The sequence below is a fragment of the Pongo abelii genome, chromosome 6, assembly GCF_028885655.2.
Source record: "Pongo abelii isolate AG06213 chromosome 6, NHGRI_mPonAbe1-v2.0_pri, whole genome shotgun sequence".
Taxonomy (NCBI): domain Eukaryota; kingdom Metazoa; phylum Chordata; class Mammalia; order Primates; family Hominidae; genus Pongo; species Pongo abelii.
This window is the reverse complement of record NC_071991.2, coordinates 58,977,519-59,121,697: the sequence shown is the minus strand read 5'-3', so window position 1 is coordinate 59,121,697 and position 144,179 is coordinate 58,977,519. Positions and strand designations below refer to the sequence as shown.

The 144,179-nt window shown below is 42.9% G+C and overlaps 3 protein-coding genes and 1 long non-coding RNA gene across 15 annotated transcripts; 2 read left to right on the top strand and 2 right to left on the bottom strand.

Annotated features, from left to right (window-relative positions):
- Window positions 1-83,633: 83,633 nt before the first annotated feature.
- On the top strand, window positions 83,634-116,855 carry NFE2L3 (NFE2 like bZIP transcription factor 3). 2 transcript variants are annotated; one of them, XM_002818114.5, is made up of 4 exons: window positions 83,634-84,503; window positions 107,659-107,838; window positions 113,425-113,508; window positions 114,260-116,855. In XM_002818114.5, exons 1-4 carry the CDS (start codon window positions 83,934-83,936, stop codon window positions 115,508-115,510), a joined length of 2,085 nt encoding a protein of 694 aa, XP_002818160.1. In that variant the 5' UTR covers window positions 83,634-83,933; the 3' UTR covers window positions 115,511-116,855. The 2 variants fall into 2 exon arrangements, with proteins under 2 accessions (XP_002818160.1, XP_009241212.1); XM_009242937.4 differs by lacking the exon at window positions 113,425-113,508 and having other exon boundaries at window positions 83,655-84,503.
- Window positions 102,561-107,661, bottom strand: LOC129060353 (uncharacterized). The gene is made up of 2 exons (XR_008526975.1): window positions 103,200-107,661; window positions 102,561-103,061 (listed from the first exon to the last, which is right to left on the bottom strand). It is a non-coding gene; the product is annotated as an uncharacterized LOC129060353 (long non-coding RNA).
- Window positions 116,856-119,870: 3,015 nt separating the features above from the next.
- Window positions 119,871-130,529, bottom strand: HNRNPA2B1 (heterogeneous nuclear ribonucleoprotein A2/B1). Of its 8 annotated transcripts, none has more exons than XR_008526809.1 (13): window positions 130,316-130,498; window positions 127,557-127,592; window positions 127,348-127,458; window positions 127,042-127,188; window positions 126,533-126,743; window positions 126,288-126,389; window positions 126,132-126,212; window positions 125,575-125,637; window positions 123,317-123,436; window positions 122,993-123,115; window positions 122,248-122,330; window positions 120,810-120,882; window positions 119,871-120,206 (listed from the first exon to the last, which is right to left on the bottom strand). XR_008526809.1 is itself a non-coding variant. In NM_001133859.2 (13 exon segments), coding segments are annotated over 11 exon segments (1,062 nt in total). In that variant the 5' UTR covers window positions 130,322-130,490; the 3' UTR covers window positions 119,874-120,206; window positions 120,747-120,882; window positions 122,248-122,268.
- A 613-nt stretch (window positions 130,530-131,142) lies between these two features.
- Window positions 131,143-143,347, top strand: CBX3 (chromobox 3). Of its 4 annotated transcripts, none has more exons than XM_009242917.4 (6): window positions 131,143-131,280; window positions 132,689-132,740; window positions 136,199-136,341; window positions 138,217-138,379; window positions 141,419-141,513; window positions 141,844-143,099. In XM_009242917.4, exons 2-6 carry the CDS (start codon window positions 132,717-132,719, stop codon window positions 141,968-141,970), a joined length of 552 nt encoding a protein of 183 aa, XP_009241192.1. In that variant the 5' UTR covers window positions 131,143-131,280; window positions 132,689-132,716; the 3' UTR covers window positions 141,971-143,099.
- Window positions 143,348-144,179: the final 832 nt, after the last annotated feature.

Genomic DNA, 144,179 nt, shown 5'->3' with positions numbered 1-144,179 from the left:
TTCCCCCAAGAAAGAAGCAGCTCTGAGGATCCCGAGACACTGTGGAGATGATGCTTGCAAAGTTCATTTTCACATTGCGCTGTCTTTCTAGCCTTCCCAGTGTTGAAATATCTCTCCATACACCCAGTGGACCTTCCCATAGCCTATGGGGGTGGGGCAGGGGAAATTCACTGCTTAAGTAAAAAAGTGTTCTTTCATGCAACCAAATGCACTATCCAACCCCTCAGATGCTTGGAAAGGCAGCGGTCATGCCTGTTTGTTTACCTCTGTACCCCAAGAAACCAGCAAAGTGCCTGAACACAAAGAAAGTGATTGATTGTTGAATAAATGATTTAAAAACTGGTGCAAGGTGGATCACGAATGAAGTAAATGAAACAATCAGTAAATATAGATGATAAAGATGGCTACAGACAGTTTGGCTCTGTGTAAATTATGACTAAGTTGGAGTCCTCTTCCTATCACCTCAGTGAATGTCTCAGTGATCCAGTTGCCCATGGTAGATACTTAAGAAAAACTCTTTGGACTGAATTAAACTACAATAAAACCTCATTGGTGGAAGCCCAAATAAAAAAGTATATTCATTGGTGCAAATACTTCAGAAGAAGGGACATTATTCATTATTCAGCACAAGGATATGAGAGTGACAAGCAAGAGAAAGAAAGACAGGGACAATTTTTAACAATGAGAAGAAAGGAATCCAAAGGTGGGGAGTCTAAGGAAAATGATCGATTATCCACATTAATGGAACTATTCGGTTTAAAGCTTCAAGAATTGGCCTGAGGGACCACCATGAAATTTGCTATCTCAATTAATCCTTGCAAAGTGAAAATAATACATGTTAGCTATTAGCTCACCATTCTAAGGACTTTACATGTATCCTCATTTGACCCTCTCAAGAACTCTGTGTGTTAAGTTTGCCAGTACTGCCATCCCCATTTTAGAGATGAGGAAACTGAGGCCTAGAGAACTTAAGTGACTTGCCCAAGGGGGCACAGCTGGTAAGCGGAGCCATGGATCTTCGAACCTGGACAGTGTGACTCCAAGGCCATGCTCTTAACCTGTTCACTGTATCACCTCCTGCAAGGACAAACATTCCACCTTCTTTTCCCCTCTTCAACCCACAGGTAAGTTCCGTATTTCCTGGTTTTTAAACTCTAGAAAGAATGCTCTTGGAGAACAATCATATGACACTTTTTAAAGTGCAGTTGATATTTAAGACTCTATCTCTACATTGAGATTCCTAAGAAATAGCATTTTTAATAATATAGATGTTTAAAACAAAACAATACAGAAAGTGGGCTGCGTCTGAGGGTAATTTTTTTTTTTTTTTTTTTTTTGTCTATTTTGTTCACAGCTAAATCTGTGGGCCTAGAATAGTGCCTAGCACATGGCAAGCTTTCAAAAATATTTGTCAAACTTGTGGTTGAACCAAAATGAGATATATAGAATCCCCTATATGGGTACTCCCACATAAACTTTATGGCACAATTGAGACTCCACCTCCAGGGCATGGTTTCTTGGGAGAACCCAAGTGGCTAAGTCTTGCTTTGTATTTGCCTTGTATTTTATATTAGAATCATCCTGTGAGGTAATTAAGGCAGTTTTATGATGGTTAAACAAAGACGCACAACTTGGCCAGGTACAGTGGCTCACACCTGTAATCCCAGCACTTTGAGAGGCCGAGGCGAGTGGATCATTGAGGTCAGGAGTTCAAAACCAACTTGGCCAACATGGTGAAACCCTGTCTCTAGTAAAAATGCAAAAAAAAAAAAAAAAAAAAAAAAAATTAGCCAGGCGTGGTAGCACCCTCCTGTAATCCCACCTACTCAGGAGGCTGAGGCAGGAGAATCACTTGAACCCATGAGACAGAGGTTGCAGGTGAGCTGAGATCGTGCTACTGCACTCCAGCCTGGGCAAGAGAGGGAGACTCTGTCTCAAAAAAGAAAGAAAGAAAAGAAAGAAAAGAAAGAGAGGTGGGGGGTGGGAAATGAAGGAAAGAAGGAAGGAAGGAAGGGAGGGAGGGAGGGAGGGAGGGAAGGACACACACACTACTTGCTAAAACATATCTTCTAGCAAAGATGCAAGTATAGTAAAAGTTTTCTTAGCCCAATGTCTCCAAGTCTGATGTATCTAAATTTGAGTTGCTTCATTAGTTACTTGACAACTTGACACTTTTTTTGTTTTTGGGGGTTGTTTTGGTTTGTTTGTGTGTTTGTTTTTTGAGACAGAGTCTTGCTTTGTTGCCCAGGCTGCAGTGCAGTGGCACAATGTCTGCTCACTGCACCCTCCACCTCGCAGTCTCAAGTGATCCTCCAACCTCAGCCTCCTGAGTAGCTGAGACTACAGGTGCACCAAACCACACCCAGCTAATTTTTGTATTTTTTGCAGAGAGAGGATTTCACCATGTCTCTACAAAAAATTGGTTATGCTGGTCTCGAACTCCTGGGCTCAAGCAATCCTCCCACCTCGGCCTCCCAAAGTGCTGGGATTACAGGTGTGAGCCACCGCACCAAGCCTTTATTTGTATTTTGAGGCAAGATTGCTTCATGGTTAAGAGGCATGGGCTGAATGACCAGGCCTGTGTATGTTTCTTAACCTCTCTGAGCCTTAGTTTTCTCATATGTAGAATTTAGGTAATTTATTAACATCTATATCAGTCAGGTTTCAACCTGGAAAAAAGAAACCACTCTAGGCATTTCAAAGAGGGCATTTAATACGTGGAATTGGTTCCCTAGGTGAGGGAAGAGTGAGGAAGCTAAATGGGATGGTGAGATGACCTGGATACGAGCTGCAGCAGGAAGCCACCACCATCCATAGGGCTGCAGGGACAACCAGAGCAGGTGGTGAAGCAGAGCCCAAAAGCCAGGGCTACTGGGCACTGGGGCCATAGGGGAGACACAGCTGCTCCTGGAGTCAGCACTGGAATCAGCACAGGAAAGGGATAAATCCCCTCACTTCTTCCCTCTTCCTGCCCTCCAGCCTCTGCCAGCACCTCTTATTGGCTGAACCTAAAGAGAAGCCAGGGAGCCTGGGAAATGTTGATGGCTGCGGTACGGAGCAGAGCAGGAAAAGGGCAGAGAATGGACCTGAGAGCAAATGAGCAAATCACCAGCTCATGACCTCACCGGGCTGTCATGAGATTTAAATGGGTTACACATGTGGTGCTGAGCACTCCCCGCCGGCACGTCATGGTGCTTAATGCAAGTTATTATTGTTATTATATGTAACAGGCCCTGTGTGGACATGGGTAACAGAAAAGATGTAGACTCTACTGCCAAGTAGCAACCAGTCAAATCACCATAGCCCGTTTGTTTTTTAGCAATGACCCATTCCGTGGGCCTCTAGTGTGAACCTTCTAGCAGTCTTTATCCCTCCATATTGATACAGGTGACCAACTTCAGAGTATGCATATCAACCATCAGCATCAATGGTGACCAAGAAAAATAGGCTAACGTTGGCCTATAAGTGTTTGCTCTCCCAGAATAAAAGGGGTCCTTAAAAATGCAAAATATTTTATGTAAGATACAAAATGATCTGTCAATAAAACAGGCACTGACTCCATCATCTTACTTGATAAAGGATTGCTTTAGTGAGTGTGTCAGTTATACAGCTGATTGCGTGTCTAGTTTTAAGGTATTTGATGATTTCCTAAAAAGACAATGGCTTTACCACTAGAAGCCCATTTTAAGAAAGATTTTCTCAAATCAGAGAGGTTCCTCATACTGATGACATGAAACCTTGGATGAAGCGTTCATGAGTCTGGTCACGAGCAGAGTCCACGGGTGCTGCCAGTTAGAGGCCAGGAAATCTTGTCTCTCCATCTCTTCATTTTTATCCCTGGTCTTGGAGTCGCCAAATATTAGTTCTGGAACCCAAAAAACACATTCGCGTGCCTAACATGTAGAAATTACTCCAAACCACCAATGCCAATTACTGCTAATATTCATAGCTAATAGAAAGATAAAGTGGAAATTGAGATAATGACTTCACCCTGGCAGTGGGAACCAGCTACACCAGGAAAGCATTGGCTATTCCTTGGCTTCTCATCCTGTCTCTATTTACTCAAGGAGATACAGAAAATTGGCTGTGAGGAAAAATTATACTCTTTACTGTTGGAGTAATAATGCTATCTTAAATATCAGGCATCCTGGAGCATTTTAATTAGGTGGGAAGATACCAGAAGTCATCATCTGCATCTTCTGTAGGACGACTAAATGAAATAGCTGGGAGCTTTAAGTTCATCTTTAAAGAATATGAATGAAAATAATATTTTATATGGAGAAATAAAGGGGAAAGATGAAATGAGGTCCCAAAAATTACACATAAAATTGAGCTGGATTAATGGTCTCTTTCCTATACAAAGTGAATCGGTTTGACAGCTCAATGAGTCAGAAGTCACCATAGGTTTAAGACAATGGAACGACTTTGCCATTCTCAATGCTGATCAAAAACCTTTCAAAAAGCAGATTTCCTGGACACAACAAATTTCATTCTAATTTTGTTTCCTGGTTCTGTCTTTCTGATCCTCGGTATAAATGATGTCACCATTCCCATTAGTTAGGCATGAGGTACTGCCAACCTATAATTACAAATGCCTCCCCCCGGCATTCTGTTACATTGAGCTGTCAGTGAGTTTCATCTCCAAATTGTAATGGCACTATTTGCTTTATTTGGTCTTAGGTGATGTAGGATGGATGCCCTTCTAAAATAGCATGTGCATTTAAGATGGCAGAGCAAGAATGATTTATATGGGGAATAACTCCTTAGTCTGTCAAAGACCTGGCAGAATCCTTCTGGGAAACTAATTGCAGCCAGTTCCTTCCCCAGCTTGGAGGTGAACTATTGGCATCTCTGCCAGCCATCATAAGATACAATCTACCAGCCATAAGAAGAGAGGAAACCAGATCCCTCATTCTCAACATTGGTACATGCCTAATAATGCTAAGTTTCTCAAAAGCCAATTATTGAGATTTAAATGTCCCCTATACAAACATTCACCATTTTCCTTTGATCACTACAAAAATCACATCACCTTTCTGAACTACTTATGGTGCATACAAAAATCATTTTTACTCTACAGTCATGCCATGAGCTGCTGTGAATGTCAGGTCTGTGATGCCCCTATATTCTCATAAAGGGCATAGAGCGGGCTGAGAATTCAATGGGAAAGGGTAAGGAAATGATCTGTCCTCAACATCAGAGACGCTTTGCCCTGAGTTCAGAGTTGTCCTGTCCACTGAATGTTCTCCCTGCTCTCCTTATTATGGTTCCTTCTCCTTTGCTTCTTCTCCTGGACCACTGTTTGAATGAGATACACACTGAACTCCTTGTTTGTCCTCTAATGCCACAAAACCAAGGCTAAAGAAAGGGGCACAGTGCAGAATATGTCTCCCTGGAAGACCCAGAGATGTCCCAACATCCCTGGGAGAGGCCCAAATCCAATCCTGTCTCATTATCCAGACCAGTAGTTATCAGTGGTGGTGACTGTCCTTCAGTAAACATTTGCAATGTCTGAAGACATTTTTAGCTGCTACAACTGGGGGTAGAGGGCATTACTGGCATCTAGCGGATGGAAACCAGGGATTCTGCTAAACATCCTACTATGCACAGAACAGGCCCCATAACAAAGAGCTGTCTGACCCCAAATGTGAATAGTGCTGGGGCGCCTATAGTCCCAGCTACTTGAGAGGTTGAAGTGAGAGGATCACTTTAGCCCAGAGAGTTTGGGGCTACCCTGGGTAACAAAGCAAGACTCCATCTCTTTTAAAAAAGTCAATAGTGCCAAGGTTGAGAAACCCTGATCTAGATTTTAATCAAGGTTTGCAGATAAGAGGATTTAGGCAAGTGGCTCTCTCTTCCAGTTGGCACCAATCCCGCATGGAAGCGACACCCCAGGCAGAAGCTCTGTTTAGGCCCCACATTTGCCTGATTCAGCACATCACACTTTAATCATGTAATTCAATTTTTCCTCATTTTTTTAATGTTGTTTAGGCCCTTTAATATAATTTGGCAAGCTATTATAGTTGTTACAGCTGCTAGTTCTGCCCTCAATACTGATTTCACTTATGACCTCAGCTAGAATAAGATTTAAAGTTTGAGATGATGTAAGTGAATAAGGATTATTAGATTTATTCGTATGGCAATTTAAATAAGAAACTGCCTGGCTTAGAATAAGTGGTAAATGAAAAATTCTAGTGATTTATAGACCTGTCCATTTTAAAGATTTATATGATATGTGGGATGATTAAGTAAGAGACAGGCCTGATTATATGAAATATGTAATTTTTGTAAATGCAATATTGGAAGCAAGCTGCTAAACGGTGCTGCATAGCAACTCTCAGCTAAGCCATTTTTATTACACAATTATTATAAACTGGTATGCAGAGTCATGTGTGAATTACACACAGAGTCCTTGCTCTAATTCTTTTTAGCTGGATGGGAGCATGTTCATAGGAAATGCATCTAAAACTTCAGCCTTGAAACATCAGTCCCATTGGTACCCCAAAAGGCAGGGCAGGCTGGGGATTTCAGACCTGCATCAGTGACTGTCAGGCTTTGAGCAATGCTCTCCTTCATAAAGGGCATGGCCACCATGCCCAGGTCTCAGCACTTCAACTTATGAAATGGAGATGCTCCATCTGTCATATTTGAGTGATACACTTTAGGGAAAAATGACAGCAGTCAGAAAAAGAAATGTAAGACATTGTGACATAGTTTCCTTTCCTCAGTTCAAATACTCCCCTCATCAAGGTAGCACATAGTACCTGAAAACTCAGAGAGCCCAGGGTGATTCACCCAACTCAGGTCAGGTTGCTGCCCCCTTTCCAGAGCCTCAGAATCCTATGGAGAGAGTTGAGACCAGGCGCCTCCCTGAGGTTTTGGATATAGTCCCAAAGTCAGCCCTAGGATTGCCATAGAGGAATGAGCGATGGTTCAGTTCTTGTCTGTCTCTCAGGAGTGAAGGATATGTAAGCAATGTTAATATTTAAGTTATTTTGACAACTGCTTGGTACAAACAAAAAACAGAACAAAGCACCTGTCTTAGGAGAGTAGAGAGACCTGGTAGTAGTCAGATTTCTTCCAGAAACTGATTGTAGGACTTGGTAAGGTAAATTGCCTGCCTCTAACAACTCAGAGTTGTTAGAGCTCCTTTAGCCACATCTCAGGGCTGGTAAGAGGTGTTAAGGGGATAATTGAAAGGAGAGCCCTTTCGAAAGCATAGGGCAAAGCTTCAGAAGACAAAATGGAGGTCAAAGCCAAAGCAGGAAACACCGTCATTCAACAGACATTTATGGCGGCCCTGGAACCCTGCTGGGCCCTAGGGTTGCCAAGAGGGGCAAGCCACCAAGTCCTGGGATGCCCAGGGCTGAGTGTGAGGATGATCTAAACTCTAAATCTGCAGTGTTTACACAACAGATGAAGTGCTGAGGGTGAGCTTAATTCAGCTGCGGGGTGGGGGCTGTGGTAACAAAGTAGAAAACTTCACAGAAGAAATAACATTTAAACCAGCTCTTACAGAATGTGGAAGAATTAGAGAAACAGAAAGAAGCTTCTAGTCCACCCAGATGTAGAACCAGACTGCCCCTGAGCCCACCGTGAGAAGGAGAGGAAAATTACCAGCATGCATTGGGTTTGATATCAGGAACCGGAAACACACATACAGTCAAGCTTGTGGAGGAGAGTGACAGAATGTTCTGTGGGTCTAGAAACTTCCAAGGCTGGTAGGGATCAGAAACTCTTAAATTCTTGAAATTTAGTATCCATCATAAAATATGTGGAATTGTTAATGAATTATAACAATTATACTTCTTTCTCTGATAGAATGTGTCATTTACTAATCAAATATAATATTAACTTTTAGCATGCCCATGAATTTTAATAAATAATCTCCAATATAGTGATTTTATTTTTATTTACTTATTTTATAAAAACAGGGTCTCCTTCTGTCACCCAGGCTGGAGTGCAGTGGTGCAATCATAGCCTTGAACTGCTGGGCTCAAGTGACCCTCCCACCTCTGCCTCCCAAGTAGCTAGTACAGGCATGTGCCACCACACTTGGCTAATGTTTAAAAATTGTTTGTAGAGATGGGGTCTCACTGTGTGCCCAGGATGGTCTCAAATTCCTGGCCTCAAGCACTCCTCCCTCCTCAGCCTCCAAAAACACTGGGTTTACAGGAGTGAGCCACCGTGCCCAGCCAACGTAGTGATTTTAATAAGTATTTTATTTGACTTAAACAGTAAATGTTTTAGTCCAGAGTCCTGATAAACTGATCAGTGTTTCTGAAAGATGCATGCTGCCCATCTTGATTAAATGTGATAGCATGAAGGCAGAATTTTATTTAAGCCAAAAGAATTGTTGTTTTGTTTGTGTTGTGTTGTTTTTGAGACACAGTCTCATTCCATCACCCAGGACTACAACCTCCACCTCTTGGGTTCAAGTGACTCTCATGCTTCAGCCTCCCCAATAACTGGGATTACAAGCGCACACCACTATGCCCGGATGATTTTTGTATTTTTAGTATAGATGAGATTTCACCATGTTGGTCAGGCTGGTCTTGAACTCCTGGGCTCATGCGATCTGCCCGCCTCAGCCTCCCAAAGTGCTGAGATTAGAGGCGTGAGCCACTGCACCTGGCCATTTGAATTGATTTTTTTAATTCAAAAATATCTAATCTGATAGCTCAAAATTTATTTTAATAACCCCAAAATCTATGCCCAGTTTCTCCAAGATGAAGGCAATAACAAAAGGAGCCCACACTGTCGAATTATGGCTATCTGCACTCAGAAAAGAGAAATATTTTTAGTTGCTAACTGAAGACATTGTATGGAGCAAAAATTATAGGTCAAGAGAGAGAAGAGCAAATTAAATAATAAGATGCATTTGTTTGTTTGAACTTCATCCTCATTCCTTTTTTAAAACCTACTTATCAGACAAAGGTAGGGTTTAGATTTATTTCCTAACTACTACATTAATAGATACCCTCACACTTTTCTGATCAGTTTTATGAATTGATTAATAAGGCAATCATGGTTTGGGAAAGCTTTTATATGCCACTTGATATTGATGCCATCTATAAAAAGACAACCAACCGAGCACCTGATATCCAGTAAAGGCACGTTCAAAAATTGCAGTCTTAGAAAGATAATGGAATGACCATGACCTCAAGTACTTGGAGCCAAATAGCAACTGTCAACTCCTGATAGCAGTATTTGACCTCAGAGGCAGGTGACAGCAACCAACCTGAAACAGCCATTTTCTCAAATTCTGTTAAGGATAATAAACCATGATGGGAGAAATCACCTGCCCTAGTAAGGAAGCCTCTTGTAATCAATGACCTAGAAACAGGCACCATGATTTGGGCAGAAAGCAGGTGGAGGAACTGCGGGAATGTGCTTCTTTATATTGAGGGTCCACTAGATTTTGGCATGGTTGTTTTTGTTGTAGTTATTTTGCTTTGTTTTGATCATTTTTAGTTCATCTCATGAAAAATCTCAACATACGTAAAAGTAGACAGAACAACATGATAAGCCACCATCTACTGACCGTGGAGCTCCAACAATTACCAAGGCAGTGCCAGTCTTGTTCCCTCTATACTCAGACATGATATCATTTCATTCGTAAATTTGAAATAAATATTTAAGTGCATATTTCTAAAATATTTACATATACATTTCTAAAAATAAAGACCTTTTAAAAACCAATCCAAAATCATTATCACTACTAAAAAAATTGACCAGGTGTGGTGGCTCATGCCTGTAATCACCGCACTTTGGGAGGCCATGGCAAGCAGATTGCCTGAGCAAAGACCATCCTGGGCAACAGAGTGAGGTCCTGTCTCAAAAAAAAAAAAACTACTAAAAATTAACCATAAGTCTTTAATTGTATCAAGTGTCCAGTCAGTGTTTACTTTTCCCAATTGTCTCCTAAATGGACCTGTCCACATGTGGCAGTTGGCTGCCATCCCACTGACATTTTTTTAGTCCGAGGTTCCCTCCCCACACACTTTTTCTGGCTGTTCCCTTATTGAAGACATTGAGTCATTTGTTCTAGGGGTTCCCATGTTCTGGGCTGTGCCGCCTGTGCTCTATTATTTTCTGAGAAGTGGTAGTTACACGGAGGCTTGAATAGATATGGGCTTGATGTTTTGACAGGACAGCTTTATTGGAGGGGTCATGTTCCTCCACCAGAAGTGCCATGTCTCCTTTCATGATGTTATTGGCCATTATGATCAATGGGCTCTGATAATATAAGCTGTTAGAAGAAAACCATTGAATCAAATATTCAGAAGGTTTTGTTTAAAAAAAAAAAAACACTAAAATCCTTTTTCTCTGTTCCAGGCACTGTGTTTTCCTGCACATAGCGCCTCATTTAATCATTATAACACCCTCATGAGGTGCTGATGGGAGTGGATTTGAACCCAGCCCGTGAGCCTCCAAAGCTCATTCTCTTAGCTACCACAGAAGCAGATCGCCTTGAGAGTCTTATGGGCCAGCTGCAAAGGAGAAGCCCCTTTTGACTTAGGTAGCATGAATAACTGAAAGAGGTAGAAGTGAAGCAGTAACCAAAAAAATGGTTGAATCTTAAAACACAAGGTATACATTCCTATAAGATTGATCAAAACATCAAGTGAGTCAGACGCGGTGGCTCATGCTTGTAATCCCAGCACTTTGGGAGGCCGAGGCAGGTGGATCACCTGTGGTCAGGAGTTGGAGACCAGCCTGGCCAACACAGCTTAACCCCGTCTCTACTAAAAATACAAAAATTAGCTGGGTGTGGTGGCAGGTGCCTGTAGTCCCAGCTACATAGGAGGCTGAGGCAGAAGAATTGCTTGAACCTGGAAGGAGAAGGTTGCAGTGAGCCGAGATCATACCACTCCAGCCTGGGCAACAGAGAAAGATTCCATTTCAAAAAGTGACTGTTTATTAACTGGCAAATGCAATCATCTGAAGGGCATGTCATCTGACAGAGGAGGCAAGTTGGACTGCAGTCACAGTGTCATCTTGGTGCAGGCATGGAAACAGGCTGAGGAGGTCCCAGACAACCTTCATCATATACGGCTGAAATAGCACTCCGAATGTCACCAAAGTGAGTAGAAGCCATGATGCTCTGTTTAAAGTCTGCTCTGCCCTTTGCTCAAATCAACTTAGAGTTATGTTACCCACTCTTGGTGTGAAGGGTTGCCAAAATTAGAGTCATTTCATTAATCTCCCAGGCCAGGGAGAGGTGGTTATATATCACTCCAGGTTACGTTGGCAGCAGGATAATCATTGCATTTCCATAGTGCGTAAAGCAGTATTTCTTTCAATTCATTTGCTATCAGAGTCTCTATAAAAACACCTTAGAACTAAAATATGTTTCTCAGTCCTTTAGATTTTAACAAGACTTCCTTCAAGACGAATATTTTTGAAAAATTCCAAAGTATGAAAAGTATGGAAGCTTCATTTCAAAGGACATCTCTAAACAAATTTTTTAAATTAATATGTTTACAAAATGATTTTCTCATTCCTAACAGGGGAAGGCACCTTGTGATTAAAAGGAAGAAGAAGAGAGGGAAAGGGAGAAGGAAAGATGGAACAAAGGAAGAAGAAAGAAAGGAAGAGAAGGAAGGAGGAAGGGAGGGAAGGAGGGAGAGAGGGAAAAAATGGCTTAAAATATTTAGAATGTATTTAGAATGTTTTTATTACAGTATTTAGGGAATTTAAATGTGTCAAAAACAAAATAAAACTGAGAGAAACCAAAATTAAGTATGTAGGTAGAAAGTGATGTTTTGTCACTAAATGTATTTTTGAAAATAAAATCGGGGGCCGGGCACAATGGCTCAGAGCTGTAATCCCAGCCCTTTGAGAGGCCGAGGCAGGCAGATCGCTGGAGCCCAAGAGTTTGAAAGCAGCCTGGACAACAGGGTGAAACCTCGTCTCTACAAAAAATACAAAGAAAATTAGCCAGGCTTAGTGGTGCACGCCTGTAATCCCAGCTACTTGGGAGGCTGTGGCATGAGGATTGCTTCAGCCTGGGAGGCAGAGGTTACAGTGAACCAAGATAGCACCACTGCATTCCAGCCTGGGTGACAGAGTGAGACTCTGTCTCAGAAAAGAAAGGAAAAGAAAAGAAAAGAGCCAAGCAAATTTAAAATTTCTTCTTCCTCGATCTTCCTCTCTCAATTCACTGTAAATCACTGTGTATTTGTTTAGGATTCTAAATAGACCATGGGTAATTTATAAGTTCTCATGGAATCTTCTGAACTTTTTTAATGGTGTTTACCAACAAGAAACTGTGTCATATAGTAGAGATTTCTGTAAGCTGTCCTCTGAAACAGTATTCCTTCCCAATTACTTTTTAAAACAATGTGAAATCCATCATGTTTGATTAAAAAAAAATTCTAAAAAATTGAGTGAGGTATTAAAAAAAAAAAAAGATCTATGGCCAGGAGCAGTGGCTCACACCTGTAGTTCTAACACCAGGAGGCCGAGGTGGGAGGATCCATTGCGATCAGGAGTTCAAGACCAGCCTGGGCAACATAGGTAGACTCTCCCCACCTCCCCCCAATCTCAACTAAAAAAAAAAGTAGCTGGGCATAGTGGCACACACACCTGCAGTCCTAGTTACTTGGGAGGCTAAGGTGGGAGGCTTGCTGGAGCCAGGGAGTTCCAGGCTGCAGTGATCTGTGATCTCACCATTGCACTCCAGCCAGGGCAACAGAGCAAGATCCTGTCTCAAAAAAAAAAAAAAAAAATTAAAATTTTTTTAAAAACTAGCAACAAGATCTAGAAGTGAATGTAGTGTAAAATAAAAATCAGAGTAAGGGAATAAAGTCAAGAGACTTGCGCTATCATCATTTTACAGCTGTTACTGGCGGGAATAAGGAATAAAGTGTTTACATTGCCCAGTTCCAAGTCTTTGATTCTTCCAGCTCACATAACTCATTATTTTACAAGGTGTTTCTGTAACAACTCACTAAACAGTAGTCCTTGCAAACAGTTCTGCTGCTCTGTAATCCAAGATTTTGGATAACATAATTTTAACATAAACATAATTTCAATAAAACTAAAGAGCTCTTTACTGTGCACTGAACAAACTACTCGGGCAGTAGAGGGCTCGCCAACAATGCAACAAAGCAAAGTCGGGATGACTCAGGCAGGGGGCGCGCGGATCACTCGCTGCAGACAAAAGGAGAAGGAGCCGAAGCGCCCACACCGCCCGCGCATGCCCTGTGCCCGCGGGATCAGGTGTAGCGGGGTAACAGAGTTGAAAGCGCGCAGACAGCTGGAGTTAGCTGGAGTAGCCCTGCTACTCAAGCTGTGTGGTTTGGGACAAGTTGAGTAATCCTTCTTGGCCTCGGTTTTCCCATCTGCCGCATGAAGAAAATGCCACCTTGCAGAGTTACTGTGAGGACTAAAGAGATAACCCATATACATCTTCTTAGTTCTGCTGTCGATGCTCAGTAATAAATGGTATCTGTTATTACCATATGCCATCCCAGCTCCAATCATCATCCCAAATAGGCAAGGGACATCACCACAGTGACACAGCTGTACTTAGACCAAGGATGCAGAGAATTAAATGGGAACAAATTTAAATAATACCCATCCCTCTTTAGATGCTCTTCTAGAATTTGGGCTGTCTGGAAGTGGGCTACTGTAAGTGGGTTATCCACTCATGTGCCTAATCCTGCCTGTGTATTCAAGGCTCCCTTCCTCTGTTCAGGCAAGAATAGAAATTGGAATCTGTGAGTGCAGTAAGTGAAGACGAGTCTAGAAAAAGCAGCATGGGGTGAATGGAGCCACCACACTGTGGCAGAAAGTCTGAATAGAGAGCTCCAAGCTCAGAACCATCCACAATTTCATTATTAGGCTTAACATTCTGTGTTAATCCATCCTAAAAACCCCACCTCTGAGGCAGACACAGAGGCCAAATATAACACAACCCACACACCATCCAATTCTGGATGTTGTTCAAATATTGATGAGTTTCAAACCCTCTAACAATATAAAGATATTATAAGCCACATCTAAAAACCAAACTTGACCTTGGAGGAAGAAAAGGGCCAAAGACAGATATTTATTATATAAATTTCCTTTCTGAAGCTACAGGGGAATGTCAAATCATATCACAGTTTAACTATTTTACTTTTTTTCCTCCCCAAAAAAGGAAAAGGAAAATTCTGGAATTTAGAAAATCAAAGAGAATAAAAATACAACAGTACATTCTATTGTTTCTCCAGGTCCAAAAGTACATGCATATACTCAGCTGGCAAAAAAAAGAAAAGGAAGGAAGGGAGGGAGGGAGGGAGGGAGGAAGGAAGGAAGGAAGGAATGAAGAAAGAAAGAAAGAAGGAAAGAAAGAAAGAAAGAGAAAAAAGAGAAAGAAAGAAAGAAAGAAAAACAAAGAAAGAAAGAAGGAAAGAAAAGAAAGAAAGAAAGAGAAACAAAGAAAGAAAGAAAGAGGAAAAGAGACTGACAAAGAAAGGCATTTCCCTGGGAATATTCTACCTCTGGGAGGACAGTAGTCAGGCATTTCTTCTATCTTGCTATTCCTTGAGCACAGGCCTGCTAAATATCCTCCTTTCACCATTTGCAGTTACCATGAGAAAACCACTGAGAAAGCTCTGGACAGCCATGGAGTCTTAGTTGGATCTACAATAAACGGAGTCAGGTACCCTCCCACCTTCCCAGAAAGACTGTGCTGGGGCTCAGAAAACAACACCCCAAAATGAAGCCCTCAGCAGCAGCCTCAGAAGCAAATGATTTTCTCTGACCTTCTCTTGTCTTCCTGTCTCTCAGTCCCATTCTCCTCAGAGGCTAGCCATAGAAACCAGAAGCCTTTTCCAAAGCCAGCCATAAAACCTAAAAATATTAGTTTAACTTTCCCTCCACCCTATCTGTATAAAAACTGGCCATATGGGCTGGGCACGGTGGCTCATGCCTGTGATCCCAGCACTTTGGGAGGCCAAGGCGGGAGGATCACTTGAGGTCAGGAGTTCAAGACCAGCCTGGCCAACATGGTGAAACCCCATCTCTACTAAAAATAGAAAAATTAGCCAGGCGTTGTGGCTCACGCCTATAGTCCCAGCTACTGAGGAGGTTGAGGCAGGAGAATTGCTTGAACCCGGGAGGTGGAGGTTGCAGTGAGCTGAGATCGTACCACTGCACTCCAGGCTGGGCAACAGAGCACGGCTCTGTTTCAAATAAATAAATAATAAAAATTCAAACTGGCCATAAATAAATTATCCGACCTACCCTGTTTGATAGTAGGTCATAAGACCCCCATTCCAGAGAGGGTCCTGCCCCACACCCAGAAGGAAGAAATGTGCGCTCAGAGAGGCCAGGGAGAATCTAGACAGACAGCTCTTGCTGAGCTTCCCCGCTCATTCTATTAGCCTTAGATCTACCCTTTTCCTCCAATCATATTCCCACATGGCTGTCCATACTTCGTTGAACCTAAGCATAAAAATGGACAATTTCCCCTGTATCTTTGAGTCTTCATGCTGAAGGCTTCTGTGAATGCATGTTAAATAAATGTATATGCCTTTTCTCCAATTAATCAACCTGCCTCATCTCAGTGATTTTCAGCAAACCTTTACAGAACCAAGAGCCTTAGCCCCCACAACTATGACATGGGATAAAAGTAAACTTCTACATGCAGATGAATTTGGTAGGCTCAGAAACATGTACATAATTAACACAAGATTAAGTGTCCGTATGGATATTTGGGGAGGGGGCAGAGGGAAAACAATCATAAGACACAGGAAAGCTCAGGGACATAAAACAGCTCAGGGAGCACGTGCCCCTTTGAGAAGGCGACTTTCTGCTTCTCTGCTGTGTCCGGGAGTTCAGAGTCTCAACCACATACAGTTCTTAAGGACCACCTGATACAACTGAAAAGACCTTGGAGCTGATGCAACCTCTTCCCACGGGGTTCCTGCCACAGAGATGAGTGCCTGGAGTGGCTGTCACCTCCGGGGAACTCTGAGTGGGCCAAGGAAGGAAGTCATCCCCTCCTCCATTCAACTCATTAATCACAGCTGTTAGGTAAAGAGCCCCTAGGGGTTCCCACAGTATAGCAATAGCCTTTCCCTATCCACAGCCAAGCCTAGTCCAGAGGTCTTGGAGGCCCTGGGGCTCTTGGTCAGGGCCAGCCTCCCAGGCTCTGTTCAGTATGACTGTAAGGGTGATAAGAATCTCTCTGCACAAAAGTTCCTTCTCCCACAACCCCCAAATGCACCACACCCATCTTCCCAGGCTAAATGCTCCAGAGTTCTATCTTTGAATTGCCCTATCCAGAAACCTCCTTTAAAATGCAAATACACATAATAGAGATTTTGAAAAAGCACTTTAGCTTATACCAGTTCTCTAAGGAGATAGGAGGCTGGGGGAAGAGGCAGGAAGGAAAACTGCCTAGGAAGGGGCAGTCTAAGTAGGGGTCCAGGAGAGGCACTGAGCAACCCAGGAGAGCAGGCTGACTCTGAGGTTGAAGAGGAGATTCAGTGGAAAGTGATTTCTTAAAAAAGGAACATCCAGCATGAGACTTAGACCCTGGCTAACGTCCAGAAGGATCTAGAATAGGATGGGGAGTCCTTTTACAGTGATTATTTCAGTCTCGCATAATTTGTCCTATTCTCAATGATCTAGATCAGAGCTTGGCAATCTATGGCCTGCAGCCAAGTCTGGTCCAGCATCTGTTTTGTACCTATAAGCTAAAAATGGTTTTTACCTTTTTAAATAATGGGAAATCAAAAGAAAAATAATATATAATGACATAAAAAAATTGTGTGAAATTCACATCTCACTGCCCATAAGCAAAGTTTTGTGGGAACACAGTCATGCCCATTCTTTAACATATTGTCTATAGTTGCCTTCTGCTGTAAGATATTTCCACAAAGCCTAAAATATTTACTGCCTGGCCCTTTACAGAAAAAGCATCTGAATCCATGATCTAGATATTGGTTAAGAAGATGTGCTTTGTGGCCAGTGTTCTGGGTGGAAGCTGTGCCACTTAACTCCTCAGGCAAGTCCCTTAATTTCTTCATCTGTAAAATGAGGACAAGTCCTTGTAGAACTAGGGTGAGAACTAAATAAGTGTTTGAATAAATAAATGTTTGGCACAGGGTCTGGTGCATAGTAAGTGTTCAATAAATATAGCTGTTGTTATGTTTTAATGTGATTAGACACTGACACATAATCTTATTCTTCCACACTTCCCTGTCCCCCATTACAAGTTAGAATAATACATCTTGTTCCTGAATAAGACTGGAAAGTAATCCACTTTGGTATGGCCACGACTACCAAAAGATTTCAGAAAAATATTAAATAGCAAGAGTTGACAATCATTTTGCATCAAGCTGTAACCTCTAGAAGGTCTATTTCCCGTGATTTAAGTAAAAGCAAGTACATTATCTTAAAACCAATTTAGCAGAAAAAGTTAATTAAGGCAGAGAGTTGATGTGACTCAAAATAATTCTGATAAAGTTACATAGGCTCAGGCAACAGGAACTGAAATGAATCACTGCTTGTAGAGCTCTCTCACTGTGGCGAAAGCAACCAACTGGAAGTTAAGTACCTTGGGTAGAATCTTGTGCTTTGATTCAAGAATTTCCAGTTTTTTAAGGTGCTCATTAGTGTCATCTGAGGGTCTTTGAGGGATTAAGTTACAGAATAATCATTGGAAGGAACAAAGATTAGAGTGCCTTAAGGGTAAAAAGGGAAAGGGAGGATGATGGAGGGGAAGAAATGAAGGGAAGGGTCAGCTCCTAGCACAGGCCATGTGGTTATACCGCCCTCAACCAGACGCTGACCTGGCGCAGGTCACCAAATGCTACAACATGTGAGAAACACAAGGTAATGATCATTGTTTTCCAAGCTTCTAGGCTTTGGGTTAAAATAAGAAGGCAAGAAACAGAATTCTAAGTACCTGGGTTGGCCAACAAAATAATAATAGCTACCATCTCATGAATTCATACAATAAATGAGCCAGGCAGTCTGCTAAATAATTTGCATGCATGCATTACCCAATCCAGTTACATAGGCTTTCTTAGCTCCATTTTACAGATGCGAAATTGAGCATTAGGAAAATCAAATAACTTTCTACAATTTACACGGCTAGTGAGCACAAAAGCTGTAATTTTTTATTTATTTATTTTATTATTATTATTTTTGAGATGGAGTCTTTCTCTATCGCCCAGCCTGGAGTGCAGTGGTGTGATCTCGGCTCACTGCAACATCTGCCTCCCGGGTTCCAGCGATTCTCCTGCTTCAGCCTCCTGAGTAGCTGGGATTACAGGCCCCCGCCACCACACCCGACTAATTTTTATATTTTCAGCAGAGACGGGGTTTCGCCATGTTAGCCAAGCTGGTCTCGAACTCCTGACCTCAGGTGATCCGCCTGCCTCGGCCTCCCAAAGTGCTGGGATGACAGGCATGAGCCACCACGCCCAGCTGCCAAAAGCTGGAATTTTTAAAATGCAAAGTTTTAAACTAGACAATACATGCACACATTACTAAACTCAAAAGGTCTCTAGTGAAAAATAAGCAAATAAATCTCCTTTTCTCTCTCCATGGAGGAAGTCGCTACTACTAGTTTCTCTTGGATTCATCCAAAGAAATTCCATGCATTAACAAACATGTGTGTACATGCTCTTTCACTCATAAGTGGTAGCAAAATACACTGTCCTGTAACTTGTTTCTCCCCCTCAACCTTTAGTAAGACTTTTTAGAGACCTTTCTGCATCTGCGTATGTAAAGCTGAAACTTGATTCAGACTACCCAGCACCAAAACTGTGCTGATAACCATTTTGCTATGTCACCTCTGGGCACCCCCAACCTTTTTGCTACATCGACTCTGGATGCCTGTGGGGAGGTTAACAGAAGGCACTGGTGCTAAACTCAGAGTATGAGCTTCAAGGGGGAATTCTCATTGAGCTTCTGCTCTTCTTAGGGCATGGAGGTAAACCCAAAGAGGAGCAAGACCTAGTCCTTCCCCTCCATTCATCTGGAGTTAAGATGAGTAGGCCTAATTTCAATCATGCAAGCAAGAGAGTTGTGCAGTACAGTGTCCGTGGGGTTCTGGTAAAGAAATCTTGGAAGGTGAGAACTGTTCAGAAAGGAAGTTGGGAAGCCCGGGTGGAAAAGGAATGGCATGAGGAAAGGAAAGCCAGCAGCTGGGAGATGTGTTTGGAAGGCCCATGAGGAAGATGTAGCCAGGTCAAGTGGAACCAGCTTTGCAGGCATCCCTCAAAGATGCTTCAGATGACACTGGGTAGTCTGATTCAAGTTTCAGCTTTACATATGTGGATGCAGAAAGGTCTCTAAAAAATCTTATTAAGAGCCGGGCGTGGTGGCTCACGCCTGTAATCCCAGCACTTTGGGAGGCCGAGGCAGGTGAATCACCTGAGGTCAGGAGTTCGAGACCAGCCTGGCCAACATGGTGAAACCCCATCTCTACTTAAAATAAAATAAATCAGCTGGGTGTGGTGGTATGCACCTGTAATCCCAGGTACTCGGGAGGCTGAGGAGGGAGAATTACTTGAACCCGGGAGGCAGAGGTTGCAGTGAGCTGAGATTGTGCCATTGCACTCCTGACTAGGGGACAAGAGCGAGACTTCGTCTCAAAAAAAAAAAAAAAAAATCTTATTAAGGGTTGAAGGAGCCACGGTGTGACCACACACTGTTGGTTGTGGAATATATTACAAGTACTTTGCTATAAATAGCAGAAAGATTCTCAGCTTTTTGTCCACTTTTAAAATGTTAAGGGTGGCTCTGCTGCTATTAGGGAAGTAGGTCCCAGCTACAGGTATTTTCAGAGGGTTTGTGCCTCGCCCACCCCCAGGGCCAGTGGGGAGGTTAGAAAATCCACTTGAAATGCTTTCAACTACTCTTCCAGGGGCTGAGAACCCCCACCCTGTCCCAGGCATTCTGAAAGTGTATGAGACGGGAAGCAGCATATTTTGAAAATAATTCCACATCTACTTCTAAAAAGTCTGTCCTAATGTCACCCTTCTTCACTAGCAGGGTGGTGTGCTTTCCAGAGTGGACATGAAAGTACATTATCAGCTGGATTCTATAGATGGATTAGGAAGCTGCTGTATGGTAAACGCACCTGAGAGCAATAACTTCAGCATACCCTGAGGATGACTCTGTATTGCAGACGCACCTGAATGTGTGTTCTGAACTAGGGAATCTGGGCGTGACCAAGCCAGAGATTCATTCCTTGTCTTTGAGGAACATCTGAGCCTTCAGCCTCTCCCATGGAACACCGGCTGTGCAGGGACTGAAGCCCCGAGTTTTGGGTTAGATGCAGGTTGCCAGGTGGAGGTCCTCGGGGGTAGGGTGTTGAGTGAAATGGTATATACTCTGCAAGCTGTTTGCAAGCGGCAGTGGTTTTCCTGCCCAGCCCACTGCCACTGGACTCTCTCCCCTGTATGTAATCCCTTAATAAAACCCCGTGTGTCATTTGCTGGCTCTGGGTCTCTTCTTTGGCCTCTTGAGCCTGGTGCCTTCCCTACGGAAGTTAATAGGGATTTGGCACAATGGAAGACCCTGAAATCATTTGAAAATGATGAGGGGTAGAGCTACAGCTTCCATCACATTCTCTACAGAGACTCTAGATTTGGATTTTGCACCTAAAGACTGTCTTCTTGATGAAATAGAAAATGTCAAAGCACAAACTTATGATGGATATATTTGTTCACTGGGCATATATATTTATTTATTGAGGCAGAGTCTCGCTCTGTTGCCCAGGCTGGAGTGCAGTGGTGTGATTTCGGCTCACTGCAACCTCTGCCTTGGGTTCAAGCAATTCTCCTACCTCAGCCTCCTGAGTAGTTGGAATTACAGGCATGCTCCACCATACCCAGCTAATTTTTTTGTATTTTTAGTAGAGATGGGGTTTCATCATGTTGGCCAAACTGGTCTCAAACTCCTGACCTCAAGTTATCTGCCTGCCTCGGCCTCCCAAAGTGCTGGGATTACAAGCGTGAGCCACCGTGCCTGGCCACTGGGCATATTTATGTGTGTGTGTGTGTGTGTGTGTGTGTGTGTGTGTATCTGTATATAGCTCGAGTCTCAGAGTAAAATGGAGTTCTTAAACTAAGTCATGGTCCAGAAAGTTTTAAATCTGCTGCTCTAGAATATGTTACTCCCCAGAATATAGCAATCTAGTCCTGAAAAATCCAAGCAACTAGATCATGCCCAGGTTTGCAAATCACATATTCAAGGGAAATTGAACTTCATTCAGGAAGCCACACATGACGAAGGTTGACAATTGAAGGGAAAGGAGCCATTGGTGACTGAGGCCACTGAGGGAGTGCATGGGAACACCAGGCTTCAGGACTGAGCAACAGGGAGCAGGCACTGGCAACCCAGGCCAGACAAGCCAGAGCTAAATGGCATCTGCTGCCTCTTTCTGTGAAGCTGCAGTTCTGAGCCAACAGTCAATGAGACCTCATCTAGCTCATGGGCAGCTGTAGTTGATTTGAGTTTGACACAGGTGGGCCAGGCTCCCTGGGCCTCTGACTTCAGTATGCTGGATACTTCACCTGGATACTTGTCAAACATCCGGGTTCCTGGTCCTGGCTCCAGAAATTCTGACTCAGTTGGGAAGGGGAGAGAAGGAGATGGTAGAGTTCACAACCAACCCACACTTGGAAATCACTGGAAAAAAACAAAGCATTCCATTTCCATGATGGCAACTAGGGCAGTTTCCATCTCTCAGCAAGTATGTATTAGGCAAGCATATGGGACTAGGAGTGTGCTAGGCGCTGCCAGGAATGTTTTGGATTTTTTAAAAATATATCTTAGGGCCTTCTGTTAAGGAGCATATAAGTGAGCTGTGTGTATATGCTTGCATGTGTGTAATTTAATTACGAAAGGGCAAGAAAATAGGCAAATAAAAGGGGGAGATGACAAATAGATGAAGGTAGACACGTCCCTTCTCTCATAGTATTTGGGGAGCAAAATCATGTTCTCTTCTATTCATCTAAAATAACAAAAAGGGTAGTAATGTGAATGAGGCCAGGGAGTTCCTCAGAGGCCCTTCCTTAAACAGAAGGTGATTAACTAATAGTCACAGAACAAGCATGTTGAGTGCAGGTCCAGACAAGCAGATCCCACATCCAGGCCTGCTGGGAACAAGAACAGAGAGAGGACCCATCTCTGCCTGGCTAATGTGTGACTTAAAGCATCGTTAGTTCTTTTGACAAATATTAAGATGGAGAACTGAACTTCAGCGCTCATTATGCAGCGGAGATTAAAGCCCACATGTGGTCAATTATGTGCTCCAGGCCACACAGATGGAGCCAAAACTTGGACTTAAAGCCCCTTTGATGACCATATTTGACCTACACTGTTTTTTCAAGATATGAATAGCTAGCTGGCCACATATACAAAAATAAACAAAGCTAAGACCAGCACCTACAGTACAGTATTACCTGGAACATGGTAGGCACTCAATAAATATTTGTCAGATGAATTAATGTGCTGTTTAAAAGATACACAATATTGGGTCAGATGGCTGTCCAGCACCTGATGGCTTCCCCCACAAAACATGCCTGATAATCAAACAAGCTGTATTGATTCCCTTTTTATGTTCCCAGAACAATAATAATAGCTAACACTATTAAACACTTACTAGGGGCCAGGCACTTGCTTTACATACGTTGACTTAATCTTTATAACAATCCTATGAAACAGGAACTATGATTATCACCATTTCACAGAAGAGGAAACTGAGGCACAGAGAGGTAAAGCAGCACAGAGCCTTACTTCACAACGCTTATAAGAAAAATTCTGGGACAATTAAATTCTAACTGATGGGTGCAGCATGGGATGTATTATCCAAATAGGAATTTGGATGTATTAAAGCAATAGGAATTAGCCTGTGGGAAAAATCATCCTAGGCTGTAGAATTAGAGAAAAGGTCACGGTGGAGTTGGGATTTGAGCTACTTCTGAAGATAGAGGCAAGACTGAAGGATAAGGGAAATGGCATAAAAAAGGCCTGGGACCAAAATATAGAAGGTGTGCCCAGAGACCTTCTGCCTGGAATGGAAACTGTGCCTCAGGGATTAGCAAGACATAAATTTGGATACTGTGGGGTAGAGTTGGAGTACAGAGGACTTAGACACAGGCTAGGGAGCTTAGCTGGTTGTTTAACAAGCCTGTCTGGTTTCTTGACTAGGAAATAGCCCAACAAGAAGTGAACTTAAGGGGCATCAGCTTGGCCAACAGCCTGTAAGAACAGTGGGAGAGGGCAGCGGCTTGAAGGCCTGGAGACCAATATGGCAGAGGCTGCATTAATCCAGGCCTGGAGACAGCAGAAATGGAGAAAAGACACAGCTGTCAGAATATATTATTACAAATAAAGTAGCCATGCTGAGTACCTCCTCTGGGCCAGGCCCTAGAGGATGCAACAAGGTAAGCTCACCAGTTGGGGCTGTGAGGTAAGCATACCTACGAGGTAACCTCGAGATCAAGCCTGTGAGCTCACCTCGCTGCATCCTCACCGCAAACCTGGGAGAAGGGGTGTGATTGTCGCCATCCTAAAGAAAAGAAAACCAAGGCCCCAACTTCACCACCTATGCTTCTAGTGACATAAACAGGCTCTGGCAATGCATTGGATGCCTCAATTTCTTATCAAGAATAGCTCCTTTTTGCTTCTTCAAAGCCATTTGAGGTCAGGGAGGTAGTTGGAGGTTGATATGGTTTGGCTGTGTCCCCACCCAAATCTCAACTTGAATTGTTTCTCCCAGAATTCCCACGTGTTGTGGGAGGGACCCGGGGGAAGTAACTGAATCATGGGGGCCGGTCTTTCCTGTGCTGTTCGAGTAAGTCTCACGAGATCTGATGGGTTTATCAGGGTTTCCGCTTTGGCTTCTTCCTCATTTTTCTCTTGCTCCCACCACGTAAAAAGTGACTTTCACCTCCACCGTGATTCTGAAGCCTCCCCAGCCATGTGGAACTGTAAGCACAATTAAACCTCTTTTTAGTCCCAGTTTCGGGTGTGCCTTTATCAGCAGCGCAAGAACGAACTGATACAGAGGTGATGAATTCTGTTTGGCATTTGTTGTGTCTGAGCTAACAGAGGGACACGCTGGTTCAGGGAGTTGAGAATCCTAACCAGCATTCTCACAGCATCATCTCTGAGATTAGAGGAGCCTGCCCAACTGAGAGATACTGACTGTGGCTAGGAAGGCTGTGTGAGAAGGGAAGAAACTGGCCCTTATCGACCATCCTTGACCTTTGCATCTCAAATCTCATTTAATCCATATAAAATGGGTATTGCTTAGGCCCTTTGAAAGCTAACATGCTGGGCCGGGCACGGTGGCTCACGCCTATAATCCCAGCACTTTGGGAGGCCGAGGCAGATCAGTTACCTGAGGTCAGGAGTTTGAGACCAGACTGACCAACATGGCAAAAACCTTTCTCTACTAAAAATACAAAAATTAGCTGGGTGTTGTGGTGGGTGCCTGTAATCCCAGCTACTCGAGAGGCTGAGGCAGGAGAATCACTTAAACTCAGGAGGCAGAGGTTGCAGTGAGCCGAGATTGTACCATTGCACTCCAGCCTGGGTGACAAAGCGAGACTCCATCTCAAGAAAAAAAAAATAAAAGTAACATGCTGAGCATTAAGTAGCTAGCCCACCGAGAAACTGAGCTAGACCCCAGCCAGACACTTCCTACCCAAGAAGCCATACACAGCAGGGTGCGGTTTGGCTCGTCTAGAAATAAGTGAGCCCTTCTCACGGAACTGCTCTTGAGTTGAGGGCCCTTTTGCCACAAGCTGTGCGTTGAAAGGTGTAGGCAAAAGTTCACCTTTTAATCCACAGCTTGGTGATCCTTTTCTGAAAGAATTCTGGCTCTTCAATGCAGGTATAGTCAAGAAAAGAAAGTAGTCAAGAAAAGTTTTACCAAAGCAACATAGCTTAGTAAATTGCATATGTACATTTTCTTCTCTTTTATGAACATTCTTATTCCAGGATTAGACAACAGTTCTTTAAAAATCGAGACAGCAGAAACGGTGACAGATTTGTCCCTGTCTTGCAAATACTACCCTCTCAGGGGTCTTTGAAAGTTGTGGAAAAGTAAGTCTGCCAATCCACCAGCAGATGTCTCTGTTTTGCCTAAACGAATAGGGCTCCCTCTGTTCTCAGCCACTCCATTTCAGATCCAATTAAACAAAACCCTTTCTCAGATTGTCCCCAGAGATCCCAACATGCTTAAAAGCGAAGAATTTTATTCCTCCTTAATTTCTAAAATGGAGAAATGTAATGGAATAGTTTCTCATTCTCCTAAAAATCAGCATTCAAGTCTCATATACCCATTTCTTGTAAATCTTATAAAACCAAGCTTATACTGGTAGTTACCAGAGGCTGGAGGAAGAAAGGAATGGAGAGTTATTATTTAATGGATACAGAGTTTCCATTTTATAAGATGAAGAGTAGAGATTGATGGTGGTGATAGTTGCACAATATTATAAATGTATTTACTACCACTAACCGTACACTAGAAATGGATAAGATGGTAAATTTTACATTTGTGTATTTTATCACAATAAAAAAAAATTGAGGGAAAAAAAAGCCAGCCTTACACCAAAGAATATGTTACCCTCAACTTTAGTTCTTACTGTAAATTCCACTCATTAATTGGCAAAATTAGCTTAAGGAAAGTAGATTTCGATAAAAGTTTAAATTCTGTGCTCTCAAAGTTTATTAATGGACCACCTTTTGTGAATAAATAAGTCCATCTTGAGTGGAGATGGAACATCTCCTTTTGGAAGTTTTTGTGATAGAAGAGATGCTGAAAAAGAATTTAACCTTATGATGGAAGTCATTTTTCATTTAAAATATCTCTACCGTGTATGATCCAGAGGCTCTGTTACTTTCTTCCTGTTATGCCTTTTCCCCTCAATAACTCTGAATTTAAAAATTAAGTAGAAAATACTAATTAATATTTGCTGAGTTTTTTTCTCCCTAAGCAAATTAGAGCCCCATTTTCAGTCAATCCATGTGACCCTTGAGAAATGCCTCCCCTGTGTCAAAGCATGCCTAGTCCTGTAGGAACCCTTTTCAGCCAGCAGGACCCTCAGGAGACAGGGAAACTTTCTTGTCTAGAACTTCCAAACAGGAAGTGCCAAAAACTAAAACCTTGCCCCAGGCAAAGTGTTCTTGTCAAGATTCAGGTTTCTATGGCAACACCTTTTTACATCCTGACCACTAAGCCAAACTCATCGATTTCTATTTCACACTCAAAAACACACGTACACATGAAAAGGAGCACTTTAGGAATAGACTGACCGTAAGAGAAATAAAACCTCAAGAACTTCCAGTAAATTTATTCAGAAGATCTCAATATTGCACTTAAAATTCTATTTCAGTTCAACGAATCAACTTACATTGAAAAATGCATTTTTAAATGGAGGGCACATTAGGGATCTCAGCCCAAACATAGCTCTGGTGTTTTTCCAGCTGAATGTTGGCCTGACTCTCATACTAACGTCTCCTGTGTATGAGAGAGAGCATCAGCCTTAATGCAGCGTTGATCCAATTCTCCAGTGCTAAGCATGTCTAGATTTCACGTAATCACTGTATATCACTTTCCTTTGTATTCAAGGTAGAAGCTGCCATAAGTGTTATTTCCTTGCATAACCCCCTGTTCTGGCTCGAACTGTACTAATGAGTGACCAGAATTTACTGCCATGTTGGACAACAGGGCCAGCTATGCTTTAAATGTTTCTTTTCACTGGAAATAACCAGAACGTGTCAATCAGCTAATATTATGCCACCAGTGGCATCTCATTAAAACCTCTTTTTTATTTTTAGCTAGATTCTGACAGGTGAACACCATCCAACTATTCGAATGTTGCTCCCCTTACAGAAGCTTTCAGAGGAATTTGGAGCTGAAGTTGCCAACAACAGAGAAGGCCACAGCTAACGCGATAGAGCTGCTCACAGTGTTAGATCAGGCCTATAAAAACTTTGCACCGCAGATCCTCCCCAGCTGTAATCTAGGTGGGAGGAAGGCCTTCTAGCTCTGTAGCTGTCCTATCAAAAAACAAAAGTTTCTCCATGGAAAACTCCACTTGTGGCCAAAGAGAAGAGGAATTGGAGACCTGGCAGGGAGGAGCTGTCGGAGACCTGGCAGGGAGGAGCTGTCAGAGCCCAGGGGGAGAGTGCGAAGCCATGGTCCTGGTGGCCAGACAGGCCTGCTTAGAGCCTGGCTCTGTCACCTGTTACTATGTGGCCTTCAACAAGTCACTTAAACTCTTAGATCTCAGTTTCTTCATTTATCAAATGGCAATAACAAAATCCATCATGCTGGTATAATGGGGATACTTTTCTACAAATAGTAAATGCATGCATTTTTTACTAAATATCTTGTCTATATATATGTATACAAATTATAAACTAACTATAGATTTTCACAGCAAACACACCCAGATTAAGAAACAATGTAACCAGCACCTCATTCCCTCCCAAGAGTAACCATATCCTGACACTTAACATGATAGACTAGTTTTGCCTCATTTTGAACTTGATCTAAATGGAATCTTACAGTATGTACTCCTTGTGTCTGGCTTTTTTTACCCAGCATGATATTTTCTCTGAGAAATATCCATGTTGTGAGAAGCAATAGATTATTCCTACTCATTGTTATACAATATTCCATTGTATGTTTTTTAAAAAATATATACCATTGTATATGTATATATATATATATTTCATTGTATGTTTTTTTAAAAGTCTATTTAAATAAGATTCCCTTCAGTCTACTTCCTCCAAGGCCAAGTACTGTGTTTTTTTGTTTTGTTGTGTGTGTATGTGTGTGTGTGTATGTGTGTGTGTTGTTTGTTTGTTTGTTTGTTTTTGGAGTCTTGCTCTGTCGCCCAGGCTGGAGTGCAGTGGCGCAATCTCGGGTCACTGCAACCTCTGCTTCCCGGGTTCAAGCCACTGCATTCCAGCCTGGGTGACAGAGTGAGACTCCATCTCAAAAAAAAAAAAAAAAAAAGGTAGATATTACTATGAGAGTTATTACCTTCCCATCATCATTGTTATGACTACAATAATTCAGATCACCCAAAGCAGCTCTGTTCTCTTGGGCATATTAGGAGAGCACCTCCCAACATATTCTTAGGAGGATCTGTAGTTGCTTCCCCTAAAGGAGCAATTAATGATGGCTGTGCTGATCCTACAGTTCTCCCCTAGACACCCTCTTCACCATTCCCCTTTCTTTCTCTGCCTTTCTTCCTCCACCTTTCTTTACCCATTCCCCCCAACTCCTCGCCCCAAAGCATCTTGGCTGTTTTCTTCTGGGAAATGTGGTAGTCTACAGCGAGACCACCTCAGTTAAAGAAGAAACCAGAGGGCCTCCAAGAAAGGGGAGCCAAATGAAATGCTCTTTCCAAAAGTATGTATTTCTATATGATCACAGCGGCTTCCAAAACACCCAAAACTGAAGAAAAAGTGATGCTTAAATTATGTTTGAGCATTGATGATACATGAAACTCAGAAAATCTTTAATCATCCACAGCAAACAATGAGCTTACTATGTATACTTGCTTAAAGTCCTTGCATATGTAGACTGATTATCCAACCTCCCTCTCGTTTCCATCATTGAGTATCATGAATTTGTATTCAAATTCTCTCTCTTTGTCTAAATTTTGAAGGTCACCATGTTTCTATTCCCTGTCCCATATCACCACCAACTTTTGCTGGATGCAGTATTGTTCACATCAGTAGATCTAAAATATTATCTATTATTATAACCCTCTTAAAGACACCTACACTCCTGTGCCCAGGGTTGCTGAGTGTTCAGGATTCTCCACTACAATCTTAATCTTGACTTTCTCTTTCATTGTTCCTATAAATTAATGTATAATTTTTCACACTAGTGTCCCAATTTGGGGTTCTGAAAATATGGTCTATGTGTCTTTCTGTTCTCATTTCAAAAGAGGCCAGAGCAATTTTTCAAAATCTTACATACAAACAGAAAGGGAATGTTTAGGGAAAGATTTCCAGGACCTCATAACAGTTCCCTACTGTTCTCTAAGATGGGTGTTAAAAAGCTCACTTTGTGAACCCAGGTGGCCAGAAAATCAAATCACGAAACTAGAGTATTTTATTCACCAAGCTGTTACACTGGAGCCGACTGAGCAACTTGGCTCAGCAGGCCACGGGCATCATTCCTCCTTGGTGGCTCCTCCGGAAGTCGTGGACTCTTGCTCCACCTCGCTTTTCTTCTCCATCAAGTGGGACTAACGAGGACATTATGAAACATAATTGCTGTTTATGGAGAGCCTCGGCATCTGAGATGAAAGGCATTTGAACCAGGTAAAGCTTGTTCAAGATGAGTTAATGCTTTGGAGTTCAAGGAAGAAAAGTATACCCCATGTCATCTGAGAATGATCCTGCTTGCTGGGAGAAGCAAGGTTTCACTTTACAGAGGACTTGTGGGGATTTTTTTGTTCTCTTTTGAATGGTGTTCACAATGTTTGAATTTCTTTCCATGCTTGACGTTAGAGGAAATCCTCAAACACAAAGGAAAATCTAACTCATTAGAACCATGGCGACGTTCAAATCATTTTTTCCATATAGCCAAGCACATAGTAAGTGCTCAGGAAAGATTTATTCCATAGCCCAATAAATTATTTGCTCAAATCTGGCCCAATGTCCAGAAACAGGTCCAAAGATTGACATAGCTGGGCGCGCTGGCTCACACCTGTAATCCCAGGATTTTGGGAAGCCCAGGCAGGCAGATCACGAGGTCAAGAGATCGAGACAACCTGGCCAACATGGTGAAACCCCGTCTCTACTAAAAATACAAAAATCAGCTGGGCCTGATGGTGTGCGCCTATAGTCCCAGCTACTCGGGAGGCTCAGGCGGGAGAATCGCTTGAACCCAGGAGGCAGAGGTTCTAGTGAGCCGAAATCATGCTGCTGCACTCCAGCCTGGGTGACAGAGCAAGACTCCATCTCAATAAAAAAAAAAAAAAAAAAAAAGAAAGAAAGAAAGAAAAAGATTGACATAACACACTTTCATATCACAAAAAGATGAAGAATCCAATGAAACACATGACATGATTTTGAGTTATGAAAAATGTTCATGCTCCATTAAGAATCATTTAGAAAGCCACTCACATATTTCCACAGGCTATGCATGCAAACAACAGCAAACTGACACACAGTGCAAGTTATTTGCAGTATTGCGTCTGTAGAGAGAGAAACTCTAAAGTTCTGTGACAGATTTTTAAACAAATACATCAGAACTTACACATCCTCATTAGTACAAACCTCAGGAGGCTACATCTTTATTCCAACAATGATATCATTGTTCAATGCATTTTAAAATTCCTCTTTAGAAACACTACACAGAGCCAGCGGCTTGTTCTTTTTAATATCTGCTGTAGTGGCAAATCTTCATATTTGGAGGGTAAATTTGATTCTTGTAGATAACAAAAGGGCATTAGGAACTGGTTGGTGATTGAGAATCCTAGATTATAAACCAAAAGGGAAATGTGATTGCCATGTAATAAGAATTTATTTTCTTACATGGCTTTTACATTGGCTCTAAAGCAAATCCAGAGAAATAGTTCCAGAAGTGATTTTTGAGGGTTGATTTAGTAAATCTATCCACTCCACAGAGGGGACAAAACAAGCAAGAAGAACGTATCATAAGCATCATTACATCTAACATCTGTACATTAGGGTCCACATTTACAATGTATCTAGCATAATAGTGCCTCATTTACGTTCACATCTGCCCCCACCTTGGCCTGACCCATGGTTCAAATAACCTCAAAGGTATCTACAAAATACAATACTGAGGGCTGGGCATGGTGGCTCACACCTGTAATCCCAGCATTTTGGGAAACCAGCCTGGCCAACATGGTGAAACTCCCTCTCTACGAAAAATACAAAAATTAGCCAGGCATGGTGGTGCACACCTGTAATCCCAGCCATTCAGGAGGCTGAGGCAGAGAAAATGCTTGAACCTACAAGGCAGAGTTTGCAATGAGCCAAGATCGTGCCACTGCACTCCAACATGGGCAACAGAGCAAGACTTTGTCTCAAAAAAAAAAAATACAGTTTTTTTGTAGCACTCTATAATTGATATATTTTTAAATAGTCAATAATAAAAATGTATCAATATTCCTTTATTGTATCAGGAACAGAGAAGTCATCTTTCAACTAGGTGACATTGTAGTGAGTGAAACCTCCTCATCACATACAAAGGCTAAACCAGCAGAGCAAAGGAGGAAAACAGGAAGTTAAAAGGCCACAAGAAATGTGAGATCTTAAATCCAAATCAAATATCTTTGTTCTTTGTTGTTACCCTTAGAGTCATTTCTTTTTTTTTTTTTTTTTTTTGAGACAGAGTCTTGTTCTGTCACCCAGGCTGGAGTGCAATGGTGCGATCTCAGCTCACTGCAACCTCTGCCTCCCAGGCTAAAGCAATTCTTCTGCCTCAGCCTCCCGAGTAGCTGGTATTACAGGCACCTGTCACCACACCCAGCTAATTTTTGTATTTTTTAGTGGAGATGGGGTTTCATCATGTTGGCCAGGCTGATCTCCAACTCCTGACCTCATGATCCACCCGCCTCAGCCTCCCAAAGTGCTGGGATTACAGACGTGAGCCACCGTGCCTGGCTGAGTCATCATTTCTTAACATTTCTTACAACCAGTCCTTTTCACTAGACTCATTCATTGCATCAGAATATCTACAACCTTGGGCAAGTTACTGAACCTGGGTAGGGGAAGAGGGAGAATATCTACAACCTTGGGGTTGAGAGGAGGAGGGAGAATATCTACAACCTATTAAGACAACCAGAAGCAAACACAAGGATTCCTAGGCCAATACTTCTAAGCCAATTCTGGAAAATATTGTAGAGAAGGGTCGAAGTGGGCTTTTCTGGTAGCACAGGGAAGAGTGGTACACACAGGAAAGAGTCTATGTCACTGGGCTTGTATTGTCTTGCAGAGACAATTCATTCCCCAGTGGTTGTCAAAACACATACCAAAGATCAAAATCATAGCTGTTTGTGCCTATGGCTGTTTGCACATGGAGGTCAAATGGTGTTCCCTCATTTACCATGGGTAGTAGGGCATAAATGTCTTCTAACTGTCCCAGTTTGCATGGAACTGTCCTGGTTTTAGCACTGGCAGCCCCACATCCCAGGAAACCTCTCAGTTCCAGGCAAACCAGAACAAACCATTGGTCAGAGGAAAAGGAAGCCCACATGAGGCCATAAGATATATTTCAGCTGCCCTTCGAGAATGGAAGCCAGCAATCCAGACATCAGCCATTAGGTCATTTTGTTCTACTTGGCTGGTGTTCACCTCCAAGAACTTTCCCAAGCTTGTGACCCAACATGGTAAGAGAAGAAAATGACGGTAAGCTCTGGGCCCCCACTGTGGTGTGAAGCTTGAGCTATGCCACACTGCCTTCCTGGGCCTCAGAGATATAATTCGTAGGTGAAGAGCTGCACCAAATCAGTGTTTTCAAACTCCAGGCAACAGTTTGATTTTGTAGTGGCTTGCAAACAGCATTTTAAAATAATAGAATAAAATAGAATATGTGAGAGGGCATTGCACGTGGCAAGGAAATATTGTTTGTAAAATATATTTCAGCTACATATCTATGTCCATGTGTACTGGGTCTCAGTGTAAAATCTAGTGCTTAGTGCGGGTTGCAAAGTCCATATATGGAACAATCTCCAAACTTTCTACCAGCTCTAGAATTTTGTATCCTACAGAAGTCATCCTAATAATTTCTTCTCTTATACATGTCATGAGATTTGGTAACTAGAGTGCGTGGGACTTCCTTCACTGGGCATTGGGTTATATTATTTTTATAAATTGTTTTTCTCTTTTATTATTGTAAGGAAAAGTTGTCCTTCACCTATTTATAGCACCCAGCACAGAGTCTGACAGTTAGGTCACTGTCAATAAATGTTTCTTATCTCTCTCTTTTTTTTTTTTTTTTTTTGAGACAGTCTCACTTGTCACTCAGGCTGGAGTGCTGTGGCACAATTACAGCTCTCTGCAGCCTCGACCTCCCAGGCTAAATCAATGTGCCTGCCTCAGCCTCCCAAGTAGCTGGGACTACAGGTGTGTGCCACCATGCCCAGCTAATCATTTTTATTTTTTGTAGAGACAGGGTCTCCCTATGTTGCCCAGGCTGGTCTCAAACTCCTGGCCTCAAGCGATCCTCCTGCCTCAGCCTTCCAAAGTGCTAGGATTACAGGCACGAGCCATATGCCCAGCCAGGAAATGTGTCTTATATTCCAACGTACCAACAAGAACACACTCAAACATCATCATTGGTGCCATCTTCCAGCTCCAGCAAAAGCAGAAGTCCCAGGGCTGGATGGTTGTCCCAGACAGCAAGAGCATGGGCTCTTGAACAATTTTGCCTTTCAACTGGAGAGAACTCAGCCCAGTAAACACCACAGGGATGCAACAGCAGCCACTGCAGACACAAAGTCTGACCCTGCGGTAAGATGCTGTTTCAGCCGGGTGTGGTGGCTCAGGCCTGTAATCCCAGCACTTTGGGAGGCTGAGGTGGGCGGATCACAAGGTCAGGAGCTCGAGACCAGCCTGACTAATATGGTGAAACCCCGTGTCTACTAAAAAATACAAAAAAAAATTAGCTGGGCATGATGGTGCACGCCTGTAGTCCCAGCTACTCAGGAGGCTGAGGTAGGAGAATCGCTTGAACCCGGGAGGCAGAGGTTGCAGTGAGCTGAGATCGCACCACTGCACTCCAGCCTGGGCTACAGAGTGAGACTCTGTCTCAAGAAAAAAAAAAAGGGAAAAAGAAAAAGAAAAAAAAAAAAAGATGCTGTTCAAGAACAACCTAGTTCAACTGCTGAAGAGATGAACACACAAGGGAAAAGCAAAGGAGAAAAAAGAAGGAAAAGATAGATCCTAGAATGAAAAACAGGTACGCACTAATCACACACCAACAATGACTTCCTGTTTTTGTTTTTGCTTTTGTTTTTGAGACTGAGTCTCACTCTATCACCCAGGCTGGAGTGCAGTGGCACAATCTCGGCTCACTTCAACCTCTGCCTCCTGGGTTCAAGTGATTCTCCTGCCTCAGCCTCCCAAGCAGCTGGGACTACAGGCACGTACCACCATGCCTGGCTAATTTTTGTATTTTTAGTAGAAACAGGGTTTCACCATATTGGCCAGACTGGTCTCGAACTCCTGACCTCGTGATCCACCTGCCTCGGCCTCCCAAAGTGCTGGGATTACAGGCATGAGCCACTGCACCCGGCTAATGACTTCTAGGAGGGTGAAATATGACAGGCACTGCCTGCACATTGACAGGAAGAATAATTTTATGGATTGTCACTCTATAATGGCAGGGTATAGAAAGAATAAAAGTTAGCAATTTTTACATCACAAATCTATTAGGGAACCCTTTTGTTTTCTACTCTGCCCCGCCACCAAAAGTTATGCAGTAATTTCCATATAATCAGGACTTCAAGTAAAAATTTCTGCATCCTGAAAAGGAAAAATGTCATTTCTTCTTAAATCACACTTATTTCCATGGGTAATTCTGAAATTTGTTAAAAGGACAGAAATGGAGAAGTTTCATATTTATGGTTCCCAGTCTTTTAAAAAATTAGGAAGTGAAATTGCTTTTCCGAAATATAAGAACAGATCAGAAATTAAAACTTAAGGGGCCCACTGCAATGGTTCATGCCTGTAATCCCAGCACTCTGGGAGGTGGAGGCGGGAGGATCACTTGAGTCCGGGAGTTCAACACCAGCCTGGGCAATATAGTGAGACCTCCCAATCTCTTCAAAATGACATTTAAAATGTATTTTTAAAATTAAGACATTAAAACTTAACTTTTTACAAGCATAAAATTAGGCCACATCATGAGCATGGCTAGCCATGGGATGGGCTCATGCCCAAACCAGGGTGCCCAAGCCCCTGGGGCCACATCCTACACAGGGGAGGAAACTCCATCCCAGTAAGAGAAATGACATGATATGGAGTGTGCTGGCAGGGGCGAGGGGTCATCCAGGCAGATGTGGAGGGACACAGTGTGTGGAGACAGGCAGTTGAGCTGTTCTAGCCAGGACCTGCCGCCTTGGAAAAACAAGACCTAAGGAAACGACCACAGGCTCAGAATCCCAGGCTAAGCTAAACAGCTCCATCTCAGGAAAGCAGAACTGATGTAGTTGAGAACTGGCCACTCTCTTTTCTGCTGTCTGTACTTATTATGTTCCTTTAAACTACTTGTTACGGGAACTTAATTTTTAACAACTGTGTAATAAATCCAACAAAACTATGAAACTAGCACCTAAGTTCCTCATGCTTTTTCAGTACCCATCGCTGGACTCCAAATTTCCGAATTCCCAAGGAAGGAACCAGCTCCTCTCTCCCAGCAACAAACACCTCTAGCCTGACCAGGGCGGGATGTTTTGGGGTCAAACTTATCCAATCAGCCGAGGGTGGGGAGAGGAATGGTGCCCCAGGGACCCAGCGTGGCTGCTTAGACAGTGGGGCCGAGGGTAGGCAGGGGCCACCAGCCCGCGTGACCCCTGCAGCTTCAGGAAGTACGACAGCAGGAAACGGGCAGAGCTCAGATGAGTCCCAAGTCCTGGGTGCAGCCTGGAAGTCTGATTCCAGAGGAACAAAGAGACAAATACCAACGCAGATTCTGTCAGAGGGGAATGATACAGGTGCCCAGTGAGTAAAACTGGGGCACAAGAGGAAGGTTTAATTACCGGAAAAAGGTAGCAGGTAGTGAATGTGGGGCAGAAAGTGAGGGAGGAAGGGAGACAATTGCCTCTCTTGCTAAGACCCAGCACAGAGTCCTGCACGTGGGAGGAAATCAATAAAGATTGTCTGGCTGTTTCGTTAATTAACTCAGCAGCTTATTTAGCTCAGCCAGGTCTGTTGAGTCTTTAAAGAAACTGGATCAGTGTTAAGGCAGGGCTGCAGCCCTCCTGCATCAGAATCACCTGGTGGGGGTGGAGGATTTGGGGCTTGTTGAAAATACAGATACCAGGGCTCTGAAAGAGACTTAATCCTAACCTCTTGGGCCTGGGGCCCAGGAATCTGTATAACACTGGGCTACATGGCTGTACCTGTGGGTCGCCTTGTTCTATTGGAGAAACTTGTTATTGGATTGGGTACTGTTTGCCTTAAATTTCAGGTTAAAATTAATTTTTCCCCCAATTGAGCAAAATAGAGGCAGTGACAGTATTCATATGAATGTATCTGGTGTGATTCGTCCCATTTTTCAGGTGGAGGTTATCTCATTCCCTGCCTCCACACTGGACCGGTTTGCCCAGATCTGTTTTTACCTACAGGGCCAGCCGCAGGGCTGGGCAGTCCCAGTTTCTGGTACAATCCCAATGGCAGGAATCTCAGCCCTACCCTCTACCTACTGTGCTGATAATTAGGTCATCCTTTTCAGACTTGACATCCCAGGCCCAACCATCCCTGCTCCTAATTGTTCCCTGAAGGTGCCCCAGAGCTGAAGTGCCGTAGTGAGCCCTGGGGGTCCACAATACCTCTAGATCCCAGCATCTCACCTGCCCCGACCATACTGACCTAACACACAGGAATGGGAGACTGCCTTCACTTCCCTCATTCGAGTCTTTCCCTCATTCAGAAACAAATATGTACTGAGCACCCACTGTATATATGCCAGGCACTGGGTTACCAAAGTGAGAGAGGATTTGAATTCCTGGGGGTCTCCATTTCTCCACAAGAGTATTGATTTGGTTTGGTTTTTTCACTTTGATGGTAATCTTTTTTTTTTGAGACGGAGTCTCACTCTGTTGCCCAGGCTGGAGTGCAGTGGCATGATCTCGGCTCACTACAAGCTCCACCTCCCAGGTTCACACCATTCTCCTGCCTCAGCCTCCCAAGTAGCTGGGACTACATGCGCCCGCCACCACGCCTGGCTAATTTTTTGTATTTTTAGTAGAGACGGGGTTTCACCATGTTAGCCAGGATGATCTCGATCTCCTGACCTCGTGATCTGCCTGCCTCGCCCTCCCAGAGTGCTGGGATTACAGGCGTGAGCCACTGCGCCCAGCCCAATGGTAATCTTTTTTTAAAAAATTGATATTCTGCCATATAATTTTTTTTTTTAATTTTTGAGATGGAGTCTCGCTCTGTCACCCAGGCTGGAGTGCAGTGGCACAATCTCGGCTCACTGCAACCTCTGCCTCCCAGGTTCAAATAATTCTCCCTGCCTCAGCCTCCTGAGTAGCTGGGATTACAGGTGCCCACCACCACACCTGGCTAATTTTTTATATTTTTAGTAGAGATGGGATTTCACCATGTTGGCCAAGCCTGTCTCAAACTCCTGACCTCAGGTGATCCTCCCACCTCGGCCTCCCAAAGTGCTAGGATTACAGGCATGAACCACCACACCCAGCCTCTGCCATATAATTTACAGTCTATATTTATATTTATAAACATTCTCTTCAAGTGAAGGCCAAATGATATCATGTGGTGATGAACCATGAAGGATCCAAAATGATTTAAATAAAGTGCCCAGCGTTTTGTTGTCCAAGCTCAAAGGAAACTTGTAGCAATCAAAGCAACATTCTTGTGTTCGTGGACCCCATTTTGTACCTACCATCTTGTAAAAGTTTGTTATGAATGTGGCAGTGTATGAACAATGAAAAATCTTTCTGTTGCTCATTCTAGCAATTATGCAATTAGACACTTCTTAAAGGCAGATTTCCAGCATGTGGCAATGCTAACTTTACTTTTGAGTGAACAAGACAGTTCCTCAGAGTGATCAAGTGGCCTTTCATTAAAATTGGCATTTCAGGAATGCTCAAGGGCAGAGTTTTAATTAACTATGAGGTCGGATTATTCTGAGCTAGCAAACAAGGCAAAGCTAACAGGTATTCTCTGCATTAGCACTGAACCCAAAGGCCAAAGACAATAACTATACCATTAGTTTCAGGACAAGAGCATCATCTGTCATATTAAACTAACGTTGCTTTACTTATACAATACTGGTTTTGCAGTTGTGTTTGGGCTTCATTCATACATCAGCTTTGTTTTTATAATAATAGCTAGTACTAATTAGTGCTTGCCACATGCCAGGCACTGTGCTAAGCCTTTTTCATAGATTGACTCTTTAATCCTCAAAACAATCCTATGAGATAGATACTATTTCCTGTGTCTTACCAGTCAGTAAACTGAGGCACAGAGAAATTAACTTGCCTGAGGTTACATACCATGTAAGTGACAGGTCTAGGATTTAAGACCTGTAAGTGACAGGTAATTTAAGACATGTAAGTGACAGGTCTTCAATTTAAGACCCAAGTGGGTCTTGCTCCAAAAATTGTGTTCTTAATGCAACACTGTACTGTTTTATCATTATATCTTTATATATATATGATTATATTTATCACTTTATATATTAAATGATATGATTCCATTTTCTATTTTTAACATATTTTTTACATATTTAAGTAGTTATAAAAACTGCTTAATCCAATATTTGGCTTGTAAGAATTTCTTTTCTGATTTAAGAAAAAGAAAGATCTATGTACTATTCAAGTGAAAGAAACGCTGTTTTAGTAGAATTTCTGCTCAGAGTAACTGGGATCTGTTCTTTGTTTTGATGTTGTTTTTTTGTTTTGTTTTGTTTTGTTTTTGTTTGTTTGTTTTTGAGACAGGGTCTCACTCTTGTTGCCGAGGCTGGAATGCAGTGGTGCAATCACAGCTCACTGCAGCTTTGATCTCAAGCAGTCTTTCCCACCTCAGCCTCCCAAGTAGCTGGGACTACAGGTGTGCACCACCAGGCCCGGCTAATTTTTGTATTTTTTGTAGAAAAGGGTTTTCACCATGGTGGCCAGGCTGATCTCAAACTCCTGGGCTCAAGCAATCCACCCACCTCGGCATCCCAAAGTGCTGGGATTACAGGCGTTAGCCACCGTGCCCGGCTGGGACCCATTCTAAATCCCAGTGGTGATGTGAAGTAGGAAGTGTCTCCAATGCCTGGTTTAGCTCTGTAAACTCTTCTGATCCTCTGCTCACAGCCCAGCATGCCCTCCTCAGTAGGGAAGGCCTATTGGGTAAGAACCGAGACTCCTGAATTCATCTCCACTTGTCAAGCCCCTGAGCATTCCCAATGCCTAGTTTTTCTGTGAAGTGTTCTGCTGTTAGGTCAGCTCTCCTGGTACGAATTGAAGCTGGAGTTGCAGCTGACATTGCCATCTTTTAACCTAAAGTATTCCTCATCCCACCCCACTCCGCTCCGACCTCCAGCCTTCTACAGGGCAGGTGAGTTTCCTAACTCTCTCTCACAGCTGACGCTTGACTGTGAGGTCCCAATCAGCACCTCATCTTCCTTCTCTCCCTTCTCCCTGCCAGACTCTTGTTGCTGGGGTTCAGATGCTTCTCCTTTGGCTCAGTGACAGCCTCAACAGCATATGTGATCACACTGCCAACTGCCTGGTGCCAACTCCAGTTCACCAGGCCAGTATCACAAAAGTGAATTACACTATTATAACTGCATCGAAATGAGGCAGTAACTCCTTGAAAGGGTGTCAGTAAGATGCAGGTAATAAATGCTTCTAGTCTGCTGGAGGGCCCATGAATTGCAATCCTCCCTCTTTATAATCACAAAAGATATGATGCATAATTACAAGTTAATGCAACTGACTTTTGCATGTGACTTGGGAATTATAAAATTATAAAGCTGAGAGGGTCCTCAGAGTTAGATCACTCCCTGGAAGTTGCATCACTTGTTTACAAATGCAAGCACTTTTACCATTGTTTCAGCACTAACCAGTGAGTCCCCATAATCTTGATGATTTTGGGAAGAGTACTATCCACTGTCCAGCCTCCAACTTCTTTTTTTTTTTTTTTTTTTTTGAGATGGAGTTTCGCTCTTATTGCCCAGGCTGGAGCGCAATGGCGCAATCTCAGCTCACTGCAACTTCCACCTCGTGGGTTCAACCAGTTCTTCTGCCTCAGCCTCCTGAGTAGCTGGGATTACAGGCATGTACCACCATGCCTGGCTAATTTTGTATTTTTAGTAGAGACGGGATTTCTCCATGTTGGTCAGGCTAGTCTCAAGCTCCCGACCTCACGTGATCCCGCCTCGGCCTCCCAAAGTGCTAAGATCACAGGCATGAGCCACCACGCCTGGCCCAGTCTCCAACTTCTTGAGTGATGAGAGGTGGTTAAGTAGCAGCCAAGTGGCTTCCTGGTCCCTGGATCACAGCTATGGCATTGCATTCTTGAGGTCCATCGTCCTGTGATGGTCTACATACAATCTTCCTTCCCAATGATGGCAAAGGAGGCAGCTCCCAGCAGGCCAGTTGTGAAGTTGCCAGAACCCATTCCTGCAGCCTGAGACCGGCTTCTCTAGCCTTTCACTGCTTTTTATTTTCCTAGTTCCATGCATAAATTTGGTTCTGCTTAAAATACTCTGAATGGATCCTATTTAAGAGCCCTGGCTAATACACCTGCACTAATCATGTCACAAGAACGCTATGAAGGAAGGACTAGTATTCCCTTTTATAGTCTGAGGAAACTGAGGCACAGGAGGTTAATAAGGTTGCCCCAGGGCTTATTTAGTAAGTGGCAGTTTCTTTAGTAAGTGGGTCTCTGGCTCAATCCAGCCCAATCCAGCTCCACAGGCCATACTCCAAAGGCTTCGCTGCCTCTGTCTTAGCTGGGGCTGCTCTAACAAAGTACCACAGGCGAGGTGGCTTAGAAACAACAGAAATTTATTTCTCATAGCTCCAGAGGCTGGAAATCCAAGATGAGGGTGCCAGCATGGTCAGGTTCTGGCAAAGACCCTCTTCTGGGTTGAGAATCAAGGTTAATTCTCGAGTCTTCACATGGCAGAAAAGAGCAAGAGAGCTCTCTGGGGTCCCTTTTGTAACAGCACTAATCCCATTCAAGAGGGCTCCACCTATCACCTGAGTATAGGAGTTCGAGACCCACCTGGCTAACATGGCAAAACCCCGTCTCTACTAAAAATACAAAAATTAGCCAGGTGTGGTGGTGCATGCTTGTAATCCCAGCTACCTGGGAGGCTGAGGCAGGAAAATCGTTTGAACCCGTGAGATGGAGGTTGCAGTGAGCCGAGATCACGCTACTGCACTCCAGCCTGTGTGACAGGAACTGTGTGTGTGTCTCGTTCCTCTGTCTCAAAAAAACAAACACAAAAATAGAGGTCTCCACCTTAACAACTTAATCATCTCCCAAAGCCCCCACCCTAACACCATCACACGGTGGGTTAGTCTTTCAACATACAAATTTGAGGAGGACACATTCAGTTCATTGCAGTCTCATCACTGTGCTACTTGGCATAACAGGAATTAATGATGCTTTGTTGGACTTGAATTATTTTTCCGATCTGACGTCATTCCACTCATGATCAAATCCCCTGAAGAGTCTGATTGGCCTGCCGTGGGTCTCAGATCTCACCTACCCAAGGCTCCTTGATTGACAGTTCCCTCAAGACTGCAGGCAGTGGAGTCAGTGTAGTTCCCCCAAAGGAAAAGCTGGCTGCTGTTTTCTGATGGCAGGGAAAGGGATGTTGGTCAGACCAAAACAGATGTCCACCACAAGTGCCAAAACTCATCTGAGTCTGGCCATTGCACAAAAGCATCATGGGACAAATAGACAAATGAAAAATGCCCATATGTTAAGTGGAAACTTGCCTCTATTCAGTCACTAAATTGTCTTATATGGACCTTGAAGACGGCTCATGAAATGTGAAGACTTTTGTAAAATGTGGGCATAGCCTCAAACCTGCCATGGGGGAAGCCAGGCACTCTGGAAGGGAAGGTAGGAAAGAGAAGACACTGAGGAGCATGACTGGGTGCCACGCTCAGCCAGCCTCTCACCCCCACCCACTCCTTCAGGACCACTTGGAGCACTGGTTGAAACCCCGGCAGAGCTTGGTGATGGCATTTCTGCCACATACTGGCACCATAACTAACTAAAGAATGTCCTTGGGCTAGAATTGAGAAGGCCTTAGAGATGCCCGGAAACAGCCTGCTGCTTTGACAAATGAGAAACCTGATGGCCAAAACCCCAAATCACAATTTATCCCTGGGCACCTGGTGGATTCTTCCATTTCCTGGAGACCGGTAAATTGATTTCAGGGGTAAAATTCATGTGCACTTGAGTGGTTTCAACTCCTTATCTAATGATTTCAAGTTTTTGTTTAAATATATTTTTCCAGAATAAAATAAAAAATACCTCCTCTCTCTCTACCACACACACACACACACACACACACACAAAGGGTCTTCAAAAAGTTCATAGAGGCCAGGCACGGTGGTGCACGTCTGTAATCCCAGCAGTTTGGGAGGTCAAGGCAGGAGGATCACTTGAGCCCAGAAGTTTGAGACTAGTCTGGGCAACATAGGGAGGGCCTGTCTCTACAAAAATATAAAACTTAGCCTGGCATGGTGGTATGTGCCTGTAGTCTCAGCTACTTGGGAGGCTGAGGCCGGGGGATCCCTTGAACCAAGGAGCTTGAGGCTACAGTGAACTATGATCATGCCACTGCACTCTAGCTTGGATGACAGAGCAAGACCCTGTCTCCCCCCTGCAAAAAGTTCATGAAAAATGCATATTATGAAAAAACTGTGCATAGATTTCAAAAATAAACTGGACTAACTTGTTATGTGTCTGAGCAGGATCTAGTTTAAGGCACTAAAAAGGATAAGACATAAGTTTGAAAAGAGCCTCTATCAGAGCAACATGAATTCTGCTAAAACTGAAGCAAGGACAAATATCAAATTTATGATGAAGCTTGGGTGGAAGAATGGTGAGATCAATGATGCTTTACAAAAAGTTTATGGAAATAATGCCTCCAAAGCAATCAGCAGTTTGCAAATAGGTAACTTAGTTTTTTGGGTTTTTTTGTTTGTCTGTTTGTTTTTTAATTTGTAGAGAGGGGGGTCTCGCTATGTTGGCCAGGATGGTCTCGAACTCCTGGGCTCAAGCAGTCCTCTTGCCTCAGTCTCCCAATGTGCTGGGATTACAAACACAAGCCACGACACCCAGCCTTGTTTTAAGAAGGGATGAGATGATGTTGAAGATGTAGCCCACAACAGCAGACCATCCACGTCAATTTGAAAAAAAAAAAAAAATTCATCTTGCTTGTGCCTAATTAAAGAGGACTGACAATTAACTGCAGAAACAATAATCAACACTATAGACATCTCAACTGGTTCAGCCTAGAAAATTCTAAATAAAAACTTAAAGTTGAGCAAACTTTCCATTCAATGGATGCCAAAACCATTGCACCCAGATCAGCTGCAGACAAGAGCAGAGCTTTCAACAGAAATTTAAACAAGTGGGACTAAGATCCTGAAGAATTTCTTTGAAGAATTGTAATAGGAGATGAAACATGGCTCTACCAGTATGATCTTGAAGACAAAGTACGATCAAAGCAATGACTACCAAGAGATAAAAGCCCAGTCAATGCAAAAGCAGACCAGTCAGGAGCAGAGGTCATGGCAACAGTTTTTTGGGATGCTCAAAGCATTTTGCTTGTTGACTTTCTGGAGGGCCAAAGAATGATAACATCTGCTTACTATGAGAGTATTTTGAGAAAGTTAGCCAAAGCTTCCACAGAAAAACACCCAGAAAAGTGTCACCAGAGAGTCCTTCTCCACCAAAACAATGCTCCTGCTCATTCCTCCCATCAAACAAGGGCAATTTTTCTAGAGTTTCAGTGGGAAATCATTAGGCATCCATCTTACAGTCCTGATTTGGCTCCTTCTGACCTTCTTAATTTTCTAATCTTAAGAAAAAATTTAGGCCAGGTGTGGTGGCTCATGCTGTAATCTCAGCACTTTGGGAGACCAAGGCAGGTGGATTGCTTGAGTCCAGGAGTTCGAGACTAGCTTGGGCAATGTGGTGAAACCCCAACTCTACAAAAAATACCAAAAACATTAGCTGGGTGTGGTGTTGGGAGCCTGTAGTCCCAGCTACTCAGGAGACTGAAGTGGGAGGATCATCTGAGCCCGGGAGGCAGAGGTTGCAGTGAGCAGAGATCATGCCACAGCACTCCAGCCTGGGCGACAGAGTGAGACCCTGTCTCAAAAAATAATAATTAAATAAATAAAAATTTAAAGGGCATCCATTTTTCTTCGGTTGATAGTGTAAAAAAAAAAAAGGCATTGAAATGGTTAAATTCCCAGGACCCTCAGTTCTTTAGAAATGGACTAAATGGCTGGTGTCATCACTTACAAAGGTGTCTTGAATTTGATGGAGCTTACGTTGAGAAATAAAGTTTATAAGGTTTATATTTTTTATCTTTCAATACCACTTTTCCACAAACTTTTTTTTTTTTTTTTTTTTTTTTGGAGACAGAGTCAGCTGTGTCTCCCAGGCTGGAGTGCAGTGGTACAATCTTGGGTCACTGCAACCTCCGTCTCCTGGGTTCAAATCATTCTCATGCCTCAGCCTCCCAAATAGCTGGGACTACAGGCACATACCACCATGCCTGGCTAATTTTTGTATTTTTAGTATAGACAGGGTTTCTCCATGTTGGTCAGGCTGCTCTCGAACTCCTGACCTCATGTGATCCGCCCACCTCGGCCTCCCAAAGTGCTGGGATTACAGGCATGAGCCACCGAGCCCTGCCTAACTGGTTTAATTTTATAATCCCTTTCTCCCAAGAAAAAAAAAGAAAGCTCAGATTTTTTAAATTTGAGACAAGTGCTCTTTACTGCTTTTACTGAGATTTTTCCTTGCCAATCATTTCCTGGAATTTCTCCATTGATGCCTTTTATTGCTATTCTCAGCTTTTTGCTGAAGGTTGATTATGTGACTAAAAGTTGGTTGCAAATAATGTCTCTACACATCACATTTTCCCTAAGTTCTGCTTTTTTTCCAATTCAACCTTCATGGTTTTACTTTTCCCTGCAATATAAGTAATCTCTCAGCTGCTAATTCACAAAACCTCAGAGTTGGTGACTTCTCTCCCCATCTAGTCATTCTCTGAACTGACCAAAGTAGGAAGGTTTCAAGCATCATCTCATAAAGCCCCATTTTCCCAAAGGACACTGTGCAGGAGAGACAAGAGGATTTATTCTAGTCAAGACAAGAGGATTTATTCTAGTTGAGGCAAGGCTTCTGCAGCAGTCAGCAAAGCAGCAGGTAGTTTAGCACTAGCCAAAAGGATGATAGTGCTTTATCTACCTACATAGACGAAGTCACACCTGGAAAGAGGCAGAAATAGAATAACCCCTGGGCATTATTTATTTTAGAATAGGAAGAAAGAAATTGAGGAAGACTGGGCCTTACCTGATATGCCTGGCAATTAATGAGCAGAGAGCAGTGCTGGTTACCATACTAGCTGAGAGATAAAATGTATAAGGGAATGAAAGGAGGCAAATCTGCTCCCAACAATGGTCACCAATCAGATTTCCCAGAGTCCAAGCTCTCTGGACATTCAAGGAGAATTTTCTAAAGCTTTCCCTAAGTTGTTAAACCATTGTCCCCCAATAACAAATAATTTATATCAACCTAGAGAATAATTGGACCTTGTATTAAGACACGGTGAGGCAGAGCACTTGTAAATGATGAATGAGCAGCAGGGCCAGTCACGCTGATATAAACTCAAACCATGGTGGCCGCCGTCCATTAGGAAGTTCCAAGTGGAATCCCTCCATAATGGGATTTTATACTCATAGTTGTGCCCAACCTTGCCACGGCAGAATCCCCATTTGTATGCCCAGAAGTGCAATCAAAGAGTCATCCCTGCACTATGATCCTGTCTTGAATTTCTTAGCTATGCGTGACCTTGAGCCTGGGCACTTCCCTTCTTCATATCAGGACATTAAAGGGAAACAAGAAAATATATTTTCTTTTTTCATATTAGGATCTCACAATTTTTACTGCTTCCTTTTTAACTTTTTAATACAATACATTCATGTAATGCCAAAATTAAGATAATGTTTGGGAAAAACCCAAATACCCAATTTACCAAATCACTCTAAAAGCTAGCTGATCAATATGTCCCCCTTTTGTTTCTGCAAAATTAGATTCATAATGTACATGTGATCTGTTCATCTGCTGCTTTCACTTATGATTATGACAGGTAATTTCTCCTATAAATTTCATAATCACAATTTTTTACAAAGGGCATATCAGCATATTGTTGGCCCTAATTTAGTAAATCATTTCCCTATTGTTCATCCAGGCTGAAAGAGTCTTTATCAGCACAAGACCAAAGAAGCTTCCATTTGCTATTAAGTTTTGAGTTGGGAACTCTATTCGGAGAACAATTGCTATGAAAACTCTATGTGACTCCTTCAGATGCAAGAGTGAGGCCAGCTCAGCTGGGATAAGCTCCTACTACAGAAAGGTAGGGGGAAAATTCCAGAATCTGGTGGTTCATCACAGAGCCAGCACTAGCATGAAAGGATGAGGTTCCCACCTCAGGGACAAAATGAAAAACAAAACAAGAAAGCCACACCAAAGAACGAAAATTTTACCCATAATTAGTTGTGTTGAATATTGCTTGTTTTTCCCCTTTTAGTTACTGGCATACAAACTTTTAACATGAACAACAACGAAAAAAACCTTGATCATTACTTTTTTTTTTTTTTTTTAAGGCAGGGTCTCACTCTGTCACCAAATCTGATCACAGCTCACTGCAGCCTCAACCTCCCAGACTCATGTGATCCTCCTACCTCAGCCCCCTGAGTAGCTAGTATTACAGGCTCACACCACCGTGCCCAGCTAATCTTTGTATTTTTGGTGGAGATCAGGTTTTGCCATGTTGCCATTTCCCTAGTGTGAGACATTTTCATAGTTCCTAGGGTTTTTTCATATTAAAAATAATGTAACCATAACATTTTTTGACAGATTCAAGGCAATCAAAAGTCCTAGATTTCCTGAACAGTCTTAAATTAATGTAATAAATGATTTTTAACAGAATAATTTATATAGATTCCAAAAAGGCATTTGATAAAACTTAACATTTTATTCCTGATTTTTTAAAAAGAAATTTCAGTTAAGAAAAAATTCTTTTTTTAATTTTTATGCTTAATGGGGAAATAATGGAAGCTTTTCCATTAGAGGCAGGAAAAAGACAAAGATACCCATTCTCACCATTATTGGTTAAATTGCTCTAGAATTACTAATGCAAAAGAAAGAAATAGAGGTATTAAAATGGAAAATAAGGAGGTAAAATTATCTTGATCTGCAGATGACTATTATATATCATGAAAAACACACAAAATCAACAGAAAAGCTTTTAGAGGGCCAGGTGTGGTGGCTCATGCCTGTAATCCCAGTACTTCAGGAAGCTAAAATGGGAAGATCGTTTGAGCCCAGGAGTTCCAGACAGGAGTTGGAGACCAGCCTGGGCAACATAGTGAGACCCCCATCTCTAAAAATAATTTAGAAATTAGCTGGGTGTGGTGGCGTGCACATGTAGTCCCAGCTACCTGGGAGGCTGAGGTAGGAGGATTGCTTGAGCCCAGAAGTTCAAGGCTACAGTAAGCCTTGATCACACCATTGCACTCCATCCTGGGTGTCAGAGTGAAACCCTGACTCAAAAAAAAAAAAAGGGTCTGGCGCAGTGGCTCATGCCTGTAATCCCAGCACTTTGGGAGGCCGAGGCAGGAGGATCACCTGAGGTCAGGAGTTTGAGACCAGCCTGGCCAACATGGTGAAACCCCGTCTCCACTAAAAGTACAAAAATTAGCCAGGCTTGGTAGTGCATGCCTGTAATCCCAGCTACTTGGGAGGCTGAGGCAGGAGAACCACTTGAACCTGGGAGGGGGAGGTTGCAGTGGGCCAAGATCACACCACTGCACTCCAGCTGGGCAACAGTGAAAAACTCCATCTGAAAAAACAAAATGCTTTTAGAAACAATAAGAACATACAGCAAAATGACTTTCACACCATTGATGAGTGGTAAACTGGCACAAGCCCTTGGGGGCAATTTGGACTATCTATCACAACTCATTGAGCCTGTAACCTTACTTCCCAAAATTTCTCCTTCAGATATAATGCTTCATGGTTCAGAGACACAGATACAGGTATGTATATGTATACATGTTCATTAGAGCATTTTTTATAACAGCAAAAAGGCTGGAAACAACTGGTTTTATAAGGGGATGCCTATATATGTATGAGCTAGTATTTGATATGAGTACAAAACATTTTTCAAAGAATAGCCAAGAGAGTGGTATCCGTGAGTGTCTCTAAGGAATAAAACCTAGAAAGGATGAGAAGGAGCTTGTTTTTTACCGTATGCCTTTTGTATGGTTGGAACTAGCCATGTGCTCCCAAAACGCACGCCTTAAAATGTTTTTGTAGCACAGGTAAGACTTTTCTAACAGATAAATTTATTTTCATAAAATCCTAGATTAAACCAGAAGATTAATTTTTAGTTCAAAATAGATGGATCTAGACTGGGAGTGGGGACTCATGCCTGTAACCCCGGGCACTTTGGGAGGCGGAGGCGGGTGGATCACCTGAGGTCAGGAGTTCAAGACCAGCCTGGTCAACATGGCAAAACCCCATCTCTACTAAAAATACAAAAATTAACCAGGCTTAGTGGTGGGCACCTGTAATCCTAGCTACTCGGGAGGCTGAGGCACGAGAATCACTTGAACCTGGGAGGCAGAGGCTGCAGTGAGTTGAGATCATGTCACTGCACTCCAGCCTGAGCAACAAGCAAGACTCCATCTCATAAATAAATAAATAAATAAATAAATAAAATAGATGGATGTCTTTCGTGCAGTACAGAAAAGCCTCTCACTGGTATTAAGAAGATGGAAACAACACCTAAGGATTTTTTTAGTGTTTTTGTTGTGGTTGTTTTAGACTTGATGGCTTTGAAATGGTGTAACTATGTCTACTCATCAATCAACTTTACTGGTCAGTGTTTTTCAAGTCCTGTGCCCAGATACCAATTCATATCACTGAGCAAGGTGAATTCAGGTTGGGATGTAACCCAGGACCAACCTCACTTTTTTGAGGGCTTACAGTGACCCAGTCGAATAGGGCAACACTGATTCAAAAAGCTTGGGACAGGCCAGGCCAGCAGGAAGGAGAGTGAGAACTTTATCTGGGGTCTGTTCTGTTTGCTCCTGCTGGCTCCTCTGGTCACAGTGACCACCATCAGTGACAACACAGTTCCACTTCAAACCTTTTTCATCTCACGTGTTCTCCTCCTCTTATTTCTACTTCTAATATAGAGAGGGAAGCTTGGGCAATTCTGGTAAGTGGCAGGAGGAAAAGAGACAAGGGCGTGTGGTGTTAGCAACAGGAAATTCTACAGCTAATAGCAATAACATTTTACCTTAAAATCACATGAAACTAAACTATATTGATCAGTTCCCAAACCCTCGTCCACTAACTAGGCTGCTACACCTAAATCACTGGGGAGCATCTTTAAATGCAAGAATTCTCGGGCTGTACTCTGCTTCACTGGATCTGGGGAAGGACCTGGAAATCTATATTTTTAAGACATTGCCCAGGTAACTCTGATGGGCAGCCAGGCTTGGCAAACATGGACATAAATTATTCAGTTACACCCAAATAATTGTGGCCCATATAACAGTCTAATAAATTTGGATGTGACCCCTTGGGGGAAAAATATCCCAGGAAAAATTGCTATCAAAAAGAAATTAAATTAATCCTCAAGGGTGTGTAAATTAATCCCAGTAAACACATTATAGTCACTGCATTAAGTAAAAAATTTTGTCTGCCTACTCAATAATGAAATAAGCAGAGAGAAGACATTTTAAAGCCTGTAGGAGATATTATAATTCTAACACTAGCCTAGAGCTGATAAATATTTTATAGACAATCAATTTTATTTCATTCTACTTGAGAATGAATAAGGGCGTACGTTTCTATTTGGCAACATCAGTGTTTTTGAATTGAATTGGAAGCTTATAGTGTTGGTGAAACTCATGTGAATTTCTCCCTCAAGATGAATATTAGCAACTTCATAACTAAAAGACACCAGGTCATTTTTTCTCCTCACTGTAAGCCACTTCAAGTGACTTGGTCTTTTGACTCCCCTCTGAAGTACAGTGCTGCGAACTCTCTTTTGTAGAGTCCTGTAAAATGTACTTGTTCTCTAGAAACGGACAGATCTATAGATGTCTGGTCCTGGTCCTCCTTAATTTCCTCCTGCTGAGAACCTTGCAAAACCTCACTACAAAGTAAGCCAAAGAAAGTTGGAAAAGTAGGTTCTTTTCATTCGTCAACTTACAGGACCACAACAAAAAGTCTCTGCAGGCGGTAGGGGAGTTTATGGTAAACACCCACGGTCAGTGAAAGTTTGTCATGGGTTTGTTTTCTCATCCTAAATTGAGTAAGATGTTTTGTAAAGGATAAAATCATACAAGCCAAGAAAGCCTTCAGGGTTTGATAAACATATGGAGAGGTTCTTTTAATACAAATAGGGAATCTGGACTGTGAAAATTAGGTGTTCTCTGTTCTCAAAAGTGGGAGGACAAGTCTGCCCAACTTCATGTGAAAATGTACTAGAGAAACGGGAGTTGACCAGAGAAACTGGTTGTCAGAGTTTAAACTGAGATTTTTCTTCTAAGAGAAATGGTAACTTTTTAAAAAGATTCTGTCACCCATTTCCAGACCCACTTCATGGCAGGATGCTTACCTTGGATGCTTACATTTGGTGTCAAGATGAAGGGGGGACCTTTCCTGGATGTCACTGGGATGCCACAGCAGGCCTGTAGAAGTCACATTGCAGGAAAGACGTTGGGCTTCCCAGGAGGAAAAGGGAAAGAGCTGGGGATGAAAGATCAAGCTCCCAGACCATGAGGTTGAGACCCCTGAAAGCCGCCCTTTTGGAAACAATGTCCCCAGAAGACACAAAACTAAGGTAGAGGAAATTCAAAGGTTGCATGCTTTATTTCAAGACCGAAAGTGAAGACTGCCACACAGGGATGTGTCATGCGAATGCCTCCAGCCCAGCCTCCCAGGAGCTGCCAACCTGCTTCTGCGCAGCTGTAATAATATTCGGTGCAGACTGTCCACTGCTGGCTGAGGGCATTTTGCTTGAAGAGGGTGTCCTTTCTGGGGATGGGAAGAGAACAGTGTCTAAGCAAAACATTTGAAGAGCAGTGATGCAAAGCCTCTGCCTCAGAGTACAGCCACAGTGGGGCAGTGACAGGCACAGCCACCAGAAGCCTCCAGACCCATTCACAACCAACCAGGAAGGGGTTGGAACTGAGGATGACAACCCCCCCATCAGCACGTGTGCACATAAGAGGAGAGGACACCAGCCCCCAGTGGAAACTGTGGAGATTAGCATCCTAGTACCAACATCTTTTTTATGATAATCTTGGCCTTCAATTGTCCCTCCTTTGGAGTGTGCGTGTGTTGAGGAGAAAGGGGTAGATATAGTTTGCTAATGAATTTCACATATTTCTATATTTATAGTGGACAGGAATATATAATCGAATATAAAGAATGCATGATTCTTTGAAAATTATATAAGAATTCATATATGAGAATTATGAAAATTCAGAGCCTTCGCTCTTCACTAAGCAAGAAAAATTACATCAGCTGGGCATTGTGGCTCGAGACTGTACTCTCAGATACGCAGGAGTCTGAGGCAGAAGAATTGCTTGAGCCCAGGAATTCAAGACCAGCCTAGGCAACATAGTGAGACCCTGTCTCTAAAAAAATAATAATAACAAATAAAAATAAAATTAGCCAGGCATGGTAGGTAGCGCACAACTGTAGTCTCAGCTACTCAGGAGGCTGAGGTGGGAGGTTTGCGTGAGTCCAGGAGATCACAGCTGCAGTGAAGTATAATCATGACGCTGCACTCCAACCTGGGCAACAGAGCAAGACCCCATCTCAAAAGAAAAAGAGAGTACCTCAAGCTAGTCAATACAAACTCCTTTTGTTGTTGTTGTGGTGATGGTTTTTTGAGACAGGTCTCACTCTGTCATCCAGGCTGGAGTGCAATGGCTCAATCACAGCTCATTGTAGCCTCAACTTCCTGGGCTCAGCTTCCTGAAGTAGCTGGCACTACAGGCACCAACCACCATGCCTGATTTATTTTTTGTAGTTTTTGTAGAGTTTCACCACGCTAACCAGGCTGGTCTCAAACTCCAGGGCTCAAGAAATCTGTCCACCTTGGCCTCCCAAAGTGCTGGGATTACAGGCGTCAGCCACCACACCCAGCTTGGCAATGCAAACTTCTACCTCCTTTTCACATATACAGGTTTTTCCTGCAGTTACTAGAAGGAAAATATTGACCCTGACCTCCAAGAGTTTTATTTTAGATGAGATGACAAAATGCCCATGTAATGATTAAAGATCAGTATAAAGCAGAATGTAACCAGAACCTAAATGGGGCAAGTGTGGATTAAAGCCATAACAGTAATCTAGAGAAAGAAAACATCTCTGGAAGCTAAAGCTACCGCTACAGTGAAAGATTTCATAGAAGTGGGACTTCAGTTGAGCTCTGAAAATAATTTAGTTAAATGTATATGGGAACTATGACCGGGCACAGTAGTTTATGCCTGTAATCCCAGCACTGTGGGAGGCAGAGGCTGAGGTGGGAGAATTGCTTGAGCCTGGGAGGTCAAGGCTGCAGTGAGCTGTGATCACACCACTGCACTCCAGCTTGGATGACAGAGTGAGACCCTGTCTCAAAATAAATAAGTAAATAAATAAAATGAATATGAGAATGAGATAGAAGTTTATCCAAGGAGAAGTAACAGCAAAAGTTCAGAGGTCAGAACAAGAGGGGCTGTGTGCAGGACCAGATGTCTGCCTGGCACTGTCCACCTTCCATGCGATGGGTAGGAGCGTGCCCCATGTTGCCTGCTCACTATATGCCAGCCCCTGTGCCAGACACACTCACTTATTACCCTGTTACATCTTCACAGAAGCCTTTCCACACCAGAGTGGAAGGAAGGGCTCAGAAGGGTTCAGTAATTTGTCCAAGGTTGCATGTTAGTAAGTGGCAGAGCTAGGACTCTAACTGAAGTCAACCAAGTCCAGAGCCTGTACTGTTAACTCCAACACTTTTATATGAATCCATGGTTGGGTGGCCAGTTGGCAGCAGTGAGCAGCGTAAAGCTTAAAGATATGTGTTTTTGGCCAGAACAATGTGTGGAAAAGCAGATTGACTTGGCTGGGATAGGCTGGCTGCCCGATCAGCTTAATTCCTATTTCCCACCCTCCCAGTTTCACGTGCTCATGCTACCTGTCCAGGAAATCCTGCCTAAGGTGCCCAGCTGACACTGAGGGAGGTGAGGAGAAATGGAAAAGAAAGAGCCCATTCTTATTTTTTTTTTGAGACAGAGTCTCATTCTGTTGCCCAGGCTGGAATGCAGTGGCACCACCTTGGCTCACTGCAACTTCCGCCTCCCAGGTTCAAGCAATTCTCCTGCCTCAGTCTCCCAAGTAGCTGCAATTACAGGTGGCCGCCACCACACCTGGCTAATTTTTGTATTTGTCTAGTAGAGATGGGTTTTCACTATGTTGGTCAGGCTGGTCTCAAACTCCTGACCTCAGGTGATCCACCCGCCTTGGCCTCCCAAAGTGCTGGGATTACAGGCATAAGCCACCATACCCTGCCAGAGCCCATTCTTGAGATCCTTCTAAAAAAGGAATTTGAAAGCAAAGACAAAGAAAGGAAAGAGTTAAAGACTGAAGTCTATAAGGTTTTTCACAGTGAATTTTCCAGCATCAGAATTCCCTTGGGCAGCTTGGGGGTGGGGTGGCACAGGGCACTTGTTAAAAATGCAGAGCCCTGGGCCCACAGCACTCCCACTGAGTCCAGGGGATGGCCAAGGAGCCTAAATTTGTTAGCGGGCTCCATTAAAATTTGAGAGCTATTGGATTGTACTTGTTCCAGAAAAAAATCCCTCATACTCACCTAGTTTTCCCTTCTTGCAAATATAACTCTTAATCACATTTACTCTAAATGAGAAATAGTGTTCACTGTCAGCCTGTAAAAATACTTCACATATGTCTTAGGAAAACCTTTAATCACAACTTTATTTTCTCTGAGCGCTTTTTTTTTCTAATCTTCGAGCTTTGGAGCACTGAATTAAAGTCAGTCCTAAATCCTTTTCTAATCAACACTTACATTGAAAAGACTTCATTGCAATTCAATTTGAGCAATTTTTGCCTTTCATGTTCAGCCTATTATTAACAAGGAGCTGACCAGTGGCACTGAGAATTTTTCACACTGACCAAAAACTGGAGTTCACTGAATGCCAAGACATGTTTTGGAGGCCACAGGCAGTCACTCAGCTTCCTTTTCCTGCCTGTCCCCTGGGAAAGGTGGGTAAGAAAACCCTCCCCCAAAGCCTCTGGGCAGTGAGGAGTACCTCACCCTTGCCCCTGATTTTTGGAAGAGCTTTCCCCATTCCATGCCTTTTCCTCTGAAGTTCAGAGTGCCTGAATGAACTTCCCCTCCTGCCACTCCCCCAGAAACTCCTAATCATCCTTCAAGTTTCGGCTCAGAAGTAGTGAAAATAATAATCATAAAACACATTTCCCTATTCGACTCTGTCTTAGCTTACTATATAATTTCCCTTTATAGTTTTCATCAAAGTCTTTCATGATCTAATTGTGTCATTATTTGATGAGCACCTATCTATGCCACTGAAAACTACATGAGGGCTGAGACCATTTGCTTTGCTCAGACTTGTATTTATAGCCTATTACCATGTCTGGCACATAGTAGGTACTCAGTATTATTGGATGAATTCAGAGGTTTATGTTTACTGAGCACTTAACAATACGTCAGGTACTGCTATGTGCTCCTGACACATGATGTATTTTAATTTTCCCAACAACCTTCTGAGGTAGGCACTATTATTACCCCTGTGGGATAGGTAAGGATGTCAAGGCTCATCGAGGTCTCAGGGATTTGTCAGGGTCACACAGCTAATGAGTGTGGGTGCTTGGATTCAAATACGAGTTTGTCTACCTTTAGATCTCAGCTCTCACCCATGATATCATATACCTACTGTTTGACATAGTCAGCTTCCACAACTGTTACCTTCTTGGACACCCTTTTCCTAGAATTAATTGTTTCCTTCACTGTTTTTTTCTCATAACATTTCAAATATTCTTCCATTGCCACACTATTACATTGCATCAGGATTTAAATATGTGTCTGGGAGCTCCATGAGTGCATGGACCATGTTTTATTAAACCAGTGGGCCAATTCTAACCACACAGTCCATATGCAGGTGCGATTACAGTACGGGATAAATGCTTGATTAACCCAGCATCAGTCCCTCTTGATCCATCACTATGGAGAGAGATGCCATTAACCTAAGTGGACAAATTGACTAAGGGAACAGATGGACAGCTCAGAGGCAGACCCACCAGATACAGAAACCTGGCATGTAAGAGGTGCACTGGGAAAAGAATGGAGCCAGCACACTCAGTGGTCCGTGTAACAAAGGAATGAAATTAGATCCCGTATCATACACGATACATAAAAAATAATTCTAAATGGGCTGGATGCTGCGGTTTACGCCTGTGACCCCAGCACTCTGGGAGGCCGAGGTGGACAGATCACTTGAGGTCAGGAATTCGAGACCTACATGGTGAAACCCGTCTCTACTAAAAATACAAAATTAGCAGGGTGTGGTGGCTGGCACCTGTAATCCCAGCTACTCGGAAGGCTGAGGCAGAAGAATCCCTTGAACCCAGGAGGAGGAGGTTGCAGTGAGCCCAGATTGCACCATTGCACTCCAGCCTAGGCTACAAGAGGGAAACTCTATCTCAAAAATAATAATTCTAAATGGACTAAAGACTTCCATGTGAAAAATAAAACTTTCAAACATATAAAATGAGGAGTAATCACAATGATAATCAAGGAAATTAAAATCAAGGCTATCATAAGATATTCATTTTAAAGCCACTGAATTGGCAAAAATAAAGAAATCTGATAATACTCAGTATTGGCAAAAATATGGATCACTAGGAATTCTTAATCCACTGTTGTTGGTTATATATATATTAGCAAACCACTTTAGAAAAAAGTTTGGCAATATCTAAAGAATTATATTTATACTATAAATTATATGTAGCAAAAAATGAATTAACAGGTACAGCTGCTGTAGAAAATAGTATGATTCTTCAAAATTTAAACATAGAATTACCATACAATTCCACGTCTGGGTATATACCCAAAAGAAGTGAAAGCAGGGATAAGAATGTATATTTGTACACTTACATCATAGCATTATTCACAATAGCCATAAGGTGGGAGCAAACCAAGTGTCCATCAATGGATGAATGGATAAATGAAATGTATTGTGATGTGTGTGTGTGTGTGTGTGTGTGTGTGTGTGTATAATGGAATATTATTCAGCCTTAAGTTAAATGGATGAACCTGAGGACATTATGCTAAGTAAGATAAGTCAGTCACAAAAGGACAAGTATTTTATATGAGGTACCTAGAATAGGCAAATTCATAGAGACAGAAAGTAGAATAGACGTTGCCAGGGGCTGGGGGAAGAGGAGAATGGAGAGTTTTCTTCTGCAGATAACTACTCCCCTTTGGAGTGACAGCTCTTGGCCTGTTACTGAGCTTTGGTGGAAACTGAACATTGACTATGGGTCGTCAAGTCACCATGTAAACCTGAACTTCTATCATGAACTGGGTGCTTTCTGACCCATCTAGCCATAAAGTAGGTCATGCACAGCAGCATTCCATCATCAAATGGAAGTGGTATATACAGGGTTGAGCAGGTCCTGAAGGCACAAGTAAGTTACATGAGGAAGTGGCTCAAATGCCTATGGTCTCCACTCCTGCCACTCTGCCTTCTCTCCCCGAGCCTGCACCGATGGCCTCATGGGGAGTTCCCTATGATCAGCTGACAGAGGAAGAGAAGACTAGGGCCTGGTTCACAGATGGTTCTGCAAGATATGCAGGCACCACCCGAAAGGGGACAGCTGCAGCATTACAGCTCCTTTCTACGACATCCCTGAAGGACAGCAGTGAAGGGAAATCTTCCCAGTGGGCAGAACTTTGAGCAGTGCACCTGACTGTGCACTTTGCATGGAAGGAGAAATGACCAGTTGTGCGATTTATATACTGATTCATGGGCTGTAGCCAATGGTTTGGCTGGATGGTCATGGACTTGGAAGAAACATGATTGGAAAGTTGGTGACAAAGAAATTTGGGGAAGAGATGTGTGGATGGATTTATCGAGTGGTCAAAAACTATGAAGATATTTGTATCCTATGTAAGTGCCCACCAACGGGTGACCTCAGGAGAGGAGGATTTTAATAATCAAGTGAATTGATGACTGTTCTGTGAACACCACTCAGCTGCTTTCCCCAGCCACCCCTGTCATCGCCCAATGGGCCCATGAAAAAAGTGGCCATGGTGACAGGGATGGAGGTTAAGCATGGGCTCAGCAACATGGGCTTCCACTCACCAAGACTGATCTGGCTACGCCCACTGCTGACTGCCCAGTTTGCCAGCAGCAGAGACCAACACTGAGCCCTTGATATGGCACCATTCCTCGGGGTAGTCAGCCAGCTACCTGGTGGCAGGTTGATTACATTCGACCTCTTCCATCATGGAAAGGGAAGAGGTTTGTCTTCACTGGAATAGATACTTACTCCAGATATGGGTTTGCCAATTCTGCACGCAATGCTTCTGCCAAGACTACATTCCATGGACTCACAGAATGCCTTATCCACCATCATGGTGTTCCACACAGCATTGCTTCTGACCAAGGCACTCACTTTATGGCTAAAGAAGTACAGCAGTGTGCTCATGCTCGTGGAATTTACCGGTCTTACCATGTTCCCCGTCATCCTGAAGCAGCTGGAATGATAGAACGATGGAATGGCCTTCTGAAGTCACAATTACAATGCCAACTACGTGACAATACTTTGCAGGGCTGGGGCAAAGTTCTCCAGAAGGCCATGTATGCCCTGAATCAACGTCCAGTATACTGTACTGCTTCGACCATAGCCAGGATTCGTGGATCCAGGAATCAAGGGGTGGAAGTGGAAGTGGCACCACTCACCATTACCTCAAGTGATCCACTAGCAAAATTTGTGCCTCCTGTTCCCACAACATTACATTCTGCTGGCCTGGAAGTCTTAGTTCCAGAGGGAGGAACGCTGCCACCAGGAGATACAACAACGATTCCATTAAACTGGAAAGTTACAAGTTCCACCTGGACACTTTGGGATCCTCCTGTCTTTAAGTCAGCAGGCTAAGGGAGTTAGTGTTGGCTGGGGTTATTGACCCCGATTATCAAGATGAAATCAGTCTACTACTCCACAGCAGAGGTAAGGAAGAGTATGCATGGAATACAGGAGATCCATTAGGGCGTCTCTTAGTATTACCATGCCCTGTGATTAAGGTCAATGGGAAACTACAACAGCCCAAGCCAGGTAGGGCTACAAATGACCTAGACCCTTCAGGAATGAAGGTTTGGGTCACTCCACCAGGAAAAATAAAAAAAAACACAACCTTCCGAGATGCTTGCTGAAGGCAAAGGGAATACAGAATGAGTACTAGAAGGTAGTCATCAATACCAGTTATGACCGATCAGCTGCAGGAACAAGGACTGTAATTGTCATGAGTATTTCCTCCTTCTTTTGTTAAAAACATGTTTGTGCATGTATACACTTATACTAATTTTATTTCACTTTATTTCCTATTTCCTTTATCATGTGACATAAGATTTGTTGACCTCATATCAGTATTTAGGTATTGTTAATTTTATGTAATAATATTTGGATTGGGGATTGGTGTGTTTCTGGTTGTATGAAGGATAGTTGTATTATGTTAGGCATAACTATGACCTTATTATTGTCTTTATTTGAAGACTATGTATGATCTCAGGAGATGTGTATGGGTTCAAGTTGACAAGGGGTGGACTTGTGATGGTTAATACTGAGTGTCAACTTGATTGAATTGAAAGGATACAAAGTATTGATCCTGGGTGTGTCTGTGAGGGTGTTGCCAAGGAGATTAACATTTGAGTCAGTGGGCTGGGAAAGTCAGACCCACCCTTAATCTGGGTGGGCACCATCTAATCAGCTGCCAGCATGGCTAGAATATAAAGCAGGCAGAAAAATATGAAAAGACTAGACTAGCCTAGCCTCCCAGACTACATCTTTCTCCCATGCTGGATGCTTCCTCCCCTCAAACATTGGACTCCAAGTTCTTCAGTTTTTGTATTCGGACTGGCTCTCCTTGCTCCTCAGCTTGCAAATGGCCTATTGTGGGACCTTGTGGTCATGTGAGTTAATACTTAATAAACTTCTATATATATATAGCTATCCTATTAGTTCTGTCCCTCTAGAGAACCCTGACTAATATAGATGGGTACAGAGTTTCAGGTGGGGAAGATGAAAACATCCTGGAAATGGATGGTGGTGATGGTTACACAACAGTGTGAATATACTTAATGCCACTAAACTGGACACTTAAAAATGGTTAAAATTGTAACTTTTAGGTTGTGTATATTTTACCACATTAAAAAAATAGAAAAAAAATGAATGAACAATATACTCATTCTCCTATCAATGGACATTTGGGATATATCCAGTTTGGTTTGCTTGTTTTTGTTATTGCAGACAATGCTACCGTGCACAGTCTTTGCATGTCTCCTGGTACATATGTGCAAGAGATTCTGCAGAGTATATGACTACAAACGGAATTGCTGGGTCAACTTTACTATGCCAAATTGTTTTCCAAAATGGTCATATTAAATTAAATAATTTACATCATACAAATAATAATTTGTAAAAGATGTTCAGGAAATGTTAAATACAGCCAAAATGAGGTAGGTGAATCTCTCAACCTGTCCAATCATTTAGAATTACATTGCCCAGAAAAGGGGGCTTTGACCAGACTACACCCACCATATTTCATTTATTTGCTGGACATCCATTTTAAGACCATTGGCTAATTGATGCCCATCTCATGGTGGACCTGCAGAATGTGTAAACAGATTCACAGAACACTGGTAATTAAGTTGTTTGAGTTGGATGAGACTGAACACCCACACACAAGTTACATGAAGGGGATATATTACTTCAGACAGGCAACAGGAGACAACAGAAGCCCAGGATTCATGGTGAGCTGGTTCCCCAGGGCTCAGGAAAGCTGCACAGGTGGATGGAGTCTTCCACATGTGCTTCACTTGCACAGCAGCTGAAGGTCCCCCAAAAAGCAACCTACCTGGGTTTTATAGCCCAGGGAACATGAGTTGCTGCGATAAAGCATTGAAGGACATCCTGTTTCTGGCAGGGGGCTGGAGAGAATTCAGGCTGTTCCAGTCAGTCCCTCCCTATCTCAGGATGTTGCACTCCCAGCACATTCTACAGTTATTCTTGAAAACTGCAAGCAAGAAAGAGGGGGAGAACTGGGCCAGCCCAAGGCCACCCAGAGAACTGTCCTGCAGGATGGTGAAAGGTCTGGAAACTCTGCCAGGGAGGAAGGGGTGCTGGTCTGGAAAAGTGCATGTGGGCCCTTTGGAGAGCCTGGTTCAGAAGCACAGCTACTGCTATTGCTTGGCTGAAGCACTGCTCTGTGGGAAGTTCACCCTCTTTGATTAGGTGAGCCACTTCAGAAGCACCCAGATCTACAGAACTGCCTTGAAAAGGAAAAGGGAGAGTATGGGAAACATAAGACCTAACTTCAAATCTTAGAAAGCCTGTTTTATAGAAGTGAGATTCACTGTGAGAAGTTCCAGAGATCAGGCCTCATGGTTAGAAGCCACAGGAGGACTTTACAAACTTCGAGCAGGGCAAGCACCCATGAGCTAGGCTGCCTGTGAGGTCCTGGACATGTTCAACCATCTAGATTGTCAAAGAATCAATTGCAGGACTAAAAGCAGGGGAAGCTGGAGGAGATGCCAGCTAAGGTCCTTGCCTGCTGTGTGACAATGATTCAAAAGCATCCAGGTGGTAGACACCCCACCTGCCAGGAACAGCTGTCAGTCTTGGAACCACTCAGTCAACACTTATTTTGAGTTGGATTTTCTGATTATTCTAGAACTCATTTGAATCTTGCCATGAACCAAATTAGCCCTTTTCACATTAGCTGCAGTCCCTGAAGTATTAAAAATGCTGCCAAGCCTTAGGTTTTACCACTTACGGAGTAAGCCTTGAGTTCTAATAAAACGATGCTTAAAGCAGATACATACATCTTTTTTTTCTATATTCTAAACTGTTCATAGTTTGCCACCTCTCCTATAAATGGGTCTACCATCTTTTCAAGATTTTCTCCCATAAGCACTTGAAAGCACTTCCGTAAGCCCCCAAGATACTGAATTGAAAGATTTATATAAACACCTGCAGGCAAATCTCTTTTGAACTTGTCCAAGGCACGATCATGAGGAAGGGACCACAAAATAAGTCAGCTAATTACATGTCACTTTAAAACCACTGGATGTAGACTAAAGGCTGCTGAAGGATTTTGATCAATACTGACTCTGCCTTGGACACCATGAGTAATGTGATGCACGCTGCTCATGTCTTTTCCTGGGCACCTCAATCTGGCAACTTCTTTTCTAAGCAGTAATTAAATCAGTGAAAATTGTATATAGTCATGTGAGTGGCAAAAATTTTTAGCAGCAATCATGAAACCAACCCCCGCCCCACCCCCCAGCGCTCAATACACTTTAAAAATCTACAATTGGCAAATTTGAAATGTCAGATCCATGCTAATTTATTTTGAAAGCTACTCCAAGGAAGCCAGATATCAGCCCGTCCCCTGTTGTTAGATGAAAGGCTCCAGAAAGTCTTGCATAGCTGACGGCAGGATGCAGTGGGCTTTCTCCTCCCTTCCGTGGCACCATTTGGGTGGCATCATTGTGAAATGCTCTTTCTGCCGCTGGTACTGGCATCCTCTTAAATCTCAATTTGACACTCTGGTGTGCACTGAGTCACAGCAGGTGCAAGACTTAGGTAACTGCTTTGTGCCCACATTTGAATATTTCAGCTCGTGAGCAAGTTGGCTCAGGTGTGCTTCCTCCTCTCATTAGCCATGGTTTTCTCAACCCAAGAGCAGTTGACTACCCAGCGTGACCTGAACTGGTTGCTTCATCAAATATTGACAGCATGTTTGAAGTTCTCCTTTTATTCTTACAAGGCAATTTCCTTCTGATACTTTCCTTCAGAAAGTACTGTTTCAAGCAGTACCCAAACCTGGCCCTGAAACCATGTCTGCAGACTGTCATGGAAGGGAGGCAGGCCTTGTATTTGGCCTTAGTAGCACCTCGCCACCTTGCTCCTCACCCAGACTACCAAGCACAGAGAAGCACATACCTTCTCTGTGAATAGGGAAAATAACTAGCTGACTCAGATTCACAAAGAACTTAGCAACAAATAATGAGAGCTTTAGCATCTCATGCTTGCTAAATGGGCAGGACCAAGTAGATACTATACCACTTTTTTTGTTTTTAGAGACAGGGGTCTTGCTATGTTGCCAGGCTGGAGTAGAGTGGTGCAATCATAGCTCACTGCAGCCTCGAACTCCTGGGCTCAAGCAATTCTTCTGCCTCAGCCTCTCTAGTAGCTGGGTCCACAGACATGTGCCACCACTTTGTCTGACTTGTACCTACTTTTTAAGGTTAACAATGATTATGAATTGGGAGGTAGCTCTCAGACTGACACAGGGACTGAGGCTGCTAATTAGAGAATGCCAAAGCAGTCTGTTAGAAACAATCAAGGCTTACTAGACACCCATGAGGTTTGCCTTTAACACACCAAGCTGCTGTGTGACTTCACAGTGGAACCAAGGATGAATCGAGGGCTCAGCTTCACGCTACACCTGGCTGGACTGGCCCAGAGGTGCTGCTGAGAGAAGACAGAGGGACATAGAAGTGAGAGGTGGGAAGAACTAGAAGCCCAATATCCACGATGATTTTGTGCAGAAGCATAGAGCTGAGGAATGACCCAGAGGATGTGAGACCCTGTCTCTAAAAATAAAAATAAAATAAGGAGTGCAGAGGCACAATCATAGCTCACTGCAGCCTTGAACTCCTGGCCTCAAGCCATCCTCCTGCCTCAGCCTCATAAGTAGCTGAGACAACAGGTGCACACCACCATGTCCAACTGATTTTTTTTTAGTTTTTTGAGAGATGAGGTCTCAAACTCCTGGGCTCAAGTGATCCTCCCACCTTGGCCTCCCAAACTGCTGGGATTACAGGCATGAGCTACAACGCCCAGCTAAAAAAAATTTGTTTAAAACAAAAATCATCAGTATATTTCTAGAGCCACAAGTGTAAGGGGCCAGATTTTTCCAAGACAAAAATGAAAATGAATGGTATCAGGAGGAGGGCAATAGGCTTGGCCTGGCATTAGAGCCCCAGATCACCATGGGAGGGGAGGAAAGTGGGGCTGGAGACACTGCGCTAGGCAGCTGGCATGGGGCTGGCAGAGAAGGCCAGATTCCTGCCCTGAAAAGCTGGGGCAGTGATTGCACAGAGCCCCTGGTGCAGACAGGCCAGGCAACTGGCTGCCACAGAAGCTTCTGAACCCCTGTGACTTTGAGACACTTGGCACTCTCCCCACCCCACTTTCATCGAACTATTATCAAGAGGAAGGAAAAATGTATTTCAGAATCCCAAGAAAACTCCAGAATGAGCCAAATCTTTTCTTGTGTAAAAAAGAAAAAGCAAAAGCAAGCTGAGTGATCAGAAAATGAAAAATTATAACCTGACATTAAGTTTGAAACTTTTGTGAGTGACCTGAAGAGAACAGGTTGGGAGATACATGAGGGCCTCTAGAAAGGAGGCCACCAGGGGAAATCAAGTAACCTAGGGACACAGATATGAGCCTGGCCATCACCCCCTTCATACCCGGGAGAGAGCAGCAAACCATGACCTGGGCCCATGAGCCTGGGAAGGGGGCCTATGACCCTCCTTATCCTCGAAATAGCTGTGTCTGTGGGGACAAGGACCACAGCTTTCCCTCACTGTCTCACTGGCAGCTATGTCTGCTCCCTCCCTGTCTCGGCTCCTGTCCACCTGCCCTGGAGCACCCACTCCTTACCACGGCTTATTCAGCTTGCACTCAGCTCTCCGACACCTTATTGAAGTTATGGTCCTTTCCTCAGAGTGCACCAGGCTAAAATCACTGATCTGTCCTCTACGGCCACAATTTAATAATAACAGGTGACACTCAGCATTTGACCTTGTGCCAGGCACTGTTCTAAGTGCTTTTACATATCTCAACTCCTTTAATCCTCATAACAACACTATGAGGGAAGTATTTGTCTTCACTTTATAGATGGGGAGCCTGGGATACAGGGAGGTGGAGCAACTTGCCTGAAGTCACACAACTGGGCTAAGATTTGAACCCTGGAAGGCTGGCATCAGCGTCTATAGTTTTAATCACTCCATTATCCTGACTCTCAATTCCAACCTGTCGTATAGTGTTAGATATTAGGATGTGACAGTTAATGTTTAGGCCCTGCTATTTTTTCTTTTTTTTTTTTTAAGACAGCGTCTCACTCTGTCGCCCAGGCTGGAATGCAGTGGCGTGATCTTGGGTCACTGCAACTTCTGTCTCCCGGGTTCAAATGATTTTCCTGCCTCAGCCTTCCAAGTAGCTGGGATTATAGGCGCCTGCCATCAGGTTAATTTTTGTATTTTTAGTAGAGACGGGGTTTCGCCATCTTGGCCAGGCTGGTCTTGAACTCCTGACCTCAGGTGATCTGCCCATCTGGGCCTCCCAAAGTGCTGGGATTACGTGCATGAGCCACCATGCCAGGCCGGATCCTACTATTTTAGCCAGAGAAGCCTCCCACAAGCATACTCAACCCTGCCTAATTTCTGAGCCCATCAGAACCAAGGTAGCTCATGGCTGGGATCCTGGCACCCTACCCAGCTCTTACCAGGTCCCTTCCCCAGGGGCTTGGCCATAACTGTATCTCCAGCTCCTGGCTGGGGTCCTATCAAAGCAAAGCTCTTACCTGGGACCACCATGCTGCACCTGGGCTGGCTTTGAGTCCCATCTCTATGTGGAATCCTGGTTACTTCACAGCAGTCACAGGACTGGACCCTCTTAATGGTAAGTTGGCCCAGGATCCCCACTTTCCCTCACACTGGACTGCTGTCAACTCATCTTCTCCCTAGCTTCCTCCCACTCCCCACGAGGCCCTGCTTCCCTACAGAGCCCACCTGAATTTGACAAGCTCAGATATCCTATGAGGGCAGGGCTCTCATCCAAGAGGTCAGCATTCTGCACAGCCAGCGGACTGGTCCTGGCTCTTTAAAAGCAAGCTGGTAAATGAAACACAATGAGAGTGGACGCTTCTTACTAAAGGCCACATGAAAGGAGCACTATGAAATCCCTGCCTTCAGAAAGTCAGTCAAGGGCCAGACGCGGTGACTCATGCCTGTAATCCCAGCACTTTGGGAGGCCGAGGCAGGCAGATCACGAGGTCAGGAGTGCGAGACCAGCCTGGCCAACATGGTGAAACCCCATCTCTACTAAAAATACAAAAATTAGTTGGTTGTGGTGGCGGGCACATGTAATCTCAGCTACTCAGGAGGCTGAGGCAGGAGAATCATTTGAACGTGGAAGGCAGAGGTTTCAGTGAGCAGAGACTGCACAATTGCATCCCAGCTTGGGGGACAGGGCGAGACTCCTTCTAAAAAATAAATAAATAAATAAAAGAAAGTCAGTCAAGTCCTCTGCTATATCACCTCTCCAATATCTCATTTGCTATCAGCTAACCACACTGTGCAAGTGGTGACAGAGTTGACAGCAGTGTGACTCAGAGAAACAGAAGGGGAATGGTCCCCTAGGTGTGGTTTGGAGATTGTGTGGAGGAAAGCAATGAAGACAGAGAGTAACTATATCTAGTACTAGCATCCCTGGGTGTACCCCAATGTGGCATTTCTTGAAAGTTTATCACAGGGGCTACCAGCAAGCACTGTAAGATTGAGGTGATAAGTGAAATTGATATTTTCTTCTTTGCCTCGGGCATTCATTCCCAGGGATACAATGTCAATTCGGAGTTTCCAGGTGGAGCTTTGCCAGAAATATTGCCAATGCTGCCATCCTGGGCTTTTATAAGAACGCATTCAGCTTATGGCCACTAGTGAACACAGCCTTCAAAAGACTGTCAGATTGGTTCCAGACAGCTAAGGAACACATGCATATATTAATAAGTGGCATTATTTTAAGTAACCTGGACACTAAAATAGTATTCCCCAAAGCTTACTCCAATGGGTAGTAAAAAATATGATAAAGAATGTTGCAGGTAGCGACTAGCTGGGGCTGGTGGCACATGGGTAAAGGAATTTACCAAGACAATTGTAAGTAAAAAAAAAAAAAAAAAGGCAGAATTATAGAAGAAAGTATGAAAATACGTTGCAAGGGTGCAATGGGCAGATCAGCAAGAGAGGAGCTGACTGTGCGGAGACAAAAGTTTCCTGGGGATTTTATGAGATGGTGTTTGTGCTAGAGAGGGCTATGTGCTGTACTGATAACATCAAGATTGCAGTGAGCTAACTTGCATTTTTCTATCAGCCGAGGATCTGGTGATAAGTCAGTGCAGGAAGATTGTGAGTTATTTGTTCAGGAGGGCTACGTGTCCTGGACCATGAAGAAAGGCAGCCTTAAAGCTTATCTTCTTTTTCTTTTTGCTTTCCCCTGCTCCCACCAGCCTAATTCCCTTTCCCTTATTAGGACTCCACATAGAATAAAATGTTCGTAGTCAAGTGAACTTGGAAAATACAGAATCAAACAAAGCTAAATGGGCTTCTTTCCTGCAGAACTTCCCAGGGGAAGTGTCATTGGAGTCTGTGGCAAGAGGAGGCCATCAGAAGCAGCTTTTTCCCACTTTTTGGTCACCAATCCCTCCTTCACTTCCATCCCCATTTTTTTTCCCCTCAGAGAGTCCCATGAACTTGGTTGCCCAAAACAGAGTAGCTTTAACGTTAACTAAAAGCAAAATGGTCAGAGCACCTCACCTCTATGAAAAGCACACTGTAGGAACCCTACTGCAGTAGGCAGTGACTGTCAATGGCAGCTAAAGCTGTTAGATGAAAAGTCTCACAGGGAACTTAATCATAAATGAATCAGACTGATGCCAACTGAACCCACCCATCAATCCTAACATCACAAAAAGAGAGGCAGCGAGGCAGGATGCCTCCTGATGGGATGCAATGGGAAGTTCCCAGCACCTCCTATGAGGTTTTCTTGCCAAAAAATCCCACCTGATTATGCCTCTAGAGCTGACTACTATCTCTAGGAAATATAGAGGGAAGTGAAACATATTCACCAATGTCATGGGAATGCATTCAACAAAATCCAAAATCAGGGACATCTAAGGAACAAATTTCTTCAACAAATAAATGACAAGAAAGAAAGAAAAAAAAAAGGCAGCCTGGCCAACATGGTGAAACCCTTTCTCTACCAAAAAATACAAAAATTAGCTGGGTGTGGTGGTGTGTGCCTGTAGTCCCAGCTACTCGGGAGGCTGAGACACAAGAATCGCTTGAACCCAGGAGATGGAGGTTGCAGTGAGCCAAGGTTGTGCCATTGCACTCCAGCCTAGGTGACAGAGTGAGACCTTGTCTCAAAACAAACAAACAAAAAGGACGGTAGGGTAAATAATCAGATTTAGTCTTTTTAGATTTATAAGACCTATCAACCAAATGCAGTATTTGAATCTTGATTTAAACAAATCAACTATTTTTAAAAACACATTAATGAAACAACCAGGGAAATGTCGTAACTGGCTGGATTTTTTATTGTATTAAGAAATTATAGTTAAACTTTTAGGTGTGATTATGGTATTGTGGCAATGCAAAAAGAAAAGATTTTATTTTTAGAGATACATACTGAAGCATTCATGGATGAAAAGATATGTCTGGGATTTGCCTCAAAATAATTCAGTGTAAGGAAGGGAAAGAAAATGGATGGCAGAATAGAAGAAACAAGAATAGCCTTGAATTCATAATTGCTTGGAGATGGCTGTTCTATAATTTTGTATTGAATTTGAAATTTTCCATAAGGAGAAGTTTTTAAAAAAAAATACATTGCTAAGCAGCAAAATGTAGAGAAGGACATAAAGCCTTGGACATGGGGCCTTAATTTTCTAATAATCCAACCTTTTGTAGATGTACGATGTGGAAATTTCACCTAGAGATTACAAGACCAGGATTTTTATATTTGCTTTCCATCTTTTCTGTCAATTTTAGAAAAGACAATACCATTAGAAAACAACAGTACCATTTTCATAAAGCAGAATAGAGAGCTCCTTTACAGTCAAGGAAAAGTAAAAATTAAAGATAGGCTTTTTTCAGTACTCACTATGTGTGACATATTGTGTTTTGTATGTATTAATTTCCTGTTCAAAATCCTCTAACAGGCTGGGGACAGTGGCTCACGCCTATAATCCTAGCATTTCGGGAGGCCCAGGCAGGAGGATCACTTGAGGTCAGGAATTTGAGACCAGCCTGGCCAACATGGTGAAACCCTGTCTCTACTAAAAATAAAAAATAAAATTAGCCAGTTGTGGTGGTACACATCTGTAGTCCCAGATACTCAAGAGACTGAGGCAGGAGAATCGCTTGAACCTGGAAGGCAGAGTTTGCAGTAAGCCGAGATCACACCACTGCACTCCAGCCTGGGTGGCAGAGCAAGACTGCATCTCAATAAAAATAAATAAATAAATAAAATCAAAATCCTCTAATAGCTTCCCGCCCTTCTCAGAGTGAAATACAAATTCTTCACCATAGCCTGTGATGTTCAATATGACTTGGTACATAATACAGCTTTTCCTTCCTCCTACATCGGCCTCTTTCCATTCCTCAAACATGGTTGGTACTCTCCTGCCTCAGGATCTTTGTACTTGCTATTCACACTGCTTGAAATACTCTTTCCCAACCACCAATAACTGTGTGGCTTTCTCCCTCTTTCAGGTCATACTTTCCCTGCCCACCTCCTTATGTAACACAGGTAGATGATCCCATCTACATACCATCACTCTCCTCCCCTTCATTCTTTTGCTCCTGTTTTATTTTTCTTCTTAGCACTTAGTATCCACTGAAAAAAAAATCTGTTATCTGTCTCTCCCAAGTGGATTGCAAGCTCCGTTAGATCTGGGGCTTTGTTTTATTCATGGAACAATGTTCTCAGATCAATGCCTTAAATATAGCAGGTGCTCATGAGATATTTATTGAATTAATTAATTAACTTAGCACATAAAAAAACCTATTTGGTAAACATGCCCATGTATCTTTGGAGGCTGGAATTATGTGTTTCCATGGTGGCCAAGTTCCTCTAGATTAGCTGTGTCTAGTTAAACTGCGCTAAGATGTCTGCAGAGCAGCTGAATGCCTTGCAGTGGAAGAAGACCACACTACTGGTCTATTCCAACCTAAGGGAGGGACAACTGGCCTAGGGCCCTGGCTGAGGCTGGGATGACTGTTCTTTTCTTAGGAAAAGTGAGATTCGATGAAGTTCTATATAAAGGGTGGCAGTATCTGTAGAAAATAAATTGGGAAGGAATGGCATAGCTGGATGGAGTGTTTGGGGGCTGAAAGAATGCTGTGGAGTCAGACTCTACAGATGGTTTGAGGTTTCCAAATTAATTCATTTTCAGGGAGAGTTAGAAGAGACACAGATGGATAGAAATTCTGAGTGGCAAACATCCCACTGAGCAATCCACTGTAGGAGAAATGGGCCCTGAAAACTGTCTAATGCGTTTTGAAGAATTTCACTCTGTTGAACTCAAATGAAATATACAGACAAATCTCTGAAATTAAAATGTTTTATTTGGGAAGAAAGAATTGCAATTTGGGCCATACACACAGACCAGGTGGTCTTCAGTATGTCTGAAGAACAAAGAGAAGGTCAGAAGTTTTCTTTAAAAGGAGAAATATTACGTATTGCTCTTTGAGAAAGTTCATTGGCACTAGTAAGGTTTTAGGAAGCTGGCAAGTTTTGCTTGGTAAATGATGGCCATGGGTAAAATAATCCTTAGAGTCACAGGAGGTAGTTTTGGTAGCTAGTAGATAAAACTGGCTTTAGGCTACAGCAGGCAGTTTCAGCAGCCAGGCTTGCAGAGAATTACATTCTTGGAGCAATGTCATGTGCCCTGAGGGCCTTCTCCCACTGGCCTCTCAACTGTTTTAGTTGGGTAGAACAAAGATGATCCAATTTATTGATCAACTTTCACAACTCCTACCTCAGATGACCTTTTGAATTACTCTTCAGGTTACCTATTTGAAGGAATCTTGAGTTTTCTCCAAAGGAATTCAGGTAGCTAAGACCCTCCTTTGGAACTCAAGTCAGATAACTGACCATACTCAAAAGCATGTTGAACATGCTTGCCTCCTAAAAAGAAAGGCTATTGATGATGGGGGTCAGGTACCAGCATAGACCTGGGAACTGCAACACTCTGAGGTGCTAGACTTTCTGTGTTATGCTTCAGCCTGAAAACTGCAACAAAACTGTGTTTCCATCTGTAATAGGAGAAAGTAGTGAGTTTATTTGCTTCAGAGACAGCATAGTTGAAACAATGAAACCATGAGAAGGGCCTTGTGTTTTACCTATCAATTGCTTACTTTCTAAAATGCTGTACAACAAAATAACTTGTTAATGAATTGAATGTTTAAATCAATTAGGTATCCTGCTGTTTAAAAGCTTCCTATGGGAAATACTTTGGTAAACAATCTCTAATTTATACTTTCAAAAATGCAACACATTACTATACTTCCAGTTTTCACGTAACAAAGCAACTCTTTATTTATTTATTTATTTTAGATGGAGTCTCGCTCCGTCACCCAGGCTGGAGTGCTGTCCTATAATCTTGGCTCATTGCAACCTCCACCTCCCAAGTTCAAGCGATTCTTCTGCCTCAGCCTTCCGAGTAGCTGGGATTACAGGCATCCGTCACCACACCTGGCTAATTATTTGTATTTTTTGTAGAGATGGGGTTTCACCATGTTGCCCACGCTGGCCTCGAACTCCTGACCTCAGGTGATCCACTTGCCTCAGCCTCCCAAAGTGCTGGGATTACAGATGTGAGCCACTGCACCCGGCCTATATAAGCCAGTTTCTGATCTGTAAGCCATCTTGCTGAATGTGTGTCAGTTATGCCAAATAATTGTCTCTTGGCTGGGAAGAGATTTTTCGGCAGGTCCTCAAAGACAAGGACAGATGGCATTCTATTGGGGGTACTCTTTGTTTTAACAAATATTGACACTTTTGTAGGAAACTGATCCAGATCCTGTTTCTTCCTAACTCATCCTGGCAATCTTGAAGGTTTGAAGAGGTGTAGTTCAATAGAAATGTGAAAATGCACTTACCATTGAATTATAAAAAGACATACATCTTGAAGAATAATGTTCTTGGTTAATTGCTGCTTGTAAAAGTTACAAAGTAATAAATAATACTGGGACACTGTGATCACAAAGCACTTTCAAGCGGAAATGAGATAGGAAAGAAAGGGAGAGAGGAGAGGACAGAAGAAAAATGCTTCCTAAAAATTCAAATTGCTATATGAAACTTTTTAAATTTTTATTTTTATTGTTTTTGAGACAAGTTCGGCTCTGTCACCCAGGCGGGAGTGCAGTGGCGCAATCTCAGCTCACTGCAACCTCTGCCTCCTGGGCTTAAGTGATCCTGCCACCTCAGCCTTCTGAGTAGCTGGAACTACAGGTGCGCACCACCACACCCGGCTAATTTTTGTATTTTTTTTAGAGATGGGGTTTTGCCATATTGCCCAGACTGGTCTTGAACTCCTGGACTCAAGTGATCTGCCCACCTCAGCCTCCCAAAGTGCTGGGATTACAGGCATGAGCCACTACTCCCAGCCTGAAACTTTTTTTTAAAAGACCCTTTCCAACCTAGATGTTAGTAATAGCAAGGTTACAGTAGTGTGCCTAGAAAATCAGGCAATATTTACTGTAATTCAAAATTCGCATGTACTGTTTTTCTTGTTTGTTTGTTTTTGAGATGGAGTCTTGCCTTGTCGCCTAGGCTGGAGTGCAGTGATGCAATCTCGGCTCACTGCAATGTCCGCTTTCTGGGTTCAAGTGATTCTCCTGACTCAGCCTTCTGAGTAGCTGGGATTACAGGCGTGTGCCACCACCCCGGCTAATGTTTGTATTTTTAGTAGAGACGGGGTTTCACCATGTTGGTCACGCTGGTCTCGAACTCCTGACCGTGATCCGCCTGCCTCAACTTCCTACAGTGCTGAGATTACAGGCGTGAGCCACCATGCCTGACCCAATAACTGCTCTTATAAAAACCTTAGGTTTGTGTTTTGCTGCAGCCTTATTGGGGGTGGGAGGAGAAGGATAAAACGAAGATGGTACAGATCAACCTTGAAGGTGAGACAGGGACAGAAGAAAGGATTCAAGTGGTCTTCTCAGACAAGAACCCACTGTCAGTGCCAAACCGTCTCCTGTGTTCATGCTCCATCATGCTGTACAAGTGCTGGCCCAGAGTGGCAGTATCTCAACACCCTGCTTCAGCAGTACTCCCTCCTGTACCTTTGCTCCAAGGCTGCCTTGAACTCAGCAGCACCCAGAGTCCCCCAGTTTTTACTCAGGGAAAGAGTTCATTTTTTCCCAGCTTTACTGAGGTGTAATTGACAAATTAAAATTATATATATTGAAGGTATACAATATGATGACTTGATATATGACATACATTGTGAGATGATTACCACATCAAATGAATGAACACATCCATCACCTAACTAATGCAATTAGTTACCATTTATATGTGTGAGTGTAGTGAAGACACTTAAAATCTATTCTCAATGTAAATTTCAAGTAAACAATACAGTATTATTAACTATTATCATCATGCTGTACATTAGATTCTCAGAACTTACTCCTCCTATAACAACGTTTGTACCCTTTAACCAACCTCCTAGCCCCTGGAAACCACCAATCCACTCTCTGCTTCTATGAGTTTGACTTTTTTTTTTAACGATTCAACACATTTAGCTGGGTGTGGTGGTGTACACCTGTAGTCCTAGCTACTCAGGAAGCTGAGGCAGGAGGATTGCTTTGGGCCCAGGCATTTGAGGCTGCAGTAAGCTATGACTGCCCCACTGCACTCCAGCCTGGGCAACAGAGTAAGACCCTGTCACTAAAAAAAATTTTTTTAATTAAAATAATTTCAAAGATTCTACACGTAAGTGAAATCATACAGTATCTGTCTTTCTGTGTTTGGCTTATTTCACTTGGCATGATGTCCTCCAGATTCATCCATGCTGTGCCAAATAACAGGACTTCCTTCTTTTTTATGGCTGAATAATATTCCAAGACTGGACATGGTGGCTCATGCCTGTAATACTAGCACTTTGGGAAGCTGAGGCAGGAGGATCGCTTGAGCCCAGGATTGGAGACCAGCCTGGGCAACATGGCGAAACTTTGTCTCTACCGAAAATACGAAAATTAGCCAGGCATGGTGGTATGCACCTATAGTCCCAGCTACTTGGGAGGCTGAGGTGGGCCCAGGAGGCAGAGGTTACTGTGAACAATGGAGATTGCTCCATTGCACTCCAGCCTGCGCGACAGAGCCAGACCCTGTCTCCAAAAAAAAAAAAAAAAAAAATATATATATATATATATATAGGTACACACACACACACACACACACACACACACACACACATACATATTCCATAGAAATAGTTCTTATGTAGGCTGGGCATAGTGGCTCACGCCTGTAATCCCAGCACTTTGGGAGGCCGAGGTGGGCGAATCACGAGGTCAGAAGTTCAAGACCAGCCTAGCTAACATGGTGAAACCCCATCTCTACTAAAAATACAAAAAAATTAGCCGGGCATGGTGGTGCACGCCTATAATCCCAGCTACTCGGGAAGCCGAGGCTGGAGAATCGCTTGAATCCGTGAGGCAGAGGTTGCAGTGAGCCGAGATAGCACCACTGCACTCCAGCCTGGGTGACAGTATAAGACTCCGTCTCAAAAAAAAAAAAAGGAAATAGTTCTTATGTAATAACAAGAACAAAACAAAAAGGGAAGGAAAATAAAAAACATATCTGTATTAGTTTCCCTGGAATGCCATAACAAATGACCACAAACTTGGTTGCTTAAGACAACAGAAATGGGCCGGGTGTGGTGGCCCACGCCTGTAATCCAAGCACTGTGGGACGCCAAGGCAGGCAGATCACCTGAGGTCAGGAGTTCCAGGCCAGCCTGGCCAACATGGAAATCCTGTCTCTATTAAAAATACAAAAATTAGCTGGGCATGGTGGCATGTGCCTGTAATCCCAGCTACTTGGAAGGCTGAGACAGGAGAACTGCTTGAACCAGAGAAGTAGAGGTTGCAGTGGGCCGAGATAGTGCCACTGCACTACAGCCTGGGCAACAGAGCAAGACTCTGTCTCAGAAGAAAAAAAAAAAAAAAAGACAACAGAAATGTATTCTCTCATAGTTCCAGGGCCCAGAAGTCTGAAATTAAGGTGCCAGCAGGGCACCTCCCTCTGAAGGCTCTAAGGGAGGATCCTTGCTTGCCTCTTCCAGCGTCTGGTGGCTCCTGGCATTCCGTGGCTTGGGACAGCATCACTCCAATCTCTGCCTCTGTCTTCATATCACTTGCTTCTCTGTGTCTTTGTGTGAGTTTTTCTGTCTCTTATAAGGCACTCTCATTAGATTTGTGACACATACTAATCCAGTATGATTTTATCTCCATCCTTACCTTAGGGTTATGTCTGCAAAGACCCTATTTCCAAATAAGGTCGTATTTTGAGGTTGAGGTGAATGTGAATTTGAGGATGGGAGGTACATTCAACCTACTACAATAGCATAGACACATTTGTTCAGCAAACTAAAATTATAACTAGCATTTACCTTTTTAGAAAGCAAATACTACATGTGGCAAAGATAGCCATCCATGCTCTCTTCTTGGTCTTGGGCAGAGTTAGGCCTTCCTTGCAGCCTCCCTTTGTTACTAGCAATGAATCCATAAGGGTCTGCAGCAACCTCAATTCTTGCCTCCTCAGAAGAAAGAATGCAAACATGGGGGAATAAGACAGAGTGAGAGACTGAGGCAAGTTTTAGAGAAGGAATGAAAGTTTATTAAAAAGTTTTGGGGCAGGAATGCAAGGACATAAAGTATACTTGGAAGAGGGCCAAGCAGACAACTTGAGAGATCAAGTGCATGGTTTGACCTTTAACTTCAAGTTTTCTGTGTTGGCATACTTCTGAGGTCTTGCTGGTACTTCTCCCCCTGATTATTCCCTTGAGGTGGGCTGTCAGCATGTGCAGTGGTCTGCCAGCGCTTGGGAGGGGCTGCGGGAGCAGTGTGTTTACTGAAGTTGTATGCATGCTCACTTGAGGCCTTCCTAGAGGAAGATCATATAGCAGTTAAATGCTGCCATTTTGCCTCTTAGCGCGCATGCGTGAGCCCACTCATTCAACTTCTGAGATCGTATTGGGAAGCTGCTGATCACCGGTTTCAGGTTTTCCTATCTGTTGGGAGACGGCCTTTCCCTGGTGTCGGCTGTGACCAATTATCATTTTAGAGAGAGAGTTAACCATCACCTGAAGGTCACCTGACATTCCTGGTGGGGAAAGGGAAGCCCTCTCCTGCCCTGTTCATGTCTGACTAGCTACCTACTGCAACACCTCGCCACTTAGGTGTGGCCCTGTGGCCTGGTTCTGGCCAATGAAGTATGAAGTGGAAGTCATGAACACCACTTCCCAGCCTGGCCCATACAAACCTCCCGTGCTTGATTTTCACTCGCTCCATCCACCGGCTGAATGGACAGGACTCAGGATCCAGAGGAGCCCAGAGCCAAAATAAAAAAAGAGGCTCTGTCCTCAAACGACTTTAAAGGACACGGTCTCCCTTTATCTTACACCCTTTTTCTGAACCATAAAATAAGCAAGAGGCCAGGTGCAGTGGCTCACGTGAGCTTGTAAACCTAGCACTTTTGGGAGGCCAAGGCTGGAGGATCACTTGAGCCCAGGAGTTCAAGACCAGCCAGGGCAACACAGCAAGACCTTGTCTCTATTGAAAAATACAAAAATTAGCTAGGTGCGGTGGTGTGCGCCTATAGTCCTAGCTACTCGGGAGGCTAAGGTTTTGGGGCATGGCTTGAGCCCGCAAGGCAGAGGTTAGAATGAGCCAAGATCGTGCCACTGCATTCCAGCCTGGGTGACAGAGCCAGACCCTGTTGGGTTAAAGCACTGAGATTTGGGGATTGTTATAGTGGCTATCCCATCCTGATTAGTGCACTACGCTTGTGTGGGTTGTTCAACAGAACCAGATCCAGCACTTTGGATCTGATGGACAGGACAAAAGTTGCCAATGGTAGTTCCCCTTTCCTTCCAAATGATGTATGCTGTAACCCCCACTGATCAGCCTGACTCCGAGGTCCCCTAGACCCCTTTTCTTAATTCCCTTTCCATCCTCTGCACACACACACACACACACACACACACACACACAGAGAGAGAGAGTACAATCGCAAACCCTGGAACCTTAACCTGAGTGTAAGAATTCCAGTTCACACCAAAGAGACTAGGTGGGAGTCAGCAAGCCTACTTAGCTTGTGATTTCCCTGGGACAAGCCTGGTCTTAAACATGTTTCTCATATGAGGAGTCCCAGACTCCTCAATCAGTGGCATGCATTTCACCCTCTACACATCCTGCTTCCCTAATAAGACTACAAGCTCTTGCCTTGACAGTCTTTGTATCCCAGGGACTGTCACCAATGGATGCTTAAAATATGTCTTTGAGAGTAAACAAGGATGGCATGAATCAATAGGAATCAAAAGCATGCAGGAATCACCAAAGAGCCAAGCAACAACATAAAGTGCTTTAAATACACTTAGTTGTTTTTGTGTAAAAGATCAAGAAAGGCATCATATGAAGGGGCAAAATCCAATACTTCATTTCTTCTGACACTTTGCAGAGAAGAGAATTTGACAGATTTTACACTTTCCAAAGCTGTGGAAAGAATGCTTGGTTGAAGGGCATTCCCTCTTGCAAAAGGAGGAGGCTGAGTCATGAATAAACAAGCAAAACAGTGCAGAGGAGTGGCGGATGGCAGCAGAAAGTTGACAGATTGTGAATTTCAATTCTGACTCTGCCGTTTATTGAGGGCTTTTCCTTAGGCAGAGGGTGGCGTGTCCATGAGCCTCAGTGTCCTCATCTAGACTATATGAAATGGAAATAATTTTAGGAACTCTGGCCAGAGCTCCTAAAACCCTTGTAACTTCCTAAGTGATAAGAGTGATAAAAGCGGCCAGGCGCGGTGGTTCATGCCTGTAATCCCAGCACTTTGGGAGGCTGAGGTGGGTGGATCACGAGGTCAGGAGTTTGAGACCAGCCTGGTCAATATGGTGAAACCCTGTCTCTACTAAAAATACAAAAATTAGCCAGGCATAGTGGCAGGCGCCTGTAGTCTCAGCTACTCAGGAGGCTGACACAGAAGAATCGCTTGAACCCAGGAGGCAGAGGTTGCAGTGAGCTGAGATCGTGCCACTGCACTCCAGCCTGGGCGACAGAGCGAGACTCTGTCTCAAAAAAATAAACAAATAAATAAATAAACTGATAAAAGCATCTTTTGTTATGATATTTGTTTTTTATCCCTGGCTACCCTACTTCACAAAGATGCTGTAAGGAATAAATGCACAAAAAGGGGCCAGTGCAGAGCAGGGTTCAGTACATTGTAGCTGCTATTGTGAATACTATGTGTAAGCACTTAGTGATCATCGTCATCATAATGTCCAAAGCAACTTTAAGGTCAAACTTTCGGAAGATTATAAACTAACCAGAAAAAAACATAAACTCATCGTCTGCATTAAGTATCAGTTGATTCTTCATCACCAAGATCAGTATTACACAGCAAATCAGTTCATTCATAAAGCTATTCTCTTGCAAAAGCCTTTGGCAAAATGTCCCAAGAATTTTAATTCTAGTGACTATGACTGTTTTAAAATTAGCTATACTTATTTCTCCCTCCTAGATGATACAATGTATATCTTAATTTATGTCTTGGACTTTAACAGGCTATTTTGCTTAATCATGGAATTTCTACCACAAATTTAAATTTCCTGTGGCTAATATTAACAGACACTCTCTAAAAGAAGGATGTCAAGGTTTTGACCTGTTTTCTTTCTTGCTGATTTTGGATAGATGCTGTGATCTTGTGATATAATGAGAAATATATCTTTGGCTGGGTGCCATGGCTCAAGCCCATAATCCCTGCACTTTGGGAGGCTGAGGTGGGTGGATCGCTTGAATCCAGGAGTTCAAGACCAATCTTGGCAACGCAGAGAGAACCCGTCTCTACAAAAACCACAAAAATTAGCCTCGTGTGGTGCCAGCTACTCAGGAGACTGAGGTGGGAGGATCTCTTTGGGAGGGTCTCTTCAGCCTGGGAAGCAGGGGGTGTGCAGTGAGTCAAGACTGCATCACTGCATTCCAGCCTGAGTGACAGAGAGAGACTCTGTCTCAGAAAAAAAAAAAAAAAAAAAGGAAAGAAAATAAAAGAAAAAAGAAAAACTCCAAACCCACCATATATATTACATAGGTCTTTGGTCTTTGTCTCTGGCTCCTGGCCAGAGTGCCTAAAACCCTTATAACTTACAATGTGATAAGAGTGGGAGAGGAAAGGGGCTAGAGATTGAGTTCAGTCCCCAAAGGCTAATGAATTAATCAGTCATGCCTACAAGGCTGGTGTGGTGGCTCATGCCTCTAATCCCAGCACTTTTGGAGGCCGAGACAAGCAAATCACTTGAGGCCAGGAGTTCGAGACCAGCCTTGCCAATGTGGCAAAACCCTATCTCTACTAAAAATACAAAAAAAAAAAAAAAAAATTAGCCTGTCATGGTGGTACATGCCTGTAGTTCCAGCTACTAGGGGAGGCTGAGGCACGAGAGAATCACTTGAACCCAGGAGGTGGAGGTTACAGTGAGCCAAGATTGCACCACTGCACTCTAGCCTGGGCAATAGAGCAAGACTCTGTTTTAAAAAAAAAAAAAAAAAAAAAAACATGCCTACATAATGAAGACTTCATAAAAAATAAATAAATAGATAAATAAAAGGACAGGGTTTGGAGACCATCTGGGTTGATGCACTCACAGAGATGCTGGGAGGGTGGTGCACCTGGAGAAGTTATGGAAGCTCCGTGCCCCTTCCCCATACCTTGCCCTATGTGTCTCTTCCATCTATTGTATCTTTTATAACAAACCTGTAAACATGAGTAAACGTTTCCAAGTGTTGTGAGCCACTCTAGCAAATTATCGAACCTGAGAAGGGGGTTGTGGGAACCCCCAGTGTATAGCCTGTCAGTCAGAAGTTCAGAAGGCACAGATGAGATTGACATCTGAAGTGAGGTCTGATGCTAACCCCAGGCAGATAGTGTCAGAATTGAATTGAGTTGGAGGACACCCTATTGATGACCCCAGAGAACTGGAATCAAAGAATTGCTTGGTATCGAAAACCCACACATTGGTTGTCAGAAGTGTTGTGTGAGAGTATAGAGAGGAGGAAAAAAGATTTTTCTATTTAGAGGTCTACAAGAAATTGCCATGTTGTGTTCATCTCATACCAGGTAGGGGTGGCCATGTTTTAGTGGTTACTATCGTTCATGGCAAGTTATAATTTCACGTTTAAAGGGTTAAGCCCTTTAAATACATCTAGGGACTAGAATGTACTACTGTAAAGTTACTTCCTAGTTATAAATTATTCATTGACTATATCATTCACTGTATGGCACAACTGCAGTTACATTTTCAGCTTTTCCTTCTACTTGACTGATGTCTACCTCTTTTTCTTTTTTAAATAGAAACAGGATCTCACTATGTTGCCCAGGTTGGTCTTGAACTCCTGGACTCAAGACTGGAGATCCACCTCTTTTTTTTTTTTGGAGATGGAGTCTCGCTCTGTCACCCAGGCTGGAAGTGCAGTGGTGCAATCTTGGCTTACTGCAACCTCTACCTCCCGGGTTCAAGCAATTCTCCTGCCTCAGCCTCCCGAGTAGCTTGGACTACAGGCACATGCCACCACACCCGGCTAATTTTTTGTATTTTAGTAGAGACGGGGTTTCACCGTGTTCCCCAGGCTAGTCTCGAACTCCTGAGCTCCGGCAATCCACCCAACTCAGCCTCCCAAAGTGCTAGGATTACAGGCGTAAGCCACTGCGCCCGGTGATGTCCACCTCTTACACAAGGTATACAAGTTATCTATGTAGCAAATTACTCAAAAATGTAGTGACTTCAAACAACATTTATTATCTTAGATTTATTTCTGGGTCAGGAATCCATGTGCAGTGTAGTCCTCTTGCTCAGGGCCTTTCACAAAGCTGCAATCAAGGAGTTGGCATGGGCTACAAGCCAACTTAGTCACTTCAAGCCTTAACTGGAGAAGGATCAGCTTCTAAGTCCACTCAAGTGGCTGCTGGCAGGCCTCAGCTTCTCTCTCACTGAATATTGGCCTTGCCACATAAGCCTCTACATAGGACTCCTTAAAACATGGTAACTTCCCTGCTGGGCATGGTGGCTCATGCCTGCAATCCCAGGACTTTGGGAGGCCAAGGTGGGTGGATCACCTGAGGTCAAGGGTTCAAGACCTGCCTGGCCAACATGGTGAAACCCCATCTCTACTAAAAATACAAAACATTAGCTGGGTGTGTTGGTGGGTGCCTGTAATCCCATCTACTCAGGAGGCTGAGGCAGGAGAATTGCTTGAACCTGGGAGGCAGAGGCTGCAGTGAGCCGAGATCACGCCATTGCACTCCAGCCTGGGCAACAAGAGCAAAACCTCGTCTCAAAACAAAAAAACAACAACCATGGTAGCTTCCTCCTCCCAGAGTGAGGGCTCCAAGAGGGAGAAAGTGGGAGAGAGGGTAAGCAAGATAAAAGCTACTCCATCTTTTTGTAATCTAAACTCAGAAATGAAAGCCCACCATTTTTGCCATATTTTGTTTATTAGAAGCACATCACCAGGTCTAGCCCACACTCGAGGGAAGGGAATAATCACTGGACATTATATTAGAAGTTGCCTACCCTACCAGGATGCCGTTTAAGGCGGTGCTTCTCAAACTAACCCTGGTGAAGAATCAACTTTAAAAAAAATTTTTCAATTTGGTGCAAGTCAGCACTTTTGTCAAATAAAATAGAAATTCATTTCTAGAAAAATGAAATTACAAAGGCATTTAAAAAACCCAAAACCTCAGCTCATCTGTTGATGTTGTAATGATGTTAAATTGCTATAAAAATTTCTTTAGGCCAGGCATGGTGGCTCACACCTGTAACTGCAGCACTTAGGGAGGCTGAGGCAGGAGGATCACTTGAGCCCAGGAGTTCAAGACAGGTCTGGGCAACACAGCAAGACTCCGCTTCTATAAAAAAAAAATTTTTTTTTCTTTAAATTCTCAATTCTATTACTTATCTCATTTGGATCAGAAGCAAATAGTTTACATATGACATCAGTTTCAGGTCAACATTTGAGTAGCACTGATTTCAGGATTTTATGAATGCAGATGACTTTTCAAGGCTTTTACAAGACAATGGTTTGGACTTTTCACTTGGCTATTCCTAGACAGAGGATTCTAGAGATAAACCTAAAGTGAAGTTTTTCCTTCTAATTTCATTCCATTCTCTCCATGCTCCTAAAAATGGGACTTTTTATTGTGAGTAAAGTCAAGGGTATGTAGGATTGTCTTCTGGTTAACACTTTACTGCAAGGTCTTTTAGGTACCCTTGTTCCCACCAGTCAAGAGCCAGAGTTAAGCTATGCTTTTGAAGTGTACAGTCTGAAAGATATTTAACACTATGATTACCAATTCACATTGTAAAATGGTGAGGCATTAGCCCACTTCCCAACAAATGTTAGAAGTTTGACTGCGCTTCCTGTTCCTAGTCTATTCAGATTTCTCAAAATACCTCTCAAGTGTAACCTCCTCAATTCGACTAATAAATATTTTTTTTGAGCATCATCTGTGTGTAAGATTCTGGAGGGCACCACCTTGAAGAAGGCACCGCCTCTACTCTCAATAGTTTTAGAGCTCCCTATATAAACCTTGAAGTAATTTACATCTAAGTATTTTGGCAATTAAGTACATTATTTCTCTTGTTTCTTAGTGTCTCACAAATTTTTATCTCATCTCCCTAGTAAAACCATAAACTTACGGAAGGAAAGTACTCCATTTCATATCCTTCATGCCTCCAGCACAGCCTCAGGCAGTTAGTAGGTTCTCAGTAAAAAGCTGAAGGCAGCATTTACTAAGCTGAGACTCTAAACCCGCTGTTCAGAGACTAAATGCTGTGAACGGGGTCTTGATAACCTGGCAATCACCTTTCTTCATCCTCTTTGTCACCCCAACCCATCCTCCAAGGCTTAACACAGAGGAAGCAACTTTAAGAAGTCTGCTTCTGCTCCGCTGGTCCCCATTCTTTTCTCTTCTTACTACACTAGCCCAGGAGAGAGACGAGAAAGCCAGGTGGAGGGAGGGGCCTTTTAAAACAAGTCTTGCTCAACTTTTTACACAACTGCCCATTCTCAGTTAGGCATCCCCTCCTTTCCCCTTTTCTTCCAAGGAAGTGAGCTAAGGTTAGTAAAACCTACCCTTGCAAGGCCCAGTGCTGGGTACTGTGCATGGACAAAGGTGAACCAAACAGGTTCCTTGTCCTCAAGAATTTACAATGGGCAAATCAGACCGATTCTCATCTACAACACAGAGTTGAATGGGCCAACTGTTACAATGTTGGCAAACGGAGAAAGCACGGTGGAACAGATGGGGGAGAGATTAATGCCAACTGGTGAAAATTCAGAGGATGTAGCTTTGGAGCTAAGCCTTGAGGGTGAGTAATACAAACAACGGGTAGCAGGGAGCACTTCCTACCTATGCAGTGCTGTGGTCGGTGGTTTACATGCATTATCTCATTTGGGGCTCGCAAAAGGTCTGCTGGGGAGGTGCTATTATTAGTCTCATTTTACAGTGAGAAAACTGAGGCACAGAGAAAAGGAGAGATTTGTCCAAGGTCGCCCCTCAAGTGGAGGGGGGGGACTTGAACTCACTCAGGGTAACTGTAGAGCTGGTGCTGTCAACCCTCAAGGAAACAATGGATAAGGAGCAAAGGATACGAAGAGAGGAGGTCTAGCACTATGCAGAGCACGCCAAGAGAAGAGAGAGGGGTCTGTGAGGCTGGGACTGGGGTGTGCAGAGTGGTGGGATGACTGATCCCAATGGCAACGGTGGAATTTATATGTGAAACTCCGAACTTTACACAAAATATTTCATCTGACCTCAACACATCCCTGTTTCACAGGCGCTATGATCCCCATTTTACAGATAGCGGAACTGAGACAGAGAGGTTACTCTTGCCCACTCTGCCCGCCAAGTGTCCTCACGTTGGGGTGGAAGCCCTTTGCAAGCTGCCAGGCCCCTCGCAGCTGCCCAGTCACTCTCCGCCCAGTCTACAAATCCTGTCCCTTCCCACCCAGCTACCCACCACCTAGCTCTCCACCCCAACTCCCGCCCGTGGCTTTCAGCAAGGATGGCCCAGCTCACGGCCACAGGGTGGCAAGGGGCCACTTGGTGCCCAGAACAACTTCTGCTCCCAGAAAGCCTTGCGTTCCCCGGACATAAAGAGGCTTTGAGCTCGGGGAGCCCCGCCCCGCGCGGCCCCTCCCACGGGCGCGGGCCTGGGGCGGCAGGGGGCGTGTTCCCGTCGGCTGCGCCCGCGGCCCGGGGCGGAGCTTGGCCACCGCGCTGGGCTGCGGGCGGATGGGCGAACGGGCTCGGCGCACAGGGGGCTCCTCCTTCGCTTCTCCCGATCCCCGGCGGTGCCAGGCACGGTGCCGGCTGCCGAGGGAACGCCTTTGTGCCCGGTCCTGGGAACCCGCGACGGCCGCCGCGCGCCCCGGTCCATTGTTTCACTTATCTGGGTTCCAGGCAGGTGCGGGCGGCGCGCGGGGTCCGCACGTGTCACTCCGGCGGCTGGGGCGCCGGGACCCGCGGGCGCCGGCAGGGGCGTTCCCGGGCGCGCGGCGGCGATGAAACACCTGAAGCGGTGGTGGTCGGCCGGCGGCGGCCTCCTGCACCTCACCCTCCTGCTGAGCTTGGCGGGGCTCCGCGTAGACCTAGATCTTTACCTGCTGCTGCCGCCGCCCACCTTGCTCCAGGACGAGCTGCTGTTCCTGGGCGGCCCGGCCAGCTCCGCCTACGCCCTCAGCCCCTTCTCGGCCTCGGGAGGGTGGGGGCGCACGGGCCACTTGCACCCCAAGGGCCGGGAGCTGGACCCTGCCGCGCCGCCCGAGGGCCAGCTGCTCCGAGAGGTGCGCGCGCTCGGGGTCCCCTTCGTCCCTCGCACCAGGGTGGATGCGTGGCTGGTGCACAGCGTGGCTGCTGGGAGCGCGGACGAGGCCCACGGGCCGCTCGGCGCCGCCACCGCCTCGTCCACCGGAGGAGCCGGCGCCAGCGTGGACGGCGGCAGCCAGGCTGTGCAGGGGGGCGGCGGGGACCCCCGAGCGGCTCGGAGTGGCCCCTTGGACGCCGGGGAAGAGGAGAAGGCACCCGCGGAACCGACGGCTCAGGTGCCGGACCCTGGCGGATGTGCGAGCGAGGTAGGTGCAGAGCGGCAAGCGAGCGAAGTGCGGCGTCTACGCCGCCCGGAGACCCCGAGGCTTGTGTCGGATCTGGGCAGGGGCCACTCTCGCTGTGTCCTGGCACCCTTAGCGCCTGGGCTTTGCAGGTTCGCAGATGATGCTGCTCTGATTCCGAATGAAGGGCTACTAGTGCTTCCGCTGTGGGTTTTAGGTGTTTAAGGAAGAAGTGGACGAAATCATCCGTTTGGTTGTAGAGAACACCTTTCCTTGTGTTTGATGGCTGGCAAGAGTAGTTCGGGGACGGGGAGGGGAGAAGCAATGCCCACTGTCTTCGCTCAGTACCTCATGTACACTGGGATGTCGTTCTCTGGGACCCGTGCCCGACCTGGACGATGTGAAGGAGGCCGTGACCTCTGGGAAGATGCACGTTTTTAAGAACGACTCTCCCGGCTTAACGCAAGGGCCTTTGCCCTGATTTCAATCCAATTGCTGTTCGTTTTTGCTGCTTCCCTGGATTAAGGAGCCATGGTGAGGGTCTATTTAGAGGCCAGCCGGCAGGCGGTCCCCCTGTGACCTAACCATCCCCTGCACCTAGCAATCCTCCTTCCTGGAATTTGTGTAACCTCTTATTAGCATAAAGAAAACATGTACCTTGACAGTCACTTAGTAACTAACAAGTTCCCTTTGGTTTATGGGTCCAAACCCTTCTCTGGCTTAACTTCTTTCTGAAACCAAGTTTACCAAGATCTGTTGCTGGAAATATCTGGTGCTCCCCATGGAACGTTTGAGTTCAGTCTAAGGACACTTTAACACCAGTTTCCACAAAACCACTTTACCCAAAGTTCCTTCCAGGGGACTTTTAAAATTCTGTCTTGGCTCAAACTTTAGTGTTTGCAAGTGGTATCGATCAACCAGTGGTGATCAACTAGTGTTCTTCGGGTGTTGTTTTTGTGGGGCGCATTCTTATGCAAAATGGGAATTGGGGCTAAACTGGTTTGTTTGATGCTCTTCGGAATTGCCGTTTGTGTAGGCAGTTGCCAGACAAGCTTCTCCACCCTCCTGGAGGGGTCATTGTGTGGAAGTGCTCGGTGATTCACTGTTATGCTGATCTGAGCCCTTCCTCTTCCTGGGGACCGGAACCAGTGGGGTGGGGGCCAGTGGGAATCTTGGAGGGATCCTTCTGTGTTCAGGATATACTGTGGGAGGTTCTTCCCCGCTCACTCATCCAATCTGGACCCCATGGGGTCTGTCTCACCTAAATGCTCTGCCCTCTAATAAGTGAGTACTTGCTGCACTACCACCATTCCTGGTTCTGTAACACAGAGTTGAAACCTAGTGCTGGATGCTGTACCAGATGGCACTCTGCCACCCACACCCGAATGCCGACCTATGTGCCAAGTGCACAGGGACCTGGAGGGAGAAGAGAGGAAGCTGTTCAGTCCTCGGAAACTTCCCTCCCGGCATCACCTGGGAGACAAAGTGGCCTTCCCTTGGCTGTTTTTTTGTTTGTTTTGTTTTAAAGACAGGGTCTTGCTCTGTCGCCCAGGCTGGAGTGCAAAGGTGCAATGACGACTCACTGCAGCCTCAACCTCCCCGGCTCCAGCAATCCTTCCACTTCAGTCTCCCAGGTAGCTAGGACAACTGGCGTGCACCACCATACTGGCTGATATTTTGTAGAGACAGGTCTCGCTATGTTGCCTAGGCTGGTCTCGAACTCCTTGGCTCAAGTACCCATCCCATCTCAGCCTCCCAAAGTGCTGGGTTTACAGGCATGAGCCACCGTGGGTGGCCTAGACCGGCAGGCCTGCCTTGGAAGCAGCTGTTGAGCCTCGGCCAGCCAAACCACTGTGGAGGCTCTGAATCCAGCTTTCCTAGGGAAGAGAGTGAAGTTCCCCGAGAACAATTCTCCTGGCAGTGCCTTCCTGGCTGGGCTGGCATGTGTGCACCATGTTCACTGCTGGGATGACCTGGTTACATTCAATCTGGCAAAAATCAGCTGTCCAGCTCCTTACAGTTGTCACGGCCAGTTCACTTTTGTTGCCTTTTACATCAACCTTGTGTGGTGCACTGGCCAGGCACCCTTATATACAATTTGTACTTAAGAAAAATAGGGCTGAGTGCGGTGGTTCACACCTGTTATCCCAGCACTTTGGGAGGCTGAGGCAGGCAGATCACTTGAGGTCAGGAGTTCAAGACCAGACTGGGCAACATGGTGAACCCCATCTTTACTAAAAATACAAAAATTAGTTGGGCGTGATTGCACATGCCTGTAGTCCCAACTACTCGGGAGGCTGAGGCACGAGAATCACTTGAATCTGGGAGGCGGAGGTTGCAGTGAGCCGAGATTGTGCCACTGAACTCCAGCCTGGGTGACGGAGTGAGACTCTGTCTCAAAAAAAAAAAAAAAAATGAAGAAGAAGAAGAAAACTAGAAGCCCAGGTTAGGGATTTGGCTAAAGCCACAAGTCAGTGCCAAAAAAGAGACCAGAGCCTGAGTCTCTTGACTCTCAGACTGGCACATTAATTAAGTACCTACACTGTACTCAGGCTCTTGGGACATCTGGGACATCTCAGTGCATCTGGGATGGGGTGACTCAGCCTCCCACTGCCCAGGCTAATCACTCTCCAGTGCTAGATTGTGCCATTCATAATGAAGAGGTTGCAATTTGGAACCATGACTTTGGGGAGAAAATGGGCTGGAAAAGCAACACTGGTCTTTGCAGTCAGCTAGACCTGGGTTTGGGAGTATCACCTGCTAGTATGCCCTCCCATAAGCCGCTTGAATCACTCCAAGCCTCAGTGTCTCATGTCAAGTGGGAGAGGAATGTGTACTCCAGAGGGAGGTGTGCTGATTAAGTGGGAAAAGCCCATGGGAAGGGCAGCATGGTGCCTGGATTGTAGCTGCTCTCTTCTGCCCTCCATCCTTAACCCACCCTCCTTCACCTGTCCCCACTCACTGGATTCCTTTTGGCTTTTTTGTCTGCATATCTAGTTTGGTTGGTTATTGAAGAAGTGGGGTATGCTAGACCCAGATTGCCTGGTTTTGAATCCCAGCTCTACCACGTCTGCGACCTTGGACAAGTTGCTTATCTTTTCTGTGCTTCATTCTGTGTGCATTCCCATGCACAATGGGAATCAGAAGGGTGCTTATCTCAGAGGGTTGATGTGAGAATTAAAAAGTTCATTCCATGTAAAGGGCTTAGAACTTGCCTGTCACTGAAGTGCTTAGTAAATGTTAGCTACTGTTAACTTCAAAGAGACGAAGTGCTTTGTCCCATAGGAACATAATTTTTAATTTTAAAAAATAGATAATTCCGGTGGCTTACATTTGAGTTGCAGGAGTTTTATAGTATAATTTTCCATAATTTATGTACATATGTAAAAATATTTTGGAGTAGGGGATTTTCCAAGTATCAAAAGGAGTACTGTTTTGGTTTCACTTCTTACTGGGGCTTATCATGATCTGAAAACTGACTCTGGAATTCCCCAGGGCTGACACGCTTCCCTTCATAACCACAGTCATTCACAACGGATGAAGCATGCATTCTTCCAAGTAACACACAGGTTAAACAAAGAAATGAACAGTTTTTGTAGAATTGAATGTGTAAACGTATGGAACAGCTGCCTACAGCCAGCTTCAGTATTTCAGAGAGCTGTTGCCACTTTGAAACTGAGAGGGCTTGTGGTCATGTTAATGTGGTTTCCTATCCTGGTACAGAGACCCTCTGCTGGGTGAGGGGTCTGATAAGACCTCTTGATTAACTGCCTGAAGAAACTGTTGGGCTGGGCCGGGTGTGGTGGCTTATGCCTGTAATCCCAACACTTTGGGAGGCCGAGGCAGGAGGATTACGAGGTCAGGACATCGAGACCATCCTAGCTAACACGGTGAAACTCCGTCTCTACTAAAAATACTAAAAATTAGCCGGGCATGGTGGCACGTGCCTGTAGTCCCAGCTACTCGGGAGCCTGAGGCAAGAGACTCGCTTGAACCTGGGAGGCGGAGGTTGCAGTGAGCCGAGATCGCTCTACTGCACTCCAGCCTGGGTGACAAAGCGAGACTCCATCTCAAAAGAAAAAAAAAGAAAAGAAACTGTTGGGCTGGTTTCTTCAGGGCACAGAGAGAATCTGATCCAGTCAATATTTAATTTTTTTTTGAGACAGGGTCACTTTGCCTCCCAGGCTGGAGTATAGTAGTACCATCACAGCTCACTGCTGCCTCAACCTCCTGGGCTCAAACGATTCTCCCACCTCAGCCTCCCAAGTAGCTGGGACTACAGACGCGCACCACTGCTTCTGGCTAATTTTTTTTTTTAATAGAAATAAGGTCTCTCTATGTTGCCCAGGCTGGTCTCAAACTCCTGGGCTCAAGTACAGGCATGAGTCACTGCACCCGGCCTCAATATTTAATTCTAAGAGTAAAGGAAAGAGAAAGAAGGTCCTTGATTGTTAAAGTAAAAATTGTTTTTCATTTCAGAATAAATAATAGTCCCTAACTCCTGGGCAATTGGACAAGAGATGAAATTTCAGACATTTGCCCGTTTTTAACTCACAGCTATGTTATGGAAATAGTCTTATAATTACATACATTGCGTTTATGACAAGCGTTCACAGTGGGATTTTCATTTTGTTTACTAAAGGAAGTTGTAAAGGTGCACTATTGTGTTTGTATGGAAAAGGAATGTCATAAGTTACTGTATGAGTTTGCTAGGGCTGCCATAACAAATACCACAGACTGGGTGGCTTAAACAGAAATTTATTCTCTAACAGTTCTGGAGGCAAGAAGTCCAAGATCAAGGTGTCAGCAGATTGACTCTTCTGCGGGCTGTGAGGGAGAAAGTGTTCTACAGCTCTCTCTGGCCTTTTGGTGGTTTGCTGGCAATCTTTGGCATTCCTTGGTTTCTTCTCCATCACCTGAGCTCTGCCTTCATCTTCACATGGCATTCTCCCTATGTGCATGTCTGTATCCAAATTTCCCTTTTTAGTTGTTCGGTTTTTTTTGTTGTTTTGTTTTTTATTTTTGAGATGGAATCTTGCCCTGTCTCCCAGGCTGGAATTCAGTGGCACGATCTCGGCTCACTGCAACCTCTGCCTCCCGGGATCAAGCGATTCTCCTGCCTCAGCCTCCCAAGTAGCTGAGATTACAGGCGCCTGCCACCACGCCCAGCTAATTTTTTAATTTTTGTAGAGACGAGGGTTTTGCCATGTTGCCCAGGCTGGCCAAATTTCCCCTTTTATAAGGACATCAGTCATTGGATAAGGGTCTACCTTCCTTCCTATCTTAACTTACCTAATTACATCTGCAGTGGACCCAGTTTCCAAAGTGTGGGGGTTAGGAGTTCAACATGAATTTTGGGGACACAGTTCAATCTATAACAGTCACCATATTCCTTCCATCAATTCTTGGGGTGTTCAGCTTGCTTATGATTAAAAGCTAACTGAGCTGTTTCTGAAAGCAGCTGGTCTATATGGAGGATCATTTGCATAGGACTTGGTGTGTGCTCCTGAGAAAATCTGGGGTTTTGCTGGCTTGATGTGCAACCCTGGGGAAGCTTGGCTCAAACCATCTTTTTCCAATCAGTATTTCCCCTCCATTAGTAGGTTACGGAGAAATCATCTTTGCCAAGTCTCTTGTATCATTCTCCTTCTTTCCATGACCCCTACTTCTCAACCCAGACCTGGGAAATTAACCCTGGGAAATTAGCATGCAAGGCCCAAGCCCTGACTTGAGGCAGACTGGTCTAGGGGTCTTGTGTGCTGGCCCTGGAGTCAGACCAGCTGGGGAAGATCCCAGTGCCACACTGGCTGTGTGATCTGGGGCACATTTCTTAAGTGCTCTGAACCTTGGTTCCCTTGTCTGTAAAATGGAATAGTAAGAGCACCTTAGGAAGTGGTGGTGAGGATTGAATGAGATAGTGCAAGTTGAGCAGGGTTGATACACTATTAATAATTCAGGTGGGGCTTGTACCGCTTCTTCCCCAATTTACTCCTGTCCATTGTGTTGTCAGGTGCAGGTTTCCAAAGCACACCTTGGTTCATCTCTCTGCTTTTTGTGGGATGCCTCCTCTAGCTCGCCATTGCCTACTTATTCAGTATTTTGTCATTCAGGGCTGCCCTTGTGGCTTATGTGACCCAGCCCCCAGCTGCTCTTGCTGGGCCTCTCCATGTAGCCTTCTTTCCAGGAGAAAACTTTCTCCATCCCTTTCCCCAAGCAAACCCATGATCTCCTGCCCTTTACTCTGTTCTTACCTTTGCCCGGAATGCCTTCCTTTCATTCCTCTCAAGTCTTTTATGGTTAAATTCTCAAACTCAGCTCAACCATCACCTCATCCATAAAACATTTCCTGTTCTTCTCTTTGAGCCCTATTGCACTCTGTAACATTTCTTCTATAGGACTTGGCATCCTCTCCTTTGAACTGCAGTGGCTGGAGTGTGGAGACTGGGTCTTGGCTTTCACCTGAAATAGCACCCAGGGACAGGATTAGGAGCAGAGGTCAGTCAGTTCAGCCAGTGTCTGTCTGTTGAGCACTTATCATTCATGACATTGGGTTTGCAGAACTTCAAAGATACCACAGGTGTGAAGGTGTCTTGGGTCCTTCAAGGCCCGAGTCTCAACTAGAAAGTAGGTCAGATCTGAAATCCTGATGGGCCATCTGACTATTTAATGCCAACTGTCTGAGTGGATGAGGGCAGTGGAAAGCAGACTTTCAGGCTGGCGTTATAATTAATCAAGTGGTGAAACTTGGGATTGCCTAAAGTTATATAGCAAGTTAGTGACCTTGCTAGGAATAGAACAGGTCACTGTTCTTAAGCACTGAGTAAACCATACCTTCTGCTCACTATAAAACTTCAAAGGTAAAAACAAAAGTCTGTCTCATTCATGGCAGCCTTGTGATAGGAAGAGTTTATTCTTAAATCTTGTTGCTTTTTTTTTTTTTTTTTTTGAGAGATAGGGTCTTGCTCTGTCACCCAGGCTGGAGTGCAGTGGTGCAGTCATATCTTACTGCAGCCTCAACCTTCTCAACCTTCTGGGCACAAGGCATCCTCCTGCCTTAGTCTCCCAAGTGGCTGGGACCACAAGCATGCACCACTGCACCTGGCTAATTTTTTAAAAATTTGTTTGCAGAGACAAGATCTTGCCATGCTGCTTAGGCTTCTCAAACTCCTGGGCTCAAGCTATCCTCCTGCCTCTCCTCCTAAAGTGCTGGGATTACAGGTGTCAGCCACCGCACCCAGCTGGATCTATGTTAATATTCAAATACAATTCTGGGCAGCTGAAGCCTGCCTAGGCTGAGGTACATCCCTGACTTGTTTTTGGTGGAGTTGCAGGTGGTTGTTGGCAGAATGTGGACAAGTCACAGAGGCAAGACGTGATCTTTTGAAATTGGGGAGAACTGGGTTCCTGTCTTTATCTGTCAAGAGTTCTCCAGAAAAACAGAACGAGTAGAATGTGAATAAATAAATACACACATACACACAGATTTATTTCAAGGAATTGGATGATATAATTGGGAAGGCTGGCAAATTCAAACTCTCTAGGGCACCCAGAAACTCTGGAAGCTCCGCAGGAGCTGCGATGCTACAGGCTTCAGGGAGAATTTCTTCTTTCTCAAGGAAACCTCAGTTTTGCTCTTAAAGCTCTCCAATTAATTGGATGAGACCCACCCAGATTATTGAAGATAATCTCCTTTACTTAAAGTCAGCTGGTTGATTGTAGATGCTAACCACATGTACAGAATACCTTCAGAGCAACACACAGGTTAGCACTTAATAGAATGACTTAAGAACAATAGCCTAGCTCCTTGACATTTAAAACTGACCATCACGCCATCCAGCTCCACCTCTTCCTGGGAAACCATGGTTTCCAAATTGGTAAATGGAGAAAATTAACATCTTTCTTGAAGAGTTCTTTTGAGGATTAAATGACACTGTATGTTTAAGGGCTGGTACAGTTCCTGGCATAATAATAGATCGTCAACAGATAATACACTTTTATTGCTTCTGAGCTCCAGGTCAAACCGCCAGGACACCCCTTGTCTTCTAGAGGAAATTACCAAAGACTGGAATCCACTTCAGCATGAAAGGAACCCTTCCCTCCCCAAGGGGGAGGTCATACTGGAAATGGTTGAATGAATTGGGGCAGTTCCGTGCTGAGATCAGATTGAGGAAGGATCATGATCACCAACTTCAAATATTTGAAGAGCTGTTATGTGAAGGAGGCCTTGGACTTGTTGAAGAGACAGAACTCTAAATGCCAACTGAAGTTCTGCTAAAGCTCAACCGCAGGAAGAACTTAATTTCTTAGCTTTTCTCTCTTTTTTTTTTTTTTGGCCTTACCTTTCTTTAGAGTTTCTCCAAGGGTCTAAGGGCAATCCAGTGACTAAATGAGAGCCTCCTGGGGCACTAGTTAAAATGCAGATTGCCAGGCCCACTCATCTACCACCAGGCTGAATGAATACCTCTGGAGTTTTCCAGACCCCCATGTGGTTCTTGTGCCATCCCAAGCTTAAGGTCCTCTGCCTTGGCGCTCCTCCCTCAGGGCTCCTCAGTGTCCAGCAATACCTGAATGGAAGGAGTGTCTGGCTGAAAGCCCTTCTATGAATTTAAGGCCCAGAGCAGTTAAAAAACTGGGCCAAAGTGACTTACCAGGTACTTAAAAGTCAAAGCCCAGTTTCCCTAGCTCCTTTTATTATTTCCTAATATATTCTAAAGAACATCTCTCTGGATGGGGGTGGAGGTAGGTTGGGGAATGGGAATCTAGCATGCAAAAACAATGAATGCAGAATTAGCTTGCACATAAGTGCAGTTTAAAATTCATGCTTAACACCAGGTGCAGTGGCTCTTGCCTGTAATCCCAGCACTTTGGGAGGCCAAGACAGGAAGATCTCTTGAGGTCAGGAGTTTGAGACCAGCCTGGCCAACATGGCAAAACCCCATCTCTACTAAAAATACAAAAATTAGCTGGGCATGGTGGTACACACATGTAATCCCAGCTACTTGGGAGGCTGAGGCACGAGAATCGCTTGAACCCAGGAGATGGAGGTTGCAGTGAGCCGAGATCACGCCACTGCACTCCAGCCTGGGTGACAGCTGGACTCCATCTCAAAAAAAAAAAAAAAAAAAAAGTTCATTCTTCAGTTCTAGAATAGGCAAAGCTGAGCTAAAAATAGCAGGGAGAACTTTCTGAAAAGTTCTGTATTGTGGTTGGGGTGTCATTGGGGTATCAGTTACATGGGTGCCTCCATTTGTCAAAGTGTGCACCTAAGGTTTCTGCATTTCCTCGTGTATAAATCCTACCTAAAAACTATTAAAGAAGAATTGAGTGGGGAGGGGTGAAGGTATTGATGATAAAAGAGTGCTGATCATTGTTGATACTGGGTAATAGTTACATGGAAAGTGCACTGTATGATTCTGTATTCTGTTTACGTATGTTTGAAATTTTCCATAATAAGGAAAAATACAAAAACATCATGTATTTTGAGGACCAGTTGGCCTATTCTGCCTGCTGGGATAATTTAACACTAAATAAGTGAATCATAAATGATAGTCTTTACTGACGCCCCCATGGAACATGGGCCTCTTGTATCTTAGCTTCAGCTACTTGGAGGATGTCTGCCAAGTTTTTCAGCTATTTCTCTGCCTTCTCCAGGGGAATTTAGAAGTAAGTTTAGACTATTTCACTTTTTTTTTTTTTTTTTTTTGAGACAGGGTCTAACTCTGTTGCCCAGGCTGGAGTGCAGTGGCATAATCAGGGCTCACTGCAGCCTTGACCTCCCAGGCTCAGGTGATCCTCCCACCTCAGCCTCCTGAGTACCTGGGATTACAGGTGCGCACCACCACACCTGGCTAATTTCTGGTATTTTTGTAGTGATGGGTTTCACCATGTTGCTCAGGGTGGTCTCAAACTCCTGGGCTCAAGTGATCCACCTGCCTTGGCCTCCCAAAGTGCTGGGATTACAGGTCCATATCACCTTTTATTATGGAAAATATCAAGCATTTATTACTAGTGGAGAAAATGGAGATGGATAATGTCCCCCTCCCCATCATGTAGCTTCAACAGTTACCAATTCATGGCCGGTCGTGTTTCATCTTTAACTCTCGCCCTCTCTGTCCGCCCTTCTATTCTTTTGAAACAAATCCCAGACATTTCTTAGCAAGGAGAATAGAAAAACCAAGCATTGTTCCTTTCTTACTCTTCCACTACCTCCATTAACTCAAAACCTTCTGTAAATATTTCAGTATATATCCCCAAATCATAAGGACTCTTCTAAACATAACCACAATGCCATTAGCACACCTAAAAGAAATTCACAAGGATTCTTTTTTGTTTTTTTGAAACGGAGTTTTCCTCTTGTTGCCCAGGCTGGAGTGCAATGGCGCGATCTGAGCTCACTGCAACCTCTGCCTCCCGGGTTCAAGCAATTCTCCTGCCTCAGCCTCCCAAGTAGCTAAGATTACAAGCGTGTGCTACCAAGCCCAGCTAATTTTTATATTTTTAGTAGAGACGGTGTTTCACCACGTTGACCAGGCTGGTCTTGAACTCCTGACCTCAGGTGATCCGCCCGCCTCAGCCTCCCAAAGTGCTGGGATTACAGGCGTGAGCTACCACACCCAGCCAGGATTCTTTCTTTCTTTCTTTTATTATACTTTAAGTTTTAGAGTACATGTGGACAACTTGCAGGTTTGTTACATATGTATACATGTGCCATGTTGGTGTGCTGCACCCATTAACTCGTCATTTACATTAGGTATATCTCCTAATGCTATCCCTGCCTCCTCCCCCAACCCCACAACAGGCCCCGGTGTGTGATGTTCCCCTTCCTGTGTCCATGTGTTCTCATTGTTCAACTCCCACTTATGAGTGAGAACATGCGGTGTTTAGTTTTCTGTTCTTGTGTTAGTTTGCTGAGAATGATGGTTTCCAGCTTCATCCATGTGCCTACAGAGGACATGAACTCATCATTTTTTATGGCTGCATAGTATTCCATGTTGTATATGTGCCACATTTTCTTAATCCAGTCTATCATTGTTGGACATTTGGGTTGGTTCCAAGTCTTTGCTATTGTGAATAGTGCCGCAATAAACATACGTGTGCATGTGTCTTTATAGCAGCATGATGTATAATCCTTTGGGTATATACCCAGTAATGGGATGGCTGGTCAAATGGTATTTCTAGTTCTAGATCCCTGAGGAATCGCCACACTGACTTCCACAATGGTTGAACTGGTTTACAGTCCCACCAACAGTGTAAAAGTGTTCCTATTTCTCCACATCCTCTCCAGCACCTGTTGTTTCCTGACTTTTTAATGATTGCTATTCTAACTGGTGTGAGATGTTATCTCATTGTGGTTTTGATTTGCATTTCTCTGATGGCCAGTGATGATGAGCATTTTTTCATGTGTCTTTTGGCTGCATAAATGTCTTACTTTAAGAAGTGTCTGTTCATATCCTTTGCCCACTTGTTGATGGGGTTGTTTGTTTTTTTCTTGTAAATTTGTTGGAGTTCTTTGTAGATTCTGGATATTAGCCCTTTGTCAGATGAGTAAATTGCAAAAATTTTCTCCCATTCTGTAGATTGCCTGTTCACTCTGATGGTAGTTTCTTTTGCTGTGCAGAAGCTCTTTAGTTCAATTAGATCCCATTTATCAATTTTGGCTTTTGTTGCCATTGCTTTTGGTGTTTTAGATATGAAGTCCTTGCCCATGCCTATGTCCTGAATGGTATTGCCTAGGTTTTCTTCTAGGGTTTTTATGGTTTTAGGTCCAACATTTAAGTCTTTAATCCATCTTGAATTAATTTTTATATAAAGTGTAAGGAAAGGATCCAGTTTCAGCTTTCTACATATGGCTAGCCAGTTTTCCCAGCACCATTTATTAAATAGGGAATCCTTTCCCCATTTCTTGTTTTTGTCAGGTTTGTCAAAGATCAGATAGTTGTAGATATGTGGCATTATTTGAGGGCTCTGTTCTGTTCCATTGGTCTATATCTCTGTTTTGGTACCAGTACCGTGCTGTTTTGGTTACTGTAGCCTTATAGTATAGTTTGAAGTCAGGTAGCGTGATGCCTCCAGCTTTGTTCTTTTGGCTTAGGATTGACTTGCGCTTTTTTGGTTCCATATGAACTTTAAAGTAGTTTTTTCCAATTCTGTGAAGAAAGTCATTGGTAGCTTGATGGGGATGGCATTGAATCTATAAATTACCTTGGGCAGTATGGCCATTTTCACGATATTGATTCTTCCTACCCATGAGCATGGAATGTTCTTCCATTTGTTTGTATCCTCTTTTATTTCATTGAGCAGTGGTTTGTAGTTCTCCTTGAAGAGGTCCTTCACGTCCCTTGTAAGTTGGATTCCTAGGTATTTTATTCTCTTTGAAGCAATTGTGAATGGGAGTTCACTCATGATTTGGCTCTCTGTTTGTCTGTTATTGGTGTATAACAATGCTTGTGATTTTTGCACATTCATTTTGTATCCTGAGACTTTGCTGATGTTGCTTATCAGCTTAAGGAGATTTTGGGCTGAGATGATGGGGTTTTCTAGATACACAATCATGTCATCTGCAAACAGGGACAATTTGACTTACTCTTTTCCTAATTGAATACCCTTTATTTCCTTCTCCTGCCTGATTGCCCTGGCCAGAACTTCCAACACTATGTTGAATAGGAGTGGTGAGAGAGGGCATCCCTGTCTTGTGCCAGTTTTCAAAGGGAATGCTTCCAGTTTTTGCCCATTCAGTATGATATTGGCTGTGGGTTTGTCATAGATAGCTCTTATTAGTTTGAGATATGTCCCATCAATGCCTAATTTATTGAGAGTTTTTAGTATGAAGGGTTGTTGAATTTTGTCAAAGCCAGCCAGGATTCTTTAATAATCATCACTTATCTAGTCACTGTTCAAATTTCCTGTTATCTCATGAATAATTTTTCATGGTTGGTTTGTTTGAATCACAATCTGACGAGATCCATACCTTGCATTGTATCCAGCTGTTTTTGCATGATAAAGTAATATTCAAGCAGACAGGTGCTTCACTGGATTTGTATGCAGTCAGCTCCTGCCAGCACTGCTGTTGTAATCTGTGTCATTCAGTGTGAAGTGAGCAGGTGGGGTGGGGGGAAAGAATTCACCCTGGATGGCTCAAAGGAAGAGACTTAAATGAATGACTTCTTACAGCCATGTGGTCAGGGGCAGACAGGGACATTGGAGTGCCCAGAGGCTCCCGGTGAGAAGGGATGGAAGGAGTTGCTGGAGCCCAGGGTGAGGGGCTGTCATCGTGGATCATGGAGGAAATGCTCTGACCTGCCCCTTGGCTACACCTGTGTTCTGCTCTAGCCTTCCCCTGGTGAACCCAGCTGGAAGCCAGCCAGCACAGGAGCCCTAGAGTTTCTCAGGGACACACATGGACCTGGAGGGGCAAACAAGAACCAGTACTGTGGCCAAGAGCTGGCTGTGAAATAAAAATGCCTGCCGCCAAATCCTGGTTCTGTCATTTACTAGCTGTGTGACTTAAGGCAAGCTGTTTAACCTCTCTGTGTCTCAGTTTCCTCCTCTGTAATAACAATACCTACCTTACAGGGATGCCAAGCAGCTTAAATTAGATAATGTACATAGGGCCTGGCCTACAGCCAGTGCTCAATCAACACAAGCTGGAATTATTACAAACCGCTATTAAAAACCACCCAGGCCAATCAGGACACAGTCTCTCTATCTGGCTCCATGTTTCTCTCTAGCCCTGATGACTCCAGCTTGCCTTCAGCCTAGAGACAGGCCTCAGAGTGCTTTGGCCTTACCACTCTCCCTCTGACATCATCCTTCTCATAGGCACCACACTGTTCTTTGTCTTTGAAGGTTCTTCCAACCCTAGAGGTAAACGCAGGTCTCCATCCCTCCTCCTCCAGATGAATAAATGAAAGGCCTAGCTCAAGCAGTCGAGGCTGTTCACAAAGGGTATTTTCAGGGGCAAACCCTCTACCACATGACTCAGATCCCAGTGCAGCATAAGCAGCACACTTGCCAGTTGACAGGGGCTTCAGAGACTTTGCAAGGAGAAAAGAAAAGCCCAGCTTTGCTCCTTTCTTCCTCTTTCCACTACATTACTGATTCAGAAAACCTTTGCGCAAGACTCTTCTGCTCCGCTCCTTAGGCGGGTGGCAAAGGTGAATGGCTGGAGGGCAGGTATCATGTTTACAGCCAGTAGGAAAGAAAAGACCCATATAATTTGTGATTTTAGATAGAACAGGATAAGTGCCATAAGAGAAAACCTAGAAGACATGGGATTTTAGAGACAGCAGCACCCAGTTTTGGTTAAAGGGCCCAAACTGAGAACATTCTGGATCCTTACAGAGAACAGATGGGTCAGTTACCAGCACAGAGCGATGTGGTAGGGCAGGCCTTTCCAGCAGGTGCCACTTCTGTACAAGTCAGTAGGTGTTTAGTTGTGACTAAGGGCCCCAGCTCACAAGTTTACGATAGCTTCCTGTGTGGCAGGTGTGAAAATGTACTTTTTTTTTTTTAATTGTCCCAGCCCCACAAGGGTAAAAGTCACCTGCTCACAAATAAAAAGTAACTTAATGATGGGTTTAACTTGTCTATTCTTTAAATAAAGAGCATGAACTATAAACCTCAAGACTACACAACAGAACTAGTAAAACATACTGTGTATCTCAGCTCCATGTCATTGAGTTGAGAAGAAAAACAGAAAACAAAAAGAAAGCACAGATGATAATTACTGGCTACCAGGGCTAGCTGGTTTCGCTTTCTCTTGAAATCCGGATTGAGTTATTGACAGTTAATCATTAATTGCAAATCTTCAGAATCAAAAAGCAGTAGAAAGGAGTAATTCATGTTTATATAGCAGCTTACACATATGAAGGGGCTATTTTTAAAATGAATATCTGATTTTTTAATTTTTAAATTATTTTTAATTTTTTATTTCCAAACAGGTAGTGTGTGGTTATATGAGTGAGTTCTTCAGTGGTGATTTGTGAGATTTTGGTGCACCCGTCACCCAAGTAGTATACACCGAACCCAATTTGTAGTCTTTTATCCCTCACCCCCCGACCCTCGCCCTTCCTCCCTCCCCCCCAAGTCCTTGAAATCGTGTCATTCTTGTCTTTTTTTTTTTTTGAGACAGAGTGTTGCTCTGTCACCCAGACTGGAGTGCAATGGTGTGATCTCGGCTCACTGCAACCTCCACCTCCCAGGTTCAAGCAATTCTCCTGCCTCACCCTCCCAAGTAGCTGGGATTACAGGCACATGCCACCACACCTGGATAATTTTTGTATTTTTAGTAGAGACAAGGTTTCACCATGTTGCCCAGACTGGTCTCAAACTCCTGACCTCAGGTGATCCACCTGCCTCAGCCTCCCAAAATGGTGGGATTATAGGCGTGAGCCACTGTGCCCGGCCATTCTTGTCATTCTTATGCCTTTGTATCCTCATAGCTTAGCTCCCATATATGAGAACATACGATGTTTGGTTTTCTATTCCTGAGTTACTTCACTTAGAATAATAGTCTCCATTTCCATCCAGGTTGCTGTGAATGCCATTAATTCGTTCTTTTTTATGGCTGAGTAGTATTCCATCATATATATATTATATGATTATATATATAAAATATATATATAATATAATCTATATAGAGAGAGATTATAGATATATTTCTATCTCACAATTTCTTTATCCACTCGTTGATTGATGGGCATTTGTGCTGATTCCACATTTTTTGAATTGCGAATTGTGCTGCTATAAACATGCGTATGAAAGTATCTTTTTTGTATAATGACTTCATTTCCTCTGGGTAGATACCCAGTAGTGAGATTGCTGGATCAATGGTAGTTCTACTCTTAGTTCTTTAAGGAATCTCCGTACTGTTTTCCGTAGTGGTTTACATTCCCACCAGCAGTGTAGAAGTGTTCCTGAAGGGGCTGTTTTCAACTAATTCCTTAAAATATGAATTAGATATTATCTTCTCATTTCACACATGGGGAAACTGAGGGTCAAAGAGGTTTAGCAACTGGCCCAATGTTACCCAGCTGTTGGGTAGGATAGGTCTTTTTACTCAGCTGTTTTGAACTTGGGACCTCCTAGCCACTAGGCTGTTTTGGGCTTTGCAGACTGCACATTATATTACACTTGATCCTAGCCAAAAGGCCGAGAAGCAATTGCAAATTATATTACAAATTCCATAGGCCTTTTTTACTTTGTAAATATTACAGTAGCGAATCCTCCACCCCTCCCTGCCTTGAGATTCTCTCTCTCTCTCCCTCAAGGTAAAATAATTGCTAACTGTTACAAGTTGGGTTCTCTGGGAAGCAGACTCTGAGACTGCCTTTAGTGTGAAGGAGGTTTATTAGGGGGAAGCCATTGGGATCAATAACTGGAGACAGGCAGGATTAGACAGAAGCAGAAGTCGAACTGTGATGCAGGCTGGCAGAACCCAGCACCTGGGCTGACATGGATGCATCAGACTTGTCCCACATTGGGCCAAGATGGCCTTGTCTCTCTACCCTCGCCTGACAGGTCATGGGATGTGGGCACACTGGGATGGGTGTGACCTTAAGGGAGGCGACTCTTGGCTGCTGGAGGCTGGCTGCCCACAGGTATGTGGGAATAGCCACGAGTCTTCCTTTGAAGGGGACCTGGGCTGCACATCTCAACATGCATCCCACTAGCCCTGGGGGAAATGCTTCCTCTCATTTATCACTTACGATACTTGTTGTGTTTATTATATTTGCTTCATAATAGGCTCTCAAGAAAGAAAAGTTGAATGAATACAGGAAGGACCATCTACAAAGATATTTATTCGGTACCTAAGTCTGTGCAGGTTATTTTTCTTCCCTCAGTCTGTGGAATTCAGTCTGCCATCCAGATTCTTGAGAGTGGCCAGGCGCGGTGGCTCACGCCTGTAATCCCAGCCCTTTGGTAGGCTGAGGTGGGAGGATTGCTTGAGCCCAGAAGTTCAAGACCAGCCTGGGCAACATGGCGAGACCCTGTCTCTACCAAAAAAAAAAAAAATGCTTCTTAAGAGCTATGCAGTCTCTTCTTCCCCTGTGGCCTCAGGTGGGTCACCATATGGGATAGTCCTGGTTTATGCTTGTTGCCCAGCCTAATTGTTAATAGTACCCTCTTACCCTCTCAAAAGTGGACGGGTTTGGTGATAAATTACACGGTCACTTATTCATAGACCTTTGGAGTGTCAGAGCTGGAAGGGGCCCTCTAAGGAAACCAGGTTTTCAAGACTGATGTGACATGGCCCCCAGGTCTTGCTGTCTTCCTCCCTCTACCCGACTAAAGAAGAAATATCCACTGTAGTCACTGCCTTCCTTCCCTTGGCTCTTTCAGTTGCTCATCTTTAAGAGCAGGCAGGCACTCTAACATTTCGAATCTGTCCCCACCTCAGTCCAGAGTTGTGCCCCTACTATCTTCATATTCACCCCTCGTTTCCTATGTACGCTGATAACCTGCGAGACTGTCCTGCTAATGAGCTGTGTTTCTCACCTTTTAATTAGCAAATATTAAGAAACAAACCCAAGGTAGGTGGGGTGTAAGGAAATGGGTTTGCTCACATACCAGATGGCAGTGTAGGTTGGAACAGCCTTTTTGGATGTCTGTTGGTATATCCCATGAAATAAGTTTAAAAAGTTGTCAGAATAGTTTCTTCAGAAAAACAAAAAACTCCTGGCACAGACAGAATTCAAGGGGATTTCTTTCAAATATTCCAAGTATAAGGAATTTCAATGTTAAATAAAGCTTCCCAATTCTTTTTTCAAAACCAGGATAACAATGATACCAAGGCCTAAAAAAGCACATCAAAGAAGACCATGAATCACTCTTGGCCTGCATGACTCAGTCCTTTTGGAAGGCTGAGTGGAGAGGATCACTTGAGCCTAGAAGTTTTGAAACCAGCCTGGGCAAAACAGCAAGACCCTTATCTCTACAAAAAGTAAACATTAGCCAGGCATGGTGGCATGTTTCTGTAGTCCCAGCTACTGGGGAAGCTGAGAGGTGAGAGGATCACTTGAGCCTAAGAGTTTGAGGCTGCAGTAAGCCATGATCACCAGTTTTCATCTATCAGATTGGCACTTTTATCCATTGTTGGTAGGAATTTTAATTGGCACAAACTTTTTTGAAGGGCTTTTCAGTAGAATCCATCAAATAAAAAATACACATATCCATTGACCCAGGGCATAAATTCCAGGAATGTATCCTACTTGCACACGTATGCAAAGAAGTATGGGTGAGGAGATTTTAATATCTGTTATAAGAAAAGATTAGAAACAACTATTCACCATTAAGAAGTCAGTTAGGCTGGGCGTGGTGGTTCATGCCTGTAATCCCAGTACTTTGGGAGGCTGGCAGGTAGATCACCTGAAGTCAGGAGTTCGAGACCAACCTGGTCAACATGGTGAAACCTCGTTTCTACTAAAAATACAAAAATTATCTGGGTGTGGTGGCAGGCACCTGTAATCCCAGCTACTTGGGAGGCTGAGGCAGGAGAATCGCTGGAACCCTGCAGGTGGAGGTTGCAGTGAGCTGAGATCACACCATTGCACTCCAGCCTGAGCAACAAGACCAAAACTCCTTCTGAAAAGAAAAAAAAAAAAAAGAAGCCAGTTAAATAAACTATGGTAAGAGGCAGATGAGTATACCGTTTGGATATTATCTATGCCTTGAATTCCTTTGTCTCCTTTTTTCACATAGCTAGCTAGCTCTTTCACTTACCATAACTTGCAGTTATTTCATTAGTTCACTTGTATTTTTGGTTCCCTCTCTTTAGAATGTGAGATCTGGCCAGGAGTGATGACCCACACCTATAATCCCAGTGTTTTGGGAGGCCAAGGAGGAAGAATTGTTTGACTAGCCTGGGCAACATAGCAAGAACCCATCTCTACAAAAAAACAAAAATAGAATGTAAGATGTGAAGGGGGCAGGGTCTGATTGTATTTTTTACTGTCGTATTCCCAGCACTAGTGTTGTATTTGATACTCAATTTAAAATGACTGACTGTATCTCAAATACAAGTCATCATTATTGGTGAAGCATTCTCATTAAATTCATCAGCAAGAATATCAGGTATCACCATTATTATTTAGCATTATTTGGGAAGCATAGCCAAAGCAATTAGATAAGAAAATGAAATAAGAAATTTAAATGTTAGAAGAGTTGAAAATATTAAAGTTTATGTCTATACACTTGGGGGCAAAATACGAATAAACAAAATTTAATGGGTGAATTATTCTGGGCTAACCTTTTGCTGTTGCCTTAGCCAAAGCGATTTTGCTGTGTAGGCATTTTTAGGTGAACCTTTTAGCTAAATATAATTTCAAACTTTTAAAAAATGGCATATATATACCCTTTACCCAGATTTTCCTATTTATGTCTTGCCTCATTTAGCTATATTAATAACGATGTCTCTCTGTATACATATGTGAATTGAAACCATTGCATCCTTCATCACCCAGATACTTATTAGTGTATATTTCCTAAGAACAGTGATTTTCTTTTCTATACCCAGTTATCAAATCAGGACATTTAATCTGAATGTAAGGCTACTATCTAATCTACAGTCCATTTTCAGAATCTGTCAGTATGTATTTGCCGAGTCTCTTTAGTCACCTGTAATGTGGAAACACTCCTCTCTCAGTGTTTCTTCACCTTTAGATTGTTGAAGGGCATCAATCAGTTAGTTTGTAAAAATGGCCCCCAATGTTGATTTATCTGATGTTTCCTCAGTGATTAGATTGAGATTATGAATTTTTGGTGAGAAACCACAGAAATGGTATTGTGTCCTCCATATCAGGAGACCACGATGTTGGTTTAACTTCATATTTTGATGATAGAGTTGACCATTTGATTTAGATGGTGTCTGCCAGATTTCTCCTGTAGTGCTATTATTTTTCTTTTTGTAATTAACAAGTAATCTGCAGAGTGATACTTTGAGACTATTTAAGTATCTTACTTCTCATAAAATTTTCACTCCTTAAATTAAGCATCCATTGATGGTTTTCTAATTCATCATTCTCCTTTTATATTTATTATTTGTATTCTACTATAAGAAAGATTTCCTTTTTCCTTCATTTATTTGTTTATATTTGAGTGCATTCATTGATTCTTTTATTCAACTCATTTTATTCAATGAGTTATGATCCATTATTATACCTAATTTTGGCTTCCTGTAGTGTGAATTTTGATCATATAGAATTTCTCTGCCTCCAGTCCTTCTCTTCCTGAGTTTTCAGACAAGACATCTTACATACCTTTGTTACCAATTCATTATACTCAAAAAGTTTCCCCCACAAAAAAAGCCTTCCCAGACTAAAGTTTGCTTGATCAGTTCCTCTATGGGCTTGATCTATATCAACCACTTGTTTCCCTATTATTATTTGTGTAATATAGGTGACATTCTTGTGTTTGCATGTTTGTGTGTGTCCATGTGTGTTGTATTAATGCACATATTACAGATTTAGGGGACTTTGCTTCATGGTTCTAAAATAGATCATTTGATTTCGAGATTAGAAGTTTCTCTCTCTACCACTAGCAAGTTTTTAAACAAAGTTAGCTGCCTCGGGTATCCAAAGTTTTTAATTTAATTATATTCAGATTTAACAACCACAAAAAACCTTACCTTGGCAAAAGATGAGAGGTAAAAAGTGATCAGTCACCTTTTCTTCCTTCCCCAGATTTATATAGGAATCAGTATTGTTGCAGGAAAGAACAATCTATCAGAAGTAAGATCTCTATCAAAGTCTTAGGATATTGTGTCTAAGAGTTCAGCTAGTCAACAAATATGTAGTAAGGGTCTGTTATGTGCCAGAATCTGGGTTAGGAAGTGGCCAACAGCAGGAACCAAGCAGACAGAGCCCTTGCCTTCAAAATCTAGCATTCTAGTAGGACAAACAGCAAACAAATAAACATGGTAATATATCAGCTGGTGCTAAATGCTATGGAGAAAAAAGCAAGATAAGGGAAAAAGATTTTGATGTTTTTTATATAGAGAGATTAAGAAAGAAAACCGAGATGGTAAATATTTGAAGAGACCTGGGGTCAGGAGAATAAGAGGGTTGAGAGCTTACAGGCAGAAAGGGCTGCAAATACAAGGGCTGTGAAGTGGGAGAGTGCTTGGTGGACCTGAGGACTGAGCCTTGGCACATTGCTATGTTTACATATCAAGGGGATAAAGAATCAGCAAAGCAGAAGTTCTTGATGAGGTAGGAGAATAGAGAGGTACTTGGATGCCAGGTGAAGAAGCTGTTTCCAGGAGGAGATGGTAACTAAGTCAAATTTTGCTGATGGGTGAAGAGAAAAGACACTGAGTACAGATAACTCTTTGGAGGTTTTTGCTCTCAAGGGGAGCAAAAAATGGGATGGGATCTAAAGACTAGTGTGGGACCAAGGGAGGGGTTTTTAAAGGTGGGGGTATTCGTGTATGATAGTAGGCTGATGGGAATTGTCCAGTAGATGAGAAAGAAAGAACTGTTGATGCAGAAGAGAGGGGAGAGTAGCAGGAGCAATATCTTGAGCACATGAGCAGGGTTGTAACGGAATGTGCAAAGGGAGAGACTGATTGAGCTAGGACTAAACATCATCTACAGTGTCTAGAGGGAAAGCACAGTGTCAGAGTTAGGCACAATCAGACAGAGAAGCCAGTAAACCAAGTGGACCAGCAGAACATCAGCCTCCTTTTTTCTTATCTTGCCTTGATTTTTCTCCTTTCTTCTGGCATCTGTAAATTTCCATTTCTTCAACCTTCACTTAAAAATGTTTTTTCTGTGGTTTGGTGGGAAAAGGATGTGCCAGTGTGTCCTGTTCCTGGAAGAAACAGAAATTGTGAAAAAGTTTGACAAGCTTTAATGTTATAGGGGAAAAAATACATCCAGAGAGCTTTTAACATGATAGTTGAAACTATCTGAATATGCAGTACACTCTAAACGGTAACCATATTTGAATGTTTAGAAGAATTCTCTAGCCTTTTAATTATTTAGGTCTCCTTATTTATGAAGTAAATTAAGGTAGAAGGACTTATCTGAGTAAATAAGTATAGATTTGTGGTGATGTTTTACATTTATCATTTTCCTGATTATAAAAGGAATATGGCTGGGCGTGGTGGCTCACGCCTGTAATCCCAGCACTTTGGGAGGCTGAGGCAGACGGATCATGAGGTCAGGAGATTGAGACCATCCTGGCTAACACAGTGAAACCCCGTCTCTACTAAAAATACCAAAAAAAAAAAAAGAAAGAAAAAAGCCGGGCATGGTGGCGGGCGCCTGTAGTCCCAGCTACTCGGGAGGCTGAGGCAGGAGAATGGCGTGAACCCGGGAGGCGGAGCCTGCAGTGAGCCGAGATCTCGCCACTGTGCTCCAGCCTGGGCGACAGAGCGAGACTCAAAAAAACAAATAAATAAAGCAATATGTGTTTGTTGTAAAATATTCACAGTTATAGACACGTATAAAGTGAAGTAAACTCTTTCCCACCCTGTTGCCAACCTTCCAGAGAGAACCACAATTAATAGTTTATAATAATAGTTTCCGCTGGGCGCGGTGGCTCACGCCTGTAATCCCAGCACTTTGGGAGGCCGAGGCGGGCGGATCACGAGGTCAGGAGATCGAGACCATCCTGGCTAACATGGTGAAACCCTGTCTCTACTAAAAATACAACAAAAATTAGCCGGGCGTGGTGGCGGGCGCCTGTAGTCCCAGCTACTGGGGAGGCTGAAGCAGGAGAATGGCGTGAACCCGGGAGGCGGGGCTTATAGTGAGCCGAGATCGCGCCACTGCACTCCAGCCTGGGCGACAGAGCAAGACTCTGTCTCAAAAAAAAAAAAAAAAAGTTTCCATATTTGATCAATGTTTGCTTCCAACTTAGCTGTTTGATCAATTTTCAACAGAAAACTAAAACTGCCTGCTGGCAACATTAATTTCCAAATCTAATCTAACTCATGAGTATTTTAAATTCAGGGGCTTTATAAGTGCATGTTAATTTAAATTGCACAGATTAGAACAGCCTGTCTCAGGACAGGATGTAAAACTGACCTTTGTTTCTGAATTAAATGTGTCTTTGATACTGAAATAATGAAATGCCAGTCTTAGCTTTTGACTCGTGGGTTTTCATGGTTCCTGAACAATAAGCACAATGCAGTTTTAAAGACTGTTTGCTTATTTGATGAAATTTGGTACTTGTATAGGAGAACGAGGTACTAAGAGAAAAGCACGAAGGTGTGGATCATAGTTCCCAGCATGAGGAAAATGAAGAAAGGGTGTCAGCCCAGAAGGAGAACTCATTTCCGCAGAATAATGATGATGGGAACAAAATAGCAGAGAAACCTGACTGGGAGGCAGAAAAGACCACTGAATCTAGAAATGAGGTAAGCCTGTCAGAATATTCAAGCCTTGCCATTTTGGTTTTAATGTAGATTTTGTGGCATTGACAGTTTGTGTCAAGAATGAGCATGTAAAACAGTATGCTCTATTATTAACAAATATCATATATGAAAATACCTATGTCTGTAAGTTATGGGAGTAGTAATTTGATTTATAAATGAATTAGCCCATACAATTGTTTTCTCTGGTTAAAACTCAAGATTTTGTGTGTATGTGCACACACCCCCTTCCAGGACCTTGCTAGCAGGTTTTGCTAGTTATGTTTGCCAAGGCAAGGGATGAAGAAATGGTGAACCTAGGAGTCCTCAACCAGCCACATGAACAGGTAGCCAGGCTGGCCTAGTCCAGGAGAGCAAGCCGAGGACCAACCCTACAGCCAGTCACCCATGATGTCAGCTAAGTCTTGGGCTGAAATCTTTGTTCAGTCTCCTGGCAGGCCTGGCTGAACCGCTGGGCATCTATGGTCCAGTGGGACCACCTCCTTAACTCCTCATTGCCTAACCTTACTCTTTGGCTGTGAGAATAGGTGTACAAAGATGAACTCCCAGAGCCAGGCTGAAGCAATGGATGCTTCCTGCGATCTGTGCTTCCTCCTCCTTTCATTTGGGCTGTACTCTGGTTTCTCTTCAGCCCTGCTGAGGTCCTGCCCACAAGCATGGCAAACAGGCACTCCAGAGATATTTAATAACCACTTGGCACTTCCACCTGGAAGGCATATCCTCACAGGTCTTGCCCTGACGGTTTTCTTAGGCATCACCTGCTTTAGCATGTCCCCTTCCCGGAAGGTGGAGTTTAGGGCTGTGTTTTGAATACCCTGGAGGATGGAGAGTACCATGCCCTGACCCTTCTCAGACAGCTGTCATCATGGTAGCCCTGGCCATGTAATATTACATGGAACATTACTTGATTATTTTGCATGAAATCAGAAAACAGGTTTGTTCTCTTTGCCTGCCTACCACTCCCTTGCCCCTCCAGCTTCCACCTAGAGCCCCTTGGTGAAATCTAGGGCAGGTCCCATAAATTCTAGATACTCATGAAAATCCCTCTGGCCATCCCAGTGCAGCAATTGATAAGAATAACCCAGTGTGGCCATGTACAGTTGCTCACGCCTATAATCCCAGCACTTTGGGAAGCCAAAGCAGGCAGATCGCTTGAGCCCAGGAGTTGGAGATCAGCCTGGGCAACATGGCAAAACCCCATCTCCACAAAAATTACAAAAATTAGTTGGTGTGGTGATGTATTCCTATACTCCTAGCTACTCACGAGGCTGAGGTGGGAGGATCACCTGAGCCTGGGAGGTCGAGGCTGCAGTGAGCTGTGATCACACCAGTGCACTCCAACCTGGACAACAGAGTGAGACCCTGTCTCAAAAAAAAAAAAAAAGTATAACCCAATGTAATTTTCAAGAACGCTGAACCAAAAGTTAGCTGGGCGTGGTGATGTGTGCCTGTGGTCCCAGCTGTTTGGCAGGCTGAGGTGGGAGGATCACTTGAGCCTGGGAAGTTGAGGCTGCAGTGAGCCATCATCATGCCACTGCACTTCAGATGGGGTGACAGAGCAGGACCCTGTCTCAAAAAAGAAAAATCCAAAACACAACACACTGGGCTAAAATTCAGCATCTTCCCTCAGTTTTGTGTGGCCTGCCCTGCTGATTTCTCTGGGGTTTAGGGTGTGGGGTTCTAAGAACATAGGAAATTGTTTCTCTTGACCACGCGATACATTTAAATATTATACAAGTCTGTCACATGGGCACTTTTTCGTGTAGAGGTTCTTTGGAGACCCCTGGCCCCACAGCTGGGAGTCTTCCTCTTGACAGGGGCAAATGCATTTCCACTGCAGCTGGTCCTTTAGGACTCTTCCTTGAATGTTCCGTGGTATACATGCATCTCACCTCTCCAGGTGGCCCTCTCAACCATTTGCTGGCCACCTAGCACCTGGAAACATGCCCTTAGACCCTTTTTCAGTTCCCTAACTATGGCTCTTGCATGGTTTCTCATCCTTTATATTTCTCAGGCATAAGTGGGACACTAAGCTTCTGTGTCCCCAAACTGCGGAGAACATGCACCAAGTTCTAAGTGGTCCCCTTGAGGCCCTTTTTGCCATTCTTCAGATGAAGGGGAGGGGTAGAGAGCACACCCCAAGGAACCCTCCCATTTTCACTCTGACCAGTGGAGCTTTAACCCTTTTGTAACCCTCAATTGCAGCCTGGCATTTGGCAACTGCCTGTTCTTTTTTCCCAGCTGGTATTCTCCCCAGCTCCTCTGACTTATCTATTTCCTAATTCATGGATGCCATTGTATGGTTTTACCACTCTCCCCACAGCATACATACTGTATTGTCAAATCAATACCCATGGACTTTTATATTAAAATACTGACAGAACCATATATATGTTGAAGGGGACAACATTTCTGCCCACTTCCCTGAGTTATTCACAGCTCTGTTTGAGGGAAAAGATGTTTTCACTAGTCTTTCACTTATTTAACACTGAATTGTATATTGCCTTTCTCCTAGGTATGTCTTCGTCTTTACTCCCTCACTGGGCTTCCCAGAAAAGCAAGAACTGTTTACTTCTACCTCTAACAAACTAACTCACTGCTAGGCACAGACTAGGCACTTACTAAATATTAATGAGGAGACAAATGAAGTAGGGAGCTTCCTTGGAGAGAATTTAAAATGTAATTTGACATAGGACAAACATCAATTTGGACAAAACTTTTCAGAAACATATTAATCATTCAAAGCCAGACATTTCTGCCTAATTCTTATCAGGCTTCGTTCCTCATTGTGTTATCTCCATGTTCCTAGCCTGAGCATTTCCACCACATCTTTGTGTACTTAACACTTTTTTTTTTTGAGGAAGGCGGCGGGGGAGACAGGATCTCACTCTGTCACCCAGGCTAAAGTGCAGTGGCGCTGTCATGGCTCACTGCAGCCTAAACCTCCCGGGCTCAGGTGATCTCCCACTTCAGCCTCCCAAGTAACTGGGGCTATAGGTGCACACCACCATGCCAAGCTAATTTTTTGTATTTTCAGTAGAAGTGGGGTTTCACCATGTTGCTCAGGCTGGTCTCAAACTCCTGGGCTCAAGCAATCTGCCCACTTTCGCCTCCCAAAGTGCTGGGATTACAGGTGTGAGCCACTGCACCCAGCCACATTTCTTACAGTAGCTCTGACAAGATATTTCTGTTCTTTTATTGGGCTATTACTTAGTAGGTGCTTTTAAAGCTTGTTGAAATAAAACAGAAATGAGTTAGACCAGTGAATCACTGGCATTTCCATTCTTCCAGATGACAACTCTGGAAGAATATCTAGGAAATGGGGACTGCTACAAATCTAGCTATCCTTTAGAAATCAGAACCCCAGTGGGGGCCCCAAAGCTAGATATAAGATCTGAATGCACACTACCATCACCATCAAGAATCCTCAGCCAAGGGAAGTACAGTCTGGAAAATGATATAAACACTGGTTCTTGAAGAGAAAAATGCAAAACTGCTCCCCAGAATGCTCACCTTTTAAGAATTAAAAATGACATAAATAGCCATGAGTCAGCACATGCAAAAGTCAGGATTCCTAGTCCTCTGAAAAAGACTCTAAATCAGTGTTTAAATTGTTCATAGGAACAGAATCTATAAGGCAAGAACAGACTATCATGAAAAAAGAAAAAGATCTAGAAAAGAGCCCAAATGAAATTCTAGATATGAAAAAGTTACTTTCACTGAAAATTCAGTGGAAGTGGTGTGAACAGCTAAAGAAAAGGGTAAGTTGGAAGAAAGATCTAAGAAAATTATCTAGAATATACCACAGAGAAGATGCAAAATATGAAAGCAAAATTGAGACAATGATAGAAGAGAAAAATCTAACTTACTTCTAATCGGAGTCCCAGAAGAAACTATAAAATATGAAAGAGAAGCAATATTTAAAATGAGTTTATAGCAAAATATTTCCAGAAAAGTCCTCAGATTAAAGGACTACACAGAGCTCCTAACGAAAACAAATCAAGTCCCAGACATATCAGATTGAAACAGAACATCAAGAACTAAGAAGAAAAATTTTTTAAATCACCTGAGATAGAAAAGTTTCGTTGTAAATAACACTGAGAGCAAACTTACCAGTAGTAATAAATGCCATAAGACAGAGTACTGAGAGAAAACATTAAACCTTATATTTTTACCAGTTAACTCATCATTTAAGCATGAAGCCAAAATAATTCCATGTGGGCCGGGCACGGTGTCTCATGCCTGTAATCCCAACTCTTTTTGAGGCCAAGGCAGGTGGATGACCTGTGGTCAGTAGTTCAAGACAAGCCTGGCCAACATGGCAAAACCCCATCTCTACTAAAAATATAAAAATTAGCCAGGCGCAGTGACACATGCCTGTCCCATCTATTCGGGAGGCTGACACACAAGAATCACTTGAAACCGGGAGGCAGAGATTGCAGTGAGCTGAGATCTCACCAGTGCACTCCAGCCTGGGCGACAGGGCAAGACTGTCTCAAAATAATTCCATGTAACAAAAACTGAGTTTACTGCTCAGGTCCTCTAAAAAGAACTCTGAAGAGTTCTTTCAACTAGAAAGAGGTTAAAGCATAAAGGCCAGGAGTGAGATGAAGCATCAATAAGTTGGTTTTAAAAAAACAAATTGGAGTAAATGTAAATAAGTATTGACTGTAAAAATTATTTTTTTTTGAGATGAGATCTCATTCTGTTAGGCTGGAGTGTGGCAGCGCTGTCACGATTCACTGCAGCCTCAACCTCCTGGACTCAGGCAGTCCTCCTGCCTCACCATCCCGGAGTAGCTGGGACCACAGGTGCACACCACCACACCCAACTAATTTAATTTGTAGAAACGGTCTTGTTATGTTGCCCAAGCTGGTCTCCAACTCCTGGGCTCAGGCGATCTGCCTGCTTTGGCCTCCCAGTGCTGGGATTACAAGCGTGAGCCACCACACCTGGCCAAAATTATATAATTGTGTAACCAACTGGGAGGGCTGGCTATGGAGGGGCAAAATAAGCTGAAACTAAGAATTAGCCAAAAATTATATGGAAGTTGTTTATGGTAGGAATAGAAATACTGATTAACTTTAGACTTCTAAGTATGCGTGTTGAAATATTGAGTACCGTAAGAAGAAAAATAGGCCAGCTGCAGTGGCTCATGTCTGTAATCCCAGCACTTTGGGAGGCCTAGGTGGGTGGATCACTTGCGGTCAGAAGTTCGAGACCAACTTGGCCAACATGGTGAAACCCTGTCTCTACTAAAAATACAAAAATTAGCCAGATGTGGTGGTGCACAGCTGTAATCCCAGCTACTCCAGAGGCTAAGGCAGGAGAATCCTTTGAACCTGGGAGGCAGAGGTTGTAGTGAGCCGAGATTGCACCACTGCACTCCATTCTGGGCCAGAGTGAGACTCCGTCTCAAAATATAATAAAAACTTCCAACCAAGGAACATAATAGGATAAAAATCCAGTGTGGAGATAAGACCTGGTGATCCTTTAAAGATAAAGCCTAAAGCCCCAGACAACCAGTTCAGTCTTTTATGTGAAGGATGCACCTTTTGTGTTTCCCTGCAGAGACATCTGAATGGGACAGATACTTCTTTCTCTCTGGAAGACTTATTCCAGTTGCTTTCATCACAGCCTGAAAATTCACTGGAGGTAACTGGAACTTTGGCTTTTATCCTTGCAGGAACATATCTGCACTGACCTTTTGGTGAATAAATACAACTCCTTTACTTGGATGACACAGCAGTTTAAAGTAATGCTTATTTTTACAGAAGCACTTCAGCTTAGAATTAACCAAGTATGTATAGCATTCCTCTTTCCAAATAATCCCAAAGGTATAACCAGATTTAGACTGGTCATGGAAAACAGCATGGAGGTTTCTCAAAAAACTAAAAGAATTATCAGGTATTTATCCAAAGGAAAGGAAATCAGTGTATCAAAGGGACACCTGCACCCCCATGTTTATTGCAGCAATATTCACAATAGCCTTATAGTTTTAGTGCTTAGAGGCATTTAAACAGCCTCTCGCCTCCAGACTACTTCACTGTAGTTTATTTTCCCTGACCCTCCACAATGTGATTACCAACCGCTAGGATGAGGTGCATCTTATTACAAAGTAGTAAATTACAAGATTGTAACATTAGACTTTTTAAGAAAATGCAGTCAGCTTTTATACTAATCAATCTTAATTTCCAGGTTACTCAGAATTCCAGGTATTCTGATTTGGACTCTCATCTCATATTGTATTTCCTGTATTTTAACTAGGAAGTTACTGCCAACAGCATCTATCTCTATTAAATATAGAGGAATTGACAAAAGAGGGGAAAGAAACTTGTGTTAGGTAATAGAACTGCTTCAGAAATAGGGCTATTCATGTTTAAAGTGTTTCTCCTTCGTTTTTCAGGGCATCTCATTGGGAGATATTCCTCTTCCAGGCAGTATCAGTGATGGCATGAATTCTTCAGCACATTATCATGTAAACTTCAGCCAGGCTATAAGTCAGGATGTGAATCTTCATGAGGCCATCTTGCTTTGTCCCAACAATACATTTAGAAGAGATCCCATAGCAAGGACTTCACAGTCACAAGAACCATTTCTGCAGTTAAATTCTCATACCACCAATCCTGAGCAAACCCTTCCTGGAACTAATTTGACAGGATTTCTTTCACCGGTTGACAATCATACGAGGAATCTAACAAGCCAAGACCTACTATATGACCTTGACATAAATATATTTGATGAGATAAACTTAATGTCATTGGCCACAGAAGACAACTTTGATCCAATCGATGTTTCTCAGCTTTTTGATGAACCAGATACTGATTCTGGCCTTTCTTTAGATTCAAGTCACAACAGTACCTCTGTCATCAAGTCTAATTCCTCTCACTCTGTGTGTGATGAAGGTGCTATAGGTTATTGTACTGACCATGAATCTAGTTCCCATCATGACTTAGAAGGTGCCGTAGGCGGCTACTACCCAGAACCCAGTAAGCTTTGTCACTTGGATCAGAGTGATTCTGGTTATCATGGGGATCTTACATTTCAACACATATTTCATAACCACACTTACCACTTACAGCCAAGTGTACCAGAATCTACTTCTGAACCTTATTTGTGGCCTGAGAAGTCACAGAAGATAAGGCGTAGACACCTTGAAGACACAGATAGAAACTTGAGCCGTGATGAACAGCGTGCTAAAGCTTTGCATATCCCTTTTTCTGTAGATGAAATTGTCGGCATGCCTGTTGATTCCTTCAATAGCATGTTAAGTAGGTATTATCTGACAGACCTACAAGTCTCACTTATCCGTGACATCAGACGAAGAGGGAAAAATAAAGTTGCTGCGCAGAATTGTCGTAAACGCAAATTGGACATAATTTTGAATCTAGAAGATGATGTATGTAACTTGCAAGCAAAGAAGGAAACTCTTAAGAGAGAGCAAGCACAATGTAACAAAGCTATTAACATAATGAAACAGAAACTGCATGACCTTTATCATGATATTTTTAGTAGATTAAGAGATGACCAAGGTAGGCCAGTCAATCCAAACCACTATGCTCTCCAGTGCACCCATGATGGAAGTATCTTGATAGTACCCAAAGCACTGGTAGCCTCAGGCCACAAAAAGGAAACCCAAAAGGGAAAGAGAAAGTGAGAAGAAACTGAAGATGGACTCTATTATGTGAAGTAGTAATGTTCAGAAACTGATTATTTGGATCAGAAACCACTGAAACTGCTTCAAGAATTTTATCTTTAAGTACTGCTACTTGAATAACTCAGTTAAGGCTCTGTTTTGAAGCTTACATGGACAAACGTTTAAGACTTCAAGATCATACTTGTGGGCAATCTGGGGGAGCCACAACTTTTCATGAAATGCATTGTATACAAAATTCAGTTATGTCCAAAGAATAGGTTAACATGAAAACCCACTAAGACTTTCCATCTTAAATTATTTTAAGAGGTATTTCAGTTTTAAATGCAAAATAGCCTTATTTTCATTTAGTTTGTTAGCACTATAGTGAGCTTTTCAAACACTATTTTAATCTTTATATTTAACTTATAAATTTTGCTTTCTATGGAAATAAGTTTTGTATTTGTATTAAAAATTAACTTTTCCCTTTTATACAGAATCTCAACCAAATTTACCTTACTTTCCTTCCAAAGTATTCACATTCAGGAATATAGGTGAATAACAAATAGGGCAGCATAGCAAATTGCTCAGACTCAAGCCAAATTGAGGTCAACATAGTATGCCAAAATAAGGCAAATCCACCCCCCTACCACGATACTTAACACACAGAATACTATGTGATATAGAATGCATTGAAGACCTATGGTCACTGGTAGTTTAAGCCACAGGCCTTCCTCATGTAACCAGAGACAGAATGGGCTACTTGCAAAAATATAACTCCTTGTGTGTATATTAAATTGATAAAATCTCTGGCAGTAAAGCCAGCCTGAAAGAATGGCCTCACCATCTTAGAATACTCAGATCTCAGCAGAACATTGTAAGCCATATAAACAAACAGTAGCCGAAGAGTCAGCAACAGTGAACCCATCTAAAAGATTTAAGTGTTTAAAATGGGCAAAAGCGATTAGGGGAAAAAAACAGGTGAATTTTAAAATAAACCAGGGTAAGGTAAATTCTAGAAATAATGGCATTTGAAATGAAAACCTCACTTAAGTTCACTGGAACAGTAAACAGGAGATTGCTGAATTTTCTGAAGACAGCAATGACCTCACCTAGATGACTGTCGTTTGGCGAACATCAAGATTTTGATGTGTACTATAATGCTTAGTATGTCCAAATTTTCAAAATCAAGTTTCTCAGGTATTATTTCTGCCATAGGAGCTACAGTGTAGAGTATCACATAAATATCTTGGGCTAAAGAAATGCAGTTTATATATACCGTTGGATTTTTATAATAAAGTTTTTTCCCCAAGATCTGTTACTTTGCCAGATATACCGTTGGATTTTTATAATAAAGTTTTTTCCCCAAGATCTGTTACTTTGCCAGAAATGCTTCTAGTATGCTTCTAGATAAAATTATTGCCCCTTCAGTGACTCATGGTGTCCAAATGATCATTTTAGTCTGTTGCTTTTTACAAGGGAGTATTTCAAATGTCTTAAGCTTTTGATAGTTATAATTTAAGAACACATATAAAACATTTCCGTAGGAAATCTGTACACTCACGAGTGCCTGCTTATCAGACAGCATTCTTTTCAAACCTCTAAAAGGAAAAAGACAGTGGAGAGCAGAATCAGTAATCATATGGTGACTCTTGTTACCCAGGCTGAAGTGCAGTGGCCCCCATAAAAGATCCAGCCTCAAACTCCTGGACTGCCTCAGCCTCCCGAGCTGCTCAGATTATGCACCGCTATTCCTGGCCTGAAGTTTGAACTATAAAAAACCTTAAACATAGCACACACAGATCTAGTAACTGCAAACTGAATATATTTAAAGATGGTAGTGTCTGTACTGAACTTTATTCCGCATACATAATGCAGCATACCACTTACCTAGCTTCTACCTTGGATTAAATATTGAGTAACCTAGACAACTCAAGTGTATGAGATGTGCTTAAGTCATGTGCAAATAACGTTTCATACAAGGGGGCTACAGCATCCACATTTTGGTATTGTGGTTCCTGAAACTGATGGCCCGTTCTCCCATCAAGGGACTTTTAATCGGGGCATTAAGCAGCCAGCTTCACAAGCTCTAATTGGCTATGGGCTGGCTTCCTGACATAACCCTGCCCCCATCTTAACATGCTGGATTCAAGGCATATAAACTGGAACTGCTTTTCTGACAATCCGGTTTTAAAGGCAGAAGGGAATTCCACATTCGGTTTCCAGTGCAAACCTACTAGATTACAAAGCCAATGCCCAAAAGCTGACCATTGCCTAGGACCCTCCACATTACCTACCTAGTTGAGCAGCCTTGATTGCAACATCTAACATCTTAATCAGAATGAGGAAGATAAGAATAAAGACAACCCAAGTGGGATGGACATCTCCTTTTCCAATTAAAACTCTCACTTGAGCATCTTCGCAAGTGTGATCAGATTTTAGACCAATTGTATGGAAACTCCAAGCAAAAAAAGACCATCTAGATTTCTAGGGGTCCCCTGGTCTCCTCAAAGCAGGCTGCGGTTCAGCAGAGCTTCAGAACCAGTATACAGGGTTTTTTGTGATAATATTAACGCACTCAAGTAGCTGAATCATTCCACATCTCAGTCTTTGAACTATTTGTTCTGTTAAGTCCATGCAACTCAACTGATTTGTTACCAATTCCCCTCCACTACCCCAAAACAAGCCAGTGTTAGTGCATTACTAAATAGTGGAAATGTCAAAACTATGTAGGGCCTGTCAACATCTCAGTATATATAGTTCGAAACCTTAAAGAGCGAATTTAAGTAACATGCAGTCCAGGTGTCGTGATAGGTGTTTTCTACCTTTTTGCACTTTTCAACCATCAGTGACGAACTGAGACTTGTTGCCTTATATTGTTAGCTCCCAATACCTATCTAGTATTTATTAGGTCAAGCAATGTGGCATCTACCAAATTGGGCTACATGGAAAACCTTACACATACAGAAGAGAAATCTGGTTTCACACTAGTGCATAAACTGAGTAAGGGCACCCCCTTGAGTGTAACAGCTGGCATCTAAGACAGTTCCCAATCAATGATCCTTGCCTGCTTGGTAATTGTACCAGGGAACAGAACCCTCCTACCACATTCTGTGACCATAAAGGATGCAAGATGGCACGACTACTTTGTAGAGTGTTCATTTTACAGCTTTTCTTGCTCAAATCACTCACCGAGGGAAGATGACAACCAGCATTAACTTTACAGCTGTTAGTATGCCACTCTGGATATAAAAATTCTCCAATCCTAGTTTCCTGTGATTGGAACCTTGAGCTCTACCCAGAATCAGTTAAGTTGCTCCCAATTGCTGACCCATAGATGCTGGTTTGTTTCTCTGAACTGCTCAAAGTATTGAGGTAAGTTGTTACACAGCAATATAAAGCCTTGGCCAAAAAGCAGCCTTTCTTCACTTAGGGCACTATCTCAAAGCTACATAAGAACTACCTTAAACTTCAATTTCTACAAGAAAAACCGCTCAACACAATATATGCAGATGGGAAATAAGCCTATGTTGAATATCCAACATTACCCCATGCTTCAGTAAACCCTCCTCCTTCCATCAGTTCATTTCAGTCTGTTGTGCAATTACCTAATTCTCCCCTATTTGTGTGATATTCCCTTGACCTTGTTGGATAGGAGTTGCTATTTTGAGGTTATGCATATCAACCTGCTGTATTTCAAAGTTCAATGTCTTTGTACATCCACATTTTTAAACCTTCAAAATTTCCTTCAAGTTGGGATATTTGTAACAAGTCTATAATTGATGAACTCAGCTATTTCAAACAGAAAGCTGCTTTCTATGTGTTACCCGCTGTTAATTTGACTTACCTGTTAGATACCTCACATTATCAAAACCAAACAAATTATCATAGAAACAAATCAATTAACCTGGCCTTTTTTGGTTTTCTTAATTCAGATAAATGTCCAAATAAACACATTTAAAAAAAAACAGATATTCATTTACTCAGTGTAAACCACAAGAAAACTAATTGACATTTAACAATCTAGTACATATTTTAAGCCTCAGTGCTTCTGCAAAGCCACTTAATCTGGACCACTCCAGCCGGTTAACCTTTAAAATCCATGATTTTCAAAATGCCACCAGTATTGCTAAACATAAAAGGTAAAGCCAGAAACTTTAGGAGTACTCAAACGCTGAATATACAGTGCATAATGAACAGCATTTTATTGGGGACAGCCAATAATGTCCACAATGCTCTTCTCATTTATCTGTTAATATTAAAAGAAAATATGCATAGCTTTGTGAAACTGCTTTAAAAAATTTGGGGGATGGTGATCTTTTAGACAACCGAATGTTTATAGAACAAGATTCACACATTTTATGTGTAAACATTACACCAAATATTTGGATACAAAAAGTATTTATTTTATAAACTTTATATTTAAAATAGAATTGTAATCTGTCTACTCACAAAACCTAATTTAAAACATGATACATTTATCTCTCTAGCCAATTTGATGTTACTGTTTTACAAACAACACTCATTTTGTAATTGTTTTATATCAAGAACCTCAACTAAATGTTTGTTTTATCAGAAAACATTTCCCTTTTATTTTAAAGAGTGCTTTTTAAATGAAGGCACCAACAAGAACTACTTTCAGATGGTACAGAATTTCTTATTTCTTGAAGACTCTGTGGTTGACCACTTCTTCATTAGTTACCTGCAGCAAGACACCTTCCTGCCAAAGGAAAAAAAAAGTATCTGAAGAAGTTTATCATGTTTGTCCAAAAGAACCTAAACAACTTCAGTGGTGGTCTTAGGATCAAAGAAGACTCACTGGTGTATATAGCAGAGTAAGCTCTGAGTATCACATTCCTGTTAAGGCAATAAAGCCGGGCAATCAAACTGATGATATCTAAGGAATGAATTTCAACAGCCAACCTACAACTTTCTCTTCTGGGTAAGACACTGAACTAGAATTACCACATTTAACCCACCTATTTAGTACTGGATGGATACATACAGGCTTCATAATGTAGACAAGACACTTCACTCAAGTATGAACTACTATCTGAAAATAGATTCAACCATTTTTGCCCTACCTTCTCAGTCTCATCCTGATAAGCATGTACAGTTACAACCATAAATACAACAAAGGTCTTTAATTAAAAACCCCTAGGTTCACTCAAAATGTTTGATCCAAGAAATGTGAATACACAAGGGTGTAACGATGGGAAATCTCATGATTTATTGAACTTGCAGCCTAACTTTTACCTACCATTTTACTACCAACACCACTGAAGGAACCAAGAAAAGCTTTATTAATGATCACTTGGCTTGCCTCAGCTGTTGAAATGAAGCACTTTACAGTCTTTGTGGCAGCAGAATATACTTGTCCATGGTTCATATCAATGCTAAAATTCCAGCAGGGAAAAAAATGATATGTTAAGCACCCAAATCTTCACATGGAGGGGGAGGGGGTGGGAAAAGAAGGAAAAAAAGGGAAAAACAACCAAAATAATTTAAGTAAATGACAGATTGGAAGACAGGGTTTATAAAAATTATTCTCTTGAGTTTATAAATTGTTAAACTCAATTTATAGCTATGTTAAACTACGTAAGAACCACTATACTGAAAGACCATTTAAGAGTATTAGTTTATCTTTTAGGGAGGAAAATTAAGAAAGGAAAAGTAAATAAGATCTTACCTAAAGAAGTTTAACTGAAGCTTAGAACTATTTTGCTCTACACCCTCAGCTTTCGTTGGCATCCTTATAAACTACTGTAGTTAAAGTTTTGTAGAAACAGCACAGTTTTTTAAGACTGGCTGAACTTAGTAGCCGTCAAGAGTTCTCTTGTACTAGACCTGTGTCCCTGAAGAGTACCTCGCTGGGGTTATTTCCTTTCCTTGCATTGAAGAAGCAGCATCTAAAAGATCTAAAAAGGTGTTTCTCCTTGCAGAGATATCCCTTAAGTTATCTACATAATTTAATCCTGATGAATTGCAGACAACACACTTACATCTGACCAGCATTTATCTTATACAAATATAACAACAGCTTTGCAACGGACCTTAATTATACTACCCACTCCTTAACTTATTTAAAATAAAAAGTCTATAATTACACAATTTCCTTTAGAATTATTTTATTAAATCATAAATGTACAACAGCTTCTTAACTCTACACACGCACTTAAATTTTTTAAAGGAAAAACGTTATGTCTTATTACACCATGATCCTGGCTAATAGCTTTTCAAAACTTTGAGAAAAATCTTAAAAAAGGTTTCACATGTCACCTGAAACTTACAAATTTAACATTATCAAAGAAGGAATGCTTCTACACTCTTACAAAGACCACTAGAAAGAAACAACAATTAAAAAGCTAAGAAACTGTCTCAAAGGCATTTTTTTTTTACAATCCTTCCTCCACAGTAAGGTAATGTTATTAAATAATCCAATCCATTCACAAAATGGCTCTCTGCATCTGCTCTGGTGTCTTCTGCCATATCACTGCATATTTATGCATGACTGAGATAAGAGTTTCCTTAACATTGTTATTTCGATAACCTGAAGCTGTTCTGTTACCTCTGGGCTCTCATCCTCTCCTATTTATACAGTGAAGCCTGTTTCAACAGAAGTAAAGAGTAAAAAAAAATAGGTTATGAAATTATCCATCTAACCAGATTTTAAGGAAAGATAACATGATCCTAAAAAGCTTTTACTCCTGCAGCTATGTCTCCCAAGATAATAATAATTGTAAAACTCAAAAGCTACTTACCCATGGCAAATAGGAAGAAGCTCAGTATCGGCTCCTCCCACCATAACCCCCACTTCCTCCACTGCCTCCTGGACCATAGTTTCCTGTAATTGTTGGAACAGCAAGAGAAAACAAACTTACTTTGATTTCCCATGATCAGACTAATACTACAGTTGATTCTATTTTATATCCATCCAGTCTTTTAAACAAGCAGATCCTAATCCTTTGCAGCCACTTAGCACAATTACTTGGGAGATAAATTACTCAGGTTCATAGACATTTTTATTTCGTGGCTGACAAATAAAGGATCCTTTCACCCTCTCTCATCCTCATTTGGACTGAGTAACGGATTTTTTTAAAATACATCAAGCCCAAGACACAGAATGTTTACTCCTGCTAAAAATCTCAAAAATAAGCTAAGCAATGATTTGAATCTTGTTTTAAGGATTTAACTTTAAAGACCCTCATTCCAATGTATACCACTTGCAATGTGGGTTACAATATTTAGCTGTTTATGAGCCCCCACCAGAAGTTAAACTACTGAACATCCCCACTTCCAACACCCCAATCCCAATTTGATGTCATAACTGCTTGCTGAGTACTTCTGTGGAGATTTATGCAAAATTTCTTGATTTTCACTAAGATCATACATGCATGGAGCACTGTCCATAGTACAAACTACTTAGTATGTTATCTTCCCTTTAAGTCACAAAAAGCTAATCCTTTAATCACAAAAATCTGAATAACCTCAATTTCTATAAATTACCTCCACCATATGGTCCCCCCATGTTCCTGCTACCACCAAAGTTTCCACTCTTCATTGGACCGTAGTTAGAAGGTTGCTGGTTATAATTTCCAAAATCATTGTAATTTCCACTTCCATAATTTCCTATTAAAAAATTGGAATACTCAGAACAATACAAACATTAAACCAAGGACTTAGGACAAAGCTCCCATAAAAACAAATAAAAGCAAACACTTATCCACAAATTTTAAGGGCATCTAGTGACAAACATTTAAACAAAAGATCAAGTGTTACAAAGACATTAATTCCAAATTCCCACATAAAGGTTGCAGGTGAATTTATTACCTCCTCCATAGTTGTCATAACCACCTCCGTAGCCCCCACCCTGGTTGCCATATCCAGGTCCTCCACCACCATATCCTCCTCTTCCTCCTCCATAACCGGGGCTACCTCCAAAATTGCCACCTATTATAAAATAAGCCTTTAAGTAATCACTTAATATTTTCAATGCCATTTTGAACTGTCTCCTCACATCCATTTCCAGCTTTCCAAATTTGCATGTGAAATATTTAATGAAATTCCTCTAAAATAGCTTCAACAACCGAATAACTATCCTTGGTAAACATTTGGTGGCGTGGGTTACCCAGCCAAATGGATAACACCATGTGCACACACTTAAATACCTGTAATTCCACAGCTTTCCCTCAAAACTAAAAATCTTAAGTATCTTGAAATACTTCATGTATATTGTGGGTAAGGACTGTGAGGCTAGACTAGTAGTGTGGGCTAGAGGGAAAGTAAAAGAGCACTTCCTCCTACTGGCCCAAAAGATAAAGTTTCTATTATGTCTCCCTACGAATTACATGTCTTAAAACAATGTTCTCGGTTGGGCACAGTGGCTCATGCCTGTAATCCCAGCACTTTGGGAGACCGAGGCGGGTGGGTCACGAGGTCAAGAGATCAAGACCACCCTGGCTAACACAGTGAAACCCTATCTCTACTAAAAATACAAAACATTAGCCGGGCATGGTTGCAGGCACCTGTAGTCCTAGCTACTCGGGAGGCTGAGGCAGGAGAATGGCGTGAACCCGGGAGGCAGAGGTTGCAGTGAGCTGAGATCACACCACTGCACTCCAGCCTGGGCGACAGAGGGAGACTCCCTCTCAAAAAACAAAACAATGTTCTTGGCTGGACGCAGCAGCTCACACCTGTAATCCCAGCAGTAGGGGAAGCTGAGGCGGGTGGACTGCTTGAGCCCAGGAATTCAAGACCAGCCAGGGCAACACAGCAAAACCCCCACACTTCTACAAAAAAAAAAACACAAAATTAGCCGGTCATGGTGGCGCACCCTGTAGTTCCAGCTACCCAGGAGGCTGAGGTGGGAGGATGGCTTGAGGCTAAGGTTGCAATAAGCCAAGATCACACCACTGCACTCCAGTCTGAGCAACAAAGCCAGACCCCATCTCAAAGAAAAAAAACAGACCCAACACTCCACACAGTATGTTCTTTACTGTAAATAGAAGTGGGGACATAAACAAAAATTTACACTTTCACATATTGCAAAACAACAACAACAAAAAAGGCCGGGGATGGTGGCTCACGCCTGTAATCCCGGCGCTTTTGGGAGGCCAAGGTGGGCGGATCACGAGGTCAGAAGTTCAAGACCAGTCTGATCAACATGGGGAAACCCCATCTCTACTAAAAGTACAAAAATTAGCTGGGCGTGGTGGTGCACACCGGTAATCCCAGCTACTCAGGAGGCTGAGGCAGGAGAATCACTTGGACTGGGAAGGCAGAGGTTGCAGTGAGCAGAGACACGCCACTACACTCCAGCCTGGGTGACAGAGCGAGGCTCCGTCTCCAAAAAAAAAAAAAAAAACTTGTGGGCTGAGCCTGAAATTAACTTGTAGTTAAATACAAGACTCAGCTTCCTCTAAAATTTTTATTATAAAAGGTAGAACAGTGAGATACACTAGTTAGTCATGCCTATTGAGTGGCAACACCAGAAATCAAGTCTATTACCAGCTCAGTTTTAAATGTCCCTTATTACAAAATCTGTCAGTGTGTATCAGCCTTTTCTGTACGCCAATGATATATTTAATATATCACACTTCATGTTTAACGGTAGTTCACAACCTTATCTGCAGCCAGGAGCAACTAAACGTTTTGGAAAATTTCCTTAGGTTACACTTTTTCAAAGTTATCCTGGGATGCTTACCATCTACTTAAGGGTTTAGACATATTTCACATTTTTTCCTACATATACCACCCCCTTAGGTTTTACTCTGTTAAATCCAGTATTCTGTACTTTTCCAGAGAAGCATAGTACAAAGATATAACTAGATCCAATCATTTTGCTTGAGAAAAGATGAGATACTATGATGGTTATCTTTACATTTTCATTTAAAATGGCACTCTATTCCTCAGGCTGTAACAGCTAAGATAGCAAACTACTTATAAAAGAAATAACTGCACCACTATCGCCCAAGCCATTTATAAAGAGTAATATAAAATGTTTAAAAACTCAAGATATAAATGAACTAAATATACGATATGGTTAAGTATTAATCACATAAACAAACCAAAACGTAGCGGAAACTGACCTCCAGGTCCTCCTCCATACCCATTATAGCCATCCCCAAATCCACGTCCACTGCCATATCCATCTGTTAGGGGCCAAAAAAAGATCATGTTTACTATAAACTGTTCAGCATTATTGCTAATACTCATTTTTTCAGTTCTCTTAATACCTCAGCACAATAATTAAGATCCTCAGAAAAGCACACACTAGTGCTACCAGTTTACTCACAAAACATGAAAGCATATAATTAAATCTCATTACCGCCTAAATTCTGGACTCTTAAGTCTCAATTTTAGAGATTCCATCCTATTTATACATAAGAGTGACACTTGATGGGGTCAAAGCTTTTCTGATGACACTTCATTTTACATTATTAATCCAGATAAATACAACTGTTATTAATACAACCCTATTAACTTCTTGTCTGGCCAAATCACAAGAGCTTGCCAGAATACAATCTATTTGAAGTCTTAGGGAAAATTTTGATTTAGGTTGGATTTCTTGATTCTACTAATGAAAACCTAATCATATTTAAAATAAAAGCACACATCCTTTAAACACGTAGAACTTGAAACTTACCAGATCCTCCTCTAAAGTTACTTCCTGGTCCTGGTCCGAAATTTCCACCGCCACCACGCGAATCCCCAAAGCCGAAGTTGCCTACAATAAATGCCCCAGTTAGAAACAAGCCCTTATATATGAACAAAAATAAAGAAGAAACAGAATTAAAATTACCTCCTCTTCCACTCCTAGAACTCTGAACTTCCTGCATTTCTTGTCTAGACAAAGCCTTTCTTACTTCTGCGTTATGACCATTGATGGTATGGTATTTCTGCACTGTAATGAAAAATTCAGACTCCTTTTAAATTAAATCAACATTAAGCAACTTTAAAAGTTTACCTTTCAATAAAGTTACAGATGTTAACGTACACAAAATTGAATACATGGTAAGAACGGTACATTTGTGGTTAGACACTTACATACGATTTTATCCACAGGATCATGGTCATCAAAAGTAACAAAGCCAAAGCCTCTTTTCTTTCCAGACTGCCTATCAGTAATTATCTCAATGGTATCAATTTTTCCATATTCCTCAAAGTAATCTCTAAGGTGATGTTCCTCAGTATCTTCTTTAATTCCGCCAACAAACAGCTTCTTCACAGTTACATGAGCCCCTGGTTTTCCAGATTCCTAAAATAGTGGTGGGGTAAAAGTCATCCCAACAGAAAAAATCACAAGCATGATTCAAAGCACCCGACCGTAGTACCATACTTGGCTTGTATCCACCTTAAAACTACCAAATATAAAATAGCTTTTAGGGACCCAGCTTTTGAAAAATAAGCTGGCTTAAGAAAATGGTCCAGAAACCCAGCACACCTTTAATAAGGGAAAAAATCTTGAGTTAAAACTAAATTCAGAAATACTTTCTGATGTTCAGCAGGGCAGCATTCTTCATGTTAACTGCACAAGACAGTCATGGTTTGCTTACCTCTCTTGCTACAGCACGTTTTGGCTCAACTACTCTCCCATCAATTGAATGAGGTCTTGCAGCCATGGCAGCATCAACCTCAGCCATGGATGAGAAAGTTACAAAACCAAATCCTCTTGATCTTTTGCTTGCAGGATCCCTCATTACCTTTCAAACCAAAGGGGAAACTTTAGCATTTAATCTCATTATAGCTTATAAGTATAGTCACAATAGAATTTTTTACTATGCTGATAGTTATTTCCTCCATGATTCACTTAGCATACAGCTAGAAGACTAATATCCAGTAACAATTCAGTATTTACGTACCACACAGTCTGTAAGCTTTCCCCATTGTTCGTAGTAGTTCCTCAAACTTTCTTCTGTGGTTTCAAAGCTTAAGCCACCAATAAAGAGCTTACGGAACTGTTCCTTTTCTCTCTGCAAAGGAAAATACCATTTCAATTTTTATTTACATTTTCCTCTTTGTATGCAGGAAATTAAATTCTTAAATATGAGGTGACCTGCTGGCAGAGTACCTTTTTCCTCTCCAAAGGAACAGTTTCTAAAGTTTTCTGGGGGGGGAAAAAAAAAACTTACATCAAATTTAAACCATATGTTAAACTGCATATTAGTTGTGTTACACCAAAAAATTGCCTCAGCTGATCTACACAAGTTTCAAAGTCATTAATGCTTGATCTAAATTTACTCAACATTAAATTATCTTAAACAAATTATTACTTAATTAAAAAAAAAAAACTAAGGAAAAATGAACAAATGTAGACCGTGGTTATCAAAGGATTATTAAAGAATCTTTACCAAAAATTTCAACCCTATAACCTAAAAACGCAGATTTCTATTTTTAAAGATCAGAAAATAACTCTTGGTTCGTTGCTTATGTCCCAAAGTTTTTATTTCACGATTCAGTATCTGAAAAGTATCATTTATTTTCCCTTAACTTCCCCCTCTGGTGGTGATTCTAAGTATCTCAGCCAAAAAAAAAAAAACTTTTTAAAACAAATACTAAGTTACTCCATATGATTCTCAGTTACGAAAATATTTAAAGATATGCATTAGAAATAACCTTAAAAATTACTCTTATAACCAGGACAAATTAGTTTTTATGACCAGCAGCACTCGAAGCTTAAAAAGTTTAACTGATTTTTGGTGGACATGCCTATATTTGATATACGACAATACAGAATATGAATTACTTAACCATATGTACAATAAAATACATTCACGTGTTATAATGTCTAAGATAACAATTACTGAAAGCTGAAGCTTACTTAACTTGATTGGCCATGTGGCAAGAGACAGGCACAAAACAATTTTCCAAGTTAATAGGAAAAACCTCAGAGCTGAAATCTTCCTATGCTGTACTACACAGCTGTATTTTGGGCACTTAACAATGTTTTAAACCTGTCTTAAAAGTTAACTAGGCTAAAAAACCTCAAACAAGAGGAAGTGATATCCAGGACCAACTGCTACAAATGCATAATGCAAACTAAAAAGTCACACGTAATTTTCAATCAAGAATTATTTTTTGTTCCTAGCAAGCAGAATTGCTGCTCTCATCCCAGTTCTACGGAGCTCTCCCTCCATTCGCATGCTCCCAACTGCTAAAAAATAGTGGTAAAAAGCCAGTTCAGACTTTTTTTCCTGTAGTTTTCAGGACTCGTAAAGATTAAAAAAAAAAAAAATTAACTGAAATGATCAAACTAGCTCCTATGAGACACAAAGCAGTCTTTTGAAATGGTTACTTGTCAAGATGTTATTTTCATTTTTTCAGCTAATTTTTATTCTTAATTGTCGTCAGCACATAGGTGTCTCTAAACTGAAATTACGGATAATGTACATTTATAACAAGTCTTACAAATCACTAACAAAAAGCAAAAACTCATTACTTACCTCACAATTTTTCCAAACTTACCCGATGTCCACTATCGATTTTAAACAATGTTATTTTATAAACGTGCTTAGGGTCAAAGAAAATAACCAGGTAGACCCCCTTCGCTTGAGACCTTATGCTTACCAATGTAATGTTCAACCAAGATTGCAAACAAAATGAGAAAAGTAACAAAGTTCAAATACAGAGCGGCCCAGGCCCACAATTTTGCACATCAATCCATACGCATTACAGGAAGGAGCCTCTGAAGCCATGTTTTAATCGAAGTGCAACTAAGAACAAAATCGTTATTTCACTTTCCTCGTAATTTCTAACTAATCATCTATTAAGGTCCATGGATCTGTCCCGTAAGGATTAAACTTCTCAGTAACAACATTACTTAAAATGAGTCAGCTCTACAACTTAAACGGAATCCTTTAGAACAGTAAAGGATTCTGACGCGAATATCCCTCCCCCGCCCAGAAAACCACCTTCGTCCCTGCCCCTCGTGGCCGATGGCTTCCAATTTATTTTGCTGCGGTTCATCTGCCGTTTTAGTGACTGCAGACCCAGATAAAAGCATTACTCAAAGGGAAAAAAAAGACACAAAAAATATAAAATGGTTTCTTTGTCCTATGGCTCGCATTGAACCCGGCCCGACGCCCTGGGTGGTGATATCTTCTCTGAAACCGGGCCCGTAAACCCGGAGCACCCCCCCGCCCCGCTCTTCGGTGTGGCTTCCGAACGCAATGGCGCCATTTCATCGAGGGGAAAGCTGAGCGCCTTTAATGAGGTGCGCAGGACTCTAAAGATCCAAGCTCACAGAACACTCCAAATCCACCTCGAAACGATATGAAAACAGCCCGAGAAGAAAGAAAAATAGTTAACCACTTCTACGCCTTGACACAGAAAGCACACTAGGAAAATAGAGAGAGTTATAAGGAAAACGCTGAGAGGAAGGCGAGCCATGAAAATGGCGGCCGCCAAATCCGGTTCCCGGGAGAGAGGGGGAGGGGAAGCTCCGCAGCCTCGCTCACGAGGACCCGCTGCCCGCCGAAACGCTCGCCGAGGAGACGCCGTGGCCCCCGAAGCAGCGTGCTTTAAAAAGGGAATAAGAATTCCCGCCTCCGCGCCCCACTTTCACTCCAGCGGGGCAGCGTCCGCCATGTGAAAGCTCCCCATCCCCCACCCCCAGCGAAGGGAAATGGCGCCGGGAGGCTGAGGGTGGGGAAGCTGTTTGTACGCTCAGGCCTCCGGTCAAGACCCCGTTCATAAACCTCAAGCCCCACTGCTACTGAAGCGGTCCGATTTCCTGCCTCTCTCCCACGGAGGCGGCTGGCCGACTTCCACTGAGACGCCAACGGCCTCGCCATGCCCTTTCCAATAACTCATTGATTTCAAACCCGTTACCTCCATCGCGGACTCAGTCGCTTCAGCCCGATTTCCCGCAGCCGAGCGAGATGAGAGAGATCTCCGCGGACGAACACGAACCGGACTCGTCCTGGCGCTGTAGTGAGAACTGCCGCTGCTCGAGAAACAACACTGCGAGGAGCACCTCCGCACGGGACCCGGCGCCGCTGCTACTGCCGCTAGAGCCGCTGCCGCCGCTTTTCTAGAACCTTCCCCCCCACTAACGCGTCTTCCTCTACGTCAGGCCGTCGCGTAAACGCCCTAACCGCCGCCAATGGCGGGAAGGCTCTACGCCCCACCTTACGCCAAATACGTACTCCTCCCACCCTTGCGGCCAGCGACAGTACCCGACGTTACTTCCGTAAATGCGCTCAGTGAATTGCGGAAGGCTCGAGTCCTGCGTGTTACTACCTCTCGGAATAGGGTCCCGCCCCCCGCCTTGGCGCAAGGCAGGTGAGAAACGGTCGCGCAGTTTGAAATTAACGCCGACGGGAGGAGCTTAATCCGCAGCCCGAGATCCAGCCCCCTCAACCCGGGAGGTGGTCCCTACAGTTACGCCTATGATAACCCCCGCCAGAAAAATCTTAGTAGCCTTCCCTTTTCGTTTTCCGTGCCCCGACTCGGCCCCTTCCGGAAACATCCGAATCAAATTATTGTTCACGCCGCAATGACCCAACCCTGGCCCGCGTCTGTGGAGCTGACCCCTGGTGTACAGGAGAGTTCTCTGCTGAAAGTGGTCCCAAAGGGGTACTAGTTTTTAAGCCCCCAACTCCCCCTCCCCCAGCGTCTGGAGGATTCCGCACCCTCGCACCGCAGGGGCGAGGAAGTGGGCGGAGTCCGGTTTTGGCGCCAGCCTCTGAGGCTGCCAAGCAGAAAAGCCGCCGCTGAGGAGACTCCGGTCACCGTCCTCGCCCCGCCTCCCCCTTCCCTCCCCTTGGGGACCACCGAGCGCCACGCCGCGAACGGTAAGTGCCTCGGTCGTCGCCACCGCCCTCCCCCTGGGGCCCCAATTCCCAGCGGGCGCGGCGCGCGGCCCCTCCCCCCCGCCGGGCGCGCGCCCGCTGCCCCGCCCTTCGTGGCCGCCCGGCGTGGGCGGTGCCACCCCTCCCCCCCGGCGGCCCCGCGCGCAGCTCCCGGCTCCCTCCCCCTTCGGATGTGGCTCGAGCTGTAGGCGCGCAGGGCCGGAGACGCTGCAGACCCGCGACACGGAGCAGCTCGGAGGCGGTGAAGTCGGTGGCTTTCCTTCTCTCTAGCTCTCGCTCGCTGGTGGTGCTTCAGATGCCACACGCGTCTCGGGGGCCCGGTTCTCCGCTCTCCTCCTCTCTCTTCCTCGCCGGACCCCGCGCCGGGAGCTGCGGGAAGGAGTGGAGGGTCGGGCGGTGGCCTCGCGGCTGGCCTGGCGCGGGGCCAGCGCCGGTAGTTAGTGGGGGGACTACTCTGCCCTCGAGGGGGTAGGGAGCTGTGGCGACGGTTGCCCCATTTCGAGACAAAGCGCATTTTCTCCTCCCCTCCCCCACCCGCGTTCCGGCGGAGGCGCCCCCTCCCCCAGCCGCCACGCGGGGCTGGGTCGAGACTTGGGCCTCCGGGAGGGCGGCGCGTGGTACCGCGTCCGCGAGGCCTGGCGGCTCGCGGCCCACTGTCCCGAAGCTGCGGCTGCCGCCCGGTTAACGTGGCCGCCGCGGGGGTAGGCGCGTGCGGTGTGGCGCAGTGCCCTTGAGCCCCCGTGCCGCGGCCTTTGTTTCTCCCCGCGGATGCGCTGACCGCGAGGCCCGCGCTCCCGGGTGTGGGCGAGCATCCGTGCTTAGGCCTCGGGACGCCGGGCTCCAGCGGCGGGGGTCGGGAGCGGGTGTTTGCAAGAGGTGATTCCTTTTTCAAAGTGTCACGAAACGGGGTTGAAGCATCTGAAGTTTTTTCCTTTTGTTATTTAACTACCGATTGGAAAGAGGGAGGGTTTCTGAGCAGAAACCAAGTTGGGATTGCAGAACAGAGAAGATTGACAGTGGTTTACCGTTGTGAGTTGTTTGGGTAATCGTGCCTGGTTTTAAACGGAAAGGATTGTCCTTTAAAAATGGAACATGGACTTTATTATAAATGGGACTTAGATTGGAAAAGACATTTGTCCTCTATTTTAAGCCATGTGAAGCTGTTTTAGGTACCAAGATCCCCAGTAAAGTCTTTCTAGACTCACATGGTTAGGACACGTACTTATGTGCATCATAAGCAATGTAGGTAGGAGCGCAGATCTACTCTGGATTTGTATTCACGTTTGAAATGTGCGCTGCCTACTTGGGGGTTGGAATCCAAACAGAATTTGAATTTAGTTACCTTTTTTGTGTCATGCAAACTTATCTTAACTGTCATGCATTTTTCTAGTAATAGCTCTTCAAGTCTGCAATAAAAAATGGCCTCCAATAAAACTACATTGGTAAGTTAATGAAAACCTAAAATATGTAAGGATTTAACTCAAGTTTTTTTTCCCCACAGTATAACTTTGCATCTCTGTGGCTGAGAAATTTACTTCCACATATTTCCCAGCTCTCCCAGTGTAAATTATAGGGGACAATTAAGAGCAAAACGAATTCATTACATGGAGATACTGACTTGGCTTAATAGTGTCTTAACTAGTTTAAAGAAGGCTAATCTTTGAAGGACAGTGCAATGTGGATTTTGCTGAGGATTTTTATCTTCAAATAGAAATACACACATTTTTGCAACGTTGAAAAATGTTGCATAACATGGTAAAGCCCTTGTTGGTTGGCATAATTTTTCTTAAATCCCCAGAATTCTGGAGAAGTATTTTCATTAAAGCCCAATTTAAAGAACAAGGTACCTTGTGCACCTAGGTTGGAGCACAGAATCTTTCAAATTACTTTGGTCACTTTATCTTGTTTTAACTTACTCTAAAACGTATAAGAATATTAAGTTTAATTCATTGCAGTGTTTTGTTTTTTAAACAAAATGATTGAAATCGCAAATATGAGCTAGAAGGGAGAAAAGGCTAGATTTTCTGTATCTTATTCAGCCATGTCATGTTACAAGTTTTTTTAAACCCTGGAATATTCACATAAAAATCACGAAATTCAAAGTTACAGTTTTCGCAATATTTAACATATTGCATTAATCTTAAGCATGTAAAGGTGAATGTTAATGTCTCCTAGGTAAAGTAAAGCATTTGTTTTTGGCCTGTATATGCTCTCTCTGGGTTTCACACTAAAAAGGGCACATTGGTGATTTTTAATTTGTGCCATCATTGGATTCTGCATTAAGTCAGATACCCTGGAAAACAGAAGTTGTTTTTGCACGCAATTGATACTGTTTGGGGTCTGTTATTGTATTTAGTTTATTTTGTGAAGGATCACAGGTTGGCCACTTTAAAAGTTTTTAACTTTCCATTTTATTTTTTTTTTTTTTTTTTTTTTTGGTTTTGTTTTGTGGGTTTTTTTTTTTTTTTTTTCTTTTATTGTAATTATTATTATTATTATTATTATTATACTTTAGGTTTTATGGTACATGTGCCCAATGTGCAGGTAATTAACTTTCCATTTTAAAAATTCATTAGTGTTCTGAGATATGTGTGCTGTTAATTTCATTTAAATAATGGGAAATTTATTTTGATTCAAATCCACCTTTGGAAAAAAGTGCTGGGTTAAGCCAAATATATACTATAAAAGAAAATAGTGAGCATTTGAAACTAGCTTATGAATGCCATAGTAGTGAATGAATACTGTATGGCATTTTGTCTGCCCTTTTTTTTGTAAACCTTAGTGTGTATCCTTTTCATTTTCTGTATTTATTTTTGACTTTCTCTTTATTTTGTTAGCCTTCTCCCTTTGTGGCAGTAGCTGTTTTGTTTTTCATGTAGTATAGGTATCTGATACACTTCTGTCTATTCCAGTTTGTCTTTGCTCCTCCCACCATTATTCCTACCTTCTTGTATTGTACGGTGGCAGAAAGCTATTTGGGCCCAGTACTCAAGTATCTTGACTAATGAAAATCATAACACCTGACTTAGAAATGGTATCCAAAAATGTCAGGTGTTTGCTGCATGTTTTTGTATTCCAGGGGATTTGTGTGTGTGTGTGTGTGTGTGTGTGTGTTACCTATATGCTTGCATAGCTTGAAATGTCCTTTTGCAGTCTTGAGGCCTTTCTTACATACGTGTCTGCACACTTCATATATCTGCATAGCTTGAAATGTCCTTTTGTAGCCTTGAGGTGTTAACTTTTTTCTGCTTGCTGCTTTACTTGTGGGATGGCTTTAACGACTGGGCAATTAAGGTTTATCTTTTTTAAATAGTATTTGGGTTTTTTGTTTTTGTGTTTTTTTGAGACAGAGTTTTGCTCTTGTTGTCCAGGCTAGAGTGCAATGGCGTGATCTTGGCTCACCGCAACTTCAGCCTCCTGGGTTCAAGCAATTCTCCTGCCTCAGCCTTCCAAGTAGCTGGGATTACAGGCATGCACCACCATGCCTGGCTAATTTTGTATTTTTAGTAGAAACGGGGTTTCTCCATGTTGATCAGGCTGGTCTCGAACTCCCGATCTCAAGTGATCTGCCCACCTCGGCCTCCCAAAGTGCTGGGATTACAGGCATGAGCCACTGCGCCCGGCAATAGCATTTGCTTTAAGATGAAATGTTAAGATGGATTCCTTCTCAGCCCATAGGATCTTCTGATTAACCATTTCAGGGGTTTTTTTCCCCCATTTTTAATCCTCTCATAAAAATTTTCCCAATTTTTAATCCTCTGATAGCAAATCTTGAGCCATTGGAAAGAGCTGGTTCAGGTTGGTTTCCTGCTTCTCTTAAATAGCGTCATACCAAAAAAAAATGCCTGTTTAAAGTGAATTTGGCTACCAGTATAGACTTTCTCTTGAGAAACCAGGAAGGAAGGATTTTTTTCACCTTAGGGAATTAAAATAAATTTGCCATTTTGGTCTCTTGAAGTGACAGCTTTATAGTTTTGTTCTAAGTGGTAGAAAATATTATCTACAGAGATTATGGAAAAATAATCTTGTCCTTTAATTGAACCTCCTAGTGGTCTCTATAATTGACCCTGCAGTTGGTATCAGGATTTTGAACCACGTTTTCATTCTGCATTTATCTTTTCTCTGTATCATTGATGCTTTTGACATTAATATTTGAATTGAGAAGGGGGCTCTTATCATCTGGCGGTGGCTACAAGGTCTGTCATAGGTTCACCTAAGACCTGTCACTACTACTTTCTTCTCTGTATCACCCTTTAAGTACTTCCTGCATAGTTGTTTGTTACTGTGTTGTTAAAATGAGTGAAAACTAGTAAACTTGGTCTTTTAAGACTACAGGGCCGGGTGCAGTGGCTCACGCCTGTAATGCCAGCACTTTGGGAGGCCCAGGCTGGCGAATCACTTGAGGTCAGGAGTTTGAGACCAGCCTGGTCAACATGGTGAAACCCCATTTCTAATAAAAATACAAAAAAAATTAGCCCGTCATGGTGGCATCCGCCTGTAATCCCAGCTACTCTGGAGGCTGAGGCCTGAGAACTGCTTGAACCTGGGGAGGCGGAGGTTGCAGTGAGCTGAGATCGCGCCATTGCGCTCCAGCCTGGGCGACAAGAGTGAGACCCTGTCTCAAAAAAAGAAAAGACTGGAAAAAAATAACTGTTTCCAGATAGTGTTTTTTTATTGTATTATTTTGGTAGTGGTTCGTAAGTTTGAGCTAAATCAACAAGATAAAGCATTCTTTTATTTTATTGTCTGTTGACTTTTAATCTTTCCAGAAAGTGTCTGCCCTGGGATATAGAAGTACAAATTTATGTCGAATGTGATAATAATATAAGCAATTGAGCCTTGAAAATGTGCTCAAAATTCAAGAAGAATATTTCTTAATTTCTCTTTTGTTTTATTTTAGCAAAAAATGGGAAAAAAACAGAATGGAAAGAGTAAAAAAGTTGAAGAGGCAGAGCCTGAAGAATTTGTGGTGGAAAAAGTACTAGATCGACGTGTAGTGAATGGGAAAGTGGAATATTTCCTGAAGTGGAAGGGATTTACAGAGTAAGAAACTTTAGTGCATCTTTACTATATGTTTAACTGCAGCTAAGTGGTTTTAGAATTTGTTTTTAACCTGGCTCTTTTATCTGCTTTCCCGTAGGTGTCTTTAAATGTAAAGACACCTTGAATTTTAGGTGTCTCATTTGAGGTCTATTTCAAAAGAACCAAGACTTTATTGTACAGTTGAAGCTGAGCAGGCTAGAGACTAGTTTATTACCCTGGGGAGTCAAATTTATAAAATTATGGAGTGTAGTTTACTATGTAATATATTTTAATGTGATTAGATATTATATTAATTAGAATAATTTGCATTATTTTCCTCCACACAGAGGGTGCTAAAAACATTGAAGCTTTACAATGTAGACTAGTGGGTCTCATACAGGATTACATATAATCTAAGCTTTATACTAGGTTTATTATATCCTAATACCTAAGAAGTAGAGCCTGGGCATGTTTTAAGCTCTCTGGTTCCTTGTGTTCTTTGATATGGATTGCTCTCATTATTCTTGATAATGTTATTCACAAAATGTGAATAACTTGAACATGCAGCAATTACATACTTTAACGCTTGGGGTTTGTTGTGCTTATCTGCTTTGGTTCTTCCCCCTTACACCACAAAGCTCCATAGGCAGTGACAATTAAAAATGGATAGGTGGAGATCAATTTCCTGAGCACGCTGGAGATGGAGCATATGATAGTTGAATGATTAGGCTTCACATATCTGTTATCTCCTACTTCCCTTGCTCTTCACATTTAATTCATAGCAGTTTGGGAATTATGAGTTGAATGGGAGCTTTACGCTTGCCTGTTTTATCCTTCAGTATTCTTGGTTGAAATTAAGTATGTGTCATAAGTCCCTACTTTATTAAGCCCATGAAACATGAAAAATTACTTTTACCCATCAAAACATGAGGAAATGAATGGGTTCCTCCCTCTTCTCCCAAAACTTAAGGCCACTAGCATGATTATACCGTACTTGCCATGTGCTGTGTAATAGGTAATGTAAAAGACTTTTTTTTTTTTCTTTTGAGATGGAGTCTCACCCCGTTGCCCAGGCTGGAGTGCAGTGGCATGATCTCAGCTCACTGCAACCTCTGCCTTCCGAGTTCAGGCGATTTTCCTGCCTCAGCCTCCCGAGTAGCTGGGACTACAGGCGCCTGCCAGTATGCCCGGCTAATTTTTGTATTTTAGCAGAGACCGGGTTTCATCATGTTGGCCAGGCTGATCCCAAACTCCTGACCTCAAGTGATCCACCTGCCTTGGCCTCCCAAAGTGCTGGGATTACAGGTGTGAGCCACTGTGCCAGGCCAAAGAAGACTTTAATGAAAATAATACTACAGAGTAGGGACTCTTTTATTGTTCTCTACCCAGTAATTTGGGTCTACTAATTTGGAGTCTCAGGGTAGCAAATTAGAATGTAGGGCCTGGGTGAAGTGGCTCACACCTGTAATTCCAGCACTTTGGGGGTCCAAGGCTGGAGGATCACTTGAGACCAGGAATTCAAAACCAGCCTGGCCAACAAAATGAGACCCCTTCTCTATTTAAAAAAAAAAGTGTGTGTGTTTTAAGTTAGGTGGGCATGGTGGTGCATACCTGTAGTCCCAGCTACTTGGGCTGAGGTGGAGGATCGCTTGAGCTGGGAGTTGGAATCTTCAGTGAGCTGTGATTCCACTACTGCACTCTCGTCCGGGCAACAAAGCACTCTCTGGCGGAGGCAGGCTGGGGGTTGGGGTAATAATGTAGGGAAGGAGGAAATGATTAGTATCTGCAGTACAGAGGACTTTTTATTCCCCCAGGTGTCTATTAAAATAGATCTGGATAATGGTGATGAATCATATTTAATTCAATCAACTTTTTTTTTTAATAAACTAAACACAGTGCTGACAATACTTGGGAACCTGAAGAAAATTTAGATTGTCCAGAATTGATTGAAGCATTTCTTAACTCTCAGAAAGCTGGCAAAGAAAAAGATGGTACAAAAAGAAAATCTTTATCTGACAGTGAATCTGATGACAGCAAATCAAAGAAGAAAAGAGATGCTGTAAGTATAAAATATTGCCCACCAGCTTGTCCTTTTGTAAAAGGTTGATGGCTTGATTTCTTTTTTTTGTTTGTTTTTTTGAGATGGAGTCTTGCTCTTATCGCCCAGGCTGGAGTGCAATGGCATGATCTTGGCTCACTGCAACCGCCGCCTCCTGGATTCAAGCAGTTCTCCTGCCTGAGCCTCCCAAGTAGCTGGGATTATAGGTGCCCACCACCACACTCGGCTAATTTTGGTACTTTTAGTAGAGATGGGGTTTTGCCATGTTGGCCAGGCTGGTCTTGAACTCCTGACCTCGTGATCCTCCCGCCTCGGCCTCCCAAAGTGTCGGGATTGTAGTTGTGAGCCACCACGCTCGGCCTTTTTTTTTTTTTTTTTTTTTTTTTTGAGACAGAGTCTCCTTCTGTCGCCCAGGCTGGAGTGTAGTGGTGCACCACCACACCCAGCTGGTTTTTGTATATTTAGTAGAGGCGGGGTTTCACCATGTTGGCCAGACTGATCTCAAACTCCTGACATCAGGTGATCCACCCGCCTCGGCCTCCCAGAGTGCTGGGATTACAGGCATGAGCCACCACACCAAGCCCAGCTTTGACAACTTGCTTTTTTAAAATTCAGATACTTTTATAAAAGGCCTCTTAATCGTATTTTAAATATTTTAATACTTAGGACAATAAGGATGGGCGTGGTTTAGCCTACTTTATGTAAATGTGCAGTAAGTGCTTATTGCCACTTAGGTTGTGCTAGTGCAATTTTTCTTAGTTTCATGGATTTGATCACTGATCAGACCAATTACCTGTGATCCAAGGCTAGCAATCTTAAGTACAAACAATACTAAGATTGGATTATCGAAAGTCTTTGCACTACAGTAAGAACAACGCAAATAGAACTTTCTGATTATAGTCCATCAATGGCATTGACCACCAGAAAGTACTTGCATGTCATCTTTGTATTGCCAAACAATACCTTGATTTTGAAGTCTGTAATATTTGATAATAGTTACACACTTTTCTTGGCATGAATTGAGACATTCACTTCATTCACTATACATGTGTTTTGATCCAGTGTTTGCTTTACTTATGTCTCTGTGGCGTCAGGCAAATCAGGTAACTTCTTACTTACACCCTTGATTGTAAAACAGATTATACTTGTCTTGCCTACTGACCTAGTGTGGCAATTTGGGGAAACATCTTGGTGCTGAATTAGGTTCTAGGCTCTGGCACTAAACATGATTTAAAACTTGATCAGTTGAACTAGAAGCCAAGAAGTACAACCTTCAAGACAACTCTGTATAAGGTCATAGGTACAATCACTATTTTACAGATGAGGAAACAAGAGATTGACTACAAATTTGGTTTTGAAAATAAATCACATGCTCAACAGAAGCAGTTTTGGCCAGGCACGGTGGCTCGTGCCTATAATCCCAGCACCTTGGGAAACCAAAGCAGGAACGTTGCTTGAGCCCAGGAGTTGGAGGCCGGTTTGGGCAACATAATGAGACTCCATCTCTACAAAGAAAAAAAAAAAAAGACTCAGAAAGACGTGGTGGACACCTCCTGTAGTCTTAGCTACTTGGGAGGCTGAGGCAGAAGGATTGCTTGAGCCTGGGAGTTCAAGGTGCAGTGAGCTGTGATCATGCCAGTGCACTTTGGCCTAGGCAACAGAGCAAGACCTTGTCTCAAAAAATTATTAAATAATAAATCAGGCACACCTTTAACAATACTTATTGAGCCCTTAGCATGTGCCATACTGTGTGCCAAATCATTTGCTTTTAATGTGCTGTGAAATATCTATGCAGTAGATACTAAAATTTTGTCTTATTAACCTAAACCACAAAGAGGTTAATTAACTTGTCCAAAGCCACACAGCTCGTAAGTGGGGTAGGTCCATCATTCTCACCCAGGCAGCATGACTCCAGAGCCTGTGACGTTGATGTAAAACTCCGACAGGAATAAAGGATTTATTGATATCATTGGTTCTCAAACTTTTTTTGGTCTCAAGGTCTCTTTATACTCAAAAAATTATTGAGGATCCCCAGAGAGCTTTTGTTTATATGGGTTATAACTATCAATACTAACATAGTAGAAATTAAAACAAATTTCTAAAATGACTTTTCTAAAAAAGTTGAGAAGAGTAGCATTTTACATTTTTACAGATAACGTGTGTCTTAAGGCAATTTTACTTAAACACATTTGATTGCTGTGGCGTATCATTTTGGTGGAGGTATATGAAGACAATCCAAAGTCACAAATAGATGAAAAAAGGGGGCCTTACACAACCCCCTCCCAAAAAGGACTCTGGAATCCCCAGTGAATCTGTAGACCGCATTTTGAGAGCCACTGGTTTATATTAAGTACTTTCTAGTGCAGGGTGTCCGATCTTTTGGCAGCCCTGAGCCACATTAGGAGAATTGTCTAGGGCTACTACACGTAGAATAGGCTTAGCACCAACCATAGCTGATGAGCTTTAAAAAAAAAAAATCGCAAGGAAGTTTCAATATTTTAAGAAAGTTTACAAATTTGTGTTGGGCCTCCTTCAGAGCCATCCTGAGCCACAGGTTAGACAAGTTTGTTCTAACATTTCCTATCATTTAGAATGATTACAGATAGTTGGTATGAGTTTTAACATTTTTAATATTTCTTACTGTTTGTGTTTTGTTTATGCTTTTAAAATGTGTCAGTAATTCAGACTAATTCCTGGAAGTAATTTGAAATATATTAACTTTCAAGACTTTATTATTACCAGAAATAAAGAGGTTAGTTTTTCTGTATGCCCACACAACTCTGACTTTGGTGTCATTGAACGCAGTAATTTTCTTGACTTTTTATTTTGAATGTTTTTGGAAATTTTAAGTATTTTGAGTATCAAACTCAGGTTTTTCTGCTTGTAAAGTTAATGGAAATCAGATGTTTTTAATTACCAAATATGGGTTCTTGCTCCAGTCATTTCCTTCTCACTATTGGAACGTTTTTGTTTAAAATACGCCTTGAAAACAATTCAATACTCTTGAGTTTGCTGTATGAAAAAATGTCTTCTAAACAGGCTGACAAACCAAGAGGATTTGCCAGAGGTCTTGATCCCGAAAGAATAATTGGTGCCACAGACAGCAGTGGAGAATTGATGTTTCTCATGAAATGGTGAGTATGCAGGGATTGTTACATTTGAAAGTAAGAGTAGCCTTTTTTTTTTTTTTTAATTTGTGAAATGGTTTTCATCATTAGGTAGGGAAAAACTATCTGCGGAGAGGATGATTCTGGTTACTTGTACTAGTAGTGTTTTAAAGAAAGGGTCAGCAAACTGTGGCCTGTTTTGAAAATGAAGTTTATTAGAACACAGCAACAAGTAACATAACCCTCCTGGAGCACTTCAATACCTTTTGTTTGGACTATTATTTCTTAAATGAATGGCTGTCAGTTGACATGAACAACTTTAGACTTGTAACTGAATTTTTCTTTTTCTTAAAACAGGAAAGATTCAGATGAGGCAGACTTGGTGCTGGCAAAAGAGGCAAATATGAAGTGTCCTCAAATTGTAATTGCTTTTTATGAAGAGAGACTAACTTGGCATTCTTGTCCAGAAGATGAAGCTCAATAATTGTTCACATTGTTTTTTTATATATATTTATATATATATATAAAATTTGGGTCTTGGATTTTGATTTACTAGTGTGACAAAATAACTACATCCTAATGAAAATCAAGTTTGATATGTTTGTTTTGAAAGTAGCGTTGGAAGAGTTGTTGGGGGTTTTTTTGCATCCATAGCACTGGTTACTTTGAACAAATAAATAAAAGCTTTCTGTAGTTGCTTCCTTTATCAGAAAAGAACATTTGATACCATGGTATGTCATTTCCTCTTCATTAAAGAACAGCTTTTCTAAATGTTGGGGGAAATGTCCATAGTCATTACTCAGTCAAAACTTGTGTTCTCATAAGCCTAAGGACCATTCTAGATTTATTACATGTTTTTTGTGTGTGTGTGTGTATCCATAAAATGCATATGTAAATTTTTTTTTGTTTTTAAGCATTCGCCCAAACAAAAAATCACAGGTAAACCCATGTTTCTGAGATGCCATTATTCCAGGCAAAATAAGAGATAATCACTTCAAGTTATATTGAAAATTTTCCTGAAGCCATACATTTCAAGTGAAATAAGTAATTCTAAATAGGACAATTTAAATTGGATAATTTTAAAGCGTCTATAATTGCAGTGGTTTATTTGCAAAATTCCTAAAAGGAAAAATTTTATCACTGCCATCACAGCAGGTTTCCTCATCCAGATGAGGAAACTAGACAAATGCTAGTGTGTTTTAACTAGCTAAACGAAACTAAGTTAAATGAACATTTAAAAATTTCCCTAGTGGGCCATTCCTTAGCAAAATGTTGAAATCCCTGTTGCTACATTGACTAAAAGGTCAATGGAATATGTAAGACTTGGCTCATAGAAACCTAATCAGATGGTTAGACATGTTGGCAGTTTAGGACCAGCTGTCATAAATGTGTGAACAACCTTTTGTAATCTAACCTATTGACCTGCATGTTTTTTCTTTACCCCAATTCATTCCTTACATGTAGGCTCAATCTCAGTTTGCTTTACTGGTTCAGCAAAAGCCAGAAAGAACAACTTTGTAGTAATCAGAATGTTATCCAACTGTATATTGTTTACTTTATTGTAAATACTGGTGAACAGTGGTTAATAAATAGTTTTATATTCCTTTATGCAATTATTAGACTTTTTTCTTTATTTGATATGCCTTTACAGTAGAAATAGAAATGGCCACACTCATTGGATTATCTTTGTTTATAAGTTAGATGATACCAGTAAGGCATTACAGTACATATCCTAGATCTTTTGAGCTTATGAGTTTTAAACTTGATTCATGTATTTCCACAGGAATATTTCCGCAGTTGGGAGATAAAAGTTTCATGTGATCCCTAGGGGCAATTGTCTCATTAAAATGAGGTTTTAAAATCTGGTTTGTTGTAACTGTCTTCTAAAGAATGTAAAGTATTCTGATAGGGCTCAGTGTGATGATAGACACATTTTAATTGATTTCCAAAATCCATACAGAAAAAGGGAAATAACTGATGTTTATTAAGTACCTCCTTATATATATACCTACCACTGCTCTCAGCGGTGGGTTCACAGATGATGGAGAACCTTCTATTCATATTAGTAGTCGGTGGCCCTACATTCAGTTTTACTAAGGGCATTTCTGAAAACAATATGTTGTCCTTTGGCCACGCATGGTGGCACACACCTATAATCCCAAAATTTGGGGAGGCCAACGCAGGAAGATTACTTAAATCCCAGGAGTTTGAGATCAGCCTGGGCAACAGTGAGACCCCCACCTCTACAAGAAATTTTAAAATTAGCTGGGTGTGGTGGCTTGCACCTGTAGTCCTTGCTACTTGGGAAGGTCCCTTAAGCCTAGGAGTTTAAAGTTACAGTGAGCTATATGTCCATGCCACTGTCCAGCCTGGATGACACTCTGTTTCTCAAAAAATTTGAAAAATATTGTTCTTTTATACTCTCTAGTGTTTGTGTTTCTTATTGGTGCTTTAACAAGTTACCACAAATTTAACCCGTTTATGGCTTAAAATAGTTCTGTAGGTCAGAAGTCCAAGATTCAGCGAGCTGAAGTGAGGTTATCAGGGGAATTCCTTCTGGAGGCTTTGATGGCAGAATCTTTCCTTCTCTCTTCCATTTCAAAAGGCCAGCTATATTCTTTGGTTCCTGGCCCTTTTCATCTTCAGAATCAGCAAGCAGTAGAGCATCTTGCATCATCTTTCTCTCCCTTCCC

Excerpts from the sequence above, each read along its gene's own strand:
- NFE2L3 (XM_002818114.5), top strand. The coding sequence starts at position 83,934 with ATGAAACACCTGAAGCGGTGGTGGTCGGCCGGCGGCGGCCTCCTGCAC. Across the intron at positions 84,504-107,658 it reads CTGGCGGATGTGCGAGCGAG|GAGAACGAGGTACTAAGAGA; the intron begins GTAGGTGCAGAG and ends GTACTTGTATAG. Across the intron at positions 113,509-114,259 it reads AGCCTGAAAATTCACTGGAG|GGCATCTCATTGGGAGATAT; the intron begins GTAACTGGAACT and ends TTCGTTTTTCAG.
- HNRNPA2B1 (XM_063725585.1), bottom strand. Across the intron at positions 127,189-127,347 it reads GAAAGCTTACAGACTGTGTG|GTAATGAGGGATCCTGCAAG; the intron begins GTACGTAAATAC and ends TTGGTTTGAAAG. Across the intron at positions 122,331-122,992 it reads GGGGGGACCATATGGTGGAG|GAAACTATGGTCCAGGAGGC; the intron begins GTAATTTATAGA and ends CAACAATTACAG.
- CBX3 (XM_009242917.4), top strand. The coding sequence starts at position 132,717 with ATGGCCTCCAATAAAACTACATTG. Across the intron at positions 132,741-136,198 it reads CCTCCAATAAAACTACATTG|CAAAAAATGGGAAAAAAACA; the intron begins GTAAGTTAATGA and ends GTTTTATTTTAG. Across the intron at positions 136,342-138,216 it reads AAGTGGAAGGGATTTACAGA|TGCTGACAATACTTGGGAAC; the intron begins GTAAGAAACTTT and ends AACTAAACACAG.